We start from the raw sequence: 144179 nt of genomic DNA on the forward strand, positions 1-144179 counted from the left end.
GCCATCCTCCAGACTGATGAAGTGCTTCAGGGACACTAGTTGCCAAGACCATGGCGCCAACTCAAGTCTCACTGGGAAATCCCTCAGAGAGGCTTTTAGGTGTATCTTTACCAATGGGTGGTCTTACATAACTGAGGAATACAAATGGGCTCTGAGTCAAATCACTATGTCCCTGCATCAGTTTTCAGTTTCAGAAGGAAGAGGTTTGTTTCATTTGTGAAAAATGGCATCTATATTAGATCTCATTATTCTAAGGGTACTACAGTAGGTTCCTGATTACAGAAATAATTAATAATCTAAGCTTTCTTTTCTTCCAGCATCCAAAATAATCTTGTGTTTTCAGATGTGTTTAAGCTTGGGTCTGTCTGGCTGTTGAAAGGCACCAAACAGTGGGTTCAGAAGGTAGAACTCATACACAACCTCTAAGTTGGTTTGAAATCTTAGGTTATTAGACAACTCTGTATATAAGGTGTCCAGTTAGTTGCAAACTATTAGTAGTCTAATATCTTCTCTTAAAGAAAAGTCACAAGTGGGGCACCCAACTGGCTCAGTTGGTATAGCATGTGACTCGACCTCGGGGTCGTGAGCTCAAGCCCCATGTTGGGTATGGAGCTTACTTAAAAAAAAGAAAGAAAAGTCACTAGTGTTAATTTAGCAATTTTAACCGTTGCATGTTCAGAAAGCTTTTAAAAATAATCCCCCTCCCCCCAGTTAGAATTCAACTAGTAGGCTTTTTGTGTTTTGATACTAGCTGCATGTTAAATATTAAATACCAAGTGCTTTCTTTACATCTAATAATAAACTTTACCACATCATTATGGATCCAGTCTTGTTAAATGCCTTTTAAAATTAGCAAAAGTTCTCTGGTCTCAAATTTTGAATTTAAGAAAGGATGCAGGTAGGATTTTGTCTTTGTTTACCATCATTAATTCAAGTGCCTAAAAAGGGTAGTATTGATTTTTCCTATTCACAATAATCTGATTTACCTAGATATTTATTTTCTCTGGGCTTTTAGTAACTGCTCAGACTTATGTGCGTATAATGTTTTCTTCTACAAATTGCTTACCATTTCAAGTTGCAACCCAGAAACCTAGAACTTAGAAAGCCCACGCTACATCTCTGAAAGCAAGCATGGGGGAGAGAATTATGGGGGAGAGAATTAGAATACCACTGACCTCAGGTGGCATAACTTGAGGAGGGAACTTAACAAGGTAGGCCCACCAATGAACACCAAGCATCTAAAAACCCAAGACTTGGGCAGCCCCGGTGGCGCAGAGGTTTAGCGCTGCCTGCAGCCCACGGCATGATCTGGAGACCCTGAATCGAGTCCCACGTCAGGCTCTCTGCATGGAGCCTGCTTCTCCCTCTGCCTGTGTCTCTGCTTCTCTCTCTCTCTCTCTGCATCTCTATGAATAAATAAATAAAATTAAAAAAAAAAAAACCCAAGACTTATGTTTCCCTTCTGCCAAATTGTTTGTTAGAGAAGTATTTGTCCCTGATTAGATTACAAGGCATTACTCTGTTATTAAGCATCTTTTACAGTACTGTTGTATAACCTCACTTTGTTTAGGATTGTAATTTACTAAACAGAGGAGGTGCCATCCATACAAAGCAGAAAAATCCCACTGCTTTATTGCCCATTAGTACTCTTGAGCTTGGAAAACATTTACCACTTCAAAAACATAAATGCAGGCTTTTCTCTAAACAATAATTTATACTAGTAAATCCCAAATTGGAGATCACTCAGATCAAGTGTACACATTTAATATAGAAAGTCTATATTAAAAGTTAAACATTGTCCCTTTGGGTGGCTTACTTGGTACCAATACAAATAGAAATATATAAAGTACTGAGGGCAATTGCTCTCATTAATCCAGAGTATTTATTAACATTTGATATTACCATGAAAAATGAACTTGAAAAGTCCTCAGAAAACTGGTAGGTCCACTAATGAACACCAACCCAAGGCTACATCCCTGGACTTCAGAAACTGCCTTACTTCCCTAGGCACAAACTCACCATCTTCTGGTGCCATCAAAATGCAATAGGTATTCATAAGTAAACATGTTCACAAGGTAATTTGCTGCTGAGAACTAACTCAAAGGAACAGCTAAGGGTATCTTAACCATTCATGCAAACAGATTCAGCAAGCAGATTATTCAGCAAACAGATTCTGATAAATATTCCAAAACAAGACACAAGCATAGCCAAGCAACAAATTTTTCAGAGGCAGCATGTGTGAAGTCTTCTATTAGTAATAAAAGGTTACTCGTCTCCTTGATCCAAGATTTTCAGAAGTAACGCCTGTCGAGAGAGAAACCACTCACCAGCTTAACAGAAATAATAAGTACATTAAGCAGGTGTTGGGGAAGGGGGAAAAATATCTCACCAAGGTAGTAACTGCAGGAAGTAGATACCAGGGGTGTCTGGGTGGCTCAGTGGTTGGGTGTCTGCCTTCAGCTCAGGTCATGATCCCGGAACCTCGGAATTGAGTCATTCATCAGGCTCCCTGCAGGGAGCCTGCTTCTGCCTCTGCCCCTCTCTCTCTCTCTGTCCCTCATAAATAAAATCTTTAAAAAAAAAAAAGAAGAAGAAGAAGAAGGGAGTAGATACCACCCTTAGGGCCTGGGGGACAAATGGGAGAGGTATTAACAGAATTTAGAAGGTTGAAGGTGCCAGTAGAACTGGGTCCCCAGGCTGTGCATGTGAGGGAGGCCTGCCTTTTGAGTGTGGAATCTCTCAACAATTAAGAGAAGGCTAATTCTAGGAGCATGGGAAATGCAACCAGGCCTCACTGCTGCTGCATTGAACCATAATGTTAAGGCAGAGAGCTGTTGCTGGGGTTTTACTCTTCAATGGGAAGCAGACAGTGGGGAGGCCTGGCTTTTTTTTCCTCCCTAGCCTTCCAGTCTGCCTCTAGTTGGTAAAAAAAACAAAATGTGATGTGCAGAGTTCTAGCCCTAGATCAGAAAGGTGGTTGTGAAGGTGAGAGACAACAGACACAGGAGGGGCAAGGATGTGTGGTTTGCAAACAGTGGGGTTTTAATGAATTCATTTTAGGAAAAAATGAATAGTGTCCAATTCATGAGAAGCCCACAATAGAATTATTCTTAAAATAGTCATGACTGGTAGCTAATAGAATTCTCAAACACATTTTAGGTAATTTTTTTTTTAAGAATTTTTAAAAGATTTTATTTATCTGACACAGAGAGTCTGGTGTGTGCAGAAGTAGGCAGAGCAGCAGAGAGAGGGGCAGAGGGAGAAGCACACTCCCCACTGAGCAGAAAGCCTGCCCAGCGGCTGGATCCCAGGACCCTGAGACCATGACCTGAACTGAAGGCAGATGGCTTAACTGACTGAGCCACCCAAGTGCCCCACATTTCAGGTGATTTTAATTTAGATGTAGGAAAATCAGAAAGTTGTCCAATTTGTTTTTAAAAACTCTGTAATTTACTGTGCTGATAAAAGGAAAATTTCCATGAAATATTTTTTCTTTCCTTAGCATAGGTACATGTAAACATAAGTGAAAATAGTGCAGCCTGCAAGCAGTACTAATTTGAGCTAGAAAATTTGAGAATTTTGATAAAGGGTCAAATCCAGCCCTCTGCCAATTTTTGTATCTGTTTTATTGGAACTCATTGTCTGTGGCTGCTTTCCTGAAGCATAGCAGAGGTACCAATATAGATCATCTGACCCCCAAAGTCGATTAGGGGCAACTTTTTACATGAGGTGTAAGTTTTCTTTTTGTAAATAATGAAAATGTGACTGACTATACAAGTTGACACATTTTAAAAAGTGAATGTTGCTAGCAAGAGAGAGACATTTTTAAGGACTAAATTCTTATCATACTTTACTAAGACCACACACCATTTCCCGGCTTAATCGGTGAGCCCTCATTAGACAACATTTCAGAGTTCTATACTAGACTCTGAACACAGTAATCAAGATGCAGCCATGTAGCTTAACTGAAAATGCTTCTGGAAGAAAATACAGGAAAATCTGGCGCTGGTCTCATAAAAAATGCCATTTCCAAGACTACAAGAGTGTAGCACATACCACAGGTTAGAAAGCACACAACAGCATCTCCTGAATTCACAGTTCATACTGTCACTAAAATGCATATTAATTCTATTGATAAAAAATTAGCTTCTGCATTATAAACTCTCCTAGGCTTTTTTTTCCTCTGTAAAGGCCACCAATATCGAACTTTAGATTAAAATCTTCCAAAAATTCCTGAAGTTTTAACTATTCCTGTTCACACAATGAATATATCCTTTAAAAACTTTTTAGAGGGGGGAATAAAGCGATACAGAAGACACATGAATGTTCAAGTAATTTAAAACAAAAATGTAGATTTAATGCAACAACATTAATCTGAGGATAAATAAATCCACAACAGACTTTAAAGTTTGAATTTTTTTTCCTTTCTTTGCAGAGAGAATGGTTTTCTTAAAGCACATAGGACTGAAGATGTCAAAACAAAATGTAATTTCTTAATGTCCAGGTCACACAGGCTTGGTCCTCCCTGCTGCCCTCCTAACACTTGCCACTGGCCAAGGTGATAAATTTCATCTAACTCAGGATGGATGTTAGTTTCAAGAGTAACTAGATGGTTTGTTTCCAGAATCATCTTCTTGTGATCCCATGCTCTGTAAAGAGGAAAGTAAGACAATCTATTTATGTTTGTTCTCGTCAAAGGTTTCCCTTCAGCCCCAAACAAGCACACGTCACCCTCCCCAACGACCGTCAGCCACCCTGTGTACACATAGAAAGGCTATTATAGTTTGAAAATGCCCTCCGTGACTCTCTGTGAACTTAGTGACAAGGATTTTTTAGGACCTTGGGGCAACTAAACATTTAACCTCAAATCAAGGTCACAGTTCTGATGAGGAAATACCCCTCCTTTTCTACCCAGGCCATTTCTAGTTAACAAAGGGAACCTTAATCACCTTCTGTACGAACTGGGGGTTCACTGTGATCTCCTGGTCCATGGCCTTCAGTCGCTCATCCAGCTCTATGCACTTCAGCATCTGGTGACAGACATGTTTGAAGGTGGTTAGTAAGCGAGTTTAGGTCAATCTACCTCCTTTATATATATATATTTATTTATTTATGAGAGAGAGAGAGAGAGAGGCAGGCAGAGACATAGGCAGAGGGAGAAGCAGGCTCCACGCAGGGAGCCCAACGTGGGACTCGATCCCGGATCTCCCGGATCACACCCTGGGCTGAAGGCAGCGCTAAAACGCTTGAGCCACTGGGCTGCCCAATTTACCTCCTTTTTTAACCTAAATTATCAATATAGGGAGCTATATGTTCATACTCCCATGATCTGAAATGCCTGAGGCTACATAGGTTTTGGAATCAGAATTTTTTGAATGCGGAAAGTTAACAGGAAAAATACTGTATATTACCTAACATCCCAATAGGATCTAGGGAAGCACCCATAATCAGACACATTAATATCTTTTGCACTGAAACCTAAAAATATGCACAATAAGTGGGATAAAGGCTATACATCATTTCAGGTGAAATTCGCCATCACATTAAGTTACCAAAACCCTCCAGTTTTCATGGGTCTTCCGGATTGTAAATTGGAAAAGGACTGTGGAAGTATATACTATGTTACTCTGGATTGCTTTTAGGTTTCTGAGAGGTTTTTTTTTTGTTTTTTTTTTTTTAAGATTTTATTTATTTATTCATGAGAGACACAGAGACATAGGCAGAGGGAGAAGCAGGCTCCATGCAGGGAGCCCGATGCGGGACTTGATCCTGCGACTCTGGGATCATGCCCCAAGCCAAAAGCAGACACTCAATTGCTGACCCAACCAGGCATCCCAGGTTTCTGAGATTTGATGTCTGAGGTAAGAAACATAGACTGTCCACACAATCCTAACTCATATCTAGACCCGAGTGGCACTCAGAGCAGCATGACCTCAGAAGATGCAAATGGGACTGCTCTGGCTCTTGGCTGCTGCCTAATAGGAAACTGCAGGACGGCTTGCCCCTCCAGCCACCCTGACACTGATGTTTCTGACTTTCCCACCTGGAATTCTGAGTGCACTCTCACAGAAATGAGGCTCTACATTATAAATGATGGTTGGGTGTAGATAAATTGTACTGATTGAAAGACCCTAAAGTGTTTTAGTAGCTAAACTAGGCTTTGGTGAAATCCAACCCACCATTTATTTACTTATAACCATACAATCTGGGAGAGGTTGAAGCAATGCCCATTTTTAAAATAACTTCCCAGGAACTAAGATGTTCCTAGAAACTAGTTGGGAATTACCTGTATCTAAAACTAAAATTGTCCTAGAGCATAGAGACAGTTATTTCAAATACAGAATCTCGAACATCACTTAAATCAAAACGTGACATTTGTATTTACCTCTTGATCGATATTATGAAGCATGGCTGGGTTATTATATTTTTCAGGGTTATCATGGAAACTGACCATTCCATCCTTCTGATTAATACTTGCAAAAATTTCACCATCCTCTATCTGTAAAAAAAGAAATCAGGAGTAGTTTAGACCTGGACACTATGTAGATATATACTGTTTCAACATAATTGGGAGAAAGGACAAAAAGCAGTAAGCTTGTATGTGTATTTTTAAGCACCATCTGTTTATTGAACAAGTACTTACTGAACACCTACCATTTGTTAGGCACCATTATACATGCTAAGGGGTGCAAAACACACCCTACATACACACACTGGCCCTTGCAAGTTTTTACTGAACTAAGTTTCACATGATGTAAATTAACCATTTTAAAGTGAAAAATTCAGGTGCGCCTGGGTGGCTCAGTTAAGTGTCTGCCTCCAGCTCAGGTCATGATCTCAGGGTCCTGGGATTGAGCCCTGCATTGGGCTCCCTACTCAGTGAGGAGTCTGCTTCTCTCTTTCCCTCTGCCCCTTCCCCTGCTTGTGCTTTCTCTTGCTCTCTCTCAATAAAAAAATAAATAAAATAATCTTAAGAAAAAAATAAAGTGAACAAGTCAGTGTAATTTGTAATGTGTAGCCACCACTTCTATCTAGTTCCAAAATATTTTCATTACCCAAAAGGAAACCCTGTACCCATTTGAGCACTGACTCCTTTTCCCATTCTTTCAGCTCCTGGCAACCACCAATCAACTTCCTACTCTACAGAGATTTCATAACATCTCTACAATCTCTTTCAGAGGATATAAGTGGAGGGAATGCTTCCCAATTCATTCTATGAGGCCAGGTTTGCCCTAATATTAAAACCAGACAAATACAAGAAAAGAGAACTATAGACCAGTACCTCACATGAACATACATGCAAAAATCCTCAACAAAATATAAGCAAATCCAATGACCCCCCCCCCAAAAAAAAAAAGGATGATTTTGGCTCAGATCATGATCAGGGTGGTGAGATCTGGCCCCACATCAGGCTCTACACTCAGCAGGATCTGCTTGAGATTCTCCCTCTCCTCCCTCTCTCCCTCCCCTGCTCTTGCTCACACATGCACGCGTACTCTCTCTCTAAAAAAAAAAATAAAAAGTACATAAACCACAACCAAACAGGATTTATCCCAAGTATGCAAGGCTGGATGAACATTCAAGAATCAATTAAAGTAATTCATCACATGAGCAGACCAAAGAGATCATGATCATATCAACAGATGCAGAAAAAATATCTCATAAACTCTAGTAACCATTCATGATAAAAAAAACTTTCAGTAAAGTAAGAATATAGGGGGGAATGCCTTCAATTTCATAAAGAATATCTACAAAAACCCTACACGTAACATCACACTTAATGGTGATAAATTCAAAGCTTCCCCACAAAGATGAGGAGCCGGGCAAGGATATCCCCTCATACCACTCCTTCCAACATATACTGGAAGTTTAATAAGACTAAAAAGGAAATTAAAAAGTTGGGAAAGAAGAAATAAAGCTGTCTTTGTTTACAGATAAGGAAGGCTGTCTATATAGAAAATCTGAAAGTATCAACAGAAAAACCCTCCTGGAACTAATAGGCAATTATAGCGAGGTTGCAGAATACAAGGTTAATATGGAAAAGTCAATCATTTTCCTGTAAACCAGCAACAAATGAGTGGGAACTTCAAATTAAAAACAATCCAATTTACATTAGCATTATCCCCACCCCAAATGAAACACTTAAGAATAAATCTAACAAAATATGTACAAGACCTATGAGCAAAATCAAAGAATAAGGAAGGAAATAAAAAAAGGACTAAATGGAGAGATATTCCATGTGCACAAATAAGAAGACTCTCTATTGTGGGTAACTGACGCCCGGACCCCGCGGCGAGGGCGGCGCGCGCCGAGAGGCCTGGCCGGGCGCGGGGGCCCGGGCGGCGCGTGGCCGCCGCCGGGGAGCCTGAGGCCTGAGGCCCGGGCGGTGAGCGGCCGCGGCGTCGGCGGCGAGGCCTCCCGGATGCGGGCTGGGGCTCCACGGAGCAGAGCGGAGGCTGGGCCCGGGCCGCGGGCGGGGTAAGGTCGACGGGCGCGCTCGCCCCGCGGGTGGATGCGGCGGCGGCGGCGGCGATGGACGCCCTAGAGGAAGAGAGCTTCGCGCTGTCGTTCTCTTCTGCCTCTGATGCAGAATTCGACGCTGTGGTTGGATATTTAGAGGACATCATCATGGATGACGAGTTCCAGTTACTACAGAGGAATTTCATGGACAAGTACTATCAGGAGTTTGAAGACACGGAAGAGAATAAACTCACCTACACGCCTATTTTTAATGAATATATTTCTTTGGTAGAGAAGTATATTGAAGAACAGCTGCTGGAGCGGATTCCTGGGTTTAACATGGCGGCTTTCACAACAACTTTACAGCACCATAAAGATGAAGTGGCAGGCGACATATTTGACATGCTGCTCACGTTTACAGATTTCCTGGCTTTTAAAGAAATGTTTCTGGACTACAGAGCAGAAAAAGAAGGTCGGGGACTGGACTTAAGCAGTGGTTTAGTGGTGACTTCATTGTGCAAATCATCTTCTGTGCCAGCTTCCCAGAATGACCTGCGGCCCTAGGTCCCACCACCCAGCAATGGGATCTTTCTGGACGTTGCCAGCCCAATAGACTGGAAGAGGCTCTGACTAATGTGACAATACACGTTGGAAAGACTGACTCTGTTTTACAACTCATTAATGTTAAGTATTGATGGGTCAGAAGACAATCCACTGACCCTCCAGAGACCCTGAAGCACCTTCTCGTGTTCGGTAATCCTAGCACTCCTCCCCGAGCAGACCCCCTGCCTCAGGCCTCTGCGTCAGGCCCTTCTGGAGCAAGCCCAAGGCGGGCATCACACCGGGGCCTCTTCCCCTGATATACATGCTGGTAGGTCTTCCCCTGATATACATGCTGGTAGGTCAGAAGCATTTGGAAGAACCCATCCTCTCCGGCCCACTTTGGCTCAGCAGGTTCTGCATGTCCATCAGGCTCTTGTGTGCTCACAGCCTTCTGTATGCATCGTTTCATCAGACCTGCAGCCCCAAAGGGGGTTCTTCCTGTTGGGGAACATTTCCCTAGGCTGTTAATCAAGCCAGCCACCTGGCTGAGCTCCCTGCCACATCCCAGCTAGCCTCGGCTCTAGGAATCAGCTGAGGATTCAGTCCTGTACCTGAAGCTCCATGTGAAAATCAGTTTCTTGTCTTTCACTTCGCAGTCCTTGCATCACTGTCTTCTGCTAGTCCTTGATGTAGTCTGTTTCTAGAATCCTCTTAAGCATTTTTTAGAAAAATATTTTTATAGGTAAATACTCAGGCTAACCTAGTGGATATAATCTTGGAGCCTCCATGATTACCCACTTAAAGATCAAAGTATTATATGCTATGTGCTTTTTAGCTGTTAGTGCTATGAAAGCGAAAAGGCTTTCTTTGTTGGCATGCCTGGTTTACTGGGCGCCAACGAGTGTGTGCTTATGCTGGAAGTAGGCTAAAAGGTCTCCCTTTCTTACAGCATGTTAAGTGTTTGTACAGGTTTCTGAAATCCCTTTCCATATAAATCATTTTGTTAGGTGTTCTGTTGGGGGTAGGGTCTCTGTAGTTGCCTCCTCCTGTCAGAATCTGCCTGCCAAGATGGAGTTCCACTGAGCTAGCTCAACAGAGGTAGGAGAGCAGACAGCTTCACTGGTCATCTGTAGGCTTTGACGTAACACAATGTTTCAGAGAAATTACTGACCAGAAAAGACATATCATACCTCTAGAAAGAAAAAGCATAGTGTATTTCAATTCCCAATGTGTACCTTCTATATTTTTTCCTTAAGTAAAAACAAGACTCTGCTGAAAAAAAAAAAAAAAAAAAAAAAAAAAAAAAAGAAGACTCTCTATTATCAAGATGTCCGTTCCTCCCAATTTATAGATTCAACACAATCCCAGTCAAAATCCCAGCAAGTTATTTTATGGATATCAACAAACTGTTGTTTATGTGAAGAGACAGAAGACCCAGAATAGCCAACACAGTATTAAGGAAGAACAAAGTTGGAGGGCTGGTACTACCTGACCTTAAAACTTACCATAAAGCTACAATAATCAAGGCAACATGGTGTTTGTAGAAGAAACACATCAGTGGAATAGAGAACCCAGAAATAGGCCTACATAAATAGTCAACAGATCTTTGACAAAGGAGCAAAGGCAATACAATGGAGCAAGATAAGTCTTTTCAATAAATAGTACTGGAACAACTGGTCATCTACATGCAAAAAAATGAATCTAGACACAGACCTTACATCCTTAAGAAAAATTAATTCAAATGGGTCACAGATCTAAATGTAAAACGCAGAACTATAAAACTCCCAGAAGATAATGTAGGAGAAAATCTAGATGATCTTGGGTGTGATAACTTTTTAGGTATTACACTAACGACATAATCTGTGAAAGAAATAATTGATAAGCTGGGCTCCTATTAAAATTAAAAGCCTCTCCCTGCAAAACACAATGTCAAGATGAGAAGACAAGCCACAGACTGGGAGAAAATATTTAAAAGACACGTCTGACAAAGAATTGTTATCCAAAATATACAAAGAATTGGCTTATCTGGCTCAGTCAGTGGAGTATGTGACTCCTGATCTTGGGTTTGGGAGTTTGAGCCCCATGTTGGGCAATGAGATTTTAAAAAAAGAGAAAAATATATGCAAAGAACTCTTAAACTCAACAAGAAAACAAACATTAAAGAATGGGCCAAATATACCTGAACAGATACTTCACCAAAGATGACATACAGATGGCAAATAAGCATATGAAAAGATGCTTTATATCCTAGGTCATCAGGGAAATGCAAATTAACATGTGATACCACTACATGCCTGTTAGAGTGGCCAAAATCTGGCACACTGACAACATCAAATGCTGGTAAGGATGTGGGCCAATCGGACCTCTCTTTCATTGCTGGTGGGAATGCAAAATGGTGCTGCCACTTTGAAAGACAGTTTGGCAGCTTCTCACAAAACTAAACATAGTCTTATATGAGCCAGCAATCACACTCCTTAGTATTTATCCAAGGGAGCTGAAAACTTACGACCACACAAAACCTGACATGGATGTTTATAGTAACTTTACTCGTAATTGCCAAAATTTGAAAGCAACTAAGATGTCCTTCAGGAGGTGAATGGATAACCTGTCCCACCATCCAGGCAATGGAACATTACTCAGCACTAAAAATAAATGAGCACTAAGCCATGAAAAGACATTGAGGAACCATAAATTTTGATTACTAAATGAAAGAAGCCAATGTGAAAAGGCTACATTCTGTGGGATTCCAACTACATGACATTCTGGAAAAAACAAAACTATGAAGACAATAAAAAATATCACTGGTTGACAGGGGTAAGATGAAAAGGCAGAGCACAGAGCATTTTTAGGGCAGTAAAAATAACTCTGTATACCATAATGATGGACACATGTCATTATCCATGTCAAAACCTACAGAATGTACAATACTAAGAGTGAACCTTTGTGTAAACTATAGATTTCGAATGACCACCTGTCAGGGTAGGCCACCAAATGTAGCACATGTGTCACTTTGGTGAGGGTTGTTGATAATGGAGAAAGCTATGGATGTACAGGGGCAGGGGGCATATGGGAAATGTCTGTAACTTCCCCTCAATTTTGCTGTGAACCTCAAACTGTTCTTACAAACAACAACAACATTCCCCATCCCCAAAGACCTGATACTCTAGAGCAAGTCTTGAGCTTACACTCAAGGTTGGCAATATGGATATCCTGGGCAGGATAATTGTCTGCTGTGGGAGTGGTCCTCTGCATTGCAGGACGTATAGCAGCATCCCTGGCTTCTACCCACTAGATGTTAGGACCCCTAGCTGTGACAACCAAAAATATCTTCAAATATTGCCAAATGTCCCATGGTAGACAAAACACTGCTGGTTGATCTAGAGCCTGTTAGGGTCTGTCTGGGTTGTTCACAAACTGTTCAAAATGCACCACCACCACCCCTGCCCCCATTTTGCTCCCTTAAAGCATTTCCCTAGCTCATGTGTCCTTACAGGTGTCATAAACACATTTCTTCTCACCCACCAAATAGTGAGTTTCCTGGGGTTACCATGTAGCTTACTCGGTCTGTGTAACCCCTGTAGAGTTTACACTCTTGAAAGGCACTCCAAAGCTGATCAAGTCAGATTTTGTTTCTTTGGAAAGGGTGCGTGTGTTTTGAGAATTAGGTTGAAGGAGAAAAACCTCAAAACATTTGTAAATTGCTCTATGGAAATAAAGTACTTCATTATCATAATGGAAAATAGTTTTTTTACTCCTAATCCTGATATGGCAGTGTTCCTGAAATCAGAGGGGAGATCATTAGCAGAAAAATGTAATGCTGACTTTCTATGTAGACCCAAGATTTGCCTGACCTGGGCTGAGAACATGTTTAGTTTGACAGATCAGATCAGAGCCATGTATTTACATAACTGAATAGGTAAGTAGATTACAATGTATCATTCAGTGGGTTACTATGTACTCATTTTAAAATTTATTTTTAAAAGATTTTATTGGGACACCTGGGTGACTCAATGGTAACCATCTGCCTTTGGCTCAGGTGGTGATCCTACGGTCCTGAGATCGAGTCCCACATCAGGCTCCCTGCATGGAGCCTGCTTCTCCTCTGCCTCTGTCTCTGCCTCTGTCTCTCTTATGAATAAATAAATAAAAAATATTTTTAAAAAGATTGTATATATTTGAGAGAGAGTACGCATACATGAGTAAAGGGGGGGGGCAGGGGAGGAAGGGAAGCAGACTCCTGCTGAGCAGAGAGCCCGATGTGGGCTTGATTCCAGGACCCCAAGATCACCACCTGAACCAAAGGCAGACGCTTAACTGACTGAACCACCCAGGCACCCCTACCATGTGCTCACTTAAATGATGCTTATCCAAATTAGGGAGTGGAGAGATGTAACTGGGACATTACCAGAAGGGGTATTGGTAATACCTGATTTCTGAAGATGGGTACTGAGATGGTGCCCCCTTTATTGTCCATACTGCTGTAAGCGTGGTCGGGAATGGACAATGGCCCGTGAGGAGGTAAGGGGCTCAAGTCCGATCCCAGTCAACAACTGTTCACTCTCTAGCTGAGCAGGACATCCTTGGTGTGGGCAGCAGTGCCCTGACCTACATATGAGCACAAGTTCATGACTTCATCATGGACCAGCACATTGAGTAGCACTGCTTTATGACTCTTGGTACATCTGAATAATTTCACAAGTGTTTTAAAAATGTATGGGATGCCTGGGTGGCTCAGTGGTTGGGTGCCTGCCTTCAGCTCAGGTCATGATCCGGGATCCAGATCCAGGATCGAGTCCCACATCAGGCTCCCTGTGAGGAGCCTGCTTTTCTCTCTGCCTATGTCTCTGTCTCTCTCTTTCAGTCTGTCTCTCATGAATAAATAGATAAATCTTTAAGAAAAAAATGTAAATAAGGAGGACAAACAGGACACACCATGTACATCATATGAGCACCTATGACTGGAAAACCCCATAGGTTGTAAGGAAACAAAATCCAAAAAAAATCCAAAATATCCAAAGGCTGACTTTGAATGTCCCTCCTTTATTTATTTATTTATTTATTTATTTATTTATTTATTTATTTATTTATTTATTTATTTATTTATTTATTTATTCATTCATTTATTTATTTATTTTGAAAATACTTTTTAAAAAAAATTTTTTTTATTTTTATTTATTTATGATAGTCACAGAGAGAGAGAGAGGCAAAGACACAGGCAGAGGGAGAAGCAGGCTCCATGCACCGGAAGCCCGACGTGGGATTCGATCCCGGGTCTCCAGGATCGCGCCCTGGGCCAAAGGCAGGCGCCAAACCGCTGCGCCACCCAGGGATCCCTTTTTTATTTATTTTTTAAAAAGATTTTGTTTATTTATTCATGAGAGACACAGTGAGAGGCAGAGACACAGGCAGAAAGAGAAGCAGGCTCCATGCAGGGAGCCCCACGCAGAACTAGATAGCGGTCCTCCAGGATCACGCACCTGGCCAAAGGCAGGTGACAAACCACTCAGCCATCCAGGCATCCCTCCCTCCTCTTTAAAAATATTATCTATAATGAACACCTATGACTTTTACAAGGACAAAAATCCACTAACTTTTTAAAAGTGAAAACACACTTACCATGTGTAGGACATATTTCTCTGCCTCCTGAGGTCCAGATAACTGCACACGACTTGCCATATCTTGTAACGATAATGTTAAAAAGGTCTGAAATTCAGAAGTAGAATTAATCATAGGTAGAAACAACTGAGGACATACATTTTATTCAATGCGTACAGAGCTCTACTGAATTACTGAAAATTTGCTTTCCATTACAGTGCAAAGTAATTATTTGTTGTGAAGATGATTTGATAAAACCTGTGGCTTTAGTCATCAGTTTCCTAGAGGAGTAATGACTTCTAGAAATGTTTTCTGGCACATACATTCCTACGGGTCTGAGTGACGTATGCACGCACTAGGTTATTTATGCAGCACTGTCTGTGAGAGCAAAGGACTGGAACCACTTAAATGTCCACCACAGAGGGCAGGTTAGTGCAGTCTGGTACAATTGCATCAACAGACTCCTATGCAGTTGTAAAAAACAAAACAAAACAAAACAAAAAACCCCCCAAAAACCCAGATACTTCTCACGGACTGAAATAAGATCTGAGATAATAATGTATACCATTAAATATAAAAAAGGGAGAATGAACAAGTGTGCATGGCATGCTGTGTAAACGAAAGTGTATATATACCTGTGAGGAGGGGTGCGTGCATTCATGCATGCATATACATGCATAGACAACCTCTAGAAGGCCAAGAAACTGGTTGCCTCTGAAGAAGAGGTGGCTAGGGTATAGGAACTGGATGGAGATTTTTGTATCTTTTGAATTTTGTATGATAAATGTATTACCTATTAAAAATAATTAACATTATCACATTCATTCTTCAAAATTCAAAGCTAAAATATCAAACACATGGGGGTTTAGAAGGAAGTCAGTGTTTTCCACTGCTCTGCTGGGGACCTGAAAATGAAAAGAGCTCTTTGAAAGGAAAGTTGGCAATACTTAGAGCAATGGCCTTTTCAGAGCAAGGCATGTTAAAATCCAAATGTGAATTTTTAATAAGCCAATGACCAACGAATCTACATATACTTTAAAGAGTAGCATCCAAGAAAATGAAATTATTGTTAACTTTTAAAGTACATAAGCACTTTAACACAAGTGAAGACTTAAAAAGTCAACATTTCTAAATATACAGAACTATCATTTTTCCTATCTCAAAACAAATAGAAACTTCCACTTGAATGTCCACCAGGAGAAGACAGACTGAATCAATTGTGATCCATCCATCAAACAGACTACTACATAGGGTAACTGTGATATATGCTTACATTGCCACGGAAAGAGGTTTAAGATATACTGAACCAAAAAAGCAGGGTAGAGAACAGTATGTAGAATATAATCCCAATCACATTTAATTGTATCTCCATATACATACAGAGAACAGAGAGAAGAATATAGAAAAATGTCCACTAAAACATGCATAAGAAGTAGCAGATTTAATCTCCATGTGATAATCCCTTGGCCCCAGCAATGCCATGAATACCACCCCCATCACTGACACTGACAATCTACTTAAGATTTTATGAAAAACTTCTGATTTTCTGACTTTGGAACGAGAAAGAGACTGACATGGTTAGAAAATCCTTGGGTTATTCCCACTTCGAGTGTTCTGGCTCTAGGACATGATGTATATAACAAAAAAAGTATATAACAACCACCTGCAAAGATTTCACCTTTTTCATTTAACGTTTATTTGCCACTCTGCAATTTAACATTTTTCTGAAAGGCGCTTTTATCCATGCTAACATTTTGATTCTTCCATCTAAAGTGCAAGCACCAGTCACAGACAGGGTGCAACTACTTTTACTTCAAGTGGTTCTGTTGGCACTTGGACCAAATAAAAAAATTTTGTGGGGAAAATCAGGCTGCTGGTTATCCTGATCTCTTAGATCCTGGCCTTTTTTGCCTGTGGGTCAACTTGGCTTTTCTCTGGCTGACAGCAACATTCATTTTTGATATTTCTTGAGCTACTTTCTCTTTCTTGTTCTTCATTTTCTTTCTACAAATTAACTTTTTACAAATCCCCTGATTTCCTTCTGTGAGTTAAGCAGCCAGGGTCGCTCTCTCTCGAGTACTGGAAGGGGTTCCCCTTCTTGTTCACTGGCCATCTCCTCACTTTCCCTTCCTCCTCTCCTTGCAAGGACTACTTGCCTCCACAACTGTCCCCTCCTCACCACTCTCCGGCTTCTTCAGGCCTTCTCACTGTCAGATCCTCCACCCAGAGCCTTCTGTCACTAGATCACCTAGCCACAGACATCCCCTATCCTGGCTCTCTGCCTCTTCACCCTCTACTCTGCTGCTGCCCGGGAACAGACTGATCCATGTTCTCGCCCACTGTGAACTGCTACTTCTGACTAGACTCCTTTTCAGGAGGAAAAAACGATCCTGGTGGTTTAAGCTGCTCTTAGCATCCTGCTACCGATAGCACGTGCCTTTGGAGGTCACCTGAGATTTCATTTTTCTTTCATACATTTTTGTAGTTTGAACACTTGATAATAAGCACATTTCCTGCAATCCAGAACCATCAGGTTACTTTCATTTTGAAAATAAAAATCACGTACTTGGCTTACCTCCTATAGTTGACCTGCACATAGCTCATTCAACTCTGGCCTAGGTGGCAATGTCAGGGTCGTGCTGTGTTCAAGTAAGAAGTTCAGAGACCAGCACCATCCAAGAGGTTCTACAGCTTGTCACAATTGTCACAAAAGATTCGTGCCTGCATGATGAATCCCACCCCCGACTGCCCATGGCACTGTTTACCTCTCTCAGGCTACCTTTCTCTGCCTCCCCATGGAGCCGTTATCTCCTACCTATCTTCCTCTTCACCTGTTCCTCTTCTCAAATACCCTGCTCTAGCCCTGAAAAGACCAAAAGGTATAAATCAAACTCTTTCTAAGTCATCAGTAGTGAGAGTTGTTGCTTAGTAAAGAAATCCTGCCACACCGTATCCCTGGGTCTGCTTCTGAGCACTGAGGAGGAGGAGAGAAGAGGAGGCCCTGGGAGAATGAGGAGATGCTATCTGAGAGTGGCACTTGCCTCACCTTGGTTAGCCTCTGAATATTCTTCTTATAAAGAGAAGACAGGCATTGCTTCACCAGCCCCATGTTGTTATCACGAGTAAAAGTTTCACTGTGCTTGTTCACCAGGTTGCGGAGTTCTGAGGGATTATTGGTTGAATAAACTTGTGCTAACTCATGGTACGCGTTGCTAAGAGGCTGAAGGATTAAAGGTGGGAAAAATCAGATTAAAGCATTAGAGATACAAACTTCTTAGAGGCAGCCAAAAAAAAAAAAAAAAAACCAACAACAGATCGACCATACTACTAGGTTTTGAACAAGTACATTCAATACTCTTTATCGTTACCTAGCAACTTATAATTTCCCCCAAAGTGAATGCCTAGTTTTTAGGACCAAAGATAGACATTCAATGGGATTTATTATCAAAAAAACTTTGTATTTCAGAGCAAATAACTGCATAGCAGGTGAAAGCATACTGCACTCATGAATAAATAAAATCTAAAAAAAAAAAAGGGCAGCCCAGGTGGCTCAGCGGTTTAGTGCCGCCTTCAGCCCAGGGCATGATCCTGGAGACCCGGGATTGAGTCCCACGTCAGGCTCCCTGCGTGGAGCCTGCTTCTCCCTCTGCCTGTGTCTCTGCCTCTCTCTCTCTCTGTGTCTCTCATGAATAAATAAATAAAATCTAAAAAAAGAAAAAGAAAAAGAAAGAAAGAGAGAGAGAGAGAGAGAGAGAAAGAAAGAAAGAAAGAAAGAAAGAAAGAAAGAAAGAAAGAAAGAATGAATACTGCATTTAATAAATGCATGCATGCCTTTTTTTTTTCCTGATGAATTGCACTGGGGGGGGGCAAAATCTCCATCATTCTCAACTGTCTTGCACACTTTGTCACATATATACACACACCTTCCCAAATGCACCAGGCTCATCTGTTATTTTTTGACAAGAAAAAAAACACAATAGGGGTCTTCAGCAAAAAACACTTGGCGATCTTCAACAAGATAGCATAAAAATCTCATGGGGAAGATTTTCAAATTGATATCCTGAAATTTTCAGTTCTATACAAAGAACAAGGTTAAAATTGTTATCCAAATGATTGTAACCTCATAATCTTTTGAATTGCCAAATTTTATTCTATTTTTTTAAAAGATTTTATTTATTTGAGAGAGAGAACAAGCAAGCATGCGCAATCACAAGCAGGGGGAGAGGGAGAAGCAGGCTTCCAACCAAGCAGGGAGCCCAACATGGGACCTGATTCCTGAGGACCCCAGAATCATGACCTGAGCCAAGGTGTACACTTAACCAACTGAGCCACATAGGTGACCCTGCCCTAAATTTTATTCTAAACCATGAGCAGGGCAGCCCGGTGGCTCAGTGGTTTAGCGCCACCTTTAGCTCAGGGCCTGATCCTGGAGACCCAGGATCGAGTCCCCCATCAGGCTCCCTGCATGGAGCCTGCTTCTCCCTCTGCCGGTCTCTGTGCCTGCCTCCTTCTCTCTCTCTCTCCTCTAATAAATAAATAAAATCTTTAAATAAATAAACTATGAGCATGTTTTTTTTTAAATTTTAATGATTTATTTTTTTTATGTGATCCCAAAGCTGGGTCCTCAATGAAAACAACAGTTCAGTGAGCAGAACTTGTGGTTTTCACATGGGGGCTTTAAGATTTCCTAACACTTAGACAGATTGAGCTCAATAAAATCAACACTGCTGGGATGCCTGGGTGGCTCAGTGGTTTAGCATCTGCCTTTGGCTCAGGGTGTGATCCCAGGGTCCTGGGATCAAGTCCCCCATCGGGCTCCCTATAGGGAGCCTGCTTCTCCCTCTGCCTGTGTCTCTCCCTCTCTGTGTGTCTCTCCTGAATAAATAAGATCTTAAAAAAAAAAAAAAAATTCGGGCAGCCCCGGTGGCGCAGCGGTTTAGCACCATCTGCAGCCCGGGGTGTGATCCTGGAGACCCCGGATCAAGTCCCGCGTCGGGCTTCCTGCGTGGAGCCTGCTTCTCCCTCTGCCTGTGTCTCTGCCTCTCTCCTGCTCTCTCTGAATGAATAAATAAATCTTTAAAAAAAAAAAAAACCAACACTGCCTTTCCAGTATTTCTGCTAAACTGTAATGAAGGATAACAATAACCACAACAAATCAACCTTTGTAGGAGCCTAAATATCTATGGCAATTATTACTCAGACCAAAAGTTTGAAAACAAATTTTTTTTTTCTTTAAGGATTTTACTTATTTACCCATGAGAGACACAGAGAGAGGCAGAGACACAGGCAGAGGGAGAAGCAGGCTCCATGCAGGGGAGCCTGATATGGGACTTGATCCCAGGACTCCAGGATCACGCCCTGGACTGAAGGCAGGCGCTCAACCCGAGCCACCTGGGGGGCCCCTGAATACAAATTTCTAAGAAACATTCCAGCTCAACCAGGTGATCAGAGGGTGTGTGGAATGGAATAGAGATTCTGTGAGAACTGCAGCTCCCAGACCACAAGTGTCTGCTATTAAATGTATTAAGTGTCTGCTAACTGGAAGCTGCTGGGAGAGCAAAGTCATTATAAAATAAAATTACAGAACTAGGTATTATTACAATTTCTCTATGGACTTAACATGTCACCTAGGACATCAATTTAAAAAACTCACCTTAATGAATCTACCCACAATTTGAGACGTGTATTTCGGTAGCTGTTGTACTTTTCCAAGTAATATCAAAGAAACTAGAATATACTTTTTGTATGATTCCAACATGATGTGACTGACCGCCATGGCAGGAGTAGTTATAGCCTGAGCAAGAGGGGAGAGAGCACACCACAGCAAAAAGGGTAATCAGCCACGTGTATCACTTTAATTAAATAACAATTCTGGCATTACATGTCGTATCAGTATTTTTAATAGCGTCTTTATTGAGAGAGGATTCTCGTGCTATGAAGTGACCGTTTTCAAGAATACTACTCAGTGGCTCTCAGTATACTCACCGAGCTATCCAACTATTTATGACCATTACCTTATTTCACAACAACACTTTCATCCCTCCAAAGAGAAACCCTATACCCATTAGCAGTCATTCCCCATTCTCTCCTCCCTCCAACCCTAGGCAACCATTGTTCTACATTGTCTCCATGGATTTGCCTATTCTGGACATTTTACATAAATGGCATCATAATAAAGACATGGGCTTTCGTGACTGGCTTCTTTGACTTGTTTTCAAGGCTCATCCATGTTGTAGCAGATACTTTGTGCCTCATTCTACTTTCTGGCTGAATGATATTCTACTGTATGGATAGACCACATTTCATTTATTCATCCTCAGTTAATGGGCATTCAGGTTGTCTCACCTCCTGGCTGCTATGAATAAAGTGGCCATGAACATCAGTGTACATATTCTGGGGTAGACATTTGTCTTCATTTCCCTCAGGTATATTCCTAAGAGTGGAATTGCTGGGTCATGGTGGTAACTCTAGGTTAACATTTTGAGGAATCCCAGACTGTTTACCACAGTGGCCACACCATTTTACATTCCCATGGGCAGTTATGAGGATCCCAAATTCTTCACCTGCTCCTCAATGTTGGTTATTGTTGGCTGTCTCTTCCTAATTCTAGCCATTCCACTGGGTGTGAATTGGTATATTGTGGATTTGATTTGCATTTCCTTGATGATTAACGATGATGAGTATCTTTTCATGTATTTATTGGCCATTTGTGTGTCTTCTCTGGAGAAATTTCTATTCAAATCCATTGACCATTTTTAAATTTTAGTTTTTTTACTGTTGAGTTGTAAGAAGTCTTTGTACATTCTGGCTGGAAGTCTCTTATCAGAAATATGATCTGCAAATATCTTCTCCTATTCTGTGGCTGCCTTTCCACTTTATTTTACCAGATTTATAAAGGTCAGGGAGAAGTAAAAACTATCATACCCAAGTCAGCTCAAATATTCCAAATCAAAACCCATCACTGAAACTTTGAGGTACTTGAGATTCTACAGAAACACAGAAATGCATGTGGATACAAATACAACGACTCCTACCCACAACACTGCTTTATACATCACAATCAACTTACATTTCCACCCATCAAGGACTTAGTAAATCAAGAAGGTCAACATGTGGAATGATATGAGAAGATGAAGCTGCTCTCACTTTTTGCTTTATATAATACTGTATGATCTAATTTTTTTCCAGTAAGTGCATCTTTCTTTTGGAATTTTTTTTAAGCCATAAGAAAATCTGTATCCCCTTCTGAAATGAAGGTACTAATGTCATCTATAGCTGCCTGTGTAATTATTCAGTCACATGAACTAGACAAACACAAGACAATGCTTGTCGTTAGGGCAAAATCAGGGGATAAATGCACTTTCAGGGAAAAGAATCCTATTATCTGTATCAAAATGTTTTGTTTTTAAAATTTTAACTACTTGTGATAGAAATATTTTTTCTAAGTGCATTACATACTTTTCTGCCTTTTTAATGTCCTCATTATCTTGATATTTCTGGCTCATCAGTATGTTATCAGCTATCATATTGGGCTATAAAATGATCATCTGCTCAGTGGCTGTGAAGTGTGTTTATCATTTTCTGAAGAACTATGTACTCTTAAAGAGAAGTCACCTTGAAGATTTTGCTTGACTAGACACATCATTGTTTTGAGTAAGCTCTGCACCCAAAAAAGAGTTTTACCTCAAGACCCCAAGGTCAAGAGGTGCATGTTCTACTGACTGAGCCAGCCAGGGACCCCTGACTAGACACATCCTTTAATGACACTATCTCTGCCCAAGAGCACCTTCTGTTGACCCTTCCCTTGGTCCCCTTAGCAGTGCTTATCAACCCCGACGCAATGAGGCAATGCTCTGTCAGAGAGGCATGCCATGCATGTGTATTTATGTGTTAACACTTCCACTAAATTGTGAGCTCCTTCAAGGCTTAGAATATGAATCCTTTATTACCTTAATACGTGCTATGAATATAATAAGAAATATAAATATCTAACAAATTTCTTTTAAAATACTAGTATTAGCCAATATTATATCTCTTTCTCAGACTCTAAAAAATTTTTACCAAATTATGTAATATATCTCATTACATAGACCAGTGGTCGTTACACGGACACAAAACAAAGAATGTTTAACTTAAAGTAAATAAAATTTAACAAAATACCACAGATGGTTTCAGAACAAAAAGACATTTCAAAGATCATTCAATTCAACCTCATCCCTTTCTGCAAAGGAAGCTATAAAGGTCAAGAGACATACAGAACTTAACCTGAATCAGACAGGGTGTGAGTGGCAAGGCCTAAATTAGACCCCACTCTGTACTGTTCTTCCCTCCAGTGCTACTGCCCTTCAACTTAAGCAACAGTTTACCACTATTTACATGATCACAGAGAAACAGCCTTTGAAAGGACCTCCACTCAAAACTCAGAGGCCTGAGATCAATCCATTCCAGCTGTGCACTTCTTTGATCACACAAGTTCAACACAACCTCAGGGGCATTTAGAGAGATGATTACCTGTTCATAAAAGTACAGCGCTCTTTCAAAGTTCTTCAGCCCAGTATAGATCATCCCTCCATAATAATAGTAACATAAAAAGTGCTTTGCATCATAGGCTCCATTTTCTTTACAGATATCCATCATGTCTACATCAAGATACGGGAGGGCAGGCTTAAAGCATTTTGCCAGCAAACAAAGCTGTGAAAAATTTTATATGAAGTCATCATTTTCATTGTACTTGGCAGGCTTTAGAAGCAGGAGCAAATTCACAGATTCTCAGAAAGTTCAAGACAATATTTTAAACCATTTTATTAAAAAATGTTCTAAATGTTGCCACATTACCCCCATTTTCCTAAGCATTCAGAATAAAATAGCATTTCTTTATAAAAGACTAAATGCAGCCATGAGATAAAGTACTCCACAGATGAATTAAAACTCCTTATTAGCCCACCTAGCACCCATTCTGTTTACAGATACCCAGACAAGTAAGTCCTTTTTCTCTTTGAATTAGTGGAACAGAAACAGACCAGTATGGTATGATTAAAAATGGAAATTTCTCTTCAATTATTTCTTTTCAATTGCTGAACCTTTATGTAAATGTAGAGAACTGCTCAACTCAAACTCAAAACCAAACACGTGGTAGCATTCTGTAACTGTACAATGCTGGCACAGGTATAGATATAGGTACAAACTCAGAGGTAGATGTTTAAGACCAGTGCACGGTCCCTGGTTGGTTTGTTTCCCTAAAGTTTGTTATACTTCAGTTACAAAAGTTTTTTTAAAAAGAAAAAAGAAAGGGATCCCTGGGTGGCGCAGCGGTTTGGCGCCTGCCTTTGGCCCAGGGCGCGATCCTGGAGACCCGGGATCGAATCCCACGTCGGGCTCCCGGTGCATGGAGCCTGCTTCTCCCTCTGCCTGTGTCTCTGCCTCTCTCTCATTCTATGTGACTATCATAAATAAATAAAAATCAAAAAAAAAATTTAAAAAAAAAAAAAAAGAAAAAAGAAAGCACCTTTCTGTGATACTAGGACATGTATTTGGAATAATCCAGGTACCACATTATTTTAATTAAAGACACAGTCCCCAGAGTATTATGGAATACTCTGTAGCTGTAACGCATGGATGTAGAGTCCTCTCCGAGATATATTAAGTAGAAAAAAGTGGGAAGCCTGGGTGGCTCAGTGGCTGAGTATCTGCCTTTGGCCCAGGACGTGATTCTGGAGTCCTGGGATCGAGTCCTGCATCAGGCTCCCTGCATGAAGCCTGCTTCTCTCTCTGCCTGTGTCTCTGCCTCTCTCTGGGTCTCTCATGAATAAATAAAATCTTTTTTAAAAAACAGAAAAGAAAAAAGCAGGTATGTAAGAGTTCATGCAGATCACTGCTATTTGTGTAAAAAGAAAAGGGGGGGGAATGCACGCATTTGAGTATATGTGCACAAAATTCCTTTTGGAAGGATACACAAAAAACTAACACAGATATCCTCTGGAGAGAAGAGATGAGTGAGACTAGTGAGCAGGGTGGTAGGGAGACTTCATTACATATCTTCCCTTTTGCCTTCTGGATTTTGAACCATGTAAAATAAAACAAATGAGTAACACTTTAAGTTGTAAGAAGTTACCTGTATTTATTCTCAGGCTCTAGAATTCCTTAAAAAGAAAATGACCTGGGACATTTTTAACACCGCATGCATTATTACTCAGTTTCCTCACATCACAAACCTACCGCCTGAGCCCCCCATTCTACAGTTTGCATTCAGTAGCAGCCAGCTGAAAATTCCCTGGCTAACAATGTACCTACTTCTATTTCAACTTCTAGAATGTATCACACTCTCCACCAAATTGTTTTCCTTTATTAAGCAAACACAGGACCAACCTTCTACCTCTGACTCAGGGAGACACACTCTTCGGTAGCTTACCTGGCAGAGATCGGCATGTATTGAGGTCAGCTGGTTTGTATTCATCTGCATCTTGTCTATGGCTTGCTTAAGGATGCTGATTCCTCGCAGGGGCTGTCAGAAATGACATCTCTTTCAGATAAGTTCTCAAAGATGGCAGCACATTGGATCTTAGGTTGTCACTTACAAATAAAAAATAACACTAATTGATAGGTTCCTTTAAATAACAATATGAGGTATCCATACTCTTTCAGGAAATTTCTGTCCCTACTCAGTCAGAAAATGTTTTCTTAAGTTGTTCTGTAGAGTAATTCAGCATCATTTTTTACATCATAAAGCTTTTTTTTTCACCGAAGATCAATAATCAAAAGCAATAATACTTTCTCAACAGTTCATTACATTTATATCAAAACAAAAAATTTCCAAATCAGGGGCAGCCCAGTGGCTCAGCGGTTTAGCGCCGCCTTCAGTCCAGGGCCTGATCCTGGAGACCCGGGATTGAGTCCCACATCGGGCTCCCTGCGTACAGCCTGCTTCTCCGTCTGCCTGTATCTCTGACTCTCCCTCTCTCTGTGTCCTCACGAATAAATAAATAAGTAAAATCTTAAAAAAACAAAAACAAAAACAAACCAAAAACTTTTCAAATCATTTGTAATAAAGAACCTGATTAGTTGGCATTTTCCCACAGGGCAGTCTACGGATCAGCCATAAATTCTCTCCACCACCACCCTCTCTCACCTGATAATAGATTCCTATTGAAACTGATACCAAAAAACTTATAAACAGACTGTTTCCTGCCTTGATTATAAATACCAAACCGAGTGTATGTTCTCACTCATTTGGGGAATATGAATAATAGTGAAGGGGAATATAAGGGAAGGGAGAAGAAATGTGTGGGAGATATCAGAAAGGGACACAGAACATAAAGACTCCTAACTCTGGGAAACGAACTAGGGGTGGTGGAAGGGGAGGAGGGCGGGGGGTGGGGGTGAATGGGTGACGGGCACGGAGGGGGACACTTGACGGGATGAGCACTGGGTGTTATTCTGTATGTTGGTAAATTGAACACCAATAAAAATTAATTTATAAAAAAAAAAAAAATACCAAACCGAGTTTCAAGTGAAGGGTAATCAGTTTCTGGACAGGAGATGTGACTCTAAAATTGCTAAATAACTTACATGGTTTTTTCAAGAAGGACTTTTTTTTTAACCATCTCTTTCAAACTACAATTTAATATTCCTATAAAATACCAAATGGTTCTTTCGGTTTTGTCTCCTTCTAAGCACTATCTCAAAGTTCGATTTCAAATAATAATTTAAAAAGAAGCCAAAAAAAAAATAAATAAATAAATAAATAAATAAATAAAAAGAAACCCAATTATAACCTATGTCAGTACCACAAAAATTAAAGACCAAAGAACTGTTTCAGATTAAAGGAAATAAAAGAGACATGACAACCCAATGCAATTCATGATCTGAGATTTTTGTTTAAAGGACATTAGGGAAACCAGTGGCAAAATCTGAATAAGGTCATTAGATTTGTTTAAAAGATTCTATCAACATTCATCTCCTGATATTGACCATTTTACTATGGTTATGTAAGAGAATGTCCTAATTTTTAGGAAACATTCATTGAAGTATCTAGGGTAAGTGGCAACATATCTGCAATTTTTTTTCCAATGGCTCAGAAAAAAAATAAAAAAGAAAGAAAAGGTAAGTAAGTGTGGTAAAACGTTAACATCTGGAGAATCTGGGTGAAGGGTACAGGAGGATTCTTCATATGGTCTTTTTGTAGGCTAAAACGTCATAGTCAAAAGTTAAAAGTTCTAGCAAATAAACAAAATCCCCATATATTACAACATAACAGGCACTACGATAGTCATTCCAAAAACATCCACCAGCAGCAGTAGACTGCCTTGAGGCACTATTGCTCTCGGCATCTCAGAGGCCTCCCCTGATGTAGGAGCCAGCTGTCCCTACAGCCAATGCATGGCCACCACATTTATTTGTCAGGGTGCTCAGTACTAACCCAGAACCTTAACAAATCAGTACTTTGTGTAACTTGGATAGTTCTTAAAACATAACCATAAATACTTAAATAACATTGCTTACCTGTTTCCTTTCCACAAGCGCGTTTGTCAGCTGATGGCAGAGCCCAGCAACTAGAGATGGCAATGACAGAATGTTGACAATATCATTGACTAGATGGGCAAAATGCATTCAGTGAGAAATAAACAAAGGGTTATTTGGCTTACAAGTGTCTGTTGCGTATCGGATGTGCTCCCCATTACAAGTGCTGATGAAAAGCTGAACCTGTGAGAATAATGTTTCGAAGTCAGGAACGCTAGGCATGGAAAACTTCACAAACCTGGAATAAAGAGAAAAGAATCAATTCATCCTGATATTTTGCAGGGGAAAACAAGAAGGAACTGAGGTCAGAAGGCCTGCCTATCTCTAGTGCTCTATGAAAATAAATGAGGGGATGCATGGCCCAGTGATTGAGCATCTGCCTTTGGCTCAGGGCATGATCCCAGGGTTCTGGATCGAGTCCCACATCGGGCTCCCTACAGGGAGCCTGCTTCTCCCTCTGTCTGTGTCTCTGCTTCTTTCTCTGTGTCTCTCATGAATAATAAATAAAATCGTAAAAAAAAAAAAAAAGAAGGTAAATGAGTCATGATATTTTCAAAAACTAAGAGAGTCTATGAGACTGGCCTGGTTCTTGGCATGATCAAGACACAAAGGTTGAAGAAAATATGTTTTAAAAGGAACTTTCACAAAAGAAAACTCCATTAAATGAGGCCAAATATCATGCTAATATTCATGAATGAACGATATAAACTTCTAACCAAAAGTTTACAAAACCATAGTTCTTTTGAGCTCCAATGTGCTTAGGGCTATTTACCCATTTAAAAACCACTTGTTGGGATCCCTGGGTGGCACAGCTGTTTAGCGCCTGCCTTTGGCCCAGGGCGCAATCCTGGAGACCCGGGATCGAATCCGATGTTGGGCTTCCAGTGCATGGAGCCTGCTTCTCCCTCTGCCTGTGTCTCTGCCTTTCTCTCTCTTTGTGTGACTATCATAAATTTAAAAAAAATAAAAAATAAAAAAATAAAAATAAAAAAATAAAAACCACTTGTTTTTCCTGAGGATGGCATGAGGACTGAGGATGGGCTGGAGGCTACGGCCCATGGGTCATGGGGTGCTGTGGTCCAGCTAAAGGGTAGGCCTGAAAGAAGGGGGGGAAACCAGGGGAGGACATGGATGGTCCACCCTGAGCCACCTGGCAGATGAGCCTTTCTGCAAACACTGAGAGGGGCCAGGGAAGAAAGCAGATACACTGCTACTGCTCAGGCATCGCTTATAAGTACACTACAAACTCTTTTTTTTTTTTCCACAAATAAAATGAACTGCTAAAACTAACTTCAAGAAAAACAAAATGGATATTATTGCCTGAACACAATTTCTGCTACATCTTTGTATCTATCCTTCTATCAATACATATATTATTCAACTTAACAGTGTCACTTCACATCTGTAATTGAACTTTCTCATTACCAAAATGTTACCTCAAACGATCTCATTTGGGCTTCACAATAGGTCTGCACCGCATTGTGATTTCCATTTTATAAGCACAAATATGAAGCTCAGGGCCGCATACCCTGTAACTGGAAGAATATAATTCAAAACCAGGGTACTCGGAAACAAGCTCAGTGTTCACTCCAGGTTTTCTTTTACAGATATACTTTAGAGCTTCAAAATGCTTTCATGTACTTACCCCACTTGATACACATCTACACGTATTTATGTGTGCATAAACATGCATGCTATCCATTTTATTTTTTTAAATAACATTTATTTATTCATGAGAGACGCAGAGAGAGAGAGAGAGGCAGAGACACAGGCAGAGGGAGAAGCAGGCTCCATGCAGGGAGCCTGACGCGGGACCCAATCTGCGGTCTCCAGGATCACACCCTGGGCTGAAGGCAGCGTTAAACCGCTGAGCCACCCGGGCTGCCCTCTGTTTTATTTTTAACCAGGAACCAGACAGCAGAAATCTTTACCCACCAGCACCATCCCAAAAGAACTTTCTGCAATGGTAGACATGTTCTCTATCTGTACCGTCCAACACAGCAGCTACATGTGGCTAATGAATACTTGACAAGTGGCTAGTACAACCGAGGAACTAAAGCATTAAGTAATTTATACTTAAATAGCCACATGTGGCTAGTGGCTACCACATTGTATAGCACAGCTCCAGACTCTTTCATTCTGACAAAGTTCCTTCTGTAAACTCTATTCCTGACACATCTTTGTCTCAGGATTGCTGATCAGTGAAGCCAGACCCTTGCTTTGAATCAATTTTCTCTCGGTTTATTTACATTGTTTCAACTTTCATGACAACCATAACATCCCAATTTATAAATCTAAAACATGAGAAAAAGAATTCTGTCAAGCACACAGAATTACAAGGAACCCCAAATGAAGTAAGATCTATTTAATTTGGTCTTGAACAGCTTGAGCTTCTTTGAAGGGAATCTGAAGCAATGTTGCTTTGGATCATTGGTAATCTGACTTCACATTTCCCACTGTGCCCTGTGCCATCACTCTTCCCTATTTCCTTTCCAAGGTAGAAAATGCAGACAATCCAATGGATTACATGAAGAAAAGTATTCAGATAAACTCAAACCATAGTGCCCACAACTGAGATAGCCATTTGATTTTTTAAACTAAATTTCAAAATGTGTATAAACATAAACAAGAGTTAATGATAAAACTGGAAAACATGCCATGATTAGCTAGGATGAGTAAAATGTAACTCCTATGACTTGACTTTATAATTGTGCAAAAGAACTCAATGTTGTTTACATGGCTTATTTTTCTACACACACACACACACACACACACACACACACACACACACACACAAATACAGCCAGAAAGCGTTCAGGTTTAGCAAGCACAAGACTATAAAAGAAGATCCCCCTTACAAAACAGCAAGGACGCCTAAGGAATGCTCTTGTACATCCAGAGCCCCCAGCACGGTGTCCAGATGGGATAAGTTCTTTGCAAGGAGTTCCCCACTCTTGTTGATCAGTTCACAAAGCTGAGTCATTTGCCCTGGAAAACAGGAATAACACTATCATTCAGTTACAGCACTAACCAAACTAAAGAAACTCTAACCACAGACTTCATACCTCAGAGCAAGAAATGACTTAAAGATGATTTCTTGTATCTCCTTCATTTCAGATGAGGACTCAAAAGGGCCAGAGAATTGAAATGGCCTTGATTATGACCTCAAAACCAGACCTCCCATTTCCCTCTGGCCCCTGAAAGTTTGTACGTTTCCTCTGTTCTCTCTTCCATCGCCCAAGCCAGGAATGCACACATTACTATTACCACCAGTATCATCTCCTTCTCTATAACAGAACATTACCAAATACGATTTTACTTTTAATTTTTACTTCCTAAGTCTCCATTCCTTTTTCTCTCGCCTGCCATAATTCAGACCTTTCTCATTTCTTGCCTGGACTACATCATAAATCTTTGAAAACAGTCCCCCTACTTCACTCTTTCTCTCCTCCTGCCCATTCTCCATATTGGTACCTGTGTGATATTCCCAAAATGTAAAATTCAAACTACTCCAATGGCTCTAAGAAGCCCAAATGCAAGATGCCTGGGTAGCTCAGCAGTTGAGTGTCTCCCTTTGGCTCAGGGCATCATCCCAAGGTTCAGGGATCCCGAGGTCCAGGGATCGAGTCCTGCATCGGGCTCCCTATGAGGAGTCTGCTTCTTCCTCTGCTTATGTCTCTGCCTCTTTCTCTGTATCTCTCATGAATAAATAAATAAAATATTTTTTTTAAAGATTTTATTTATTTTTTCATGATAGTCACAGAGAGAGAGAGAGAGAGAGAGAGGCAGAGACACAGGCAGAGGGAGAAGCAGGCTCCATGCAGGGAGCCCAATGTGGGATTTGATCCCGGGTCTCCAGGATTGCACCCTGGGCCAAAGGCAGGCGCTAAACCGCTGCGCCACCCAGGGATCCCAATAAATAAAATCTTAATTAAAAAAAAAAAAAAAAAAAGGAAGAAGTCCAAATGCCTCAGGCAAGTAACAGGGCTCTGAACCGCCCCAGCCTTACCTCCTGCTACCTGCCCCCTTCCAACACACACACCTACTCTGGTCACACAAAGTTCAGAAAATTCAAGCAACATGCCATGTTCTCTTACCTTGGACTCGACACATCCTGTTCTCCATGTTTGGTGTTCCCTCCTTCACTCTGTTCCCCTGAGTCCTCCACTACCAATTCATACACTTCATTTAACAATCAGCTTGAGTCTTCTTCGGGCCCTCATCTCACCCGCCTTCCCTTACCTAACCTGAAAATATGTTGTGCATCACCTGGGGTTGTGGTGGTTAGGTAATTCAACACAAATTCAGATTGACAGGCTGTGTCATTTCTCCAGTATCACAATACAGTGCTTATTTACCACCCAATCAATCAACAGCCTGTTAATTAATCGCCTAATTGATCCACTGATTTTTCTCACATACCACAATGTTATAACAAATAAGGTACAGAATTTAGTTAGGCCTGAGTTAGCACTCTAAAGTAGACTCACTCTAATTTTGATGGGTTATACTGATAAAAGATACCATGGCCACACTACACTTGCCAAGGCTACTCAGCTATCCTCCTGGGGGTAATGGTGGTGGTGTGTATGGGGTTTATATAAGTCCATGGGCAACAACCACTTGTCTTCTCCTTTAGAGTTCTCTTTTGCATTTTGAACTTCAAACTATAAATATCAGCTATTTTTATTTAGTAGCTGAGGGATTTTTCTTCTTACAAAAAAAAAAAAAAACCCACTTAAATAGTAGAATACTTAAAAACCAAGTGACTGGGGATCCCTGGGCTCAGCGGTTTAGCGCCTGCCTTCCGCCCAGATCCCTCCCGGGATCGAGTCCTACATCAGGCTCCCTGCATGGAGCCTGCTTCTCCTTCTGCCTGTGTCTCTGCTTCTCTCTCTCTCTCTCTCTCTCTCTCTCTCTCTCTCTGTGTCTCATGAATAAAATAAATAAAATCTTAAAAAAAAAAAAAGTGTAGCTAGGAGGTTTGGTAATTTCGTTTCTCGGGCTTCTATACTATTAAATTTTTATCAAATATAAAGAAATATACTATTATCATCACATAACAGCACTGCAAAATAAGAATAAAAAAATCTGTGATCTGATTAGGCATCATCTTTCAGAGATAACACAAGTTGAATGGGGAAATACCACCATTTTATTATAAATCTCACTGCTAAATGTGAAATCTTCTACACAATTTGCCTCCTTTTTACTTGCTACTCTAAATACATTTACAATGATATGAAACACAGAAATAAATATTTCAGTCCATTATTTTTCCCCAATTAAGTAACCAATGCAGAGTTGAGACTTAAAAGCTAGGTCACTATGAAATTATAAGAATTATAATTAATGTAGGTCAAGGGGAGAGTTAACAATAAGTTCAGTGCCACAGGGTGCATCTGACACAAGCCCAATCAGACATGTGGCCTAAGAAATTTCCTCTAATCAAAGAAAGCTGGAAATTATGAAACTCCCTTCACTTAAGGTCCACATTAGAAAATTCTGAGTAAGAGGGGGCACCTGGGTGGCTCAGTGACTGAGTGTCTGCCTTCTGCTCAGGTCATGATCCCGGGGTCCTTAGGATCGAGTCCCACATCGGGCTCCATACAGGGAACCTGCTTCTCCCTCTGCCTATGTCTCTCCCTCTCTTCTCTGTGTCTCTCAGGAATAAATAAAATCTTAAAAAAGAGAAAATTCTGAGTAAGACCAGAAAAAACAGAAGCCTCAAAAACATTTACTAGGCAGTGACCATGAGGCACAGAAGCCACAGGCAGCGAAAGTATCAATTTTATCTCTGCCTAGCAGACTGTTCCTAAAGCAGTGACTTGCACAGCATCCATGCAGAGCTTTCAGATAAATCTCACTTGATGCTAAATAGTCCCTGCTTCATTTTGTGAGAAAACTGGCCCAGGGAAAATTAAGTGGCTCACACATGTAGTGATTGACAAGATTCTAACCCAAATCTAAATACCCATACTACATCCTAGGAAGTAGAAATCAAATAGTTTGTGGCATAAATGAATGAATGTTTTCTTCATTCATAGAGACTGCAAGTCTGTGCCTTAACTGTGAACCTCGTTTCTATCAATAATAAGGGTAAGGAGAAGTATTTCATTAAGTATGGCTTCATATCCGATCAGTAACTCATAATAACAGTGAGGGACATAGCACTCCTCTATTTTTACAAATGGAGATTGAGACTCAAGAGATTAAAGGTGACTTGTCCAAGGTCACGCAGCTCCTAGAACCTTACAGATTAAGAGCTGCTAGCAATAATTTTTTTTAAATTTTTATTTATTTATGATAGTTACACACAGAGAGAGAGAGAGAGAGAGAGAGAGAGATAGGCAGAGACACAGGCAGAGGGAGAAGCAGGCTCCATGCACCGGGAGCCCGATGTGGGATTCGATCCTGGGTCTCCAGGATCGCGCCCTGGGCCAAAGGCAGGCGCCCAACCGCTGCGCCACCCAGGGATCCCCTAGCAATAATTTTTAACTGCATCTACTGCACTCCAAATATGAGGTAGTGTTTCAAGTGCTTTTACAAGGTTCCTCTCATTCAAGCCCAACACCTCTGAAGCAGGGGCTTATTTTTACCTTAGAGAAAAAGAAACAGGGTAGTGAAAGGGACCTTCGCAGCCTGCAGCTGATTACTTGAATTCTGAGTCCAGCATCCTATGTGCAAGTTGATGAGATGAATTGAATCAAAGAGCATGAAAATTTAAGTAACAACGGTCATCATTCCGCCCCTGGAAATGGAGCCCTTCGAGCGAGAGCTCCCTCTGCACTCTGCGGGACTAAAATAGGCGCGGAGGCTTCCCGAGGGCGCGCCGGCCGGCAGCCGAGGGGCCGGCCAAGGCGAGCCTCCGAGCCAAGGCACCCAGAAAGGATTCATCTCGCGCCTGCTGCCCGCGGCCTAGCCCAGCGGCGGCCAAGCGCCAGGGTGACAGACGAGGCGGTGTACCAATCACCGCAGGCAAGGGAGGCCGAGGAGACCAATGGGCGCTCGGGAAGGCGTCCACCGGAAGTCACTGCCCCCAAAACTGTCAAGCGGAGCGCCCGGGTGGAAGGGGCCCGGGCCGGGGGGAGGAGGGACCAGCCGGCCCCAGCGAGGTGGCCAGGTCGCCCAGCGCACGGGCAGGCAGACGAGAGCAACGGAGACCTAGAGCGCAAGGGGGCTGCCCGAACTCAGCCGTGCTCGATCCCTCCCTGGTCTAAGCGCCGCAACCCCAAGCCCGGCCCCGAAGATGAGGCTCGGGACCAACAGGGAGGTCCCAGCCGTCCGCGCTGGCGGCTGGGGTTGCAAGCCCGTCCCCGCGGCCCGGAAGGCCCGCCCAGGCCCGGCCCGGCGGTCCAGGGCCTCACCTTGAGCCGAGAGCTGTCGGACACTGTTCACGAATTGCTCCAGGGCAGACGCCATATTTCCCCGCGGCGGCCCAAGCAGCAGAGGCAGCTCACGCGGGAAAAGGCGGCTGCTCTGGGAGGAGGGCTATCCTCCACAGGGCCTCAACAGCGGCCCGACGTCACTTCCGCCGGCTCAAGCACCGCGAGATCTCACCTACCTGGGAAGCAGTTACTGTTCCCATGGAAACAGTTCTACTGCTTAGTGCCGCCGGAAGTTCGATTTCTTTTCCTTCTCTCTTTATTCGGTGCACTTATGAAATTCCTCCTGCTATTTAATGGGGCTCCGGGCAAAGGAAGAAACGAAACTTGTAATTAGGCGCATATTTCCCGGATTTTGCTTGGAATGGCAGTCCTGTTTTCCACCTGGCCAGATCCTTCAAGCCTGGCTTAATTGCCGCCTCTTCCAGGAGGATTTTACCTGTCATGAAGACTGGAGCCAGGCAGGTAGCCTGGATTCAAATCCCTTCCCTACTACTTAGGAGCTGTGTGACTTTCTTTCTTTCTTTTTTTTTTTTATAAACATTTGGAATTTTATTAAAAAAAAATCACAACCATGAACATCGTTACAGTTAGACGCCCTCTTGGTTCTCCACAATGATACTGAGCATGCTCACAAGGGGTTCCTATTGTTTAGTCTTTAAACAACCATCTTTAAAAGAAGGAAAAAAAACTCGGCACACTACCATTTAACTTGTTTTAATGTTTCTTCACAAATGGTGAAAAATACTAAAGTACAGACAAGGAATAATCATAATGTTATGGCCAACATTATAAATATGGAATTATAAATTTAAAATATTTTCTGGTTTAAAAAATAAATCTGGTAGTCAGTGCAGCTCTGCGGGGTCTCTGCTTCTAGTAGGGCCGGTCTCTGTGCTCCTGACGGTGCTTGCCTTTATCCATTTTTCCAGGTCCTCCACGCCCGCCTCTTCTTCCTCCCATCTGTTCCATCAAAGGTTCAGGGAGCCCACCAGGACCGCTTGGTCTTCCTCCGCCAAAGCCACCTCGGTCCATGCCCCGGCCACCACGGAAGCCCCCTCTGTCTCCACCGCGGCCACCTCTGAACATCCCACCGGGACCACCGCGGTCCATGAGGCCACCTCTTCCTCCCCGCATGCCACCAGGGCCGCTTCTGCCACGGTCACCGCCCGGGGGCGGGAAGGGTGGTGGAAGGAAGCCTTCAGGCTTCGGGGCCTTACACTGGTTGCATTATGTTCTCCAGGCGAAGTTCTGGTTTCCACACCCCGGATTGGGGCACTGCCAGTTCCCAGCTCGGTGCTGGACATTTCCTCCTCCGGATGGGTTCCCTCGGGAACCCCGGGGTCCTCTTGGCAGAAAGCCACCTCTGTCTCCTCCACGGCCTCCCATGCGACCCATGGGGCCCCCAGGACCTCCACGGAGTGGCGGTGGCATCACTCTGCCCTCACAGGGAGGCATACCACCCCGCATGCTGTTCATCCGAGGTTTCTTCCGAGCAAGAGAAACCTTAAGTTTGCTTCCTTGAAAATCTTTCCCATCAAACCACTCCACAGCAGCCTTGGCAGTTGGTGGGTGTTCATAGGATACTGTAGCATCACCTTTGGGCTTTTCTGTTTCCTTGTCCAAGTAGATATGGATCATGGGTTGTCCAGTTCGCTTGTTCATCTTAACAACTCCACACTGCTTAAAGAAGTCAGCCAGATCATCTAGAGTCACATTGTCATTTAAGCCTTGCACATAAATTGCACTGTTGTCAGAGTCTTCGTCTGGATCTACAGGTGGGCCTAGATCAAGATCTGGTTCTTCATCCATGGGTCCACCAGGCTTATTGAAGCCACCTCGCTCTCCAGTGCTGCCCATTCCACCGTGTCCTCCTCCCCGCCCACCTCTGCTCATGCCTCCAGATCAAATCCCCCTCTTCCCCTGCCCTGGCTATCAGGGCCACTCATGCTCCGGTTCTCTCCTGGTCTGGAAAATCCTCCAGACTCCTGCCCATAAACACCCATGCTACTGGGGTGGTCCTGTCGGAATGAACTCTGCTGCCTGTAGCTCCTGCTCTGTTGGCTATATTGACTTGGAGCCTGGCTGTAGGATCCAGTTTGGGGGGGATAACTAGTGGGCGGCTGCTGCCCATAGCTGCTTTGTTGACCATAGTTACTCTGCTGTCCATAGCTGCTCGGCTGCCCATAGGTGTTCTGCTGAGAGTAACTGCTCTGATCATAACTAGTCAGCTGTGTAGAGGAGTAGCTGGTAGGAGGATAAGATGGTGGTGCTGTGACTGGCTGCATGGGGTAGCTCCCAGGTACCTGGGGATAACTGTAGTTACTCTGTCCATATCCTAGGCTGGGCTGGTTGTAACCCCCTGTGCTAGATTGAGGTTGACTAGTCTCAGCGGGTTTGTTACCATCCTGTGGTCTTGCAGGTGCGGTAGCTGCTGGCTGCTGCCCTTAGGCTGGGTAAGCAGGCTGAGTGCCATCTGCAGACTGAGCTGCATAGGAGGCCTGGGTGGTAGTGACCATAGCAGTGGTGGTATCATAAGCACCAGTGCCGTACCCCTGGACAGGCTGACTGTATGCCTGGGGAGCAGTTGGAGTAGTATAACCAGTGGGAGGCTGTCCATAAGAAGTTGCATAGGCGATCTGCCCATAGGTCGCAGTGGTCTGAGCCTGGGTATAGCTGACATCAGTGGGCTGTCCATAGGTTCCATAACTCTGCTGCCCATATGCCTGGGTGGTCTGTGCATATCCTTGAGTTGGTTGGGCGGTGTATGCCCTGTAGCCCTGCTGGGTTGCAGCTTGGCTGTAGGTACTGTAATCCGTGGATGCCATTTTCTCTCCTTCCCTCTCGTTCTCTCAATGTCCGTCTCCCTCTCGCTTGCTGTGTGACTTTCTATAAGTCCTCTGCCTGTTTTCCCCATCTGTAAGATTCCTACAATGACCTCAGCCACATAAAACACTTAGAACAGTACATAGGAATTGATATGTCCTTCCTCCAATTGACAACCAAAGCACTTTCATATAGACACTTCCACTCTGTTGCAGAAAATTGTCTCCAAAGTCCATACCATATCCATTGCTCTTAACTGGCATGGACTTCCTTAAATTTAAGCATTTGTCTTATCTCTGAATCCTCTAAGGGCCTACCATAGGACTTGGTGCATAGTAGGGGTTGAGCAAATAAGCATGCATTTTAAATTACATCCAATATATTTATTTAGCATTTACAACGTGCTGTGTTAGGTGCTAGGAATACACTGGTAAGAACAGTTGTGATCCTTCTTCCCTGAAAATAATAAAGACCCTGAAAAAAGGGGTAGTGCTGTGAAGGAATGGAACAAAGTTCTGTAGGATCATGCAACAGAAGAAACTGACCTAGCCTGGGAACAATAGGAAAGGCTTTCTTGAAGAAATGAGACAAGCTGAGCTCTGAAGAAGGAGTAGAGGTTAGTAAGGTAAGGGCGACGAAATTTTCCTGAGAGAACAGCATGTGGTAAGACCCTGTGGCAGGAGGGAATTTGCTATCTGACATTGAGGAAAGGAAAGGAGCTCGTGATGGTTGGAGGGGAGTGGTATGAGGTGGGGCTACAAGGTAGACAGAGACCACATCAAGTCAGCTGTGTTAAAGATACTGCACTTTTGGGACACCTGGGTGGCCCAGCGGTTGAGTGTTTGCCTTTGGCTCAGGGCATAATCCCCGGGTCCTGGGATTGAGTCCCACATCGGGCTCCCTTCAAGGAGCCTGCTTCTCCCTCTGCCTGTGTCTCTGCCTCTCTCTTGGTGTCTTTAATGAATAAATAAATATTTATTTTTTATTTTTTATGATAGTCACACAGAGAGAGAGAGAGAGAGGCAGAGACATAGGCAGAGGGAGAAGCAGGCTCCATGTACCGGGAGCCCGACGTGGGATTTGATCCCGGGTCTCCGGGATCACGCCCTGGGCCAAAGGCAGGTGCCAAACTGCTGCGCCACCCAGGGATCCCTAAATAAATAAAATATTAAAAAAAGAAGATACTGGACTTTTCCTTGAAAAGACTGGGAAACTAATGAGAATTTTTATTTAGCAAGTAGCATCATTGGATTTGCAATTTAGTAAAGGTTGCCTCGCTTCACATGGATGACCTTAGAGAACCATTTAGGAAGACATTGTAGTAGTCTACATGATTGTATCTTAAAAGTATGGATTGAAATAAATTGGTGAATTTGGGACATATTTAGATGATTGACTTTAACACTTGTACTCTAAGATGGAAGTGCCCCTGAATGTTCTATGGCAGCATTTGGTCCTGAATCTTTGATCTTTTGCAACACACAGATATTTTGACTTAAAGGATACACTTCTACAGATGTACTTGGATTTTAGTGAAAGCTAAAAATGTTGTGGAGGAGTAAAGCATTACAGTAATTCAAAACAGCCGCAGGTACTAATCCTGCTTTAAAATGTGTTGCCTTGGGCAGCCCCGGTGGCTCAGTGGTTTAGCGCAGCCTTCAGCCCAGGGCGTGATCCTGGAGACCCGGGATCGTCCCTTGTCGGGCTCCCTGCATGGAGCCTGCTTCTCTCTCTCTCTCTCTCTCTCTCTCTCTCTCTCTCATAAATAAAAAATAAAATAAAATGTGTTACCTATTTAAATTGTGACAGCTGTCTCCCAAGCAGTTCTACAACCAGTAGCATCAGCACTATCTGGAAAGTTCTTAGAAGTGCAAATTCTTGAACCCCCACTCTAGATTTACTGCATCACCAACTCTGAGGTCATGCTCTGTAATCTGAGATAAATAAGCAGGTAATTCTGATGCACACTGAATTGGCACAGAGGAGCCATGAGACAAATTACACTCATTTCAAAACAGCTAAGACTCATTTTACCCTTCTCTCTTCCTCTCCAGGATGAAGTGACTGAAAGAGATAAGCTTACATGGATAACATTGAATATATTTTAATTTGTGTCTTTTTTTGCTAGTCATGTGTAAAATCTGAGAATTACTTGAGACACATCTTACAACAAACAATGGCACAGCAGTTGGTGGAGATGCTACATTTAATCATTTGTTCTTTCTCTCTTTGAATATACATCTACTTTGTGGCCAATATGTGTCAAGTCCTGTGCCAGATACTGGGGATGTGTCTGAGAACAAGACAAAGTCCTTGCCTACTCAGTTTTCCTTTGAGGAGCAAGACAATAAGCAAGCAAATGAACAAAATAATTTCAGATAGTTAATACATGTTACAAAGGAAGTCACATGGTGATTGGGTACAGGAAGGTCAGGAAGTATTTCTGAGGTCTGAAGGATGAGAGGAGCCAGTTAAAAAAGGATCCAAAGGAATAGAATTCAAGAGAAAGGGGAGCAAACATGGTATAAAAAGACCTTAAGACCCAAACAAACTTGGCATGCTTCTGGAAAAGAAAAAAATGCCAGTGTGGCTAAAATATGGTGAATGAGGAGGATCCTAATGTGTCTCAGTTGGGTACTGCTTGTCTATAACAATAGAAATAATCTCTTAGATGTGTCCAGCTTTTTCAGTTTGCAAAGCATTTTCAGATCCAGTAGATATTTGCAAATTCATCGCTGAAATAGCTTTTTAAGAAAGAGATTGTGTTTATTAATTTTTTTATTTATTAATTTGAGAGAGAGAGCAGGAGCAGGGGCAGAGGGGGAGGGAGAAGCAGACTCCCACTGAACAGAGAACCAGATGTGGGGGGCTTGATCCCAGGAACCTGAAATTATGACCTGAGCCGAAGGCAGACACTCTACCGATTGAGCCATCCTGGTGCCCCTGAAATAGCTTTTTTATTTTTATTTTTTATTTTTTAAAAAGATTTTCTTTATTCATGAGACGCAGAGAGAAAGAGAAGCAGAGACATGGGCTGAGGGAGAAGCAGGCTCCTTATGGGGAACTCGATGTGGGACTCAATATCAGGACCCCAGGATCATGCCCTGAGCCAAAGGCAAACATTCTACCACTGAGCCACCTAGGCGCCCAAGATTTTATTTTTTTTAAGTAATCCCTACACCCAACAGGGAGCTTGAACCCACAACTTCAAGATCAAGAATTGCACATTCCACCAACTGAGCCAGCTATCTGCTCCTCGCTGAAATAGTTTTACCAAGTGAAGTGCCTTAAAGGAATAGTAGAAAAATAATAATGAAAAAAAAGGGAAAGGAATAGTAGATAATATTGAGAAAAAACAATGTTGGGCACTTGTGTAGGCATTATCCATACACTCCACTTCTATTTGGAGATCCATGTGGTTCTGGGGAAACTGACTTGGAGATCTGAGCAAGTGACCCAGGGAATGACATCACTATTCCCTTCTAGACACGTCGGGCATATGACATAGGCTGAGCCAATTAGTGGAAAGCTCAGGACTCCTACTACCACTCTTCCTGCTGCGTTGATCAGGGAAGCTTATAGCTTCTGGCAATCACTATGGAACGCCGAGGGGCGCAAGGTTTAGGATGAAGCTGACATCTCAAAATATGGAGAAGAGAGTCAAAGAAATCAGTCATATGCATCTTTGAATCACTGAATCCAGTCTTTCTTGCAATAATCCTGCCTCTAGATGTTTTGCCAAAAAGTATGAGCCAAAAAGTTCCCTTGATTGTTGCAACTTTTGTTTAAGTTCCCACAGTGTTTTCTCTGATATGTAGCTGCAAGCATCTGGATACAGCACTTTAACGGCTCCCACAAAAATCCTTCAAGGCAGATTTTATTGTGGGAAGCATAGGGACTATTCATAAATATTGCATTTATTTCCTTCCATCTTCTTTTGAAGTTAGGTGTGACTATGTGACTTCATTGGCCAATGAGACACAAGTAAAAGTGGCATGTTTTGCTCTTGGGGTGGGGGTGTTAAGAGCCATTGTGCAATTCCTCCTCTGGCAGGTTAATCATGGAAGAGGTAATTGAGATGGAGCCTCCATCAGCATGAGTCCCTGACTTGAGTGGGCCAAGCACTCCTCTTGGACATGCAGCTATGTAACAATTGACTGTTTATTACCTCACAATTTCCATGGATCAGGAATTTTGTCGCAGCAGAACTGGGTAGCTCTACCTCAAGTCTTTCCACAAGACTGTAATCAAGATGTTGTACAGGGCTGTGTTCTCCTCTGAAGGCTTGACAGGCAGACAGTTGGCTTCCAAGCTCATTCATGTGGTTTTTGGAAGGATTCAGGACCTACTCATAGGCTTCAGGACCTCAGCACTTGCTGATTATCAGCTAGAGATCTCCCTCAGTTCCTTGCCATTGGGGCCTCTCCATAAGGCCACTGATACCATGCCAAATGGATTGAGAAAGAGAGAGAGAGAGAGAGAGAAGAAAAAATACTGAAATCCTAGTTTTTTGTAACCTATGAAGAAACCTCCCCCCCCCCCTTGTAAGTAGGGCCAGCCCTAACCCAGAGGCAGCCCATCCAGGTGTCTTCCTGAAATTTTAGCAACTAAAAGCATTCTGTTTACAATAAGAAAACCGTTTCCCCCCCACACCCTGATTGGAATGTCCCTGAATAGGTTCATGTTGACCCTCCCCAAAATCAACCTGGATGCCATGCGACTCCCGCGGTTCTTTTGTCTTTAGGAAGTTTCTTTCCTTTTGCCTTTTAAAAGATACCTGTAATTGCTAATCGGGGCTCTTTTCCTCCTCGGAGGCGGAGAGCCCGTTTGCGCAAACGTTCAATAAACCCCCTTGCTAATTGCATCTGCCTGTCTGGGGTCTGAGTCTCTGGGGCGTCCACCGGGCCACGTTGGCACCCGTGAGCCAGGGTCCAACACCTAGGTCCAGCCCATACCCCACAAGCAGGGATTTTTCAAAAGTATGACTCCCAGGAGGCTTGCTGGGAGCCATTTTAGAGGCTGCCTACCACAATAGTGAGAAATAAACTTTCGTTAGGCCACTGAGATTTGGGGGTTGATTATTGCCACAGCTTAACCTAGCCTATCCTCGTTTGACACAATTTTTATTCTCCATTGTTCAGAAGAGGAAATTGATGCTCAGAGAGATGTAGGTGCTTGGCCAAAGATACTCAGCTAGTTATTGGCAGAACTAGGATTGAAATCTTTATCTGTTTGATTCCAGAGCCTGAACTTCCATTCACTGTGTACAATGGGCAAGTGGGAAATATGGGGACCAAAAAAGGCCTTCAATTTCCATCAGAAGGACAGTAACAACCCTCCATAGCAGCTGGAGTGTACTGAGCATGTGGGTGAAAGGGTGAGAAGAAAGAATCCAGACAAAATATACCCTACTACCTTGTAATCTGCTTTCCAACAGTTCTTTATTTCCTACAATATAGTGATCTGAGTTACTGGCTCCAATGCACCTTAGATTCCCAGATTTACCATCCTTCTTCCATCCCAAGTTTCTACCCATAGTGACATGCAGAATTGATTTGTTTGGTTGTTTGTTTGGAAGATGGACAGAATTTAAGATGATTTGTCTGAGACAATTTTGTCAACCCCTTCCTGTTACTGATGAGTCAATGAAGGCCAGAAAGGAGCTGTAACTTGCCCAAGGTCACATAGCACACTAGTGGCAGAGATAGGAATATGATCTCCATTGCCAGAATCCAGTTCAAGCTTCTTTTGATGCTAGTACATGCCAACATCATAAGAGATCCTACAAAGCAGAATGACCTTTATACGTTAACAGTGCAAGCTCATCCCAACAAGCTTCACATTGTATAGAGAGCTAGGTCAGTCAAGAGCTTTCCTAGCTGTCTTCCAGAGGATCTACTATCCTTTCCTTCCACTTCTACTTTTAAAGTTCCAAAAAGTTAATTGGTCCCTTTAATTCCTTGCACCCATACTCTATTTCCATTCTAGGGTGCATCTAATTCTTTTTTTTTTATTTCGGTTAACATACAATGTTTTATTAGTTTCACGTGTACAATATAGTAATTCAACAGTACCGTATATCACCCTGTGTTCATCATGACAAGTGAACTCCTTAATCCTCATCATCTATTTAGCACATCCCCCACCCCACCCCCTCTGGTAACCATTATTGTTCTCTATTTTTTTTTAAGATTTTATTTGTTTATTTATTTATGAGAAACATACAGAGAGGCAGAGACACAGGAGGAGGGAGAAGCAGGCTCCCTGCAAGGAGCCCAATGGGGGACTCAGTCCCAGGACCCCAGGATCACAACTCGAGCCAAAGGCAGATGCTCAACCACTGAGCCACCCAGTAGCCCTGATTGTTCTCTATTATTATGTCTATTTCTTACTTTGCCTCTTCCCGCCCCATCTCTCTCTCACTCACTTTTTCCCCTTTGCTTATCTGTTTTGTTTTTTAAATTCCACATGAGTGAAATCATATAGTATTTGTCTTTCTCTGCTGGGTTACTTTCTTTAGCATTATACTCTCTATCTCCACCCAGGTCGTTGCAAATGGCAAGATTTCAGTCTTTATAATGGCTGAATAGTATTCATTGTTTATCTTCTTTATCCATTCATCAATCGATGGACACCTGGGTTGCTTCCATATCTTGGCTATTATAAATAATGCTGCTATAGACATCTGGGTGCCTGTATCCGTTTTGAATTAGTGTTCTTATATTCTTTGGGTAAATATCCAGCAGTGTGATTGCTGGATTGTAAGGCAGTTCTATTTTTAATTTTTTTAGGAACCTCCATACTGTTTTCTACTATGACTGCACTAGTTTGTATTCCAACCAACAGGGCACAGGTTTACTTTTTCTCTGCATCCTTGCCAACACCTGTTGTTTCTTGTGTTGTTGATTTTAGCCATTCTGATAAGTATGGTGATATCTTGTTGGGAGTTTTGATTTGCATTTCCCTGATGATAAATGATGATGAGCATCTTTTCATGTGTCTGCTGGCTTTCTGGATGTCTTCTTGGGAGAAATATCTGTTCACATCCTCTGCCCATTTTTTAATTAGATTACTTGTTTGGGTGTTGACTTGCATCGTTGTTTTTTGTTGTTATTGTTGTTTTATAAAGATTGATTTATTTGGTGGGGGTGGGAATAGAAGGAAAGAGAGTGAGAAGCCCTAGCAGACTCCTCACTGAGCTCAGAGCCCATCTTTGGGGCCCAGTCCCATGACCCAAGATCACAACCTGAGCAGAAACTGAGAGCCAGATGCCTAAACAACTTTGCCACCCAGGAGTCCCGAGTTGTACCATTTCTTTACATATTTTGTAGCCCTTTATTGGGTATGTCATTTGCAAATATCTTCTCCCATTCAGTAGGTTGTCTTTTAGTTTTGTTGATTGTTTCCTTGCTGTGCAGAGCTTTTTATTTTGAGGTAGTACCAATAATTTATTTTTGCTTTTATTTCCCTTGCCTCAGAAGACATATCTTGAAAGAAGTTGCTACAGCTGATGTCAAAGAAGTTCCTGCCTGTATTCCCTTCTAGAATTTTTATGGTTTCAGGTCTTACATTTAGGTCTTTAATCCATGTTGACTTTATTTTTGTGTATGGTGTAAGAAAGTGGTCCAGTTTGATTCCTTTGCATGTTGCTGTCCAGTTTTCCCAACATCATTTGTTGAAGAGTGTGTTTTTCCCATTGGATATTCATTCTCCCTTTGTTGGAGATTAATTGACCATATAATTATTTGTGAGTTTATTTCTGGATTTTCTATTCTGTTCTGTTGATCTATGTGTCTATTTTTGTGCCAGTACCATGCTTTTTGATGACTATAGCTTTTAAATATAACTTGAAGTCCAGAACTGTGTTGCCTCCAGCTTTGGTTTTCTTTCTCTTTCTTTTAAAAAATATTTTATTTATTTATTCATGAGACACACACACAGAGAGAAAGAGAGAGAGAGAGAGAGAGAGAGAGAGGGAGAAGCAGGCTCCCTGTAAGGAGTCCGATGTGGGACTTGATCCTGGATTCCAGGATCATGCCCTGAGCCAACCACCGACCCACCCAGGCATTCCAAAACTTTTGTTTTTATTTTTTTTATTTTTTTTTTCAAAACTTTTGTTTTTAAATTGAGATATAATCCACAAAAAAATTCCACAAATTTAAAGTTTGATAGAAATTTGGTAAAACATTTTGACTTATGTACCCACCTATGGAATCATCACCTCAATGAAGAGAGAAAATCTATCCATTACCTTTTGTAATCTCTCTCCTCCTCACATCTCCCAATTCCCTGGCAACCACTAATTAGCTTCAATCACAATAGATTAGTTTGCATTTCCTAGAATTCTATATGAACATAATCATGCCATACATATTCTTTTTTGTCGAGTTAATTTTATTCACCATAATTACTTTAAGACTTATCCATGTTTTGGGACGCCTGGGTAGCTCAGCAGTTTAGTGCTTGCCTTCGACCCAGAGCATTGGTCCTGGAGTTCCAGGATCAAGTCCCACATCGGGCTCCCTGCATAGAGAGGCAGGCACCCTCTCCCTCTGCCTGTGTCTCTACCTCTCTCTGTGTGTCTCTCATGAATAAATAAATAAAATCTTTTAAAAAAAAGACTTAATCCATGTTTTATATTTGTCATTAGTTTGCTCATTTTTAATTGCTAAACAATATTCTATTATATGGATGTACCACAATTTAGGTAGTACACAATGTAGTCACATGTTAGCGGACACATTTGGGTTATTTCCACTTTTGAGCTATTACAAATAAAGCTTTTATGAACATCCATGTGCAAATTTTCATATGAACATATTTCTTTCCTTCTGGGTACAAAGCCAGGAGTGGAACGAATGGATAGTATGATAGTTGTATGTTTAACTTTTTAAGAAACTGCCAGAATATTTTCTAAAGTGTTTGTACAATTTTTCATCTCTACCAGCAGTGTATGAGAATTCCAGTTCCTCTACATCTTTGTCAACATTTGCTATGGCCAGTCTTCTTAATTTTAGCCAATTTAGTGGTTATAAAGTGATGTCTAATTATGGATTTATTTTCCATCTCCTTGATGACTAATGATGTTAGGATCTTTTCATGTGCTTATTACCATCTATATATCTTCATGAATGAAATATCTGTTTCAATAATCATCACTACTTTAATGGCCCCTGCAAATTTTGATACGTTGTATTTCAATTTTCATTCAGGTCAGAATATTTCTCATTTTTCTCTTGATTTATTCTTTGAGCCATGGATTATTTAGAAGTGTTTTTTGGTTACAAACACCTGGAGATTTTTCAGAGTTCTTTCAGTCCTTGATTTCTAATTTAACTCCACTATGGTCAAAAACCATACTTTTTTATGACTTGAATCATTTTAAATGTGTTGAAGTTTCTTTTATGGGCCGGAATATGGCCTATCTTGATAAATGTTCCAGGTGCACTGGAGAAGAATGCATACATTACTGTTGGTATGTAGAGTGTTATAAAAATGTTAATGAGGTCAACTTGGTTGACAGTATTGTTCAAGTCTTTAATATCCTTGGTGGTTTTCAGTCTACTTGTTATATCAGTTTTTGGTAGATATTTAAAAATCTCTGACAATGATTGTGAATTTCTCCTTGAAGATTTATGTATTATAAATCTGTTTTCTTTTATTCTTTTTTTACAGTCATTTAAAAAATACATAATTCATTTAGTGAAATTCACCATTTTATTTATTTATTTATTTTTATTTATTTATGATAGTCACACACACACAGAGAGAGAGAGAGGGAGAGGCAGAGACATAGGCAGAGGGAGAAGCAGGCTCCATGCTTCTCTGGGAGCCCGATGTGGGATTTGATCCCGGGTCTCCAGGATCGCGCCCTGGGCCGAAGGCAGGCGCCAAACCGCTGCGCCACCCAGGGATCCCAAAATTCACCATTTTAAAGTGTATTTAGTGTATTCAGTGGGTTTTAGTATGTTCATTGTGTTGCGCAACCATCACCCCTATTTAATTCCAGAGTGTTTCTATCATCCCAAAAAGAAACCCCATATGTATTACCAATTGGTCCTAATTCTACCCTCCCCACAACTCCTGGCAGCCAGTAATTTACATTCTGTCTTTATAAGTTTGCCTATTTTCTGGATATGTCATGTAAATGGAATCTTATATTGAGTGACTTTTTGTGATTGGCTTATTTCACTCAGCATAATGTCTTCAAGATTTATCCATGTTGTAGCAAGTGTTAGAATTTCTTCCTTTTAAAGGCTGAATAATACTCCATTGTATGAATATACTACCTTTTGCCTATTCATTCATTCATTGAAGGACATGTGGGTTACTTCTACCTTTAGGCTATTATTAGTAATGCTGCTACGAACATAGGTGTACAAATATCTGTTCAAGTCCTTGCTTTCAATTCTTTTGGATATACCCCGAAGGAGAATTGCTGGATCATATAGTTTTTCTATTTTTTAATTTTTTGAGGTATTTCTATACCATTTTCCCACTAGCAGTACACAGAATTTTTATTTCTTTATATCCTCACCAGCATTTGTTATTTTCTATTAAAAAATAAATTTTATAATAGTCCTCCCAATGGGCGTCAGATGGTATCTCATTGTGGTTTTGATTAGCATTTATCTAACAATCAGTGATATTGAGCATCCTTTCATATTCTTATTGGCTATCAATATATATTCTTTGGGAAAATCTATTCAAATCATTTGTCCATTTTTAAATGTCCCTTACATTTTTTCTGACACAAAGTCTGCTGTCATCCTTATCTTTGCTCCTCTGTAGATAACGTGTCTTTATTTTCCTGAAGGCTTTTAAGATTTTTTCTTTTTTATTGTTTTTGAGCAATTTAGTTATGATGTGTCTTTGTTTTTCCAACCATAGGAACTCCAATCATACATAACATAGAGGCAATAATAGAATTTGCAGCATAGCTTTGTGGTCAGGAAGCAGAAAAATATTTGAAGAAATAATGGCTGAAAACCTTCTAAATTTAATGAAAGCCATAATTCCACAGATTCAAGAAACTCAACAAACTCCAAACACAAAAAAATATGAAGTGAACTACACCAAGGCATATACCCCTGAGATTAGAAAGTATTAAGGAAATCATAGACACCAAAAAAGTGATGCCATAAAGTGGTGTATGAATTCATGATCTCATCTCCAAGTAATGAATGTGTGAATTGGACCCTAAACTGTACATCAAAGTTTTTGGAAACTTAACTATGGGGTAGACCACTTCCCAGGTCTGAGACTGACAACTAGGTGGTGCACATACAGGACAGATCTGAATAGCCCTACAACAGCTTTGAAAATAGAACTAATGAAGTTGTAGTGCACAGAAGGTTGGTAAAAAATGGTGAATTAGAGCTAACATGATCAATGGCCTGCTAAAACAAAGCAAAACAAAACAAAACAAAACAAAAATCAACATTTTCCACAGGATTTAAATAAGACCCACTGTCTTATAACACAATATTCAAAATGTTCAAGATACAATCCAAAATTGCTTGACATGTTAAGAACCATAAAAATGTCAAATTCCTTTTTTAAAAAATATTTTATTTATTTATTTGAGAGAAAGAAAAAGAGCATTAGTGGTAAGGAGGGGCAGAGGGAGAGGGAGAGGAAGACTCCCTGGGAGCCTGATGCACAGCTTAATCCCAGGACCTGGAGATCATGACCTGAGCAAAGGCAGACAGACGCTTAACCAACTGAACCACCCAGATACCCCAAAAAAGTCAAATTCTAACAGGAGAAGAGACAGTCATCATGTCAACTCAGAGATTACACAGACGCTGGAATTTTTAAACAGATTTTAATTCATTATAACCATGCTCCAAGAAATAAAGATGAGCACACTTGAAACAAATGGAAAGATAGAGGCAGTTACAAGAGAGAAATTGAAGATTTGAAAAAGAACCAAAAAGAAACTGTAGAATGGAAGAATAAAATAACTAAAAGAAAAAATGCTGCATTGGATGGATAATAGAATGAAGATGGGAGGGGAAAGGGTCTATGAATATGAAGATAGTTTAAGTTGAACAACAGAGAGAAAAAAGCCACCCAAATAAACAGAGCCACAAGGACCTGTAAAACAATCAGGTGTAACATTTATGTCATTAGAATTCCAGAAAAAGAGTAGGAAGAGTACAATGCAGATAAAGTATTTGAAGAAATAATGGCCTAAAACTTTCCAGATTTGGCAAAAGATTTAAATTTAGAGATTGAAAAAATTCATCAAAATCCAAACAAGATGAATTCAAACATCTATCCTCAGACACGTCATAATTAAATAACTGAAAATAAAATACAAAAATAAATATTCTGGGATTCCTGGGTGGCTCAGCGGTTTAGCGCCTGCCTTTGGCCCAGGGCCTCATCCTGGAGTCCCTGGATCAAGTCCCGCGTCGGGCTCCTGGCATGGAGCCTGCTTCTCCCTCCTCCTGTGTCTCTGGCTCTCTCTCTCTCTCTCTCTCTCTACGTCTATCATAAATAAATAAATAAATAAATAAATAAATAAATAAATCTTTGAAAAAAAAATATTCTAAGCAGCCAAAGAGTAACAAAGCACAACATATAGGAAAAAAATGATTAGAGTGATTTCAAATTTCTCATCAAAAAACACGGAGGTCAGAAGACAGTGGAACATTTTTTAAGTGCTTAAATAAAAGAACTGCCAGCACCTAATTCTACATCCCACAAAAATACCCTTCAAAAATGAAGCCAGAAAAAAGACATTCTCAGAAGAATGAAAATGAAGAATTGGTCACATGCAAACCTGATCTAAAAGAAGTCCAAAGATAATTCTTCAGATGAAAGGGAAGGGTTACTAGAGGGAAATTTGGAACTTTAGGAATGAAGGAAGAGTAACAGAAATGGTGACTATCTAGGTAAAGCCAATAGACTAGTTTTTCCTCTTAAATTCTTTAAAGTATATATAATGCTCGAAAGCCAAATTTATAATATGGTCTGTGAGTAGCCAAAGCAATTTTGAAAAAGAAAAACAACGCTGGAGGTATCACAATTCCAGACTTAGAGGCAGTAGTAATTAAAACAGTATGGTATAGGCATAAAAATAGACATATATATCAGTGGAATAAAAAGGAAAACTCAGAGATAAATGCACAACTATTTGGTCAATTAATCTTCAACAAAGGGAGAATGAATATCCAATGGGGAAAATACAGACTCTTCAACAAGTAATGTTTGGAAAATTGGACAGCAACATACAAAAGAATGAAACTGGACCACTTTCTTACACCATACACAAAAATAAAATCAAAATAGATTAAAGACCTAAATGTGAGACCTGAAACCATAAAAATCCTAGAAGGGAACACAGGCATTAATTTCTTTGGCATTGGCCCTAGCAACATTTTTTTAGATATGTATACTGAGGCAAGAGAAACAAAAGCAAAAACAAACTATTGGTACTACATTAAAATAAAAAGCTCTGCACAAGGAAACAACCACAAAACTAAAGGACAATTTACTGAATGGGAGATGATATTTGCAAATGATATATCCAATAAAGGGCTAGTATACAAAATATGTAAATAATGGATACAACTCAACATCCAAAAAACAAGTACTCCAATTAAAAAATGGGCAGAAGACATGAACAGACATTTCTCCAAAGAAGACATCTAAATGGCCAACAGACACATGAAAGGTGCTCAACATCACTCATCATTAGGGAAATGCAAATCAAAACTCCAATGAGATATTACTGCACACCTATCAGCTGGGTTAAAATCCACAACAGAAGAACCAGCAAGTGTTGAGAAAAAAGAGAAAAAAGGAACCCTCTTGCACTGTTGGGTGGAATGCAAACTGGTGCAGCAACTGTGGAAAACAGTATGGGCGTTCCTCAAAAAAAAATAGATAAAACTGCCCTATGATTATCTCACTACTGGGTATTTACCCCCCAAATGCAAAAACGCTAATTCAAAGGGTTACATGCACCCCTATGCTTATTGAAGCATTATTTACAATAGCCAAACTATGGAAGTGGCCCAAGAATCCACTGAAAGATGAACGGATAAAGAAATATGGTATAGTTATACAAAGGAATATTACTCATCCATAAAAAGAATGAAATCTTGCTATTTACAACAACACGGATAGAGCTAGAGAGTATAATGCTAAGCTAAGTAAGTCAGAGAAAGACAAATACCATCTCATCTCAATCATATGTGGAATTTAAGAAACAAATGAGCAGAGGAAAAAGAGAGAGATATCAAGAAATAGACTCTTAACTGGTAGGGAGAAAGGGGAAATAGGTGATGGGGATTAAAGAGTGTACTTATCGTGATGTCAAAACATTTATAATAAGGTCTAATGGGGTTTTCAGTGTTTGTAGATGTAAAATGTAACAATTACAACAGAAAAGTGGAGGGTAAATGGACCTAATAGTGGTAAGGCTTGTATATTCTACTTGAAGTGGTAAAATATTTATTCCTAGTAGCATAGGAAAAGTTAAATATATATTGTAATCCTTATGTATTGTAATGACTGATAAGTAAATAAAACACTCAATAGAAACATTAAAAATACTAAACAAATTCAAATGCTCCAAAAGAGGGCAGGAAATAAAAAACAGAGGATGGAAAAACAGAGGAAACAAACAGAAAAAAAAAAATGGTAGGCCTAAATCCAATCACATGTATAATTATATTAAATATAAATGGTTTAAACATACCGATGAGAGAATTGAGATTGTCAGGATGGATCAACAAGTAGATCCAAGTGACAAGAATCTCACCTAAAAGTTAATGCAGGGTTTTGGCGCCTGCCTTTGGCCCAGGGCGTGATCCTGGAGACCCGGGATCAAATCCCACGTTGGGCTCCCGTTGCATGGAGCCTGCTTCTCCCTCTGCCTGTGTCTCTGCCTCTCTCTCTCTCTCTCTGTGACTATCATAAATAAATTTTAAAAAATTATAAAAGTTGATGCAAAGATAAAAAGTAAAAGGATGGGAAAAGATATGCCTTGAAAGCACTAATAAAAAGAAATTTGGAGGTGGCTGTATTAATATCAAACATAGTAAAATTATGTACAGAGTTGTTCATAGAATTCTCTTACTATTCTTACAGTGTTTGTAGATTCTGTAGTGATATATCCTACAAGGAAAATTAACAGAAATAAAAAGATAATACTGAAAGAGTCAATTCATCAAGAGGACCTAACAATCTTATGTATGTTTAAACTAAACCTCAAAATATATGAAGCAAAATTGATTTAAAGAGCTGAAATGGACAAATCCATAATTATAGTTGGAGACTTTATTTAATATTGCTCTATAAGTAATTGATAGAACAAGTAGACATAAAATCAGCAAGGAAATGGGAAAATTGAACAACACCAACAACTGTATCTAATTGATATTTAATACAACACTTCACCTGATAACAACACAATACACATTCTTTTTTTTTATTTTTTTTTTAAATTTTTTTTTAATTTATTTATTTATGATAGTCACAGAGAGAGAGAGACAGAGGCAGAGACATAGGCAGAGGGATAAGCAGGCTCCATGCACCGGGAGCCCGATATGGGATTCGATCCCGGGTTTCCAGGATCGTGCCCTGAGCCAAAGGCAGGCTCCAAACCGCTGCGCCACCCAGGGATCCCAATACACATTCTTTTCAAGTGCTCATGGGATATTCACCAAGACATGCCATATAGTGGGTTATAATACAGACCCTATCAAATTTAAAAGAATTGGAGTGATACAAAGCATGTTCTCTAAATAATGGAATTAAAGAAGAAATCAAGAGCGAAAAGATAACTGGAAACTTCTACATACTTGGACATGGAGGAACATGCTTTTAAACAGTTTATGGGGACAGCCCAGGGGCTCAGCGATTTAGCGCCGCCTTCAGCGCAGGGCGTGATCCTGGAGACCCAGGATGGAGTCCCACGTTGGGCTCCCTGCATGGAGCCTGTTTCTCCCTCTGCCTGTGTCTCTGCCTCTCTCTCTCTGTGTGTCTCTCATGAATAAATAAATAAATTAATTAATTAAAAAAACAGTTTATGGTTTGAAGTAGAAGTCTCAAGGGAAAATAGAAAACATTTTTAACTGTATGAAAATTAAAACACAGTATGTCAAAATTTGTGAGATGCAGCTAAAGCAGTGCTTAGAGAAAATAGTATAGCATTACACATTACATTATAAAAGAAGTTCTTAAGTCAACAATTTAAACTTTTGAGAAAATTACAGACTAGTATTCATCATGAACATAAGCACATAAAGCTTCCACAGAACATTATGAAATTGAATTCAGCAATAGATAAAAAAGTCATGCCATGACTAAGTAGGGTTTATCTCAGGAATGCATGAGTTGTTCATTGTTTGAAAATCAGTGTAATCCATTATATTGACAACTTGAAGAAAAGAAACTATATGATCATATAAACTGATGCATGCAGAGAAAGCATTTGTCAATATTCAACATGCATTCATGATTTTAAAAAACTCAGTAGACTAGGCATAGAAAAGAACTTCTTAATCAGATTTTAACAAGTGTCTACAAAAAGCTTACAGCTAACATGATTCTTTTTAAAAAATATTTTGTTTGTTTGTTTGTTTGTTTGTTTATTCATGAGAGACACACAGAGAGAGCCAGAGACACAGGCAGAGGGAGAAGCAGGCCCCCCACAGGGAGCCTGATATGGAACTCCATCATGGAACTCTGGGACCGTGCCCTGAGCCGAAGACAGATGCTCAGTTGCTGAGCCACCCAGGTGTCTCAACTAACATGATTCTAAATGGTGAAAAATGAATTCTTTCCCCCAAGATGAGGAAAAAGGCAAAAAATAACTTTTAAAATCCTAAAACAAAATATAATCTAATCAACACACTTAAATGTCTTAGTATTTAAAATCTTCGAGCCTTTAATTTTTATGTAAAAACAGACTGGACTATAAATTTCATGGTATCTTCTATCTACTTTGTTTTGTTTTTTGTTTTTTTTTAATCTACTTTGTTTCTGAGGAAGTTATGAAACATACATACTCAGGGCATAGTATGCTTTTTCTTCTTTTTGACATATAACTCATATGCCATAATCTCTCACCCTTTTACAATTTAGTTGTATAATTCAGCTATTTCTCATCTACACAAGATTGTGCATCCATCATCACTACTTAATTCTAGAACATTTTCTTCACACTAAAAAGAAATCACATTACCATTAACAGTTCCTCTTCATCCCTTCCTGCCTCTTTCTATCCCCTGGCAACCATTAATTTACTTTCTATCTCTATGGATTTACCTAATCTGCACATTGCATATAAATGAAATTATGCAATATGTGACTTTTTATGTCTGGCTTCTTTAACTTAGCATGTCTCACGGTTCATCTGTATTGTAGCATGTGTTATAATTTCCTTCCTTTTCAAGGCTGAATACTATTCTGTGGCATGGATATACCACATTTTGTCATCTGTTCATCAGTTGATAGATATTTGGGTTGTTACCATGTTTTGGTTATTGTGAATAATTCCCTTATGGATATTTCTGTGTAAGTTCTTATGTGGATATAGTTTTTCAATGTTCTTGGGTTTATACCAAGGAGTGGATGTTCTGGGTCATATGGTAATTAAGTTTAACTTTTGAGGAACTGCCAAACTATTTCCCAAAGCTGTTGCATCATTTTATAAGCCTACTAGTAATGTGTGAGATTTATTGTTGTTTTATGTTCTTGCTGCATTCAGAATTTTCAATCTTTTCAATTTTAGCTCTTCTAGTAGGCATGTTGTGGTATCTGGATTGGTATTAGATAGGGAAGCAGTCAGATACTGGCTCTGGCTTCTTCTCATCCTGAATCAGAAGTCTCAAGGGTCAGGTCAGTTGGAAACCATAGCATTCCCAGAGCCCCCCTGGCATCAACAGGGAAGAGATTAAGCCTCCTCTGAGACAGATCATCTTAACTCAGTGCGAGGTCAATGACGCCCCTCACTGGCAGTCCTGCAATATCTGAGGGAGGTAACTAGCATTAAGTGGACCTCAGGTAGATTCTTGCATAGGCTATGCTGTGACTCATGAATCCCCAGTGCTGCAACCAGAGTGGTCAGAACATGGAGGCTGTAGTGTGGAGACTTTGTGAAGAGGCAAAAGGCCAGCACCACAGTCTTCAACAGTTAGGGCAAGCAGGCCACCGAAAAAGGCTAAGGGGGTCACATGTACCTCAGTGTAGACCAGCACAGGGGTCCGGACAAGTACAAGCAGCTATACTCTGTAGAGAGAGCAAGAACAGTGAGTGGATCCAACCTTCTGCCCGCCTACCACTATGGAGATGTTGAGCTTTCTTCTCACGAGCACCAGGTTGGCTGAGAGGAATTGCCAGTAAACACTAGTCTGGGCCATGGAAGAAGACACAGGCCCAAGTGGTGGGAGTGCCAGTCAAGAGATCCTTATCTATTTTATCTAAAGACAATATTTTTGGCATGTGAGGTCCACAACCAGTAGGGCAAAATAATCCTTTCTATCATAAAAATAAACTTTTGTACACTTTGGGCTATTTTTAATTCCACAAGAACTTTTTGTATGCCTTTTGTGTGCCAAGCATAGGGAGGAACCTGGGGAAATATGTAGTGAATCATTGCTTTGGTATGTAAGTGAATGAGAGAACATATGGAAAGCCTTGGCACAGTGCCTGGCACACAGTAAGCCCTCAATAAGTGTGAGTTCTTTTTTTCTCTTTAAAGATTTATTTGTTTATTTTAATGAGAAAGAAGGTGGGGGTGCTGAGGGAGAGTGAGAAAGAGAATCTCAAGCAGACTCCTTGCTGAGTGTGGAGCCCCATGCAGGGTTTGATCCCATGACCCTGAGATTATGCATGATCTGAGCTGAAATCAAGAGTCAGACACTTAACTGTCTGAACCACCCAGGTGACCCTGGCAGTTCTTTGTCTACCCTAACCAATTAGTGGACAATCTAGGTTAATGCAGAGACTGGAAGATCATATGATGGGAAGGGTTGGTTTGAAGTCATATGGGCTTGTCACAGGCCAACTGTGTTAGTTACTAGCTTTGTGACCTGGGAAAAGTTACTTTGCCCCTCTGAGGCTATGTCTACCTTGTAAAATGTTGATGCCTACCTCATAGGGTCATCGTGAAGATACAACAAGATAAAGTGCTTGCATGCTGTGTGTAGGTCACCATGATTGATAGGAAACTACTATCAGGTAACAGTATCAACAGCTATCAAGGTAATACAACTGGTATACATTGAGTGTCTACTATGTGCAAGACCCATTTCCAAACACTGTAAGTGTAAAAAGTCACATAATTCCACAAGAACACTATGAGGTGGGTACTACTATTATTCCCATTTTGCAAATGGGGAAATCTAATCTAAGTGATATTTAAAGACATATCAGAGTGTTGTAACTGGTAAGTACCAGAGTTAGGATTAAAATCCAGGTGGTGGGGATCCCTGGGTAGCTCAGCGGTTTGGTGCCTGGCTTTGGCCCAGAGCATGATCCTGGAGTCCTGGGATCAAGTCCCATGTCAGGCTCCCCACAGGGAGTCTGCTTCTCCCTCTGCCTTTTTCTATGCCTCTCTCCATGTCTCTCATGAATAAATAAATAAAATCTTTTTTTTTAATCTTAAAAAAAAAAGCAACCCAGGTGGTTTGGGCCCCTGGGTGGCTCAGTTGGTTAAGTGTCTGCCTTCAGCTCAGGTCATGACCTTGGGGTCCTGGGATTGAGCCCTACGTCGGGCTCCCTGCTCAGTGAGGAGTCTGCTTCTCTCTCTCTCTCTGTGCTTTCTCTCTCTCTCCTATCTCAAGTAAATAAATTTTTAAAAATCCTTAACAAATAAATAAATGAAATAAATAAAACCCAGGTAGTTGGACTCCAGAGCCCACACCCCCAGTCGCTGCATTACAGTGCAAAGATCAGGCACCAGACTCTAATCAAAGTTACTAATGCATGGAGACCATTTCACAGAGTCTGGAGCGTGAGAGACACTCATTTACAGATAAATATCATTATGCACATTGTCGCAATTGGAGTCTAACTGGACAAAACTGAATCTCTGTTCTAACGTTTACTAGTGACTTAGTGTCTTTGTAATCTATTTTGTGTGAAATTGCTCCCAAAGGGGGCATTTAGAGGCTTGAAATGACAAACGCTTATCTCACAATTTCTGAGTTACAAATCAGAGAGCAGCTGAGGTGCGAGGTTCTGAGCAGAGTCTCTCATGAGACTGTAGTCAAGATATTACTTGAGGCTGCCTCATCTGAAAGCTTGACTAGGGCAGAAGGGTCTGTTTCTAAGATGGCTCACTCACATGACTATGGGGGTGTGTGTGGGGGTGGGGGTGTCTTAGTTCTTTTCTGGATGTTGGCAGGAGGCCTGCGTTCCTTAACATGGGGACCTCTCTGTGGGGCTACATGAGTGTCCACAGACATAGCAGGGAGAGTAATAGGAGAGAGAGAAGGAGAGAGAGAGAGAGAGAGAGAGAGAGAGAGAGAGAGAAGCTACAACGCCTTTTATGACCTATTCTTGGAAGTCACAAATCAGCATTTCCACCCATGTTATTGATCAGAAATGCAGAAGTAAATCCAGCCTACATCCAAGGGCACAGGAATTCAGTTCCATCTCGTGATGGGAGAAGTATTAAAATCATTTGTTTCAAATGACCACACCAAGGGGCAAGTTATTAATCTCTCAGTGCTTCAGTGCTTTTATCCATTAAGATGGCTTAAATTAGTATTCCTCATGGCAACTTTGTGGGGTTAAGTGAGACAATTCCCACAAAGAGCCTAGATAGTGCCTGACACAGAGTACATAGGCATCCATATATGTTAGCTCTGATTACCATTTATTATCAGCTATGTTGAACCTGTGCTTCTGGTCTCTTGATGCCAGTCTTCTCACCTGTCAAATGGGTTTAGTAATATCTGCTCTGTTTAAGGCACACAAAAACTATTTGTTGAATACATGCACGAATGAATTTATTGAATACATACTATATGCCAGGCCCTGTTCTAAGCACTAGGGACATATAACTAAACACACCAGATAAGGTTTTACCCCTATGCAACATACATTCCAAAGGGGGAAGGCAAAAAATAAAAACCCACAAATAAACAATAAAGCAAATCATTTTAAAAATTAAAAACAAAACATGGCGATGCATGCAAAATAGAATGCAATGGGATACCACCAACACTCCCACCAGAATAGCTAAAAAGACTGACAACATCAAATGTTGGGGAGTACGTGGAGCAAACAGAACTCTTTCTCTCTCTTTTTAAAGATTTTATTTATTTATTCATGAGAGACACACACACACAGAGGCAGAGACATAGGTAGAGAAAGAAGCAGGCTCCATGCTGGGAGTCCGATGGGAGACTCGATGCCGGGACTCCAGGATCACTCCCTAGGCTGAAGGCAGACACTCAACTGCTGAGCCACCAGGCGTCCCCAAATAGAACTCTCATACATTGCTTGTGGGTGTTTAAAATGGCACAGTTTGAAAAAATTTGGCTTTTTTTTTTAAGATTTAAAATTTATTTCTATTTTTTAAATTTAAATTCAATTTGCCAACATATAGTATAATATCCAGTGCTCATCTCATCAAGTGCCCTCCTCAGTGTCTGATAGTTTCTTATAAAACTAAATACGTACCTTTTTCTAGAACTCAGTGATCCCACTTCTAGGTATTTACTCAAGAGAAAAAAAAATCCACACAAAGACTTGTATAAGTTCATAGTTGCTTTATTCATAATAGCCCCAAACTAGAAACAGCTCAATGTGCATCAATGGGAGAGTGGACAAACTGACATATATTCATGCAATTAAATAGAATTCAGCAATAAAAGAAACTTCTGATACACAGTGGGAAGTCTTAGCTGGGGTCAGAGAATAACCAGAAAACGTTCCTGCAGGGATCCCATTCACTCACTCAGGGCGCTGGGATGAATGAGACCTAGTCTGTTCCCTTGAATCCAGGAGGTGCCAGGAGAGTAACCAGTTGTGCCAGGGTGCTGAGGAGCTACTATGTTTCAGCTGGAGCGTGGGTCAGTGGGACACCACAGCCCAAGTACTTTTCAACTGTGCCACACTGCTTCCTTGTGGCCCTATCTCTCTGGTCTAAGAGTGGACTATCCTACCCTTGCTTCACCATAATTTCAGACAGATCCAAAAATGTCCCTTCCACGAGGGTGGGGACTTTGTTCACTGCTTGATATCTGCCACCAAGCACATAGGAGACGTTCAGCAAGTCCGTGCCAAAGAAATATAAGAATGAAAATTTGTGGCTTCATTGGCTTCTCCACTCTCTGAGGCCTTTGAGCTTGCTGCTGGCTGTCTGGCCCACTTGGTGTCTTTGATTCTCGCACCCTCTATTCTCATCATTTCCCGTTCTGCTCCAGCATCACCTCCTGCAAGAAGCCTTCCCTGACCACCTTGTCAGTCTCCCCACCTCTCCATCATCTCGTCATCCTGCTTTGTTTTTTAATTTTTCCTGTTTTTAAAGCAATTCCAGGGTACAAAGCAATATATATATATATTTGAAAATCGCCAGTATTAAGGCTTTCTGATGTTTGCAAGGTACTTATTTGTCCTACTAACATCAGCTTCTTCCCAGATGTTCACTATAAAGCAGGGAAGGGAGGCTCTCCATCACCCTGTTTTGGTCTCTTCATAGGATTGTCATCCTCTGAATTTTTTTTGGGGGTGTGTGTGTGTGTGTGTGCCGGTTTTGTACGCTTGTTTGCTTTTCGTCAGTCTCCTCTTCTACAAGGTACATTCCAGGACGGGGAACCTTGTCAGGTTTGGTAAGCGCCCAGGGACACCGGCTTGCTCCACCTGCGGGGTGCGCGGCCGCTGCGGCCAGAGAGGACGGAGGAGCCCAGGCCCGGGGTCCGGGGAGCCTGGGACTGCGGGTTGGCCCCAAGGCCACGCCCCCGAGCCCCGCCTCCGCCGGGGCGCGTGCCGCAGCCTCGCTCTGGGGCCCGAGCCTGCGCGCTCGCTCCCCGCGCCCCCCGCGCCCCCCGCGCCCCCCGCGCCGCCCGCGCCGCCCGCGCCCCGCCCCCCCGGCAGGCAGGGGTTTCTTTCCCGCTTCCCGCGGTCATGTCTCCCGGCCCGGCCCCGCGGGGTGGCGCTGCCCGGGCCCCGGCGCCTGCGGCGAGCGAGCGTCAGGGGCCATGATCCGGCTGGGCGGCTGGTGTGCGCGGCGGCCCCGCGGCGCGGCGTTCCCGGCGGGGAGGCGCTGGCGGTCGGGCGGGCCGGCGGGCCGGGGGGCCGGCCGCGCCCTGCGGGTGCTGGTGGACATGGACGGCGTGTTGGCCGACTTCGAGGGCGGCTTCCTCAGGAAGTTCCGCGCGCGCTTCCCCGACCAGCCCTTCATCGCGCTGGAGGACCGGCGCGGCTTCTGGTTGTCCGAGCAGTACGGCCTCCTGCAGCCCGGCCTGAGCGTGAGCATCCCCCGCCCCGGCCAGCCGCGGGGCCCCGAGCCCGCCCGAGCCCGCCCGAGCCCGCCCGAGCCCCCCCGAGCCCGGCGGGACTGCGGCCCTCCTTTCCCAGCCCTGGGCCGGGAGCCCGCGCGACCTTGGGTGGGTCACCTCCGCGAGCCTCGGGGTGGTCCTCTCCCGAAACAGGGGCCCGGGGAGGCCCGGCGCAGCCCGGCGCGCACAGGAGCGGTTGTTGGCTGCCACCGAGGGCTTCTCAAAAGTCAGGAGGATGTGATGCGTAAGATACGAACTCTCTCTTTGGCTGACTTTTTAGTTTTTGGTGCATTTGGCTGCAAGTCTTTAAGTTCTTTAAATGAAATAAACGTTGCAAGTAAAGTCCTCTTTGACCCCTGCGACAGGCACATGCTCATTTCTTCATCCTCACGAATTTGATGAGGGTCTGTACCATTCTTTGGTGTCCTTTTCCATGAATGCATAGCTCCCGATGATATTTGAGGCCCAGAGAAGTCGAGTGACTTTCTGGACATCACATGAGTCGGTGGTCAAGAAGGGGTGGGATCAGCCCCTTGGTTTATCCCCTTGCTTTGGTGGCCCACCGCATCCCCCTGACTCCTGCAGTGTTTTGGTCTCAGGGTCCATGATGCATGGAGGAGAAATATCCAGGCTTGTTTATAGACAGATGGCTTAGTTTGTAAGTTTAAACTATTTCGTGAAAGGAACAGCATTTTTTTTTTTTTTGCCTTGCACAAACTTTAAAGAGGCTGGATGTGTCCTGGCATCCCTTGATTGGCCACATAATAAGATCACCACCAGAAGTTTGATGATGATGATATTAGAGCTTAGAGCCTATTTTGTATCTATAGGTTGGCTACCTTGTCTCCCACGTGATGTAGACATTATTATCTTCATTGTGCAGGTGAGGAAATTTATCCCAAGTCCCATAGCTAGTAAGGGGCTCAGCTAGGATTTAAACTCAAGTCTGTCTGCCTTCCAACCATATTTAGCTTTCCCGACTCCAAAGTCCTCTTATCTGTCCTGCTCTAACAAGTGACATTTCTTTTGACTAAAAAAAAGGTAATTTGACAATGATCCATTTGTTGAGAGGCAGGTATTAAAAAGAAAATGAAGCACCAGTTCTCTTCATTAATACCATGGCCTCCAGAAGATGACTTCCCCAGAGTTCTGTGTGCTCATTTCTCCCAGCTCTAATATCTGATTGCCAATTTCAAATGGGAGAGAATACCCTAGTTATTTTTGCAGCCTCAGTAACAGACTCCGTAACAGACATTGATGTGGGTGTTCATTTATAGACAGTGCACAGTATTGGCAGTCTGGGTGCCTTATTTCCTCCCAGGAGTGTCTTGGGGTAAGGAAATAAAGCCCACCCCAACTCTGAAAAGGACAGTGGTTCTTGCAAGTCCTTTTGTACTGATGTGCAGACTCTAGATCTAAGGAGGTAATTTTACCATTTTCTAAGGATGAGGCAAAGGAACAGAGCTCCTGGGACGCTAAGAAGGCAGTGCTCTGGAAGTGACTGCTGAATTCTGCTTCTGGGAACATTGCAGGAAATGGGATTTTAATAAATGAACACCTGCCTTGTGTCCCCAGCATAGCTCACAGCAGGACATCCCTGGGTCTCCCCTTGGCTGATCTTGCCCAGCACCTATAGTCAGAAAACAAATGATGAACCAACCCTCCTTAATTATGTAGGCATTTTTGCTTTACAAAATACCACTCTATGTGTATCCCCTTTGATCTTTGTAGGACTCTGAGAGGTGATCATGGCAGAGGTGGAAGGCAAAGCTCATTTTAACCGATTTAGAATCCTACACTGTTAGGACAGTTGAGGAACTCAGCCCAGAGAGAGGAAGTACCTTGACCAGAGTTTCAGGGCCAACCTTAGTGAAGGAGGGAGGGGATGCTGGGATGCTTATTACTGAGGTAAGGTGCTTAGTCCAAGATCACACAGCCAAGGCCAGGACTTCTTACGCTTCCGTTAAGTGTGGTTTCCACCGGTCCATACTGCCTCTGTGTGATTCAAGTTCTGGCAATATCACCCATAAGGGGCCTTGAAAAAAAATTCTTTGTAATAAGCCTGTTTCCTTATCAAACTGGGGATAGTAATTCTTACCCTTGTGGGATGATACTAGCAATCAGTACTCATGTGCTTCATCCCACACAGCTCACAAGAACAATGCTGGTGTGATCTCCGGGTATTCCACCTGTGAGTGTGACATGGTAGTGGCACTGGTTCTGGAGTGTGCAGCTTCTAACCTGGCAGAGACACTTCTGTAACAGCGCACATGGGATTTAGGTTCTTGTTCCTTGGAGGACGTAGTTTGTCTTCCCTCCCTTTGTTCTGGGCCTGGAAAAGTGTGGCATTCTGCAAACTTGATTTTAGCCCAGTGACATAAGGTAAAAACATGTAGCCTTGGAGGTAGGAGATGGTGTTCAGTTCTCAGTAATGCCACTGTTTCGCTGTGTGATATTAAGTAAATCCCTTCCCCATTCAGAGCCTTGATCTTCTTATATGAAAAATGAGGGTCTGGATTTTTGGCTTTCAAACTTTAGAAGCAGGAGAATGCTTTTCAAACCAAGTACTTATTGACACACCAATGCATAAAACAGGTAAAAGAGCTGTCCTAGTTGATATGGGTCAGGAACCTGGAGTTCTATTCAATTGACCTTCCATCTGCCCTTCCTGACCCCCTTATCACACATGGCACAGCAGTACTCAATCACTGAGTTTAGGATGCCGGGATGGCTCAGTGGTTGAGTTTTTGGCTCAGGGTGTGATCCCAGGGTCCTGGGATCGAGTACCACATTGGGCTCCCTGCATGGAACCTGCTTCTCCCTCTGCCTGTGTTTCTTCCTCTCTGTGTCTCTCATGAATAAATAAATAAAATCTTAAAAAAAAAATCTCCGAGTTCCTCCAGCTCTTGAATTTAAATACTCTAGTGCCATGACAAAACCTGATCCAACCTCAGAGCCTCTATGATGCCTCTGGCTGTTAGAATCAAGCAAGTGCATGATTCATGATGACTTGCTTTGGCCCTGATGGCTCTAGCTGAGCCTGAAGCAGAGCAGGCTTCAAAATCCATTGCCCCTCACCCCTTAGCTGGTCTCTGCTGGATCCTTGCAGAAGTCAGATCTCCAGGAGAGGAGGGGAACACACACATGCTCTGTGTGATCCTCTGGCTTCCCCAGGATATGTCCTTGGGTATGTGAGGGGGGAAGGTGGGAAGCTCACATTCTTTTCAACAGCTCTTCCCACCTGCGCCATCATCCCTGTGGTAAAGCACGGTGCTGAGTATTCTGGAAGTCACCCACTTCTCTCTCATCTTCTTAGGAGAAGGCCATTAGCATATGGGAATCAGAAAATTTCTTTCTTGACCTGGAGCCTCTACCAGGGGCTGTAGAAGCTGTGAAGCAGATGGCCAACCTAGAAAAGTAAGTTTGTCTTCCCACCTGAGCATTTGTCCTTCCTCCTGCCAGTACCTCTGCTACTCTTTTGCTTCTCTTCCTGCCCTCTGCCTCCCTCCCCTCTCCCTCCTCACCCCTGTACAGCCCGGTGCTTATTTCTTTGGCATTCAACCTAGTAACACCCTGAATGAAACAGACTCAGTTTGTAAGCTACTGATGGTGTTTTGATCTGGTAACAGGAGAAAATGTTGAGTCTAATTGGATCTGGTTGACTGGGTGGTAGACATACACTTTTTTTTTTAAAGATTTTATTTATTTATTCATGAGAGACACAGAGAGAGGCAGAGACACAGGCAGAGGGAGAAGCAGGCTCCCTGCGGGGAGCCCGATGTGGGACTTGATCCCAGGACCAGGACCGGGATCACGACCTGAGCTGAAGGTAGATGCTCAACCACTGAGCCACCCAAGTGCCCTAGACATATATTTCTTCAGCAGATAGTTGAGAACTGACTCTATTAGGTGCTGCTGGACACCAGTAATACAGAGATGAACAAACATGGTCCTGCCCTCATGGAGCTCACAGCCTAGCCAGAGAGTAGACGTTAAAGAATCTCACAAGCAAAGATACCCCAGATTGTGGTAAGTGCTGAAAAGGAAGAGAGGAAGGAGTACAAAGAGGTCTAACAGGAGACCCAACAAGAAGTGCAGGAAGCAGCAGGAGTACTACTATGTGAGATATTTCTGGTTTGTTTGAGTGAAGTGGTTGCTTCTGGGAGCTGAAGCTCCGTAACTGTTCACTAAAATCCATTAGCAGTTACAGATGATGTGCTTCCCTGAGAACTTAAAAAACAACAGCCATATTGGGATAGAACTCACATACAGTCCACCCATTTAAAGTGTACAATTTGGTGGGTTTCAGTATGTCTGCAGAAGTGTGCATTCCCTACCATGGTCAATTTCTGAACACTTTCATCCTTCCAAACAGAAACCCTATACCCATTAGCAGTCATTACCCCTCCTTCTCCTTCCCCTGCAGCCTTAGGCAAGCACTGTCTACTTTAGGGCTTTGTAGATTTGCCTGTGCTGGACATTTCCTGTTTATTTCATGTACATTTCATGTAGTACACTATGTGGTCTTTTGTGATTGGCTGCTTTTATGCAACATTGTGTTTTCAGGCTCATATCCCTCCTAGCACAAATAAGTACCTCATTGCCTTTCATTGTTGAGTAATATTCCCCAGTATGGATATGCCATATTTTCTTTATCTGTTCATCAGTTGTAGACACTTGGGTTGTTTCAGTTTTTTAGGTATTAAGATTAATACTGCTTATGAGCAAATTTTTTTGTGGCTGTATGTTTTCATATGTAGGTTGTATATACCTAGGAGCAGAATCGCTGTCATGTGGTAATAAATCCATGTTTAACATTTTGGGGACTGCCAAGCTGTTTTCCAAAGCAACAGTACCATCTGACATTCTCATTAGCAAGGTATGAGGGTTCCAACTTCACACCCTTGCCAACACTTGTGGTCTTTTGTATTCTAGCCGTCCTAGTGGGTATGAAGGGATGTCTCATCATGGTTTTGATTTGCATTTCTCTGATGGCTAATGATTTGAGCATCTTCTTGGGTGCTTTTTAGCCATTTGTCATCTTTTTTGGAGAAATACTTATTTAAATCCTTTGCTAATTTTTTTCAATTGGGTTATTTTTTTATTGCTAATTTTTAAGAGTTCTTAATATATTTTAGATCATAAGTCCCTTATTTTTTTATTGCTAATTTTTAAGAGTTCTTAGTATATTTTAGATCGTAAGTCCTTTGTCATCTTCTGGATTGTTGTTTTAGTCTCTTGGTGGTGTCCTTTGAAATCCAGTGTTTTAATGTGGATATAGTTCAATTTATCTGTTTTTCTTTTGTCATTTGTGTTTTTGGAGTCATGTCTAAGGATCCTTTGCCTAATCTGAGGTCACAAAGACTTGCTCCTGTGTCTTCTATGAGTTTTATAGTTTCAACTCTTAAATTTAGGGCTTTGATCCATTTTGAGCTGATTTTTGAATATAGTATGAGGGGAAGGCATCCCACCTCATTCTTTTGCATATGGACATAGACTTCTCGGAACCATTTGTTGAAAAGAGTCCCCTCACCATTGAATTGTCTTGGCTTCCTTGGCAAACATCAACAGGCGATCAATGTCAGTATTTGTTTCCAGGGTTGTAAATGCTTTTATTGGTCACAAGTTTTGCTAGAATCTACCAACCTGAAAGACCAATCAAACATACACTGTGAATTGGTCTTTATTGTGCCATATAAATGCCTCCAAAAATCATCAGCGTTCAAAGTTCTGACATGATAAATAGGCATCAGAGGAATGAAAAATACTTAAGAGTTAGAGTTGAATTGTAGACAGACTCGTTTGGTAATTTATGTTTAGACTTGAGTCAGGTTGTACAGAGTAGTGTATTTCATTCTGGTTTATGATTTGAACTTGATTTATAGTGGAGTACTGTTGTATAACTTCTTGCATCTGCAAGAAGAGCCTAGAGAGGCAAAGCATATTTGTTTTTGCACTGCAGCTTTTCAAAACTCTATTTGTGTCTGGATCAGTGTTTCTTGGACTACATTCCGCCAACTGTATTCTGGAGTGCTAGATCGCATAGTGGTTAAGATTGAATCTAACTGGAGTGAGACTGCCCAGGTTCAAACCCGGGCTTTTCTAGAATCTAACTCTCAGACATTGGACAAGTTATTAAGCTTTCTGGGTCTCAGTATCTTCAACTGTAAAATAAGGATAATGAGAAAGTATAGCACGTGGCACATAATAGGTACTCAGTAAATGTTAACTGCTATTGTTATTATTCTGCAAGATTTAATAGGTATGCAACAGAAAAGCGTTCTTTAACCAAAACAGTGTGAGGAACATTGGATTAAGAAGGACTTTGAAGGGCTTCTGTTTTGCTAATATGCGTGGTTACTCTTCACTGGGGTAGCAGAGGATGCAGCTTTTTTTCATATGTATTCTAGTCTGGAACACTTTTCCCCACAGCTTTCCTGTTAATGCTTTTGTGAAAATGCAAGTCTAGACCATACCGTAGGTCTTTTGCCTCCATTTTGGCTCTTAACGGTGTAGATTCCCAAGGTCAGCCAATGCCCCAGTGTGGACAGAGAGAGGGGTCTAGTCAGTAACTAAGTGGATAGCTTTGTGTTTAGTGCTGAAGCAGACAAAGGCCAAGATTTAAAATGTTACTTAAAGAATATTTGTGAGGCACCTGCTACATGCTAGGCCCTGTACCACATGCTGCAGATACAGAAGCAGATGAGAGACAGCTCTTGCCTTCAAGGAGTTCACTAGGAAACAAATGACTACAATGTCATTCTAAAAGTGACACGGTAGATGTTTGAATGGATCCAGGCAGGGCTAATACTCCCCAGGGAGGCAGTGACACTTGAGCTGTCATCCTGAAAAATGAAAAGGGATCTATGTGCCAGGTGGAGAAGGCAGAGGGGTTTCAGGTAGGAGGGGAACAGTGAGCAAACACCTCATCTGCCCTCTGTCCTGAAGCAGCCTCCCTGGCATGCTGTGTCCTGGCTACAGTAACACTGAGCAGGAGACTGTGCCTTCCTGGGAATCACATCACATCCTGAAGAGCCTCCTTGGAATATCTTCAGGGGCGACCACCCCTTATCCAGTAATACACACGTATATTCTTAATGAAAAACTCTAATGGCGTGCATGTAAATGAAGAAATGTGAGTTGACCATTTTGTCCCTTTGTCCCCATGTATGTCTCCCTCAATCCCACTCTTTGTGTACCAGTTAACAACTTGGGATGCAGGCTTCCAGACCTTTTCAAATACATTTACATACTTATTTGTATATAGCTTTGCAAGTTTATATGTTCTACCTGGCAGCCAGACTAATATTCCTTTTTTTAAAAAAAAGATTTTATTTATTTATTCATGACAGAGAGAGAGAGAGAGACAGAGAGAGAGAGAGACAGAGACAGGCAGAGGGAGAAGCAGGCTCCGTGCAGGGAGCCCGATGTGGGACTTGATCCTGGGTCTCCAGGATCACACCCCGGGCCGAAGGCGGCGCTAAACTGCTGGGCCACTGGGGCTGCCCCAGACTAATGTTCATAAAGCAAATTCTGCTAATGTTAGTCCCCTCCTGAAACTCTTTTTCAGCTTTTTATTGCTCAAAAACAAAACCCCAATTCAGCCAGGCCTGTGAGGTGGTCTGTGACCCAGCCGTGCCACCCTCTGATCTCTTTTCCAGGCACACTGACTTGTCTTCTGCCCTGTGGGTGCACCAAGCTTGTTTCTGATCTTATAGCCTTTGTTTCTTTTCTTTCTTTTTTTTTTTTAAAGATTTATTTATATGAGAGAGAAAGAGAGAAAGAGAGAGAGAGAGAGAGAGAGAGAGAAAGAAAGAGAGGCAGAGACACAGGAGGAGGGAGAATCAGGCTCCATGCCAGGAGCCCGACCTGGGACTCGATCCCAGGACTCCAGGATCGCGCCCTGGCCCAAAGGCAGGCGCTAAACCGCTGAGCCACCCAGGGATCCCCTAGCCTTTGTTTCTAATATACACTTTGGAAATGTTTCTCTGCTGGTACCTGGCGTGGCCACACTGTTTTGAGTCCTTCAGCTCTGAGCACCTTGCATGTCACCTCCTCAGAGAGGCCATACTGCTGTAGCTAAAGAGGCCACTGTCCCCACCTAGTCATTTGGCCGCATTCCTCTGGCTACATAGTCTCAGCTGAAGTCGTGTGTCTGTGTTTGTCCCTTTCTCTTTGAAGTGTCAGCTCCCTGAGGTCAGGGATTGTCTGGGTTCCTACAATGCTGCCTGGTACATAGAACATACTCAGGCATCTGCTGAATAAACATTCACATGGTAATTGTTATTTATAAAATAGGATTGTGGGGCAGCCCAGGTGGTTCAGTGGTTTAGCGCCGCGTTCGGCCCAGGGCCTGATCCTGGAGACCCGGGATCGAGTACCATTTTGGGCTCCCTGCATGGAGCCTGCTTCTCCCTCTGCCTGTGTCTCTGCCTCTCTCTCTCTCTCTCTCTATGTCTATCATGAATAAATAAATAAAATCTTAAAAAATAAATAGGGTCGTGGTCCTCTATATTCTGCTTTCTCTTTTTTACTTAGCAAATATAATATACGTTAGCCATCTTTCCATAACAACACCATCAAACTGTCTTTTATTATTTTTTTCAAACTGTCTTACTTTAACTACTGCATGGTATTTTATTGTATACTGTATACCATCATATGTGTAATGATTTGCACACAGACACACTGGTTCTTATTTCTTCTTGTATATTCCAGCTAGTGAGTGTGGATGTACATGTGCAAATATTTCTGCACAGTAGTGGGCTAGCTGAATCCAAGCCATATGCATTTTTTTAAAAATTTTTATTTATTTATGATAGTCACACAGAATGAGAGAGAGAGGCAGAGACATAGGCAGAGGGAGAAGCAGGCTCCATGCACCGGAAGCCCGACGTGGGATTCGATCCTGGGTCTCCAGGATCGCGCCCTGGGCCAAAGGCAGGCGCTAAACCGCTGCGCCACCCAGGGATCCCCATATGCATTTTAAAACAATTTTTATTAAGGTATAATTATATAAGTGTTAGTTTCAAGTGAACCACATAATTATTCAACATTTAAAAAAATTATTCAACATTTGTATACATTATTTAGGCTCATTATGATAAATGTATTCTTTTGTTTTTTGAAGATTTATCTATTTATTTGAGAGAGCAAGAGAGTGCTTAGGCATGAGTGGGGGAAGGGGCAGAGGGAGAGAGACCCCAAGCTGACTCCCTGCAGAGTGCAGAGCCTGATGCAGGGCTCCACCTGACATCCCTGAGGTCATGACCCTGATCATGATCTGATGGGAAACCAAGAGAGTTGGATGCCCCCCCCCATAATTGTATTCTTAATCCCCTTTGTCCATTTCACCCATTCCCCCCCCATCTGCTTCTCCTCTGGCAAACCCCTGTCTGTTCTCTGTATTTAAATTTGATAGATACTTAATGATGGATACTTAGATAGTATCCTTTTTGCAGATGTTCCCCCCATAGCAACTAGCTCAGTATATTTCATTTACAATACCCTCAGTTGACATGACTTATCCTTGAAAGGGGCATTTGACATGTAAAAATAGCCAAAACTGCTTGGAGTCAATGCCAGCAAATAAATGAGTCCTATCAGAATCTCCCTAGTGCTTAGAATATGATGGATTTTAATGTATGTTGAATAAAAGGAACTCATGATGTCTAAAGCAGTGAGTATTTTCTGATGGGACTGTACTTAACTTCAGAAATCTGTCCCTAAGAGAAAGCAGAAAAATGCTTGCTTAAAAAAAAAATAGAGCTCTTGGTTAATTTTGGAAAATTAAAATATAGGTCATTCATAATCTCATCATTGAAACCACCACTTTCTTACATTTTGGTGTCTTTGCTTGAGTTTTCTTCCATACAGATCTTTCCCCCATAGTTGTTATATTATGTGTAACTCCGAAACGTGTATTAAGAGATAGTGCTGTTTGCCAAAACAAGTATTCGACATCAGGGGGATGACTTAACACCACTCATTTAGAAGGATGAGTTTACATGTGCTTGCACCTGTGTTTACACATGACTTTCAATACCTACTGTTAGAAGGCGAAGGGGGAACAGTACAGCATCCTCCAAACTGAGAAGGTACTTTGAGACCAAGGACCCTGTACTCTTTACTAAGTTTTATTCAGGTGTCAGGCAGATGATGATGCAGAGCTGCACAGCTATTCTTTGCAAAGTCCCAATCCCAAGCCATGGATTTTTTTAGGCAAGGGGATGTACAGAGGGCACTATGGTAAGGTCAAAGGGTCTAACACTTTACAGACCTCATGGTGCCATCTGAGTGCCAGAAGAGGGGAGGAAACTATGTTATCTCTACTAGTTTTCTAAACAACTTTAGGGAAGCTCAGGACAGGCCTTCTCCCACTCCTAGGGGCCTAGGAAGTGTACTCCCAAAGGGAGTCATTGCGTGGACATGAACAAGATGGAGGGCCAAAGATGGAGTCAGTGTTGGTAGCATGCCTGTAGTTGAGGGGCCTGACATAGGAGGCAGTGTATCCATTCCTTCACTAAACAGATATGTTATGTGTCACTTCATAGATACCTGGCACTGTGCTAGCACTGGGGATAGTTTTGTAAATAAGACACCTAACCCAAGGTCTCCAGTCTCCCAAGTGTTTTTATTATGGTGGAGAGGAGGATCAGTAAAAAGAAAAATAATGTTAGCTTGCAGTGAGTTTGGTGAAGGAAATAACAGGCTATGTGTTTGAGACTAAATGGGGAAAGGGCTCCTTCAGGTGGGGTGGAAACCTTTCTCTGAGGAAAGGTTTCTCTGAGGACATTTGACTTCAGAGCTGCATGTGAAAAACAAACTAGTTAGTAAGAAGCCAGGGTGCAAAGGCCCTGAGGTGGGCAAGGATTTCGCTTAGTTGAGTAACATTTTGAAGGAGACCAGTATGGCTAGAATTCAGAGAGTGTGACGGGGAAGGGAAAGATGATACTCTGGTGGAGGATCAGATTGAACAGAGAATGATATGATTTAACTTAGGTTTTAAAAACATGGGCTTGGTGACAAGTTTGGGCAGGCATTTCTCCAAAAAAGATATGCAAATGGCCAATGAATGCATGAAAATTTGCTCCAATATCATTAGTCTGTGGTGAAATGCAAATCAAAATCACAATGAGGTACCACTTCACATTCACTAGAATGATCATCATAAAGAAAAAGAAAAAAAGGACAAATTGTGTTACTGAGGATGTAGAGCATTTGGAACCCTTGTTACTGCTGGTGGGATTGGAAGATGGTGCAGCCGCTGTGGAAAACACTTGGGAAGACATTTCCTCAAAATGGGAAATGTGGAGTTACTGTATGACCCAGCAATTGCATTCCTGGGTATACTTGAGAGAGATGAAAATAGATGTCCACACAAAAGCTTGTGCATGAATGTTCCCAGCAGAATGGTTCATGATAGCCAAAAGGTGGAGACAACCCCCATGTCCATCAGCTGCTAACATGGGCAAACAAATGAGGTCCATCCGTCAACATCCAATGGAATATTACTCAGCAATTAAAAGGCATGAAGCATGGATACATTCTACAATGTGGGTGACCCTGGGAAATGCTTTGCTAAGTGAAGGAGGCCAGTAACTTTAGACCGTGTGTTACAGGATTCCATTTATGTGAGATATCCAGAACAGGCAAATCCACAGATAGGAAGGAGGTTGGTGGCTTCCTAAGGCCATAGGCAGAATATAGAGTAATTGCTCATGGACACAAATTTCCTTTCGGGGGCATGAAAATGTTCTGGTGTTTGTTGTCAACCTCTGTAAATATAGTAACATTCAGTGGATTATAAGCTGAAAATGGGCGGCTGTTAATGGTTTAAGGATTCTATCTCAGTGAAGCTGTTTTTTTTAAAAAATCAGCCTGCTCAAAAACAAACAAAAAAAAAAATAACATGAGTGAGTACCAGAATAACTTTACTGGATGAAAGAAGCCAGACAAAAAAGAGTACATACTCTGTTTCCATTTACATAAAATTCTGGAAAATACATTCTAATCTGTGATGACAGAAAGCAGATCAGTAGTTACCTAGGGCCCAGGGGTGGGGTAGGGACAAGGAGAGGCATGTAGAGATGATAGGGTACCAGGAAACTTTTTTGGGGGTAGTTATTAATTGTGATGATCTGTGTTTCACATGTGATTTATCACATTGTACTTGTGTAGTTTATTACATATCAATTATACCTCAATGAAGCTGTTGAAAAATAATCAGTGCAGGGGCACCAGGTGGCTCAGTCAGTTAAGTGTCTGACTCCTGGTTCTGCTCAGGTCATGATCTCAGGGTCATGAGATCAAGCCCTGTGTCAGACCGTGCTCAGTGCTAAGTCTATTTCAGATTCTCTCTCCTCCTCCCTCCCCCTCTGCCCCTTTCCCTGTTTACTCGGTCTTTCTCTCTCTCACTCTCAAGGAAATAAGTAAAATAAAATATTAAAAAATAGTCTGGATGCTGGGTGCAGAAAGGCTTGGCAGTGGCAGAATTGGAAGTTGAGGAACCATCAGAGGTGGTTGTGGTGACACAGTTAAAAAGTGGAAGTGAGGGCAGCCCTGGTGGCCCAGTGGTTTAGCGCTGCCTTTGGCCCAGGGTGTGATCCTGGAGGTCTGGGATTGAGTCCTGCATCGGGCTCCCTGGATGGAACCTGCTTCTCCCTCTGCCTGTGTCTCTGCCTCTCTTTCTCTGTGTCTTTCATGAGTAAATAAATATAATCTTAAAAAAAAAAAAAAGTGGCAGTGCTTGAGACCGGGGTGATGACTGAGGAGGGAAGTTGATGGAATGAGGCACGTGTTGGAGGAAGAACCCATAGGCCTGGGGATGGATATTGGGGTTTAGGGGAAGGGTAGGGAAATGGGTACCTTTCAGGTTTTTGGCTTGAGTGACTAGAGCTATATAGTAGTGCCTTCAACGGGGGAAGGAACAGGTTCAGGGAGTAGAGAGAACCACATGTGCTGTTGTGAAAAAACGGAGTTTGAGATGCTGGTGAGATGTCCACATGGAGATATTCAGGCCATGAAGGATGTAAGCTGGGCACTCGGGGGAGAGAGCTGGATGGTGGAGGCAAAGTTGGGGGCAACTGCATAAAGGTGGTGCATCAAACCCTGCATGACAGTCGTTGAGCAGGAAGTGTAGGTGAAGAGCCTCTGAGGGTCTGGATCACAAGAGAGGCTGGGCGCTTGTGCTGGGTGGCCGACGACTGGCAGGCATGCCAGGACAGGCACTGTCACAGAGGAGGACATGGCCATTTGGGTGCTGGTGAGCAAGAGGAGGAGAGTGGGTGGTACATTAGACACGGTGACATGAGGGTCCTGGTTGATGACAGGCACTTTTTGGGGAGTGGAGTGGATGGACTCCAGGTTGGGGTGGATTGAAGCATGCACAGGAGGTGAGGATGTGGGGTCTGTGGGTGCAGGCCACTTGTTATAGATGTAGTGGGAGCAGAGAGATGGGAGGTCGTGGGAGTGGGTGTGAGGTCAAGGCCGTGTGTGTGTGTGTGTGTGTGTGTGTTTTAAGATGAGATGGAGCAGAACATGTTTGAATGAGGGTATGGAAGAGGAGTCCAGGAAAAGGGAATGTGGCAGGGTGATACCTCCTTGTGAAGATTAGGAGATGGAATCCGAGGAAAAGTGCAGGGCTTGCCTGGAGAGGAGGGCAGGATGCCTGTTCCTCCCATGCATTTGAAATGGAGAAGGCAGTTTGGACACAGGCACCCTTCTAGATTCCATGATGAGAAGACCGAATCTCAGAGCCGAGAAGTCTGAGGACATGAGGTAGTGTGTGACCGCTGTCTCGGAAAGCAGTAACATGAGCATACCCAGGGCCCTGGGGAAAGGCTGCCTGGCAACCGCACCAGTGCCTTGGGGTTGTGGTTCTGAATTTAAGATGAAAATGGCCAAACCAATTATTTGAGTTGTGTTTTTTTTTTTTCCTCCAGCATTATCTGGTTGCTTGGGTGCTGGTGGAAGAAGCTGGAGATTCAGGTTCTTTCTGGGCCCAGGTAGAGGGAGAGAAAGACTGGCAGGGAAATGGCAGCAGGGCCAGAGGGGCCTCAGGGAGGAAGGTGGCCAGGGGTGACAAAAACGTGTGGAGCGTGAGGGGGGTGGCTGTCTTGCTGAGGCTGAAGGATTGAGCAAAGGAATGACACACTCCAAGGGTGTTGGAGGTGGGATGGAGGTGAACTGGTTATAACTGGGACGGTGGGTCTAGGTCCGTATGTGTGTGTGTCTGTGTGTGTGTATGTGTTGTGGTCACTGAAGTTGATGGTGGGGAGGGATGGAGACCTGGTGGTGAGCCCTTGGACTGGGGAGGGCATGAGGGACAGCACCTGGGCAGGCAGAAGGTGACAGCAGCAGAGCAGGACAGTAGGCGGGTGGCTGTCAGCCCCAGCTTCACTGAGTCACAGATTTTGAAGGAGTCGCTGGGTGGACTGGGGAGACCTTGGGCCCTGAGGCCTCCACCTAGCCCGTCCAAATGATCTCTTGGTCTCCTTGAGAAGGAATTTAAGGACAGACACAACACAGCGCATGAGCAGTACACAGGCAGGAAAATTTGTTGAGGTGAAAGTGGACTCGGGAGATGTGAGAGCAGGCGAGCTTGAGGGAGATCTGTGCCCAGTGGGCTGTGGGTTCTGTCCTTTGTTGACAGTTATTAACAAGGGGGTGGAATATTCACTACTTGAGGAGGGGATTTCTTGGAAGCAGTGTGGTCTCCCCTAGGAATGCGGGTTACGTGCTTTCTCTTCCTCATGTGGTTGGGGGTCTCCTGTCATGGCAGCCTCCGGGGGGGGGGGGATTTCAATATGGCGATGTGGCACAATGAAGGAGCAGTGCTCTGTCAGCCATCTTGGGCCTGTCTGGATTGATCGGCTTATGGTGGTTTTGTTGTGGAGTGCTGCCCGGACGGCCCTTCTTTGCTCCTAGTTGACCATGACTTCCTCTCTGCCAGCCTCAAGGCATCCTGCTAGGGTCTAACTAACTGCCCCCTGTAACGGAGGAAAGGTCTGGAAGTGACAGTGGAGGGTGAGGAAGACCCTCCTCACCTTTTGTCTCTGTAGCAGGTGGGGTGTGAGGAAAAAACAGGAGGTGGAGTTCCCCTGTGAGGCCCTCTGGTGCAGGCAGGAGGCCAGAGGACACGGAGGAGAGGCTGAGGACCTTGGGGACCGACCTTGCACACGGGTGGGAGGGGTGAGGCTGGTGAGGCTGGCAGAGGCTGCACCCAGAGGGCTGAGACCCGGGGTCACTAGAAGGCATGTGCTTTCTGCCCAGGGACCTGGCAGGTAGGTAGGTAGGACTCTCGGGACTAGTTTGCCAAAGAGCCAAGGAGCCAGGGAGATCTGATCCTCCACAGACTCGGGTTGATGAGGCTCAGAGGGCGGCCCTCTGTGGATGTTTGGGACCAGATGGCTCTGTTGGTGAGGGTGTGGGGCCCCAGACTCTGGGAGGGAGTGGTCCTTGGCCGTTCTGAAGGGCCTCCCTCCCATGGTCAGGGAGCTCAGCCTGGCTGAGAGAACGGGGCTCCCCTCTCCCCCCTCCACCAGAGGGCTTGGCAGGCTCACTTTACAGAAGACTTCTCCCTCTGGGGTTCTTTACTTTACATTGCATGAGGCCCTGATTCTCCCTCAAGTAACTTGCTCTGCACTCTTTGAATGCCTCTCTCATTGCCAGTACTTCTTTTTCTCAGTATTTCTGTGTTCAAATTCCAGAGAGGACGAGTGATTTGCCCAGCTAAGCCTTGGGCTCTGGCCATGCAGAGTTGCCATCCGTGGGATGCTCATCCCTGAGCTGGTTGTTGGGCCAGAGGAGAGGTCACACATGGCTGCTCAGGGCCGTGGACAGGGTGGGTGTCTCTGGTTTGGAGAGCAGTGTGGGACAGTGGGTGCAGACTGGTGAAGGCCTGATGCCCGCTGAGCTGAGAGGCGGGGTGGGGCAGGGTTGACAAAGGCCATGTGGATGTGAGGGCTCAGGCTGACTCTCCTTCCTCTTTCTCACAGCACCCATGTCTTCATCTGCACGAGCCCCATCAAGATGTACAAGTATTGTCCCTATGAGAAGGTAAGATATGCAGCCGGCTTGCAGCAAGCCTGGTGTTTGGCCCCTTCTCACCTTTATTCCTCATGTCGCGGGTAGGGGGTGATGGCGCTCAGCACACCGCGGGGGGGGGGGGGGGGGGATGCATGCGGACTCTCACCAGCAGGCTTTGGCAGCTGGGGTGGCCTTGTTTCAGCCTCTTCTTCCTCCTGCCTGGCTCTCCTCTCCCAAAGACCTTCTCTAGTACCAGTCTGACATTCCAGCACGTTCTCTGCACAGCGCCTGGTGAAGTTCTCTGGAAGGGTGACCACCCCAACGGTAGTGAAGCATCATTTCTGAAGTGTGAGGCAAGGAGAGAAAATGTGTAGGAGGAGGCTCTGGAGGCAACCCAAGCCCAAATGTTAGGGTGCATGAATTTATTTATACCAAAGTCTTAGGCAAAACAATTACATTGTGTTTTGCTGCATACTTGTGTCATCATCTTTATTATTATTTTTTAAAGATTTTATTTATTCATGAGAGAGAGAGAGAGAGAGAGAGAGAGAGAGAGAGAGAGGTAGAGACACAGGCAGAGGGAGAAGCAGGCTCCATGCAGGGTGCCGGATGTGGGACTCAATCCCAGGTCTCCAGGATCACAACCTGGGCCGAAGGTGGCGCTAAACCGCTGAGCCACCCGGGCTGCCCATCTTTATTGATAAGAAATAGAATTACATAAAACAGAGGCTTTTCTGGGATTTGGGAACCTGTGGTTGCCAAACCCATAGGGAAGATGTGCTGCCCAGGATGTGGGCATTCGCACCAGAGGTGGGTTCAGGGGAGGTGGGAGCAGCCTCCCAAGTCCAGGAAGGTGGGTTTGGGGACTCAGAACCCCCTGCTCAGGGGTGAGGGGACTCACTCAGCACAGAACTTCAGGTGTGAGTTCTCTCAAGTGTCTTCACATGATCTCTCCCTCTCCAACTCCATATGAGAAACAAAACATACACAGTTCACCAACATTAAGTGCTTTCGGTGTGCATTAAATGGAACAGTAACTCACCCTGTTTAAGTTAATGATGGTGTTGTATGAGGCACTTGGCAGCCACCATTCATAGTATGCCCCCTGCACCCCATTCCCTGGTTGTCCCAGTTGAACTCAGGGGAGTTACTGACTTACCACCAGTTAGGACTGAAGGCTTGGTCTGCTGTGATCAGGAGAACAGCAATCTGAAGTCGGGTCCCCAGACCAGTGGGATCCACACCCCCAGACACTTGATAGAAGTGGATGTTTTCCAGCCTTCGTGGGACCTGCTGAGTCAGAAACCCAGGGAGCAGCCTAATGTGTTTTAACAAGTCCACCAGGTGCACCCCTGAGTGTGAGGGACTATTGAACCAGAGCAGTTGTTTCAGCTATGGTTGTAGTGGGCAGTCAGGGTGACTGTCTAGTGCTTATCGGAGTGAGAGTGATAAGATGGCTGTTGTCCATGCATTCCTGTAAATTCGGGTTCCATCTGATGCCTGCCATCCCACCTGTAGAGGTTCAGCCCGGGACTGCCCTCTGAGCTCCAGACAACTCAAACCGATGTGTCTGTCCCTGGGTACTGACATCCCCTCATCCCATGTCTGTCTTACCTCTTTCCGTAAACTGGCACTGTCCACCAGCCTCTGAGGCTGAAAGCCAGCGAGCCATCCTGGTGACACCTGTCACCCTTACACCTGGCACATCAGCAAGTTGTGTGTCCCATTCAGGGTATCTGACATCTGCCTGTTTCTCCCTCCATCATATCCCCAGCATTTCTTTCCAGAATTGCTACAAGAGCCTTCTACATGGCCTGATCATTTCAGTGCCACACAGATCCAGAGAAGGTCTTGTGTCGTGTTGGCCCCTGACTAAAAACCTAACAGTTTCCCACTGCACTTAAAATAGAATTTAAAAATATATACATAGGGGATCCCTGGGTGGCGCAGCCGTTTGGCACCTGCCTTTGGCCCAGGGCGCGATCCTGGAGACCCGGGATTGAATCCCACGTCGGGCTCCCGGTGCATGGAGCCTGCTTCTCCCTCTGCCTGTGTCTCTGCCTCTCTCTCTCTCTCTCTCTCTCTCTCTCTCTCTCTCTCTCTGTGTGTGTGACAAAAGAAAAAATAAAAAAATAAAAAAAATAAAAATATATATGTAGACACACACGTGAACTTCTAAGCAAAACCTGCACGCCCCACGATGGCAGCGGCTGTGCCCGTCTTGTTTATTGTTAGTTCCTGTGCCTGGCATGCTGTAAGCACTCAGTATTTGTTGTCGGTTGAATAGATTCGTTTGTTCCACAAAGACTTATCAGCTATATCTCTGTAATAATAATGTTCGCCATTTATTTGATGCTTTTGATGCACCAGACACTATACTTTTTTATATATATACTTTTATTATCAGTACAGCAGCTCCCTGTGAACCGGAGTACACCTCTGGTCTGACAGATGAAGAAGGAGGCAGGGCAGGGGCAGGGGAGGGGGCGCGTGGGGCAGCTTGTCTTCTGGGTCTAGTGATCATATAGGCAGTGGGGCTTGGTCCAGAGCCCTGCCCTGAGCTGTTTCCACAAGCAGTGCATGCTCACTGTTGAGGGTTTAGAGTCCAGTGAACACGTGGGAAGAAGATATTACTTGGGACTTGTCAGTTACAGCAGCATCAACGGTGTCCGGCTAACTTGAACAAAAATTAGGAGGCTGTTGGTTGGCTCAGAGAATCACGGGAGAATCTGAAGGAGCAGCCCTTTGAGAAGCCGGGTGGGAGCCAGAGCCGGCAGGCAGTCTCCCCAAACATCTGTGCTCATAGGAGACCACAGCCCCATTCATTCTCTATCCATGGGTGTCTTTGCCAAGGATTCACATTCCCACGAGGGAGGCTTACCAGTGGAGCTCAGGTCACATTCTTGGCCCTTGGTCATGGGAAGGTGAGCATCCTGGCTGACATCCCATTAAGAACAGAGGTCTTAGCACAGAAAAATCCAAGTGCCGATATCAGATGAAGGGGTGCAGAGATAGTGGATAGTGGATACCCTGACCAAACCAAACAGCAACAAAATCCTGGCTACGAACCTGCCACCTAGTGATAGAAATGCTGTTAACATTTTGTGGTTTCTAGTTTTTCTTTAATGCATATTAAATATGGTAGGTGTATTTTTAATAATTTTTTAAAGATTTATTTATTTATTCAGAGAGAGAGAGAGAGAGAGGAAGAGACACAGGCAGAGGGAGAAGCAGGCTCCACACAGGAAGCCCGACGTGGGACTTGATCCCGGGTCTCCAAGGATCACACCCCGGGCTGCAGGAGGCGCCAAACTGCTGCACCACGGGGGCTGCCCTAATAGGTGTATTTTTAACAAAACTTGAATCTCATGTGGTTTAGTATCCTTTTTCTCCTTAATGTAGTCCTAGCATTTTTTCTGTCACCAAATATTCTTCAAAAATATGATTGCGAATAGCTGAAGTCATCTTGTATATAAATCTTTGTATGATTACATCTGTAGGATAGATTCCAGGAGATGGAATTCCTGGCTCCCACAAGGAGGGTGCATTGTGACACATACTGCAGGGAAGGGCATACTGTCACTGCTGTTCTGGCAGCAGGCCCTCCCCACCCAGGGGCCAGGCTCAGCTGTGTAGGTTCAGTCAGTGGAGGAAGTGGGACACTGAATGAATACATGAAGACAACAAAATGGCATAGTATGTGTGAAGAACTTTAGATGAATTGTGATGGCTGGTGGACCTAGAGCCTGTGGGTTTGGGATCAGCCTGGGGTGCAAGCTTATCTCCATATTGTCACCTTCTCTGCCATCCCCCAGAACAAGTCATTGGGGAAGGCAGACATGATATCTTGTGAAGAGATGAAAATAGCCCCAGCCACCTCCTCTCCTTCCATCCATGTGCCCTCCTATCCCTAGTAGACAGACCTTATGTCCATGACTAGTTGAGGCCGGGAGCAGGCGAGTGCTGATGATTCTTCTGCCTAGTGCCTATGGTGAGGGAGTGCTGGGGCTGGTCTTGGAACATCAACTGAGGATGGATGTTTTGCCCTCACGGTCTCAGTGGGTGCTTAAGACCTAGAACTCTCAGAGAGCTCTTCCCTCTGCTCCCGCCCCCAGAGCAGCATCAGCCTTGGGCAAAGTGGGAGCTTTCTCTTTAGTTCATTCCTCTTTAGGCCCAGTCAAAGGAGGGAAATGTAAATGCTTAAGAGATCAACTTCTTTATCATACCTAGGGAGTCAGACTTAGGTGTCATTCAGGTTATTAGAGCCTTTCTGGCTGGAGCTTTCTGACGCGCTCAGTAGTAGCTAACTCACGAGTTAGTAGTATATGCAGGCAAGAGCTTCACCTGTAATAATCCATTAACCTTCACAAATAGCCCTTTGAAGTAGGTACTGTTATGATCCCCATTCTGCAGATGAGGGAACTGAGGCACAGGGAGGTTAAGTCTCTGCTCAAGGTTGGCAGCAAGAACTAGTGAGTCAGACTTGGGCAGTCTCACTCCAGACTGTGCTATGCTGACCCCCTTCTCTAATTCCTGACTCAGAACTTAGCATGATATAACTAGTTTTTTTTTCCCAAAGAGATTTTTTAAATCCATGGTAAATTCATGCTCAAGCATGACATTTTACTGTTACTTTTCCTCATTCAACAAGGTGAGTGATCACAAGTGGGATTAAGTGAGAAGCTTGGATGACACAGTGGGACATGTCCTTTTCATTTGAAGTCTGATCCCCGGATAATAGGTCTACCAGATTCTGTTTGATTTTAAGAATAAATGTTAAACATTTCCACCCCATCATTGAGCCTCTTCATGAAACTCATTAAAAAATGTAGATAATGAATTAAATTTCTTTGTACATTTCACCCATATTGTCCGACTGCTCCCAGAACTTGAACCTCTTATAAGACTTACATTAAAAGGTGCATCACTTTCTGTTGCCACCAAAATAAACTATAGGTTCTTTTAGGAGGAGTGAGAGCCATCCTCCAGCATTTCAGGAACTTTCTCTGGTGGTACCTCCCATTTTGTTTGCTACCCAGTAGTCTAAAACTAGGGCTTATGGTATGTTTTGGCCCAAACTATTACTTCTAAAACAGTTGGATGCTCTTGGTAATTGTCATAGGGATTTTGGGAAGATGATGAAAACTTTTTGGAATTAGATAGGCACTGGTTGTGCAAGCATAGTGAATTATTTAAAAAACCACCAAAATGTATACTCTAAATGGCCATTTTATGGTATGTAAATTATATATAAAAATGACTATAAAGGGGAATAAAAGGGAACAGCCTTTTATGGTATAAAAAAGTGATACACCAAGAAAAAAAGAGAGGTCTTAAATAAAACGAAAGAGCTGGTACAACTGTGATTGATATCACAGAAATACAAAAGATTGTAAGGCTAGAAAAAAATAATTATATGCCAACAAATTGGACGATGCAGAAGAAATGGATAAATTCCTAGAAACATAACCTTCCAAGACCAAATCATGGTGAAATAGAAAATTTGAATAGGCTAGTTACTACCAAGGAGATGGAATCAGTTGATCAAAAACTTTGCAACGAACAAAAGCCCACAACCAACCAACCTATCTCAAACTCCTCCAAAAAATAGAAGGGGGCTAGAGGGATTCTTCCAAAAACATTTATGATGCTGGCATTACCCTGACACCCAAAGCAGACAAGAATGCCACAAAAACGAAAAACTCAAGGCCAATATCCTTGATGAACATAGATGCAAAATTCCTGAACAAAATATTAGCAAACTGAATTCCACCATACGAAAAGGATCATATACCATGGTCAAGTGAGCTTTATTCCAAGAATGCAAGGATGACTCAACAATCTGCAAGTCAATTAATCTTTAGAAAAAAAATTAATAGAACTTCAAAAGGAAATAGACAAATTCACAATTCTTATCAGAGGCTTTAATATCCCTGTTTTAATAGCTGATAGAGTAAGTAGACCCTCTCCCCTGCCAAAATCAGGATATAGAAGCCTTGAACAAGTATTGCCAACCAGCTTGACCAAGTTCACATTTTTTTTAAAATGTTTTATTTATTTATTCATGAGAGACACAGAGGGAGAGAGAGGCAGAGGGAGAAGCAGGCTCCATGCAGGGAGCTCAACATGGGACTTGATACCGGGTCTCCAGGGTCACACCCTGGGCCGAAGGCGGCACAAAACCGCTGAGCCACCTGGGCTGCCCCCACGTTGACATTTATATAACACCTCACACAACAGCAGGTACCCCTTCTAGTCCAGTGCACATTTAGTAATAGGCTGTGTTTTGGTATGGCAGATATACTAAAAGTCACTGAATTGTGTACTTTAAATTGGTAGATTTTACAGTATTGAATTATATCTAAATATATTAAATTATATCTAAAAAACTTGGCTATTCAGATGGCTGATCCAAAACCAATTCTATTTTTCTGCTTTGTTGTGGTTATTTTATCCTCTTAATTGGGTTTATGGACAGAAGTGCATGAAATTTGTACAGGGTCTTGGTTCAAGCCACTGTCCCTGAAAATTTTGGGCTTTATGGCACCATTTTTCACATCTTTCAGTAAATGAAGTAGATCAGTAATGATGACACCTGTCATTGGGTAATGGTATGTCCCCACCATTTCTTAGCACTTGCATCCCCTCCTTGATTTGAGATTTGTCTGAGGATCTGCTTGGCTGAGCAGACCAGGGCTTTTGGGGGGATTCCACCCCACATTTGAATAGCAAAGACCATGTCTAGCTCACAGATCTTCATTTCTGAGTGGTGTCTTTGCTTGTGGACCTACATGTCTCTCAGGGCTGTGAGGAGGTGTCAGGGAGCTGCTCCAGGCCCTGTCACTCCCTTGGATGTGCTGCCCCCTGTCCTTTCTCAGCACCATCCTCATCAGCACCCCCTCCCCATTCATCATCGTCACACTGACATCCTCCTACAGTGACTGGTTTTATGAGCTTGCTGCTCATACCCTAGGTCTTGGGAAATCACCTCCCTTGAAAGTCCTTCTGGTGATTCTTTTGCTACATATAGCTTGGATTCAGTTTTAGTCATTTCGACAGATTCTGGTTTAGGAATGGTAAGACCATTTTACACTTGGATAGCTCTACATTCATCTGGGCTGAACTATTTTATCCTCAAGTATTTTTAGGAACTGAAATTATAATCAGGTGAATAATGAGCAATGCCTCTCTTCCAAAACAGCAGTTAATAAAGGTATTGAAAGATGCTTGTCCAAGCCCTGACTTTTCCTTAGAGGTGTCTTTTCCTTAGAGGTGTCCCTCAGACACCTAACCCTGCTGAGCCCTGGCTAAACCTGAGAGTCACAATTTTACCTTTGGATCTGTGACCCCACCTGTGAGCTGCCTTTTTTTTTTTTAAGGATTTATTTATTTATTTATTTATTTATTTATTTATTTATTTATTTATTTATTTATGATGGGGGGGGCAGAGACGCAGGAGGAGGGAGAAGCAGGCTCCATGCCGGGGGCCCGACGTGAGACTAGATCCCGGAACTCCAGGATCGTGCCCTGGGCCAAAGGCAGGCGCTAAACCGCTGAGCTACCCAGGGATCCCCCACCTGTGAGCTTCTTGATTCACCTCTCAGGGACTTGGCTTCTTTATCAGTACAGTTGTAGTAATACCTTTCATGGGTGTTATTAAAGAAAATTGACTAGTAATCATATTGCTGTATATAAATGTAGCAAGTCAATGCATTCATTATACACCTTGAACTCATACAGTGTTACATGTCAATTGTATCTCAGGAAATATAAATTAAAAAAATAAGGTTGAAGGAGAAATTTACATAAACCACTTAGCACTATACTTGCTAGCAGTAAGTGTCATCCTCTTGTTTCTATCTGCCCCCAAATTCTCTTGCCCAGCAGCAAAGAATGAATTTCATCAAACCTTTCTGAAACCAGGAAGCCTGGACAATTCTATGGTTGGTTAGTTTTTCTGCATTTTTAGATCCCAGAAAAAATAAGTTTTGTGTAAAGTTGCCTGTTACCTATATACAGTTTGATTACAACCATGTTTAAAAAATAATATATAAAAAAGGGAAGGAAATATAGCCAACTAAGATATTTCGAATGTTCCTCAATTTTCCAAATTTTCCTTGATAAGCTATTACTTTTGCAATAAAAATGAAAATGCTTTTTGGTTAGGATTCAGTAACCATTTACAGAGCAATCTGCTACAAGCTTACAAAATGCCCCACCTCTATTTTCAGGAGCTGATGACAATGTGTAGAAAGATAGATGGTTATCACTTTCTCCCAGGCCTCTGTGGTCACACAGGAGGAATCCAGGGTCAACTTCTTGGGGAAAGTAAGAATTGAGTTGAGGCATTGGAGATGAGAAGATAAAGAAGTGGGAGAGCGAGTTCTGAGTGTAGGAATAGCATGGACAAAGGCAAAGAGGAATTCCAGGGTTCTCAGTTGGGTATGGGGTGTGTGTTTGGGGTAAGAACAGAGAAGCATGGGAGGGAGGTGGTGGTTGGCATGTTGGGGTGAGATGGGAGAGGCTTGAGATGAGACTGAATAGACAGGTGATCCTTTGGTGATCAGGAGTTTGTATTTCAGGATATAGGCACTGAGAGACTTTTGAAGGATTTTTAAGCAAGGCTGTCATAAATCCCATTGGTATTTTTGAATGCTCCCTGCAGCAGTATAGGGGATTCAGTGGAGGCCACACAGAGCCTGCTTCAGTGATCTGGGTGGGCTATAAGGAACACCTAAACCAAGATGGTGACAGAGACCCCAATGGGCTTAACTGTTGCCATAGGGGTGACTTGAAAGACTTCTTATGCCCGTGGGAAACAGTGAAGACCCTATGAAGCAGTACAGTGTTTATTTGAAAGTAGACTTGAGTTAGCTATAAATGTATATTGCAAACTCTGGAGCAACCACTTAGAAAAGTAAAAAAAAAAAGGTATATGCTTCTTGATATGGTAAGAAAGTATAGAAAATGGAATCATATAAAATGCTCAATTAAAATGATAAAAGGTAGAAAAGTGTGGAAGACAGAAAAGAAATAGAACAGAGAACAAGGGCAGAGTCGAAAATGATAATGAATACAGCATATATTTATCCAACTATATCAATAATCAATTTAAACATTAGTGGTCTAAGTGATCCAAATTAAAAGATTACTGTAGTGATTCAGAAAAACGAGACCCACATTTATGCTTTTTACAAGAAACACAGTTTAAATATAAAGACATAGATGGACTGAAAGTAAAGGGAAGGAGAAAGATATATCATGCTAGCACTGTGAAAGGAAAGTGAGAGTACCTATATTAACTTAAGACAGCAGATTTTAAGCCAAAGAAAGTTATCATGGATGAATAAAGACATTATATAATAATAAAATTTTTTTAATTTTTATTTATTTATGATAGTCACAGAGAGAGAAAGAGAGAGAGAGAGGCAGAGACACAGGCAGAGGGAGAAGCAGGCTCCATGCACCGGGAGCCCGATGTGGGATTCGATCCCGGGTCTCCAGGATCGCGCCCTGGGCCAAAGGCAGGCGCCAAACCGCTGCGCCACCCAGGGATCCCCAATTTTATGTCCATAAATTTGATAACCTAGATGTGAGAACAGTTCCTTGACACAATCTGCCAAACTATCACAAGAAGAAATATACAATCTTAAAAAAAATTAAATTTGCCAATGTGTAATATAACACCCAGTGCTCATCTCGTCATGTGCCCTCCTAGAAACAGTCTGAAGAGACATGTACCTATTAGAGAAATTGAATCAATAATTTATAACCTTTCAAAAAGAAAGTACCAGGCCCAAGTGGGTTCACTGGTGAATTTTACCAAATATGTAAGAAAAAAATTTAAAGAAGAAATTATACCAATTCCTTACAGTCTCTCCAGAAGATAGAAGGAATATGCAGCTCATTCTATGAGGCCAGCATTACTCTAATGTCAAAACCAGACAAAGACATCATAAGAAAAGAAGACCATAAACCAGTATCTCTGGGACACCTGGGTGGTTCAGGGGTTGAACATCTGCTTTTGGCTCAGGTAATGATCCTGGAGTCCTGGGATTGAGTCCCACATCAGGCTCCCAGCAAGGAGCCTGCCTTTCCCTCTGCCCGTGTCTCTACTTCTCTCTGTGTGTGTCTCATGAATAAATAAATAAAACCTTAAAAAAAAAACAGTATCTCCCATAAACAGAAGGTAAAATCCTCAACAGAATAGCAAGTCAAATCTTACAGTATCTAAGGAGAATTATACACTAAGATCAAATGAGATTTATCCCAGATATGCAAGGCTGCACATGTGATCATTCTAAAATCAATTAACATAATCCACCACATCATCTGGCTAAAGATGAAAATCACATGATCATATCAATAAATGCAGAAACAGCATTTGATAAAATCTAGTACCCATTCATGATAAAAAAAAACTCTCAGCAAACTAAGAATAGAGAGCTTAGCCAACTTGTTAAAGAACATCTACCAATAATAACACACAGCTTCCGTCATACCTAATGGTGAGTAACTAGACGCTTTCTCACCAAGATCAGGAACAAGACAGAGATGTCCCCTCTCACTGCTTCTTTTTAACATTGTATTGGAAGTCCTGGCTAATGAAATAAGAAAAGGAAATAAAAGGTATACAGATTGAGAAAGAAGAAATAAAACTGCCTCTGTTCACTGATGACGTGATCATCTATGTAGAAAATCTAAAAGAGCAAAACAAAGCAAACAACCCCCCCACCTCCTAGAATTAATAGACAGTTATAACAAGGTTGCAGGATACATGTTAATATGCAATACTCTAATCTCTTTTCTATATGCCAGAAATGAACAAATAGAATTGGAAATTTAAGAAATGCCGTTTTCAGTAACCTCCCTGACAGAAGTACTTAGATATGAACTAACAAAATACATGGAAGATCTATTATGAGGAAAACTACAAATCTCTGATGAAAGAAATCAAAGAACTAAATAAATGGAGAGTTATTTCATATTCATGGATAGGAAGACTCAATATTGTCAGGATATCAACTTTTCCCAACTTGATCTATAGATTTGATGCAAACCAAATCAGAATCTAAGTCAGTTATTTTGTGGATTTTGACAAACTGATTCTAAAGTTTGTATGGAGAGGCAAAAGATGTAGAACAGCCAACATAATATTTAAGGAGAATGAAGTTAGTGGACTGATGTTACCCATTTTTAAGACTTACTATAAAGCTATAGGAGTCAAGACAAAATGGTATTGGTGGAAGAATAGATAGATCGGTGGAGCAGGATAGAGAGCCCAGAACCAGACCAACATAAATGTAGTCAACTGATTTTTTGCCAGAGGAGCAAAGGCAATGGGATGGTGCAAAGATAACCTTTTTGGCAAATGGTGCTGGAACAACTGGACCTCCACGTGCCAGAAAAAAAGAATCTAGACACAGACTTTCCACACTTGAAAAAATTAGAATAAATCAGAGTTCTAAATGTAGAACTTAAAACTATAAAACTCTTAGGATATAAATAATACAGGAGGAAATCTAGATGACCTTAGATATGATGACTTTTTAGATACAACACCAAAGGAACAATTCATGAAAGAAATAATCGAGAAGCTGAGCTTCATTAAAATGAAAAAACTTCTGCTTTGCAAAATATGTCAGGAGAATGAGAAGACAAGTCATAGACTGGGAGAAAATATTTGCAAAAGACAACTGATAGGGGACAGTTATATACTATATGCAAAGCATCCTGAAAACTCAACAATAAGACAATGGACAGCCTGATGAAAAAATGATCTTAAGACCTAAACAGTCACCTTATCAAAGAGGATTTAGAGATGGCAAATAAGCACATGAAAGGGTGTTCAATATCCTGTGTCATTAGGGAATTGAAATTAAAACAACGAGATACTACTCTGCACCTATTAGAATGGCCAAAATCCAATACACTGACAACAGCATATACTGGAGAGGATGTGGAACAATAGGAATTGCTGGTGAGAATATAAAATGGTACACCACTTGGGAAGATAGTTTGGTATATCCCCACAAAACTAAACCTACTCTTAACTGTATGATCTGCTAATCACACTCCTTGGTATTTATCCAAATGAATGGAAAACGTATGTCCACTCAAAACCCGGTACACAGATGTGTATAGAAGTGTTATCCGTGATAGCCAAGATTTGGAAGCAACCAACATGCCCTACATAGTTAAATAAACTGTGGTACACCCAGGTAGTGAAAAATTTTCAGTATTAAAAAAGAAATGAATTATCAAGCCATTAAAAGTCATAGAGGAACCTGTTTATTACTAAGTGATAGAAGCCAGCCTGAAGAAGGTACAATACTGTATGATTCCAATTTTGTGACATTCTGGAAAAGGCAAAATTATGGAGGTAAAAAGATCAGTGGTTTCCAGAGATTAGTGGGGAGGGAGGGATGAATAAATGGAGAGCAAAGTATTTTCAGGTCCTTGAAGTTATTCATGGTAAATGCATGTCATACATCTGTCCAAACCCATAGAATTTACAATACCAAGAGTGAACCCTCATGTAAATTATGGACTTTGGGTGATTACGATGCATTGATGTAGGTCCTTGAGTGTAACAAGTGCCCCACTCTGTTGCTGGATGTCAATGATGGGGAAAGTTGTTCACATTTGGAGACAGGAATTATATGGGAACTCTCTGTACTTTGTTCTCAATTTTGCTGTGAACCTAAAAAATAAAGTAAATTTAAAAAATAGTGTTCCTTTGTGTCCCTTTCAGTCAACCCCTTTCCCTCTCCCCTCCCTCTCTGGGGGTTGTTGGTATCAGTGAACGACTGATGTGTTGTTTATTCCTACACTCTTGCTTTTTACACAATGTCATATAGTATGGTCTCATACAGTTTGTGTCTGGCTTTCATTTAGAGGCGTCATATAATCCTTGCTGAATATAATTCTGTATGGCTGTATCATCATGTTTATTCATTTGCCAGTTGATGGACATTTGGGGAGGTGTTTCCAGCTTTTGGCTTTTGTGAATAAAGTTCCTATAGACATTCATGTCCACATCTTTGGGTGGACATGTGCTTTCATTTCTCTAGGGCAGATAGCAAGAGTGGGATTGACTGGTTTGTATGATGGGTGTATGTTTAACTTTTAAAGTAACTGTCAGACGGTTTTTAAGAGTGGCTATCCCATCTTGCATTCCTACCAGCAATGTATGATATGTCCAGTTGCTTCTCAGTCCTTTTTTTTAAGGATTTTATTTATTTATTCATGAGAGATACATGGAGAGAGGCAGAGACGTAGGCCGAGGGAGAAGCAGGCTCCCTCTGGGGAGCCCAATGTTGGACTTGATCCCGGGACTATGGGATCACGACCTGAGCCAAAGGCAGACGCTCAACTGCTGAGCCACCCAGGCGTCCCTAGTTGCTTCTCAGTCTTGTGTGCACTCAGTATTGTCAATCTTTTTAATTTCAGCTGTCTTAGTAGGTTCCTCGTGATAACTCCTTGTGGTTTTGATTTGTGTTTCCCTAATGACTAATGATGCTGAGCATCTCTTATGTGCTTATTTGTCCTCTATATGCCTTCTTTGACAAAGCGTTCATGGTTTTGACTGATTTTTCATTGGGATATTTGAGTTGGGAAAAATCTTTATTCTAGATACAATTCCTTTATCAGTTAATGCTCATTTTAACATTTTCTCCCAGTCTATGACTTGTCTTTTCATTTTCTTAACTGTAGTTTTTGAAGAGCAGCATTTATAATTTGGGGTTTTATATGTAGGTTATGATCCATTTTGAGTTCATTTTTATATGTGTAGGAGTTAAAAATAGAAGGCTTTTTTCTTTTTTCTTTTTCTTTCTTCTTCTTCTTCTTCTTCTTTTTTAATCCAAGAGTACCCAGATATTCCTCTGTTGAGCAGCCTACCCTTTCTGTGTTGAATTACCTTGGTACCTTTGGGTATGTTTCCTAAATATACTCTGTTCCTTTGATCTAAACATCTGTCTTTATGTGAATACCACTCTGTCTCAGTTACTATAGTTGATAGTGCCTCTTGGAAACAGTGTGAATTCTCCAGCTTTATTCTTTATTTAGAAAATTGTCAGGGCACCTGAGTGGCTTAGTTGGCTAAGCATCTGACTTGGTTTCAGCTCAGGTCATGATCTCAGAGTTGTGGGATGGAGCCCAATGTGGGGCTCTGCACTCAAGGAGGATCTGCTGGAGATTATGTCCCTCTTCCTCTCCCTCTTCCTGTCCCTCTGCTCCCCCCCCCCCGCTCATGCTCTCTTTCTCTCTCTCAAATAAATAAAATCTTTTAAAAAATAAATGTTTAATGGTGAAGTGTGAATAACATAGAATTTACCATCTGAACTATTTGTAAATGTATAGCCAACCTGTTTCATATTTTTGGTGCTATTATAAAGCATTTCTTTCATTTCAACATCCAAGTGTATAAAAATGCAAGTGATTTTTGTGTATTGACCTTGTATCCTGCTATTTTGCTACATTTATTTGTTCTAGTAGCTTTTTATATATAATTTGGGACCATTAAAGTTTAACGCTAATAACATTTGTTGAGTACTTACTATGTGTCAGGCATTACTCTGTGCTACATAGATTTAATGTAATCACATCAACAACACCATGAAGACAGTCTTAGAAGGTTGAGTGGTTTGTTTGAGGTCCTGCAGCTTGGACACACAGAGCCATAGGAGAGGAGAGATAAGACAAAGAGCTGGAAGTCTTTTGTCCAGCTGTCTGTACTGAGCACTCTCTGTGTGCCAGGCACTGTGCTAAGGCTTTTATGTACATTTTCCCATTTGATCCCCAGAGGAGTCCCATGAGGTAATACTGTCACCCCATTTTACTGTGGATGGCCTGGGTAACTTGCTGAGGACCCTTCCTGAGCAGCGTGGCCTGTTTAGGGGAAGTGACCACAGCTGGTCATGGCTTGCACTTGGGAGGGCCCATGGCAGCGGGCACAGCGTGTGGGCTCTGGAGGTGCAGACCCAGTGCCACTTGCTGAACCTCTCTGAGCCTCAGTTTGTCTGTCTGTACAGAGTCTGTTCGCCACCATGACCCTTTGAAATATGTGCATCTGCAGTCATTTTCCTACATAAAACCCACATTTGGAGCTGCTCCACTTGTGGTCCACAGAAACACAGAAATTGGATGTGAGTGGAAACTGTCATGGCCATTTGACATGGATGCAGCATTCAAACACGTGATTGGATTTTGTATCTCTATGAAAGATTTTTAAATTTAAATTCAATTTAATTAGCATATAGTATACTGTTAGTTTCAGAGGTAGAGCTTAGTGATTCATCGGTTGTATATAACACTTAGTGCTCATTACATCATGTGGCCTCCTTAATGCCCGTCACCCAGTCACCCCATCCCCTCACCCTCCTCCCCTCCAGTGACCCTCAGTTCCTTTCCTAGTGTTGAGTCTCTTATGCGTCTGTTTTTGTCTTATTTTATTTTTCCCTCCCATTCCCCCATGTTCATCTGTTTTGTATCTTAAATTCCACATATGAGTGAGATCATCTGGTATTTGTCTTTCTCTCACTGACTTATTTCACTTAGTGTAATACCCTCTAGTTCCATCCATGTCGATGCAAATGGCAAGATTTCATTCTTTTTGATGGCTGAGTAAAATTCTGTTGTGTGTGTGTGTTGTATATATATATATATATATATATACACACCACATCTTCTTTATCCATTCATGTCGATGGACATCTGGGCTCTTTCCATAGTCTGGCTATTGTGGACATTGCTGCTATAAACATTGGGATGCGGGTGCCCCTTTGAATCACTATGTTTGTATCCTTTGGATAAATACCTAGTAGTGCAATTGCTGGGTCATAGGGGAGCTCTGTTTTTAGCTTTCTGAGGAAACTTCATACTATTTTCCCGAGTGGCTGTACCAGTTTGCATTCCCACCAACAGTGCAGGAAGGTTCCTCTTTCTCCGCATCCTTGCCAACATCTCTTGTTTCCTGACTTGTTAATTTTAGCCACTGTGACTGGTGTGACGTGGTATGTCCTTGTAGTTTTCATTTGCATTTCCCTGATGCTGAGTGATATAGAGCATTTTTTCATGTGTCTTTTGGCCATCTGTATGTCTTCTTTGCAGAACAGAACTTATCAAACAACACCCAAAAAAACAAAAATGCGGTCGAGAAATGGGTAGAAGATATGGATTTCATATCTTACAAAGGGGTCCACAATAAATTGGAAATTAAGAAAACAACCAGTCCTTTGCCATAGACAGTTTGTGAAACTAAGCTCTCTCCTGGATGCCTGGCGGACTTAGAACAAATAGAATCTCTCCACCATGGCCTGTGAGGCCCGAGGAGACCTGGCCTGCCCCCTGCCTCTGTCTTTCCTCCTGCTCCCCTCTACTCTGCACTCCAGTCACTCAGATAAACACCGAAGTGTGTTCCTGCCCAACACAGCTTGCATTCATTATTCCCTCTGTGTGGAGCCTTCTAGACCTTTAATATCCAGGCTCTGTGGTGTCATGCTGGGCCAGTTACAGACATCCCTTCTCAGAGAGGCTTTCCTTCCCTGCCCTCTAGCAGAGCTCCTTGTTTTATTACTACGGAACCCTTGATCCACCTGAACCTGCTTGTCTCTCTGTGTGCTGTGTCTCCTCCATTTAGAATGTGGATTGCATGAGATTGTCTCTCCTACACATTCCTAGTGGATGGTCAGTAGACACTAGTTGAATAACAGACTGAATGCAGAGAATATTGTCTGCTTCATCAGCTGTTTGAGGCTTAGATGAGGCGATGGGTGATGAGTGTCTGTGGAGTAGGTAAGCTGGGAACATTAGCCCCCCACCACTCCTGCCTTTGCACTACACAGCACCGCACAAAAGTCAGGGGCCCTGCAGACTTCTGCTCAGTGGCAGTTTCTCATGTGTCATTTACTTACTTGTTTCAAGGCACCTTTGAGCTCTGTCCCCCCTCGCCTCTGTCCCTAGAGCCCAACAGAGTCATGCATGGAGGGGAAGCATAGGAGACATTCCTGGCATGACTGTTGGGTTGTGTAGACCAGGCATGGACAAGTGGTGGGCTGTGCAGGATTGGAGCTGTGGGGGACATGGACACAACTGACTGTGTGTCTGACTATGTGTTTTCCCTGCTGCCAGTGGGATCATCACATCTTTTAGATGGCAACCCTTCTTCCTGGAGAAAGCCTGGCTGTGTGCCTGCTGTGTCTGTGCCCAGGTCTGATGGCACTCTCTTCTCCCTCTACCCATGTGTTTTCCAGTATGCCTGGGTGGAGAAGCACTTTGGTCCTGACTTTCTGGATCAGATTGTACTGTCCACAGACAAGACCGTGGTCTCTGCCGACCTTCTTATAGATGACCGGCCAGACATCACAGGCAAGTGGCCTGCGGCAGGTGAGCAGCGAGTGTGGAGCTGTGAGCCCCCGGGACAAACCGCACATGAGGCTGGCCTCACGGCCCCTGTCCTGAGTGATCCCCACTCAATCACCAGCAGTGTATTAGACCTCCTCCAGCCCAGTGCCAAGCCTCTTCCCTACTGGGGAGACAAGGTTATTCTCAGCATCCAGGCTCAGAAGGGGTGCTGCTGGGAGTCAAGAGAAGCAGGTCCTAGCTCCTGGGGTAACTCATTGGGTGGCCTTGGATGACTCCTTTTATACCTTGAAGCCTTGCCTTGCTTATGTAAAATGAGGTCCAGACTGGTTTCCAGATGTTTGGTTTGAGCAGCAAAGCCATTTTTTCCCCAAGAGCAATTTGGAGTGAACCTACTATGCAAAACAAAAAAGCAAAGCATCATTTTTTTAGTTGAAGGTGGTTTGGGGACTGTATTTATCCCTTTTCCTTATAGGTGACTCCCTGCCAATAAACCCCAATGAAACTTAAACTGGTTTATTTTTCATTTTAAGATTTTATTTTTATCTATTCATGAGAGTCCCAGAGAGAGAGAGAGAGAGAGAGAGAGAGAGAGAGAGAGAGGCAGAGACACAGGCAGAGGGAGAAGCAGGCTCCATGCAGGGAGCCCAACGTGGGACTCGATCCTAGATCTCCAGGATCACATCCCAGGCTGAAGGTGGCTCTAAACTGCAGGGCCACCCGGGCTGCCCTTAAACTGGTTTAGAAAGGAGAGGAGAAATTTATTAGCACACTCACCTGGGAAAGTGGGGTAGGAAAGCTTTGGGCATGGTGAGTCTAGGAGCTTGAACATCAGTCTAAATTCAGTTTAACTCCTGGCTCTGCCTTAGATTATCTCTGTTCACAGGCAGGCTCTGTCCTCTTGGTAGCCATCAGTGGTTTCAGGGTCAAATCCTGTTCCTGGGGATCCCTGGGTGGCTCAGCGGTTTGGCGCCTGCCTTTGGTCCAGGGCGCGATCCTGGAGTCCCGGGATCGAGTCCTAAGTTGAGCTCCCGGCATGGAGCCTGCTTCTCCCTCCTCCTGTGTCTCTGCCTCTCTCTCTCTCTCTCTCTATGTCTATCATGAATAAATAAATGAATCTTAAAAAAACAAAACAAAACAAAAACCAAATCCTGTTCCTTTGGACACCTCAGTGGGAGAATACAGAATATTGCTTCCCTAATGGCTTTTGGAGCTGCCTTGGGAAGCACACCCATATCTGCACTAGTCACAGTGTCCAAAGGGTAGAATTTGTGGGTGCACCCACCCCTGACCTCCTAAACCACGTGGTTTCACAAGAAGAATCAGGGCACATGGACGGCCTGGCGCTCCGCTCAGCTTCTCTGACCAACCACGGGGATCAGGGAAGAGGCCTGTGCAGGAGGAGCCAGGGAGTCAGGCCATAAGGTGAGGGGCAGGAGCAGCACCGAGTGTGCGTGTAGACACATGGACAGGAAGGAGTCAAGTTTGGGGGGCTCCCAGGGCCAGGGCCAACAGGCAGTAAGCTCAGGAAGGTAGAGCACGGGGAGCGGAAGGGACAGGGTCAGCAGGCTCAGCCTCTGCTGGTGGCCGTGGTGATGATAAGCACAGAAGTCCCCATGTGCTATGCATCTGCCAGGTGCCACCCTGGGTGCTTCCTGTGCGCCATCTGCAGCAAGGTGGCCACCTCCCAGGAGACAGGCCCTTGCATGGTCACGTCAAGTGAGCCTCTGCCTGAGGACACTCTGGGGCCTTGGGACTCGGGCTCAGGGCTGAAGAGCTGCTTTCCTGCCCACAGGGGCTGAGCCGAACCCCAGCTGGGAGCACATCCTCTTCACAGCCTGCCACAACCGGCACCTGCAGCTGCCGCGCCCCGGCCGCAGGCTGCACTCGTGGGCGGACAACTGGAAGGCCATTCTGGACAGCAAGCGGCCCCGCTGAGCTGGACTGCACTCTGGGCTTCCCCGCGGGGCCCCTGACCTCAGGGTGCCCGGCTTGGGGCCTGGGGGGTGGGGGGCTCCCTCTCAGATGGCCCAGACCCCCTGCATGTCTCCCTGCTCTCCCAGCCCTGCCAGGCCTTAAACTGGTCTCGGGGCAGGGCTGGCCCGGGGCCCTCGACGAGACACACGGGTGGCCGGGCGGTGCGGGGTTAGGGCTCCAGACCCAAGACACTGAGGGGCGGGCAGTCCAACTCCATCCCTCAGGGAAGTCCCGCTGTCACCACCGGTCTGTGACCCCTTGGCCAGGTGCTCCAGGGTGAGGGCTGCGAGCAGGAGCAGGTGGGAGGAGTCCTCACATTCTGGGCTGTGCAGCCCCTTCCCCCCTGCACCCTGAGCGAACACTCCCCGAGCTCCACGGCCCCCCAGGCTCCGTGCAGGGTGCACAGCACGCCACCATGCCTTGGGCCGGCTCGGAGGTGTCTCGTTCTCCTGTCCCTCGGGCCCTGCTCAGGGCCCCACACTCGGCAGCCTTGAACATTCGGTGAAGGCCTGCAAAATAAATGCGGTTCACGTGTCGCCCGAGGATGTGGCCCCTCTAGCCCCTGTCCGAGATCCTCTGGCGTCTGGCCTCTGGGCACCCAGCTAGCAGCACATCTTGTAAGTACTTGGGTGGCCCCTGCACTGATGAGGGGGGCTGAGGCGGGTGCAGCCTCATTGCCCACTTCACCAAGGGTGCGGCATGTCAAAGGAGGACTAGGCTGAGAGAGGAGCTGGTGGCCAGGTGGCCCCCTGCGTAGGCCCCCACCACATTGACCGATCCCCCTCACTGCATCCTTCCCATGCATGCCCCCCAGGCCTCCGGCCCCTCCTGCCCTACACAGTTCAGAGCAGGGGCCCCCATTTTCTGCTCCTCTCCCACACCGGGTTCCTAATGAGATCCCGGGAGCTGTGTAAAGGGGGCAGGGTGATGTTATTCTCTTGTATTATTTTTGGCTTCTGTTATCTTCGGCCCAGTGGGAAGTGGCAACGTGAACCCATCATTGCCTCCCTAGGTTTTCTTCAAGGCCCTCCCCCTCTCACTTGCTGTGCCCCCATCACTGCCCTGCAGGGAACCTCTAATAGTCCATTTCTGGGGGTCTCCTGGCTGCCCTCTGTGACTGGCATGCTTGGGCTGCCCCAGAGGGTAGGGCCAAATGGGAGAAAAGGTGAGGGGAAAGTGCCTGAAGCTCAAGCTGGCTATCCAGATGAGCAAGGAAGGACTGTTTGCTCGGTCAAAGGCAGTTTTCCATGGCACTGCCTGCGTCAGTTTCTGGATCCCTCCAGGTGGGGCCAGGGCTCTGCGGGTTCATCCTATGAGGAGTGGATTTGGGGTTGCATCCCTGACCAGGGCAGTGTGGGGGCAAGGGGGCGATCCTGGCCATCCTAGCCTCTGGCTCTGGAGGGAAGTCAGAGCCTGGAGGGCGGGTTCCCCACCTGCTCCCCAAAGACCCTCAGTTCCTCTATTGCTGCCCAGTCGAGGACACGGCCACTGTCTAAGGGCCAGAAGACCATGTCACCTGCATGGTGTGCTTTTCTTCCTAGGCCTATGTCTTGTGGCCTCCATACCTTGTGGTTGCCAGCCTGGGCCTTCACACCCTCTCTGAAGAGCCTCCCCTGCCTAGTGGTCATGCATAGATCCCCTAGGATCCCATAGCTTGGGACTGGCATGGCATCGCAGCCTTTGACTTGCTGAGAACCACTCTCCCTGGACTTGACCTTCTGGCTAGGAGCCTCCTCCTGCTGGAGCACCTGCTGGTCTGCTCGTGCTGTTGGTGCTAGCTCAAGGCCATGGCAGTGAACCAGACCCAGCCCGGTGCCCTCAAAACAAAAAGCTGCTTCACTCATATCTATCTTGGGGCTTCTTTCTGCTGAGGATGGAAAGTTAATCCCATCAGGTTTTTCTCAGCCACATCTGGTTCCTCCCCAGAGGGTGTCCCAAGCATGGGGTAGGAGGGGAGTGGGGATGTGGGGTGTGTAGATGCAAGGGCGCTCTTCTTCGTGTAATGATGGCAGCGGTGAAGGGATTGCCCCCCTCATCCTCATGCTGGTGTCACTGGACCCATGGGTGCTGGCAGCGGTGAAGGGATTTCCCCCCTCATCCTCATGCTGGTGTCACTGGACCCATGGGTGCTGGCACCGCTGGGATAGCCTGTTCCCTCAACATTAGCTTTAGGGCCCCACGGATGGTGGACAGGCCACTTCAGCCACAGGAGATAGTTGCTCTGGACGGTGCCCTGCTGGGGGCAGTGAGACTCCTTTGCTCACCTCCTGCAGCCTTTTCCTCCCATGCTCCTGGCCCCTGGTGACCTGCATGGAGCTCTAGCGCCATGGGCATGAGGAGGGGCATGGGAGGGGAGGCCAGGGCACAGAGCACCCTCTTGGGGACTCCCTCCCTCTTGCATCTGCCAGCCCTTGCTGTCTGCTCCCCGCCCGCGGTGGGTCCTGATCATACACCTGCTCCTCACAGAGCTATGGCAAGGGTGCTGTGCTCCCAGTCTTCCAAAACCTTTCCTTTTATTTATTTTATTTTTTTTTAATTTTTTTTTATATTTATTTATGATAGAGAGAGAGAGAGAGAGAGAGAGAGAGAGAGGCAGGGACACAGGCAGAGGGAGAAGCAGGCCCCATGCACCGGGAGCCCGATGTGGGATTCGATCCCGGGTCTCCAGGATCGCACCCCGGGCCAAAGGCAGGCACCAAACCGCTGCGCCACCCAGGGATCCCTAAAACCTTTCCTTTTAAACTGAAGGCCACCGGGAGTTTTAAAGGCCAGTTTAAAAACTCCAAAGCTACAAATTGCTGAATTCATTCTTTATTCATCGAAGATCACTCACCCTGAGGTATAGCACTCACCGCTTCAGCTGCCTAACACGTTTAAAGGAGAAAAAAATAATTGTGGGGGACAGATTGCTTTAGTCAGTGCTTTGGAATGTGGCCCCACCAGACAAGCAATCCAGAGCTCACTGTAATTACAACCAGCTCTCCAGGATAGGTCTGAGGGCTGCACAAGGGTAAGTGGGGTGGGGCCCTGGCCAGCCTGATGTCCTGGAGAGGTCCCTTCCAGCAGGGAGCATTGACTGAGGTCTGGGTAGAAGAAGGTAGAGCCCTTTCAGCTGAGGGGAGGCAGTGCAAAGGCCCTGGGGCTGGAAGTTGTTGCCAAGAAGCAGCCAGTATAGGAGAGAAGAAGCCCCAGAACTGGAAGCTGAAGAGATGGGGGCGGGGAGAGCTGGAAGGTGGAGCCTGGGCAGGTAACCAGCAAGGAGAGGCTGCCTGCCTGCTGACACTCACTCTGCCGTGGGTGCTGTCAATGCCCTCACTGTGCCAGGAGGGAGGGGCACCTCAGCAGCCGATGACAGGACAGCATGGCCTTATGATTTTGTGATGGTGGTGGTCGAACGGAACACACACAATTGAAATGAAGGTGATTTTCTTCAAAGCCTGAGAAGCATGTTTTGCTTTAGACCCATTGAGTTGAACTACAGGGCAGGAAGTCCCCCTCCCGGTAGGAGAGCCTGCTTGTCCTGCCCTGAGATGAGGTGGCTCTTGGCAGGAGTGGAGATTTACCCCTTTGAAGATACTGGGAATGTTCTGGGTCCTAGGACCAGAACCCCTGGAAGGAGCCATGGGCTCCAGATTAGCTGCGGGTTTCAAGCAAAGAGACTCAGTGTAGTTTCTTTACTCTTTTGAGTCATGGTGTCCCCACTGGGACCCATTCCAATACCACAGCCTTAGCAATGATAGTTTCCTTAGTGCTTACCACATTCCAGGGGCTGATGGGCACGTTCTGTGGCCTCCTAACCACCCTCTTGCGATCATTCCCACCTGGCTGATGGGGCTGTGGTCTCAGCAGTGTCCGGGGTCCCAACCAAGGCCTTGCCAGGTCAGTGGTGCCACCAGGATTATATAGTCCAGGCCACCGTGCTCTGGGGCTTGTGACCAGAGCTCCAATCCAGAGCTTCCTAAGGGCTCAGGGGTCCGTGGCTAAAGCTGAGTCAGTGCTCAAGGGATGGGCTTCCACGCGAATGTTAGTGTCCAGGTACTCAGTCTGCGGCACAACTGAGGGCAGGTCAGAAAGGTTCATGCCAGAACTGTGCATTGCCTAGAAGTCAGAAGAGTTGGCTGAGCCCAAGGAGAGAGAAGGGGGTAGAAGAGGAGGAGAGGGCGACTGGGGAAGGATGAGGAAGCTCATGGACTCCCCTGTGACCAGGAAGAAGGGGGAACGTAGCAGAGAGCATGCACGACACTTGGTACACGAGCTGTTGCTCCCGACTCCCGGCAGACCTGTCATTGAGGCAAAGCCAGGGGTCCTACTGCCCCAGGGAAAGGCAGGCAGGTGTCTAGAATAGGAAGCCCATGGAGGTGATCAAGAAGGAGGCAATGGCCTGCGTAAGTCCCTGCTAGAGAGAAAGTGGCCTGCTGGCGCTGGGATGAGTGACCACAGCTAGAGCGAGGGGAGTGGGGTTCCTGGGAGGGGACCTCTCAAGTGTGTCAGGGGTGAGAGGGATGTGCTGGAAATTCCAGCAGCAAACCCAACTGGTTGAGGAGGCCAGTTTCACAAGCAAGGAGCCTCCAAGCAGGTGAGGTCGAGGTGGTCCCCAAGATCCCGACTCTCCCTCTGTGGTCCCCAAGATCCTGACTCTCCCTCTGACAAATAAATGAATGAATTCAGCATCCCTGCATGCCACCTGTGCAGGGGGATGCAGAAGATGGAGGAGGACCCTGGCTAGGAACTCAGGTGGCCACTGAGGAGGAGCAAAGTGGCCCTTGGGCCGAGGGCTGCAGGGGACCACCCAGTCTGGCTGGGCCGAGAACAGAGCCACATTACCCCAAAGCAGGGGCTCGGTAGTACAAGCATGGCCTCAAGTCATGACCTGTGCCTCAAGCAGGAGGCAGCTCCTGGACTCAGATGTCGTCTTGGCAGGGATGGGAACAAGGGAGACCCTCTGAAGAGCAAGAGGCGCTATCAGCCCCGCTAGGGAGGGAAGGCTTAGAGTTAAATGCTTCTTGAAAAAGCCTGAGTTGGAGACCAAAGACCATTTTAGGTGGAAAGAGGCTGAGTTGGTTTGTTGACAATTAAAAAAATATACGTTAACAAACACATATCTGCATATCTGTAGAGTTTTAGCCTAGTATTTGGTTTTCCACAACCTGCCCAGGAAGTGGGGCTTAGAAAGGTTGACCAGCCCTGGGCCACCCAGTGGGCAGAGATGGGCTCTGAGCTCTGCCCCAGAGCCTGCAGGGAAGAGCCGGAGGGAGGCTGGCCATGCATGGGAGGGCCTGGGAACGGGGAGTCTGGAGAGTGGCTTTGCCGCCAGCTTGCCATGGGACCTCTGCGAAGCCGGTTCTCTCAGCCTGTTTGCAGAGTGGTCAGCTTCCGTGATTGCAGGAGATAGGGCTGCGGGAAATAGGGACATTTATTCCACGGTGTTGCTGCTCCCTGGAGGAGGAAGCTGACTTGCTCTGTGAAACAAGGTGGTGAAATCGGTGGTGGGGAACCCCCACTGGGATCCCACGGGTGGGCTCTGGAAGATCTGATGGGAACCAGGGGCACTTGTCCCGGCTTGGCCACCAGGTGGCAGCACAGCCCACTCTTGAAATTGTGTGTGTGTGGGAGGTGGGGTGCGGATGGAGTCGGGGATGCAAGTGATGAGTGAGGATACAGGTAGCCAATTGCAGGGAAAGAAGAAAGGGCCAAATACCCTAAGCTCCCTTCTGGCCCTCCTGGACCGGCTTTTCTTGCCCCTTCTTCCCAGGCTGTTGTGGACAAGGTGGGGCCCTGGGTGTCTGACAGGCCAAGGACCTGTGTGTGTCCAGCTTGCCCAGTGGTTAGGAAACCCTGTTTCTAGCCACAAACCTCAAACACCAGCCACCCTCAAGAACTTCAGAGGATCCGAAGGGAAAAGACCTCCTCCTTCCGAGTCAGGAATTTGTGCAGGTCCCAGGGCAGCCTCAGCCTGTACTCAGCATGTCCCGGGCTCCCTGAGGGTAAGGTGGAGGGACTCCAGCCCTCAAGGAAGACCCTTCCTGACCTGCCCCTGCCCACATCCCTCAGATACCCTGGACTTTTTTGTGGCTCCTTGAATGCATCTTACCTGTGTCTTCACACGTTTCCTGCTCTTTTCCAGAGAGCTTTCCTGCCAACCCTGACTGCCAATCTCCTGGTGGGGAGGCAGGCTGCGGTCTTTCCAGGCCTTGCAGCATCTGTGGGAATGAAGGACTGGTTCGAGGTGGCTGCAGTTGCAGTGTGTATGTGTGTGTGTGTGTGTGTGTGTGTGTGTGTGTGTGTGTGAGAGAGAGAGAGAGAAAGTGTGAGCAGGGGGCAGAGGGAGAGGGAGAGAGAATCTTAAGCAGGCTCATGCTCAGTGCAGAGCCCAAAGCAGGGCATGATCCCACAGCCCAGAGACCATGACCTGAGTTGAAGTCAAGAGCCGGATGCTTAACTGAGCCCCTTAGGTGCCCTAAATTTGCAGGTTTTCATCCAGAGTTGCCCATGCCTGGTGGCCAGGCCTCAGAGGTGAAGATGCCAGCCCAAGTTCCAGAATTACAACTCTCTAAAGAGTCTGGGGCCTGTGACACAATGACTCTTATGGATACAAATGCATAGAAGTAGGAACCAAATCACCTGTCCAGTGAACACCTCAGCCTTGTTGGCAATTTGGATGAAATTCTTAAAATCCTGGGTTAGAGTCCATGAAGCTGGTTTGGAAGCAGAGGCGGGAGCCTAAAAGAAGACCGAAATGATGTGGGTACTTAAGATGTAGAGGCTGGAAGAGAAGTGGGGCTGAGGAGGTGCAGCCTGTGATGTGAAGGGTGCTCCACTCGATTCTGCAGCATCCTCCCTGGCTGAGATCCTCTTTTGCAAGCGCAGGTAACAGGTGGATACAGGCTGTGGTGTGGGAGCTGCAGTTTACACACGTGACCACGTGATGGCGGCAGAGGACCAGGCCTGGCCGCTCGTGCCTCCCTGCTGCTCCCCCCTCCCCCCCCCATTGTTCTCCCCCACTGGTCTGCCTCCTGGACCAGACCTGCCCCATATTCTGGTCCCATACTGGTATTCCCAGTTACCAGCGTCTCTTTCTGACCCCCTGTATGCTCGCAGGTATGGTCAGTCTCCTTAGAGCCCGGGCTGGGCACAGAGGGGACCTCAGCTACTGATGACTGAGTAGATGGGTGAACAGCATCCGCTGTGACCCTCACCTGAAGGAGCACAGTGCTGTGGGAGCAGTTCTAGCTCCCGGGAGAGAGTAGGAGGGAGGCTGTGGGCCCTGGTGGCCGGGCTAGGGGAGGATGCAGGCGCTGAAAGACATTATGGGCCGCTGTCCTCATGGAGATGCCACTGCTGTGGGGTCCCCTCTGTGCTTCCTGCCTTCCCTCCTTCACAAGGCACCCTGCACAAGCCAGAGGTGCAAGCTGGAGTCATGAGGCTGTTCCATTTGCTAACAGCATCTTTTCAGGGGAACTTTTACACCTGCCCACTCAAGTGCAGAGCAGAGCTTTTGGATGAACGTGCTCACTCCTGTGTGTGCTGGAGGATTTGTCTCCACTCCCTCCACAACCCAGGCCTATCCACACATTGGAGTTATTTCCTGGCCACTGATGGCACTTGAGCCCCTGGCCTCTGGCTCTGAACGTGGTTTATCATTGTTTGCTCATCATTCCCAGCCTTGACCTTGTCCTGTTCTCCCATCCCGCCCCACTCCCACAGCTTGCAATTCCCCCCCCTTTCCTGTCCGTTCATTTCAGCCCTGCTCCCCACTGCCATCCCCCAGAAAGTTCTCACAGACTGCCCCAGGCCCCTGGGACACCTCCCTCTTCTGAGCTGCTTGGCACTAATGGCACTAACTGCCTGAACCAGGGCCTTCATGACTAAGCTCTAGGGAGGCCTTTCCCATCTAGTAGTTGAAAGAGTTAGAAGGGGGAAGGATCCAGCACTTGCTGAGTATATTCCAGACACTTTATCATGTCACTAATCTTCTCACATGACTATAAAGTAAGACAAGGATAAACTGGTTTTAATTTTGCGAAAATTGAAGCTGAGAAAGTGGAGCCTCGGTTCCATCCAGCTCGGTTCCATCCAGCTCCATGCCATTCCTGCCCCCCAGAGCTGCTGCTCAGAGTTGAAAACTCCCACAGCACACAAACGTGGAGGGGTCAAGTGGCGGCTGACTCACAATGAAGCCTCTGTACAATGTCCCAAATCTCAACTACGTGAAAAATAGGAATGGTGCTGCTGATGAACCAGAAACTGCCTAACACCTTAAGGGTGGAGGGTAGTTGGCCTCATGAGAGAGGGGTGGCCAGAGGCCCTGGAGGGGGGTTCTAGGGACTCAAGAGGGCCTGGGCTTCTGGCAGAGCAGCTGCTTATAGAGCACCTCAGTGGGAGCCAGCAGGTGAGCTGAACCCCCATCCCTGCCACCCATGTGTATGTGCCACTCACGCACACATGTGGGTCAAGCAGAGAACACAGGTACCTGTGTTTGGGGGAAGCGGGGAGGAGCAAGTGTGGGTGCTATAGTTGAAGAGGTAGGCAGTGTCCCCAAAAGTTGGCAACACCCAGGAAGAATGGAGAGCCCCGTGCACAGAGCACTAGGGATTGTACAGTGGTACATTCTATTCCCCCAAAATGAGTGAAGGCAGACTGTGGGAAACTGATTTGGTGCCTGTGGCTAGAATGAAACTCAGATACAAGGATGAACCCCATGAATCATGGCCTCAAACTCCAAGGGAGTTATGTCATCAGAACAATTTAGAACAGGTGTGGTCAATATCCTTAGAGAGCTGTAGTAGAATATTGGGCCATCGAAAACATAAACTAGAGAATTTGGAAAACTAAAATCTAGTCATGGAAAAACAATAAATACGCTGAATAGTAGAGTGGACATAGCTGAAGAGAAAATAGTGAGTTGGAAGATTAAGTTGAGGACTGTTAGATTGCAACGCTAAAAGGATAAAGAGATGGAAGGGACAAGATAAAAGTGAGGGGATACAAAGAATGAAATTTTGCTTCCTAGCCCAAAAGGAGACAAATGTGGGGGAGAAATTGTCCAGGATTGAGGCTGTGTCCTAGAACTCTGAGTAAAATAGGTCACCAGTGCCAGGCAGGATGAATGGAAAGAGATTCACTATTGGACAGAGTACTGACATTTTAGAAATTTGATAACAAATTCTAAATTCTAGACAGAAACCAGGCTACGTGCAAACTACATACTGCTAGAAGCAAGAAGAAAATGAAGTAATTGTCTTCAAAATCTAAGGGAAAACAATTTCAAACAATTCTATACCCAGCTAAATGTAAGAATAAAACCACATCCTGAAGACATGTGATTTATTGTAATGTTTAGTGTTGAAAAAAATTCCCTTTTGAAAATAATACTAATTGATGTACTCTAGCAAGAAGAAAAAATAATCCAAGAAATGAAATACAAGAACCAATAAAATATATTAAATCTAAATAAGTGTTGGTTGTGTAACAATCTGGAGCTAAAATCACAGATATCAACAAGGGGGTTAAGGAATTATGGAACGGAGGAGAGTAAAAGTATATTAAAACTTTTGTTTTATATTTATATTATATTTATATTTATATATTTTAATATATATTATATGTATATAAATTTATATTTATATTAAAACTATATGTTTGGGGGAAGGATGGATATAGATTCTGATTAATTCTAGTACTTGTATAATAAGACTTAAGTATGTGCATAAAAATATTGAGGGAAATCTCCACAAAAATAGAATATATAACTTGTAAGCTATTAGAAGGAAAAACTGAAATGGAAAAAGTGAAATCCAAAAAATACGTGGAAAAAGGAAAAAACAAAACATAAATAGAATACAGAAGTAATATCAGGAGTAAGTCCAAAGATTTCAATAATTGCAATAGATGTGAATGGGTTAAAAATGTGGAGAAAAATCTCCATAGATGAGACCCACAATCCTGTCTTTAAGGAACACACATAAATGGTAATGACTCAGGAAGGTTCTAAATAGAATAGAGGGACACTTGGGTGGCTCAGCGGTTGAGCATCTGCCTTCAGCTCAGGGTGTGATCCCGGAGTTCCGGGATCAAGTCCCATATCCCGCTCCCTGCATGGAACCTGCTTATTCCTCTGCTAGTGTCTCTGCCTCTGTCTCTCTCTATGTCTCTCTTGAATAAATAAATAAAATCTTAAGAAAAGAAAAGAAAAAAGAAAAGAGAGAAAGAGCAATGGCAAAGTTGTTGATTGTTAGACCAAGTTCAAGAGCCTTGCTCCCCAGTGGGAGTAAGGGGAATAGGAAAAAGCAGGGTAGCTATGAGAGATGACATTTGGAAGGCAGGGCTAGGGGGCTGGGAGAGTGGGGACAAGATGGCAAAGGGAGGCCTCTTCTGGCTGGGGAGGTGAGAGCTGGGAGGGATTGTCTCCCAAGTGCAGGGAAGGCATGTATGTAGTGGGTGAGTCTGGGTTTGCTGACGGTTACCGAGTGCCAAGCATCTCCCAAGTGGTATATATGAATTATCTAATCCTTGAGGTGTGTGCTATCAATATATCCATTTTGCAGATGGAAAACCCAGGATGTACCCAGGGATAGTGAATCCTAGCAGGGTCGGGATTTGAACTTGGGTCCATCTGATGCCAATTCTGCTCTTAACCTCTAAACCATATGAAGAACATAAATCACCATAAACAGGTGCTCTTAACCCTGCTCTGGGTGCCCTACTAGGGAGAGGGTCTGTCAGTTTTATCCGACTTTTTAAAAAAGATTTTATCTATTTATTCATGAGAGACACACACAGAGAGAGACAGAGACACGGGCAGAGGGAGAAGCAGGCTCCACGCAGGGAGCCTGATATGGAACTTGATCCCGGGACTCCAGGATCACACCCTAGGCTGAGGGCAGGTGCTAAACCGCTGAGCCATCCAGGGATCCCCTTATCTGACTTTCAAAGAAGTCTATGATCCAGGAAATATTAAGAATCCCCGACTCACATTGGGTTACCGTCCAGAATTAGAAAGGAGGGACTCTGAGAGCCTGGCGGGGGTGGGGTGGTGGTGGTGCTGGCCTCCTAGCCCCTGGGGCCACCGGCAGCCTGGGCAAGAGGTCCTGGGATATAGACTGTGCCAGCCATTCTGACAGTTCCATGAGTCAGGACAGGAGGACATGTGGTTCCACCCAGGTTCCCAGAGAAAGAAGAGACAGACTCTCTGAGAACACCTCTGTAGTCCAACCCTGCCATCGCAGATAGGGCCTCTGAAGCCCCAGTCACCCATGGCCCTACAGCTGGTTGGTGGCCGATGGCCGCAGCCAGGGAGTGGTCAACACCCTCCCATCTCACTGCCCTGACCTCGATGGCCCAGCCTCTCCTCCCACGGTGTGATGTCCAGGACTGAAGGAAGAGCCCAGTTCTACAGGGAACCTGTGAGGTGGCAAAGGGACCAGAAGAAGCTGTCCGCCTGTGGCCAAATGAGTTGATTTTTTAAAATTGTGGTAAAGTACATGTAGAATTTACCACTTTAACCATTAAAAATGCACAATTCAGTAGCCATTAAGTACATTTGCCATGCTGTGCAACCAGCTAGTTCCAGAACTTTCTCATCAGCCCAAAGCCATTTGCCGGCACTCTCCTCCCTCAGTCCCCAGAAACCACCAATCTACTTTCGGTCAGTGCATTTGCCAATTCTGGAGATTTCATGTGAATAGAATCCAACAATGGCATTCCATTGTTCCACAGCCAGCTTCTCTCCCTTAACGTGGTTCGTCCACGCGGTAGCATCCGGACTTCATTCCGTTTTATGACCTAATAATATTCCATTGTGTGGACGGATTACATTTTAACGTTTACCATTCAGCTGTTGAAGGACACCTGGGTTGTTTCCATCTTTCGGTGATTGTGAAGAGTGCTGCTATGCACACTGATGTACAAGATTTTGTTTGAGCACCTGCTCTCAGTTCTTTTGGGTGCATACCTAGGAGTGAAGTTGCTGAGTCATCTGGCAATTCCATGCTTAACTTGTAGAGGAACCTCCGAACTGATGTCCACAACAGACTGGATTGTTCCTGGCCTTAGCTTCTCTCAGCACCCCCTTTCTTTTTTTTTTTTTTTTTTTTTTTTTTTTTAAATTTTTATTTATTTGTGATAGTCACACACAGAGAGAGAGAGAGGCAGAGACATAGGCAGAGGGAGAAGCAGGCTCCATGCACCGGGAGCCCGACGTGGGATTCGATCCCGGGTCTCCAGGATCGCGCCCTGGGGCAAAGGCAGGCGCCAAACCGCTGCGCCACCCAGGGATCCCGAGCACCCCCTTTCTTAGGCAGCTTCCCGCCACCCCCTGCTGCCGCACCTGCTCTCCTGGGTTCCAGACCCACCGCCCGTGCCTGCATGACCCCTCACACCTCCCAATGCCTGTGCTTTGCCCCTGTTTTCTGCCATTCTCTGTTCCCAGAGCATAGGTCCCAGCGGGTGACAAGCCCCAGCATCAGGCTGGCCCCTGGGCCACAGGTCACAAGGGTAGGGGTGCTACACCTACTGTGTGCTGCTGGTCTAACTATACCTGATGTCCCACTTCATCCACCGCAAGCCCTGAGGCAGATACTGGTATTGTCCCATTTGTGGATGTGGAAACCAAGGCTCAGAGAGGTTCAGCCACTTGCCCAAGACTACACAGCCAGTAAATGGTGGAGTGTGGGCTTAAAACAGTCTGTCTTCTCAGGGGTTAAGACTTGAGGCTCCTGGGAAGAGCCCATGACCCCTCAGACTTTTGGAAAGGAAGTTCAAAGATGAGGTCATGGGCTCCAGCAGATAGATGTAGGAGAGATGGTGGCTCTCCGGAGAAGTGCCTCTCTCAGGGGGTGAGGTCAGAGTGAGGGTCCTCTCAGGGGGTGGCGGTCATCAGATCCCACATTTCCTGGCTGCTGTGGCCCTCAGGGGCCTGCTGAGTCCTGGGGGAGTTGACAGACAGCCGAGAGATGATGATTTTGCTCCAGTGGGACCGGAACCCAACATGCGGTTTCTCGGTGCCACAGCTTGTATTACCACTGGCAGGCTGTGAGGGAAGGGGACACCCCAAGGCGGAGTATCGTCCTCAGCCCATCAAGGACCCAGGCGGGTGGTCTCCCGGCTCTAGCTGTTGGAAGCTCTTCCCCACTGGAGTCTCTGGAAAACAGTTTCTGGATCCAGGAAGCTGAAGATCAGCTCCCCGATGGTGAAGACCTGGATGAGTACCTGTTGCTTTGTGGAGTCCACAAGAGGGAGAGAGGAGGGTGGCGGAGGGATGTTTAGCCTGGGACAGGAAGGAGGAGCAGGAGTTAGTGAGGTAGGGGAAGGGGAGGGCCAAGGGGGAAGGGATAATGTGTGAAGGCCCCGGGGTGGGAGGGGCATCACAGCCTGGGGGGGGTGCTGAAGCCAGCCCACCTGGTGGCTAGTGTAGACAGCACCCCAAGCAGGTGGGGGAGGAGGCGGAGGCGGGCAGAGACTCTACCCCGCCCCTACCTGGTGGCCTTAGCTTGTTCTGACACCTTCGCCATCAGCCTCCTGTCACAGTGACCTGCCCACACCCTACCCCCTGGGTGACTTTCAATGTCCTCCAGATCAGACTTTCTTAGCCTCATCTGTACCTGCCACAGGGACTGGTTGGCACCTGGTGAGTGTGCACAGGACCCATAAATAAATATATGTTCGAATTAACTGACCCATCTCACAGAGAGAGCAAAAACTAGGGTTAGGTGAGGGTGAGGGACCTGTGTCCCTGCTGAAACCCTGAATCCTGGGGAGGAGCAGGGCAGCCCCCTGGTGGGGCTTCCAGATGGCAAAGGGTGTCTTTAAAGGAGCCAGATGGGGAGGAAGAGAAAACAGGCCTCCGCAGCTCTCCTGGGATGTGAAGCACCTTCTTGAAAACTTGGAAGGCTCCCTGGAAAAGTCGATCCCAAGGTAGCTGGCTCCTCTCACCCCACTGGGCTTGTGACCCACTCTCTCTGGGACCCAGGTCATTTCCGTTCAGGCAGGGGCTCCTCTCCTCTGGTTTGCAGGCCTGGGAGGGAGCAACAGGAAGTGGGAAGAAGGCAGCGGCCTTGCTCAGGGACACTGGTTAATTCATTGGGCTTTGCTGCTTTCCGCAGCTCTGCACCCTCTAGCTGAATATTCAGGCTGGCTCCTGGCTTAGCCCTGCCTGCGTCTGTGCAGCTCTATTTTTACAGCCCTGGGGATGGCTGATGAAAACATTTAAAAAGACACAAAAATTAAAAAATTTAAAAGTCGGGTGCCAGCTGTTCTGTTTAGAAAAGCAGCATGACATCTGCGTTCTGTCTCACGGAAGTGCATGTTATCCTCACCCCCAGCCCACACCCTGAGGCCCAGGGCCTTGGGACAGCTGGCTCAAGCCCCCATGTTTGCCACTCACCCTCTGCATGACCTTAGGCAAGCCCCTTCCTGTCCTGTGCCTCAGTTTCCACTATGTGATAAAGAGAAATCTGGACAAGTTGATCCTTGCTTGAATTTGGGTGATTCAAGAACGGTTTCCCTGCCAGGTGTGATGAGGAGGCAGCTCCTTTTCTGTTTCAACATCCCCTCCTTCTCCATCCCTTTGACTAATTCCCCTGAAAAAGTTCTACTTTTTAACCTGGAGGAAGGGTCCTGCCAGGATCCTTGCAGTGGGTTGGGAGGCTATAAGAACAGGGGTTCTAGTCTTGACTGTGCAACTCACTTGCAGTGTGACACCTACACATGTAATCTTTTGGGTCTGTTTCCATATCTGTCAAAAGGAGGAGGCGGGTAACAATGCCCACCCTGCTTGCCTCACACAGCAGTGGTCGGAATCCAATGTCACGAAAAGTGTATGTAGTTGATGATACTCAGTGTCCCTTCAATGTCACCAATTTTCATGTACTCCAGTCCAGATATTAACTGAGCGCTTCAGGTGCTGGAACATTCATAGTAGTTGACACACGGGGTGGGGGCAGCTACCGGGCGAGGTGATTTCTGAGCTAGCCTGGTGAGGAGCAGTATTGCCTCTCAGTTCCCCTGGGGGCAGAATGGCCAGGATGGGACGAGGATGCACCCCCGTGACCTCCTCCCTGGCGGAATGTGGTGGCCACACCAAAATCTCTCTCCCATGTGGTCTCTGCTATGTGACCTCACCTCTCCCCTTGAATCTGGGTGAACGTGAACTCACCTCGGAGCAATAGAATGTGCAAAGAAGGCTGCCTGAAGCTTAGGATAGAAAGGCAATGTGGTTTCCACTTCCTTCGTGGGAATGCCATGGAATCAGTGCTGCCGTCTGAGGCCCTTGCCATGCGGTGAGGCAGCCCAGCCAGCCCTCTCCCCAAACTCTGAGCTCACACCAAAAGAGGTGCCCAGGGTGCCCCTAGCCCCTCAGGACTGCAACTGCATTCAGACTGCCCACGAGAGGACTCCCAAAACTCCTCCCAGATGTCATGAGCAACAATAGTGTTGTTGTCTCTCTCATTCACTAACTTTCGGGGGACCATAGTAGCTGGTTCACAGGTGGTGAGTGCAGAGTGGACAGCAAGTTCTCCTTCAGAAATCTCAGGGAAAGACCATGCATGGTCCAGAGCCGGAGTGGTGGCTTTGGCAAAGTATAGCTGTGGACCATTTGCTGAGCTGGCTTCTCTGGGGGCTCCGAGAGCCTCTTCTGTCAAGTGAGTGATGGCAAGATGATAAACTGTGATCAGCTTTACTCATGCTCACCAGAACTTCCATTCCCCACCCCAGAGGAGGTGTGGCCTTGTAAATCACTGTCCAGGGAAACCAAAGCAAAAGTGGTAGCTGAGCACATCCTGGAAGGAAAGCCCATATGTGGTTCTCCATGGTCTCTGACGTGGCCTCATGTCAAGATGGTGATGTCACAAGACACCAACACCTCTTACTCTGTGCTCCTGAAGGTCTGTGAAGAGAGAGACCCTTCCTGCTAAGCCCAACCTTTGTGATATGAAGCCACTGAGATGTGGGGGGGAGTTTGTTACCGCAGCATAAAATAACTTTCTTGACTGATGCAATGATAAAAATAAAAAACAAAGATTTCTCATTTTATGGTTGAGAGTCTGGGTCATCTTGGACATTCAATTAAATGCTAGCTCTTACTGCAGTACCAGTTCTGGTAGCTTAGGTGGGTTTTCCCCAAAGCTCATGCTGAGACAAGATTTGTATGCAAGAAGTGTATCTGGAAAGTAATTCCAAGGAGCGTGGATAGGGGAGTGGAAAGGAGGGGGTGAAGAAGAGGGGGTTCAGTCATAAGGTATAGGGACCAGCCAATTACTGATATTCACAGCTGGGGTTCAGTCTGCCAGAGACCTCTGGGAGACCGCTCAACAGGCATCAGGTTGTCCCCACGCAGAGGGGCAGGGAGCTGGGGATTTGCCTGGCTGCGCCCATTGGTCTTAGCTGAGGGCGGCTCCCGGGGGCTCAGGGCCCAGGGGCTCATGTGGAGGAGCAGGACCTGGGTGTGGGGTATGCATCTGCCTTCACAGCCAGGAAATGGGATTCAGAGGGCTAGGGCATGCAGACCCAAGTTCGACCCCAGCTCCCTGACTTCCAGGCTGACCTGGATCACCTGACTGTGACGTGTGAGAAGTGCACACCGGGATGGGCTGCGGGGTCAGACACCCAGCGCCGTGTGGGAAGAGACTGCGTGGGTGCTGTGAGCAGCTGTGCTGCACCTGTCAGAGTCACCGTGACCGTGGCCATGACCGTGCGGGCTGCAAGTGAGCCGCGTGCGCACCGGCCAGGCGTCAGCCACCGAGCCTCACTGCTGCTGGGCGCTCACGCCCACAGCACCGGGCTCAGAGAGGCAGTGACTCCCGTGTGACTGGGGGAAGGGCCACTTCTCATGTCCACCCCACACTTCGCCGTCTCCTTTAGGCTCTTCAACAAACAGGAGATGAGACTGACACTGCTCATATGGGGGAGCATGGGTACCCAGAAAGGGCTTTGGATCAGGGCTTGGGCAACTTCTAACCCTGGCTCTGCCCTCCTTAGCTGTGTGACCTTGGGAGGACACTTGACCACTAGGGTTTACCTCTCAAGTTCTCTTCTTTAAAAGGAGAGGAAAGAGTTGGGCTGCACTGAGGTAGAGGAGTCTTGTGTTAGGGGCTAGCATGGGAGTCAGTAAGACCTGGGTTCAAACCCTGACATTGCTGCTTACTAATTGCCTGATCCTGGGCAGGAGACATCCTTTCTGCAAGCCTGGTTTCCTTTTCTGTTGTGAAGAGAGATCATGCATGCTGAAGGACCCAGTGCTGGGCCTGCCGCTCTGCATCACTCGGTATTTTCAGTGTCAGGGATGACTGAGAAGGTCATGGCCCTTCCACCCTTGCTGTATGACCCTGGGAAAAACACAAGACTTCTCTGGTTGTAATATCTGACCCTGCTTTGCCCAGATATGTACACAGATAGATGAGGTGCTGGGTATGATGTGAGGGATTAGCGCCAATGAGGAAAGAACAGGGATCAGCCATGAACATTACAATCCATAGGGAGAACCTGGGGGGGGGACACAGTACATACAGACTCCATCCCACTGTGGGGTACACTTTTTTCTGTGTCCTCCATCCCTAGAGGCACTCACTCTCCACCACTCCTACCCTTGTCTCTGATTTAAAAAAAAAATCAACTCCAGGCACCCATTGTTTATCCATCCGTCCTCTAGACACACTTATTTAGTAATTTAGAGGCCTCCGGGGGAAGAGGATTCAAAACAAAGGTACACATAATTGAGTTGGTATGAAAAATATATAAACCAATAACCCAAGACCCCGAAGTTTATTTAAATTTCAGAGTGTAATACCACACTGAGAAATTTATCCTGTGCTGTGTGATGCTGTAAAAGCCTCCCAAGGGAGAGAGGGCAGGTCCCTTGTCCAGAAGGGTCCCTGCCTCACCTGGGACAAGAGTCCATATCCTTCTGACTCCCAGGTGCAGGAAAAGAGGCTGGAAAAGAACAGGTAAGGCTTCCAGGCACTTGGAGACATCACTGAACGTTTGAGAAGGAGCAGGAGTGGAGGGCTGGGGTTTCTAAGACTGAACCAGACAGGGCCATTGGGCAGCTGGAGATGGGGAGAATCGGAGGCCACCAGATATTCAGGGCGACCTGAGCAAGGGGTGATGCCAAGTGTGTGCCCTTTCACCTGAGAGTCTGGATCTGCCCATGTAGTCCTGGAGTAGCTAAGTTCTCGTTTGTTCTGCGGATCTGGGAGGGGAGAGATCCCAACATTAACTGGTTCTGACTTCTCCTCATCTATGGGCATGTGGCTGCTCAAATGGGATTTAAAATAACTTTAAAAAATTTTTATTTATTCATGAGAGACACACAGAGAGAGGCAGAGACATAGGCCGAGGGAGAAGCAGGCTCCTTGGAGGGAGCCCGATGTGGGACTCAATCACCGGACTGAGGATCACGACCTGAGCCAAAGGCAGGCTCTCAGCCACTGAGCCACCCAGGTGCCCCAGTATTTAAAATGACTTTAAAGAGGTATGAATATAAACAAAAACAGACCAAAACTTGTGGGATGCAGCAAAAGCAGTGTTAATAGGGGAGTTTATAGCTATAAATGACTACATTAAAAAAGAAGGAAGATCTCAAATCATCAACCGAACTTCACAATTTAAGGAACTAGAAAAAGAATAAACTAAGTCCAAAGCTAGCAGAAAGAAGGAAATGAGATTAGAGCAGAGATAAATAAAATAGAAAATAGAAAACATAAAAAAAGAAAGAAATAGGAAACAAGGGAGAAAGCTACAGACCAATATCCTTTATGGGTATTGATGCAAGAATCCGCAGAAAAATACTAACAAACTGAATTCAGCAGCACAGTGAAAGGCTTATACACCATGACCAAATGGGATTTATCTCAGGAATGCAAGGATGGTTCAATATATAAAAATCTATTAATATAATATACCACATTCACAGAACAAGAGGAAAAAAACCCACAAGGATTGCATGCAAGCACTCAGAAAGGTTTTTGTGCACCCACGTTCACAGAGGCATTATTCACAATCGCCAAAAGGTGGGAATTATGCAAGTGCCCATTGATGGAGAAGGGGATAAACAAAAAAAGGTCTGTACATCCCGTGGAATATTATTCAGCCTTAAAAAGGGAAAGAATTCTGACACCTGCTACAATACGACTGAACCTTGAAGATATTATGCCAAGTGAAAAAAGCCAGTCTCAAAAAGACAAATACTGTGTGATTCCACTTACAGGAGACATCTGCAGTAGTGAAATTCATAAAGACAACATGTAAAACGGTGGTTGCAAGGAGCTGGAGGAAAGGGGATAGCATGTTAGTTTTTAATGGTGACAGAGTTTCAGTTTGGGAAAATGAAAAAGTTCTGTGATTAGATGATTAAGGATGGTTGCACAAAATTGTGAATATGCTTCATGCCACTGAACTGTATGCTTAAAAGTGGTTAAGCTACACAGTGCTACACATCTGTAGTCCCAGCAATTTGAAAGGCTGGGGCAGGAGGATTGCTTGAGCTCAGAAGCAGCAGGTTGTGCAAGGAGAACTGAATCTGTCCAGGTCAGAAATGGAGCAGGTAAAAAAATGGTTAAAATAGTGAAATTTTTGTTATGTGTATTTTACCATAGTAAAAACGTGTATGTAAAATGTATAAAATAAAAACAACAAGGTGACATATGAGCCCATGGTGTTGTGGAAAAATTTACACCTGTGACAAGTTTATAATATAAGGTATCATTGAATGTGGTCTTAGGAAAGGTTGAACAAGATGCCCTGGGAAGCCCAAGGGGGAGTAAATGCTTGTGTACAGAGGTACTGAAAGCTGCTTTTGAGCTGGACCTCTCAGGAGGGCAGGGTGGAGAGGGGTTTACAGGCAGTGCACTGCATAGGCAAAGTCTGGAGGTGAGTGAGGGATGTACTGGAGTGATCTACTGTGACTCGTGGCAGGATTCAAGGGGGGGGGGCAATCTAGGGGAAGGCAGGTCTCACCTGATGCAATCGGTCCTTAGGCTGCTCTGCTCACTCCTGGGGCTTGGGGCCCCGTGAGCCTCTCTGAGCAGCTTGCTGGTGGGGAAGGGTTAATACAGCCTTCCTCTTTCATATGGGAGGAAACAGGAGTCTGGAGTGGGATGAAGGGCTGGGACATAGTCCAATAAGGAAGCATAGGTGCTAAAACTCTACTGTGACCATAGCTAGGTATGACAGGTATTTATCCATACCAAAGAGGTTGGTGGAGCTGCTGTGTCTGTTATGTTACTCTTAAGTAACAAGAAAGGGAATTCATTGGCTCAAGTATCTGAAAAGAAAATCCCAAGCAGTGTTGTTTCAGGCAGAACTTGATCCAAGCTCAGTGAGGTCTCGGAGGTCTTGCTCTCCATCTCTCTGCCCTCCCTTCTGCAGGGGAGACTTGTCCTAGGGAGGAGGAGGAGCTCCTCCTGGGCCTATGATGGGTGCTGGCAGTTCCCAGGGATATGTGCTCCATGCTCAGGTTCAGAAGGAGTGTCCCCAGGAAAGAGTGACTCAAAGTGGACCAGCTTGACAGTGGCCAGGGGTGGAATGTTCTAATTAGTGTAGACTGAGTCCTGTAATTAGTTTTACCCCAGGATTCAGCTGTGGAACCAGAACCACATGGATCCCAATTGGAATCAGGGAATACTGGGAAGGAAGGGGAGGGAAATGGATGTTGAGATCAATTCTGAGTGCTGAATTTTAAGAACTATCACAATAAATGAAAAAGAATGATGTAGATGTTTGAAGTGCTTTTGGTTGCACTTAACAGAAAGTGTAACCAATGGTGAATAAAGCAAATAGAAGCCTGAGGTCCCACAGTGGCTGCCAGGATTAACCTGTCCAGAAACCTTCCCCAAAGGAGCCAGGCTCCATCTGTACTCTTGCTTCTCCACTCTTGGTATCCTCACTTTTATTCTTTCATTTCATGATGACTGCCATAGCCCCAGGAATAATACCCATGTTCAAGGTAGGGGGATGGGGGGCAGATTAAACCTCCAGGCTCCCTTCCCACATCATCCCTCTTACTGGGGTGCAGGATCCTTTCCAGGTGCTTTTGAAGGGATTTCCATTCACATCGTCCAGATTTGGGTCATATGGCCACTCATACTTGCAGATAGGTTGACCAACCATCTTGGTTTGCCTGGGACTGAGGGAGATCCAGGAACTTTTGGTACTAAGACTGGACAAGTCTTGGGCAAGACAGATAAGCTGGTTACCTTAACTGGAATAAAGACTGGGCAAGTGAATTTTGGGCTCTCAGGCTCTATTGTAGGAAGCTGCAAAGAAGGAAGGGCTGCTGTTGGGGTTTAGCATAACCATCAGCAGTGTCTACCACAAACAACTAGGTTGGGGAAGGAATTCAAAATCAAGACATATCTGAATAGGCAAAGGGACTAAAAAAATAGCTATATGATATATTCTGGATACATGTTGCAGTTTTTCTCCTAGTCCATGGGTCACCTTTTAAACTCTCTGAATAATAGTACCTTTGATGAAAAAACATGCTTAACTTAGCATACTTCAATTTATCACTTTTCTCTTTATGGTTAGCATTTTTATTGTCCTAAGAAACCACTACCGGCAGCCCGGGTGGCTCAGTGGTTTGGTGCTGCCTTCAGCCCAGGGCATGATCCTGGAGACCCGGGATCGAGTCCCATGTCAGGCTCCTAGCATGGAGCCTACTTCTCCCTCTGCTTGTGTCTCTGTCTCTCTCTCTGTGTCTCTCATGAATAAATAAATAAAATCTTTTTTTTAAAAAAGAAACCACTACCTTCTCCAAGATCATGAAAATACTTTCCTTTTTTTAAGAATATGGTTTTTTAAAATTTATTTATTTATGATAGTCACACACACACACAGAGAGAGAGAGAGAGAGAGAGAGAGAGAGAGAGAGAGGCAGAGACACAGGCAGAGGGAGAAGCAGGCTCCATGCACCGGGAGCCCGATGTGGGATTCGATCTTGGGTCTCCAGGATCGCGCCCTGGGCCAAAGGCAGGCGCCAAACCGCTGCGCCACCCAGGGATCCCCAAGAATATGGTTTTATTGAGCTATAATTAACATACCATATAATCCATCCACCTAAAGGGTACAATTCTGGCTTGTAAGATATTCACAGAGTAATGCAACCATCACCACAGTTAATTTAAGATTTGCATCACCTCGAAAACATCTGCATCACCTCAAAAAGGAATCCTACATGAATTAGCTATCACACCCTTATCCTCATCCCTCCCTCACTCTCAGGACTAAGTGACCATTCTACATTCTATCTCAATAGATTTCGCTATTTTGCGTGTTTCATTTAAATGGAATCATACACTATATGGGTTTTTGCATCTGGCTTCTTTCACTTAGTATAATGTTTTCAAGGTTCATCCAGGTTGTAACATGAATCAGAATTTCATTCATTTTTATTGCCAAATAGTATTCCATTGCATGGCTTTGCCACATTTGGTTTATTCATTTATCCTTTAATGGACACTTGGGTTGCTTCTACCTTTTGTCTACTACAAATAGTGCTGCTATGGACATTTATGTAAAAATGTCTGCACGGACATATGTTTCCCATGGTTTCCTTTTAAAGCTTTAATGTTTTACTCTCTGTCTGCATCTACAGTCCATCTGGAAGCTGCATTTTGGATCTGGTATGAGGTCAGTCAAGATAGTATCTCTTCCATAAGGATAACCAAATGAGGGCAGCCTGAGGGCTTAGCGGTTTAGTGCTGCCTTCAGCCCAGGGTGTGATCCTGGAGACCCGGGATCGAGTCCCGCGTCGGGCTCCCTGTATGGAGCTTGCTTCTCCCTCTGCCTGTGTCTCTGCCTCTCACTCTCTGTGTCTCTCATGAATAAATAAAATCTTAAAAAAAATAACCAAATGACTTAGCACCATGTACTGAAAAGACCCTTTTTTCCCATTGCACTTTATCATAAATTAAGTAACCTATATGTGTGCTTGTTTCTGGTTCAATTCTTCTTTTTGTTTGTTTTGGTTTGGGGGGGGTGTTTCTGGTTTTTGTTTTTTTGGACTATATTCTGTTCTTTCAGTCTATTTGGTCACCCTTGTGTCAACCCCACACCATCTCACTGAATAGAAATTTACAGCAAGTCTTGACTGATATTGGCTTACATAAGTCCTCCTGTTCTGTTCTTCTTTTTTAAATATTGCCTTGATTGTTCTTGGCTCTTTGTATTTTTATAAAAATGTATAATTGCCTTTCAATTTCTTTTTTTTCTTTTTTTTTTAAAGATTTTATTTATTTATTCATGAGAGACACAGAATGAGAGAGAGGCAGAGACACAGGGAGAGGGAGAGCAGGCTCCATGCAGGGAGCCTAATGTGGGACTCGATCCCAGGTCTCCAGGATCACACCCTGGCCGAAGGCAGAGCTAAAACACTTAGCCATCAGGGCTCCCTGCCTTTCAATTACTAAAAGAAAAAAACCCCAAAAACTTGTTGAGGTTTTGATTTGGTTTATGTTGAGATTACAAATCAATTTGAGTAGATCTGACATCTTTACAACATTGAATCTTCCATTCCAAGAATATAGTATGTTTCTCTATTTATTTAAAAAATTTCTCTCAATAGGGGCGCCTGGGTGGCTCAGTGGTTGAGCATCTGCCTTTGGCTCAGGTCATGACCCCAGGGTCCTGGGATTGAATCCAATATTGGGCTCCTCACAGGGAGTCTGCTTCTCTCTCTGCCTATGTCTCTGCCTCTCTCTGTGTCTCTCATGGATAAATAAATAAATAAAGTCTTTTAAAATATTTCTCTCAATGATGTTTCATAATTTTTAGTGTAGAGGTCTTACATGTCTTTCATTAGATTTATTCACACAGGGTTTTGTTTTGTTTTTGATACTATTACAAATGATATAATTAAAATTTTTTCATTTGGATAATTGTCTTCAAATACCTGAAGGGCTTTTATATGGAGCAGAGGGCTGGTCACTGATTTTTGCCTGGTATGTGCAGGTAGGCCCTGAGCCAGGTACTGTCTCTATTTTCCCATTTACTTCTCAGCATCCCTTGGATACAGGACTCATCCCCATTTTATACTGAACCTCAGAGGTGGAGGCCAGCTCTGAGGCTGGGGCTGATTGAGAACTGAGCTGTGCCTCCTTTTGTGTTGATCCAGACTTGATGTGGGCAGACCTGTGCCTATTGGTGCAACCCTCTGAGGTTCTTTCCAGATGAGAAATTCTATGACTTGCAAATTCAGATTCAAGATTCAAATTTGCCAGCCCAATCTAAATGCAAATATTAGTGAATCTTGACATTTTTAAAAGTAAACAAGTTAAATATATCAATTGGGGCACAATTGAAAACACAATTTTTTAAACCCGTAGAACCTGAGTATCAACAATATTTTTAAAACATAATCTGAATGAGGGTTAAAACTCATCACACATGGGGATCCCTGGGTGGCGCAGCAGTTTAGCGCCTGCCTTTGGCCCAGGGTGCAATCCTGGAGACCCGGGGTCGAATCCCACATCGGGCTCCCGGTGCATGGAGCCTGCTTCTCCCTCTGCCTGTGTCACTGCCTCTCTCTCTCTCTCTCTCTCTGATGACTATCATAAATAAATAAATTAATTTAAAAAATTAAAAAAAAACTCATTACACAATCTATAAACAACACTTCAAGTTTGCTTAAAATCTCTAAGAGGAAAATAGTTTAAATGACATGGGAAAGACTGCTCCATGAGTTCCAGCCAGTATTTTTACCCAGAACTACCGATACCTCCACTGCAGGTTTCACATGACCCAAAGAGAACTCATATCTGCCCGTGTCTGGTCAACACTGGTCATACTTTTTGGCTGACTAGTGCATTTGACATCCTTCCTAGGCTGGGGGAATTTCCCATGGTAAGACAGGAGCATGCTTCCCAGAGTACCCTTGCAAACAGGTATCTACACATGATCTGGGTTTGGCCAGTCAGCTGACCCTCTGTGGGACACTACAGAAGCTCCAGGAACCACTCTGGTGAGGGTGCCACCAGCATGCCCAGGGTCCAACTGTACCAGCTGTAACATCCAGTATAAGCAGCGGTGTCCAGCTTTGGGCACTGGTGGTGTGTTCTGAGCCACAATCTGGACAGAGTTTCTGGCCCCTTTTGAAGAGCCTGTGAACTGGCTTTACCCTTTAATAAATCTATCCCTTTATAATCTTTAATAAACTACCTGGTGTGGATTTTATTGTTTGTAACTAAGAACCTTGCCTGGTGTGTACCCCTCCTCCAGCTTGCTCCCTGCCCTCCCTCTTTAATAGAAGGCAACAAGTTTTCACCACTTGTCCAAGCCTTGAATCCAAGAGCCATCCTGGTCTCCTCCTTCCTCTTCTGTCTCAGGGCCCGGGTCTTACTGATAATTCCAGTTCCTGCACAGCTGAGTTTGTCCAGTTCACCACTTCTGTGGCCAGCCTTCAAGCCCAGGCCACCAGCCTCCTCACCTGTAGACCATTCCTCAAGTCCCCACCCTCACCCTGGAGTGATCTTCCTGGAATGCAGATTAGGTCAGGTGGCCCCTCACTGAAGCTCCCCGGTGCTTGTCCACCAAGTTCATGAATTTTGCTGGAGAGGCCTTTCCTGTGTGGCCTCCCTGAGCCGTCCCACCCCAGTGCTGGCTCTGCCCCTCTCCTTCTCTTAGCAACCATCATTTCTCCTACCCCAGGGTTCTTGCACGTGTACTTCTTCTATGTGTAGCTTTATTCCACCCTTTTCTTCCCCCTACCCCTAGTTTGCCTTTAGCTCTCAGCTCCTGGGTAAGTCATTTTTGACTTTTTTTTTTCTCAGGGAGAGAGAGCGATCTCTTTCTTGGACCTGTGCTTCTGGAGGCTCTGCATGGTGGTTACCTGGTCAGTCTTTGCCACTTAAGAGCTGTGTGGCCTCAGGCACTTTACTGAATCTATCTGGGCCTTAGTTTGTCTGTTTTTTCATCTGCAAAATAAGGTTAATGATGTTTACTTCTCTCGGTTCAGCTTTTACCCTTCTCTGCCCTGTCTGTGGCCCTGGATGCTGACCCTTGAGGTAGTATTTCTGTGTCCTCTGGCTTCAGTGGGAGATGTCATCAGAGATCAGAGGGAGGGAGCGGTCAGAGGGGTGACTTCTTGGCCCCTTCCTTGCCTTGGGCCATGTGTCTCACAGGGGGACAGCCCTAGGGGTGGCAACAGCTTCTCACTGTGGCTGCCCTTTGGGGGCCTCTTGATTTCCCTTTAACTCTAAGACACTGTAGTCACCATGTCAATATGTCCCTTGGAGCCACAGTAAATGGTGAATTCTGGTTCTACAGCCCAAAGCTGTTGAGAGGATTAAACGAGAGTACTCATGATAATACCCTTAGCACAGCGCCTGGCTGGCCTCGTTTTAACTCATTACTTTTCCCAAGCATTGCACTATCACCTTGTTTCGCAAGGGATGATTTTTTAGTCCATTTGTGTCAACAGACTGGATCTGAAATGCAAAGACCTTTCTCAACTGTAGTCCCAGAGCTTAGCACAGAGCTCAGCACATTTGATGAGGATTTGATGAGTTAATGGTCCCATTTGCCTGTGTGCAGTACTGTCCTGGGGCCAAGGGGAGAAGAGGCAGGAGTACCCACAGCTTCCCTTGTGCAGTTGTTTAGGTTGTGCACTAAAAAAGTGGCCTAGCTCAGGAAACAAGGGTCAGATTTCCTGTGCTCCTCCCACCATGCTGGCTCCAACGGAGAGAGGTGTTTTTCCTAATTTGCTCCAAGGGGCTTGGGTCTCTACCCCTAAACCTGTTTTTTATTCATTCACACAGGAGACTCCACTCTTGCCTATGTCCTGCCTCCCAGCTCCCTGAGTACCTATCTCCCTTTTCATTAGTTCTTCTCTGCCTTCCAGGAAGCCAGCAGCAACCCCAAGAAAGTGGCCTAGCTTGAGAGAGGACTGAAGAAACCAGCAGGGACAGAGCTTCCAAGAGTCTCTGGTAAGCCTGAGCACCAGACACACTGATCTTCCCGATAGATGGGGGGCAGGGAATGGCAAGCCAGTGGTCAGGCCCCAGGAGAAACCAGTCGTGGGTGGCTGCAGAAATAATGACCAAGAAATAATGACCAAGAAATAATGACTTCAAGTGCATGAATAGGCAATTAGCACCGCAGTGCCTCCATCCAGCCCCCAGCCCACGAAACACAGGATGACTCTAACCAAATCCTGCCTTAAAGAGCTCTATTTAGAGGCAGCTTAATATGAATTGTTGCACTCAGAGGGGGAAAAACAAATCCCAATGATCCAGGCAAGGGAACAGTTCTTATTGAGAGTTTCTAATAAGTGGGTTGGAGAGGCAGCTAGGCCGTTGAAAAGCTCTGCAGGTAAGAGCCGCGGAGGCCGTCAGCTTCCAGTTCAGCCTGTGCACAGCACAGTTCAGCTCTGCGGGGGGCCTCTGCCCCCCACTCCCCGCCCCCCACCCCCGGCTCCTTCATGTCCGGAACCAGGAAGGCTGCCCTGGGCGCGAGCGGCACCTCGGCCTGTGCATAGGAGTCAGACCTGCTCACCCCTTGTCACTGGAAGCGGGTGGCCCAGGGTCCGGGCCTGGATGGAGCGGGAGTGTGACACCCTGGTCATGCCCCTGTGCCTTGGGGCCCTTTCCCTTTGCTCCCCCTCTGCAGTGGGGAGAGGGTACTGGTAATAGGGCCTCCCCTCCAGGCAGCACCTGAACAGCTCATCTCTGGTCGCCCCCAGGAACTGCCAGGTGAGTTTTCCAAATGCTGATACCCTGGCCACACCTTGAGACTCTGCTGTTCGTCTGGAGTGGCACCCCAGTGTGAGTAAGCCTCCCCAGGTGCCTCTGCATTCAGGGTGAGACCCACTGGTCCCTGAGGCCTGTCCCATACCTCCTGCTTGCATGGTTAGCCGCCCATATGGGGCTGGAAGACACGCAGGTACACCTTCCTAAACCCCAGAGCCATGGTTTTCAAAGTGGGTTCCTTGAACCAGCAGCCTTGGTATCACTTGGCAATATGTTAGAAATTCATATTAGAGGCACCTGGGTGGCTCAGTCGGTTGGGTGTCTGCCTTCAGCTCAGGTCATGATCCTGGGGTCCTGGGATGGAGCCCTGTGTCAGGCTCCCTGCTCAGTGGGGAGTCTGCTTCTCTTTCTCCTCCCCACTCATGCCCTCTGTCACCATCTGGCTCTCTCTCAAATATATAAATAACATATTTGAAGAAGAAGAAGAAGAAGAAGAAGAAGAAGAAGAAGAAGAAGAAGAAGAAGAAGAAGAAGAAGAAGGGAAAAGAAAAGAAGAAAAGAAAAAAGAAAGAAAGAAAGAGAAGAAAGAAAGAAAGAAAGAAAGAAAGAAAGAAAGAAAGAAAGAAAGAAAGAAAAAGAAAGAAAGAAAGAAAGAAAAGAAAGAAAAACTTGTATTCTCAGGCCCAGCCCTTGAGCTCTGAAATCAGAAACTCCTGGTGGGGCCCAGCAATCTGTGTTTTAACAAGCCCTCCGGGGGATGCTGGTGTGCTCTCAAATTTCAGAATCCCTGCCCTAGAATAATGATAGGATTATCCTTGCAGTTCAGTGCTCCTCAAACTTCACCGTACACAGGACTCAAATTAAAATGTGAGTTCTGAGGCAGCCGAGGGAGGGCCGAGGTTCTGCGTTTTGGACACGGGCAGGTGGAGCAGCTAGGTTTGTAGATACATTGGCTGAGTGCTGACTGTGTGCCAGGCACTGTGCTGGGCTCCATTTTTGTGTCATCTTATTTCATCTTCCCGGAAATACTAAGAGGTAGACACTAATGATTATTTCCTAGCAGCTTTATTGAGAGATAATTCACATTCCATAGAATTCATCCTCTGGAAATGTACAAAGGCTTTTCGAGTTTTCAGAGTTGCTCCCCTATCACCACAGTCAATTTCAGAATATTCTCCTCCTTCTCAAAGGAGATGGGGTTCCTAGCCATCACTCGCCCTGCCCTTGGCAACCTACCTTCTCTATAGATTTTCCCCTTTTGGACATTTCTTTCTTTTTTTGAAATTTTTTTGTTTAAATTCAAGTAATTTAAACAAATTTATACTGTATTACTAGTTTCAGAGGTAGAGTTCAGGTATTTATCAGTTGTATGTAACACCCAGTGCTCATCCCATCATGTGCCCTCCTTCATGCTCATCACCTAGTCACCCCATCACCCCAACCCCCTGCCCCTCCAGCAACCTTCAGTTTGTTTCCTATGACTAAGAGTCTCTTATGGTTTGTCTCCCTTTCTGATTTTGTCTTGTTTTTTTCTCTCTTCCCCTATGATCCTGTTTTATTTCTTAAATTCCACATATGAGTGAGATCATATGATAACTGTCTTTCTTTATTGACTTATTTCACTTAGCGTAATACCCTCTGGTTCCATTTACATTGTTGGAAATGGCGAGATTTCATTTTTTTTCATGGCTGAGTAGTAGTCCATTGTACATACATACCACATCTTTTTTACTCATTCATCTGTCAGTGGACATCTGGGGTTTTTCCATAGTTTGCTATTGTGGACATTGCTGCTATAAATATTGGTGCAGGTGCCCCTTTGAATCACTGTATCCTTTGGGTAAATACCAAGTAGTGCAATTGCTTACACCAGCAGTGTAAGAGGGTTCCCCTTTCTCTGCATCCTTGGCAACATCTTGGACACTTCATTTAAAAGGATTCATACACCATGTAGCCTTCTGTGACTGGCTCCTTTCAGTCAGCGTAATGTGTTCAAGGTTGATCCTTGTCATAGTGTGTGTCACTACTTCAGGCCTTTCTTTGGCTGAATATATTCCATTGTTGGGTAGATCACATTTTGTGGATCCATTCAACTGTTGATGGACACTTGGGTTGTTTGGATTTAGGGGAGATCATGGTTTGTGCTGCTGTGGACACTGCTACACAAACAGTTCCATTTTACAGATGAAGACACCAAGGCTAATAGCCAGTGGGCAAGATCACTGACCTTTGGGTGGGCACTTTCTGCCTCCTCGCCTGCCATCTGTCTCAGAGGCTCAGATGGCAGCATTGCTCTAGGTGAGTGGGGGCGCATTTGTTTCTGGAGAAGGGGCAAGAGGCTTGAAGGCAGGGCTCCTGGGTCTGAATCTTGGCTTGAGTCCTTCCTGGAAGATCTTGGGCAACTTGTTTAAGCCTGAGCCTCAGTCTCCCCAGGAGACAAATGATGAATCTGCTGCTGTGAACCGTGAATGGAGGAGGGGATGAGGATGGGAAAAGCATTCCTGGTGTGGATATGGGTCTCTGCAGTGCTGGCCAGGGTGGAGTTCCTAGATCAGGGGCCAGAGGGGCCTGTAGTGCTCCTTACTGAAGCCTGTAATGTAGGATCCAGGGAGGGGGGAACTGAGAGAGACAGAGAGAGAGAGAGAGAGAGGCAGGCAGCGAGGGTGCCTGGTGGGGTGGGGTGGGGCGGGCTGCCTGAGTCAGGGCAATGAAGCTTTTCACCTCCTCCCACAGCCATTTACCCAGCCCTGGGGGTAATTGCCATCATTTCAAGGCTGGGTAATGCCAGGCAGATTAGAGAGGGAAAGGCTCCCTTGGGTTGAGCAGGAACATTAGGCACAGTTATAAATGTCAGCCGCTGACAAGAGCCCAAGCTGGAGGGCACAGGCTCCTACCTGTTGGCCAGTCACATCCCTTCTCCCCATTTTTGGGCCAGGCTGGACCAGGCCCCTGGAGCTGCTGGGCCATTGCACACCCCACACCTTACCCACCACCCCTTCTGCCCTTCGGATCCCTTCAGCACAGGGCTCAGACCCTGCATCTGTGGCTTTAGTATGTGCCCTTGGGCAAGTGTGTGCCTCTTGCTCAACCTCCCTGAGCTTCATCTTCAAAATGGGTGCAACAGTAACACTGGCTCAACCAAGCCTTTGTCACGGCCATGCCCTATTTTATCCTCCTGGCAGCACTGTGAGGACGACACTTCCATTACCACCGTGTATGAGAAGAGGACACAGAGATGGGGCCCCACCGTGGGGCTCAGTTTCCCCATCTGCAGAATGTGCACGTTCTGCTGGTGCTCTCAGGCCTCACAGTCTCTGTCCTGAGGATGGGGACAGAAATTCTGGGTATGAAGCAGGGCATCGGGAGGGATCGGGAGCAAGGCTGAGGGAAGGCCTTCTCCGAGGTCAGCGGTTGTGCTTCCAGCTCGGAGCCCATGCTGCTTGAAGCCTGGGGTGGAGGAAGCCGGGTGACCGGGCTCCCAGAGCTGTGGCACCATCCTGGGTGATGGCGAGGAAGATGGGAGGCAAGGCACACGATAAGCAGGGAGGCCAGACGGGAGTGGGAAGCTCTCACTGGGGGCCGCAGCCTCCTCAGAGGTGGGGGACCATGCTCACTGTCGCCAGTGAGACCAGCCGTGCGCTGCCCGGAGCATGTGTCAGGACTGTTTGTAGGCACGGCAGTGCCAGCACAGCTGAGGCCAGCGCCAAGAGGGTCACGTTTGGAAAGGGGAGAGACAGATGGAGGGGAAGAGGGAGAGGGGAACAGGGGTAGGTTTGGCAGTGGTGGTTTCTTCCCCCTGGAAAAGCTCATGGGATCCCTTCCTCGAGGCCTCTGTCCTGATCAGGGAGGTGAAGTCAGTCCCGTCTGGGGCTCTAGGGCCGATGATTCCCGGGAACACAGGGGATCCTCTATGTGGGTGTGACAGGTTTGGGGACCCTGGGGCGGGAACCAGACACAGGTCACCACCCTTCCTTCTCCCCACACTATTATATTTCAAACCTATAAAAATCTGGAAAAATTTCAGAGAACAGCCGTATCCCCACCAGCTATAATTTTTGATGCTCTACTGCCCTCGTTCTATTATACACCAGTGTGTCTTTCCATCCCTCCAGCTGCTCATCATATTTTTTGATGTATTTCTAGGGAAGCTGCAGACATTAAGATACTTCACCTCTGGACACTTTACACACCTGTCATTAACTAGAAGTCAATATTTGTTAACAGCTCTTTTATATTTTTATTTTTAAAAGATTTTATTAATTTATTTGAGAGAGCAAGAGACTGCACGAGCAGTGGGGAGGAGCAGAGGGAGCAGGAGACTCTCCCCTGGGCTGACTCGAGGCTCGATCCCAGGACCCCGGGATCATGACCTGAGTTGAAGCAGATGCTTAACTGAATGAGCCACCTGGGCACCCCCAATAGTTCTTTACTATTATTATTTTTAATATATATTTTTTTTTTAAAACAAGGCTTTATTTATTCATGAGAGACTCAGAGAGCGAGGCAGAGACACAGACACAGGCAGAGGGAGACGCAGGCTCCCTGCAGGGAGCCCAATGTGAGACTTGATCCCGGATCCTGGGATCACGTCCTAAGCCAAAGGCAGATGCTCAACCACTGAGCCACCCGGGGATTCCCAATAGTTCTTTTTTAAAGGTGACATTTACATACAGTGAAATGGACAAAGTTACAATTTACCTGTAAAGGGTATCCGTGAGGCTTGACAAATGCACACCCTCACGTTGCTCGAACTCCTTCAGGACCTTCCAATTGCCTGGAAAGTCTGCCCTCCTTTCTTCCCGTTTCCCTCCCGCTTAGAAAACAGCCACCGTTCTGGTCTTTCCCACCAATGCCCAGTTTTGCCTGTTCTAGAACTTCATGTCAGTGGAGTCATACAGCATGTGTCTTTTTTGTTGTTGTTTTTGGGGGAGGGAGCTGCCTTCTTTTGCTGAGCACGTTTATTTTGAGATCCATGCATGTTGTTGCGTACGTATATTCAGGGGGTCATTCTTTTTATTGCTGAATAGTATGCCATTGTGTGAGATCCTCCATTTGCTGCTTACCCATTCATCTGTTGTTATTTTGAGATGTTCTCAGTTTGGGGCGATTCTGAATAAAACTGCCGTGAACACTTGTGCACGAGTCTTTGTGTGGACATATATTTGCATTTTCTCTTGAGTAAATACGAGTGGAATCACTGGTCATTTGTCTTTCAATCAAATAAAAAAGAAAAAGGAAGTGTGGGTAACTGAATCGCAGAAACTTTGCTCAATCACTATCCCCTTGTCAAAGAAGCTGCCTCCCTAGGACAGTCCTCTGTGGGCTGCTGACGAATGCTTGACATTAAATTAGACTTGGTTCCAATCCTGGCTCTGCCACTTGTAAGCTGTGTGACTTTAGGCAAGTTTTTAACCTTCGTTCCACCTCTGCAAACTGGGTACAATGATAGCAGTCTCCGGATGGATGTTGGGTGGCCCTACACCCCAAGACAAGGGCTATAAAATGCCCAGCCCAGGACTTACTCCCACCATAGGTGACAGGTGACGTGAGTCTCTTCTCTCCATCTATTTATTTATTTGTCTTTTTCAGAGACAGAGGGAGAGTAACTGTGGGTAGTAGGGGTTGGGGGAGGGGCAGAAGAAGAAGGAGAGACAGAATCCTAAACAGACTCCATGCCCAGCACAAAGCCCGATGCAGGCCTCCATCTCACAACCCTGAGATCATGATCTGAGCTGAAATCAAGAGTGGGACACTTAACCCACTAAGCCACTCAGGTGCCCAACTCTCCCCACCTATTTAATTCCATTTGTCTTTCAAGATCCAGTGTCCTGTCATTGAAGCCTTTCCTGAGAGTCTGTATAAAATGAAAAGTGCCAACACTCAGAGAACACTTTCCATGAGCCACATGACTCTACACGCGGTGCAAATAGGTCATTACATTTTCTCCATCACACCATCATGCAGTTCAACATCACGCCCATTTATAGGCACAGAGAGATTTCATGATTTGCCCAAAGTCACAGGGCAAGTAGATGGTGAAACCAGGCAGAGCAGCAGATCTCTATGGGTTTCCCTATTTTGGATATTTCGATATAAATGGACTCACAGTATGTGGCCTTTTGTGTCTGGCTTCTCCTTCATTGTGATGCTTTCTAGGTCTATGCACATTGCAGCATGCTTGTACTTTATCACTTTTCAAGGTTGGGTCACAGTCCATTGCATGGATGGTCCACATTGTGTCCGTCCATGCATCTACCAATGCACATCTGGCTTGTTGCCACCTTTTGGCTCTGGCGATTAGCACCGCTGTGAACATCTGTGTACAAGCTCTTCCCGGAACACCTGGTTTGAATTCTTTTGGGTGTATACCTAGGAATGGAATTGCTGGCCATGTGGTAATTCTGCATCTCACTTCTTGAGGACCTGCCAAACTGTGAGCTCTTGTTGAGTGGCTCTGGGGTTGTAGTTGGAGACCCAGATGATGGAATAGAGGATGGTTTTGCAATGCTGTGGGCATCTTACTGAATGAGACATGGTAAAACCACGTCACTGGACTTTCACAATCATGCCTGTGCCCTGCCAAGTCCCTTCCCATACTGAGCATCATGTCAGAGCCAGCTTGGGAAACCAAGCCTCCCTCCCCTTCCACTCCTGAGCCCCAGGACGAATCTTCCTCTCAGCAGGACTGTACCCTGGCCCTGCGGGGGGTCCCCTCCAGAGCCGGGTTGAGGAGGGCAGTACCCCTCTGGCTGACTCCCACACACAGCCAGGCCATGGTGTTTGGAAGTTGGTGAGGGGCCTCCTTGGTCCCGGGGCACTATTTTCCCTCGCACACTAAGGGTGTCAGGGTGCCCCCCACAGGTCTACACGCACCCCACCTCCCTTCCACTGTCAGACTGGGAACGCACTGAAGCCTGCAGACTGTGCTCAGTAGAACTGGAGGAAAGAAGGCTGGGAGGTTTCTCACACGGGGAGCCTGAAGGTTCAGTCGTTCACTCAATCAACAGGGCATGTTTACTGCATGCAAGCATCCCGCACGTCAGGGAGACAGTATTGGGCAAAAGATTCAGTCCCTGTGTCAGTCCCTGGGGCCCAGGGCACAATGACCTGTGGGGTCCCTTGCTCAAGATGAGGGTGGCAGAGGCCCTCCTGATTGTACACAGGTCACAGGCCCTTTAGGCTGGCACTGGTCCCTGTCCGCACCACTGCCAGCAGGTGCATGTCTGCGGCCCCATAGCTACCCAGTGCACGGGGAGCAGGGGCATGAGGCCTGAATCAGGACTGCCCCTGGGAAGGGCAGCGAGAATGTGGGGCACGAATAGACTTAGAGGGAAGCCTGGGTGGCTCAGCGGTTGAGTATCTGCCTTTGGCTCAGGGAGTGATCCCGGGGTCCTGGGATCAAATCCCACATCCAGCTTCCTGCAGGGAGTCTACTTCTCCCTCTGCCTGTGTCTCTGCCTCTCTCTGTGTGTCTCTCATGAATAAATAAACAAAATCTTAAAAAAAAAAAGGGAATAAAAGGAATTTCTGACATATGCTACCCAGTAGCTGAGCCTTGAATTTGTTATGCTCAGTGAAAGGAGTCAGCCACAGAAACCCATGTACTGTATGATCCCATTCATATGAAATGTGCAGAATAGGCGAATCTGTAGAGACAGGAAATAGATTAGCGTTGCCAGGGGGTGGGGGACCGAGGCACGGGGCAGGGGCGGGGGCTTGGTGATTACTAATGTGAGCAGGGTTTCTTTCTGGGGTGATGAAAATGTTACAAGAGTGATGGTTGCACAACTCTGTGGATATCCTACAAATCACTAAATAGTACGCGTTAGGTGGGTGAATTGTATGGCATATGAATTATATCTTAATGCTGCTGTTTAGAAAATAAATCAAAGACTTGCTAATGACTCCGCCTCCCCACCCGCTCTATTCTCCACAGTGGGCTGGTTTACAGCCATCCCTTTGCCTCCCTCAATTACCCCCTTTGCCTATTGGCTCCACATAGACTTTCTTAGATGCCGGACCCTTGGTTGAGAGACCCCCACTAAGCACCATGCCCTCGCAAGGGTCCTGCACCCAGGCCACCCACCACACATGGCACTGGGTGACTTCCCACAGGCCTGGGTGGCAGTGTCCCAAGGATCCTGCCCAGTGGCCTGGCTGGTTCAGAGAAAGGGCTTTCACTCTGAGGTTTGTGTCCCAAACAATACAAGCAGACCCACATAAGAGCTCAAAGGGGTCTGACAACCCCATTTTACAGATGGAAAAGGCCAAGTGGTGCGGTGCCTGCAGTCACCCGGTAGCAGAGCTGGGCAAGTGGTGCCCATTGACTCCAGAAGCGGACAGCCTCAGGGGGCTCCAGTCCGCCTTCCACCTCCCTCCACACCCCCACATCTCTGCTCCAGCTCTGAGTGGGATTCAATTCAAGAGTTAACTATTCACCCCTTTCTGGGGAGCAAAGTAGCACTGCCACTCTTGTCCATTTCCTCCACTCAGTTAAAGAATCACCTCTCTTTGGGGCCATTTGTTTTTTTTAATAGGGAACACAAAGTGTTCTCTAAGAGTAGAGTTTTAGAATCTGACTAGCAGGGGGTCTAGCAAAGGCTGTGCATTGCAAGCACAATTACCTATAGCCACTTCTCCCAAATAAACAGTCATTTGATCAGGAAGGTGGGGAGAGTATATTAAAATCCTCTGCAGGTCTGCCTCAAATACTAAACTCACAGCCCCAAAACTAAGCTCCCCAAGGGATCTTTTGTTCCCAGAGCTCATGGCAGCTGGAGAAAAGGAACATTACCAGGTCCTCGGGGATCTTGGCCAAATGCCTTGTGGTGTCCTGGATGCAGAGGCGGTTTCTAGCCCAAGGATGTGGTGGTGGGTGGAGGGGTGGGCGGCTGGCACAGGTGTCAAAGCCGCAGCAGGGTGGGGAGTCTGTGACTGAGCTGGGACCGAGTTCCGCTCAGGAGACTCGATGGCAAGTAGTATGGGAGGGTCTTGAGAGCCGGGTGCCTCACTGTTGGAGGACAGAGTTAGGAATATGGAAAGGGAGAAACCCAGACGAACCCCGGGATGCGGGCTCGTGAGGGGTAGCACAACATGCCACCCCCAACATGCCACTTTGGCAGAAGGATTATTTTGAATCAAAGGTAGTTGAAAAGAAGCAGATATAAAAAAGCCCTCTGCCATCCATCCCTCTACTTGCTTAAAAGTAGTACACACATTTCTTAGGGTGCCCCCCTGCCCCCTCTATAAGGAAGGACAGAAGTTAATCACCAGAGACAACTCTAGATCCTTATCAGTCCAGAGAAGGCACCAGAGGAATCTACATAATAAACTTTACTATCTAGGCCTTATCTTCTGTTTGTTCCCCCAAATATTTACCTTCTCACAATTCACTGTCCGAGAAGTTTAAAGTCCTCCTCCTCTGTCTAGTTGCTTCTCTGAAAATTTATTGTCCTCTTGCTCACATGCCACATGAGCCCAAGTTCCACCCTCTGTTTACTCATCTCCAGATGCTCCGAGTGTGCCGGACATACCTGCTAATAAACTCCTGCTTTACATTTGTCTTTTCCCAGTCTAATTGACAGGGCCGCCCGCTGGAAAACCTGGAAGGGTAGAGGGGTAAAACGTTGATTTTTTTTTCCTCCCCTACACTTGAAAGGAAGGCTTCCGTGTAAACTCATGCTTTCCAATGTATCTCGGTAGTGATGGGAATAACAGAATAACTATACACTGTTACCGACAAAGAAGCAACAGACTCAAAATGGAGCCACTTGTGCTAAGCCCCACATTGGAAAACCATGTCTTAATATCTAACTTAAATGTACTTTCAGTCTAGACCAGGAATGTAACTTTGAGCCAGTCCATCTGGAATTACTTATTGTGTTTGTGGGTCTATTTCTGGGCTCTGTAATCTGCTGAGTATTGTATTAAGCCACCAGGTTGGGATCATTCGTTATAGAGCCGTAGATCAATGTGAGACTCATTAGTTCATTCTTCCCACGGCCTCCCGCCGGCTTCCGAGAGCACCTCCCACGTCAGAGGCCTGCCCCCGAGCCCTCGTCTCCTCTCCACCTTCGGAGGAAGCTCCAGCCAAGACAAACTGCTCAGCCAGCACTTCGGGACAACCCGACTGATGTTGGGCAACATGGCAACATGGTCGTTCCACCGAACCCAACACGACAGCGAACGTGAAGAGCTATGACCGCTTCAGCCAACCCGGAGAGATGCCCCACACCTAACGTGAACTGGAAGCACGCTACAGAAGGATAAATCCAGGGGGAAGCTCTTCATTAGATGTATGGAAGCACACAAAACGATACGAGGTAATGTTCATGGGCGTATAGACACGTAGCGGAGAAGCAGGAAAGCACTCAGGAGAATAGCAAATACTAGAATCCCAGCAGCGGTCACGTCCAGGTACAGAGGGAGGACGGATGAGGGCGGGAGGGCCCAGAGGGGCCGCCACTGGACTTCACTTCTTTATGAAAATTGGAGCAAATATGAAAATAACACTTGTGAGTGAGTATGCGGGTGTTCGTCACATTCTTTTCTGTCCTGAGCTGCGTGTTTGTTGTATATAAGGATAAAAATAAATGATTAATGTAACATGCAGAGGGGACTGGGGCGTTCTGATACCATTTGAGGCACTGATTCTGGGGCCTTCCAGGGGGAGGCCTGACCTCATTCCTGCCCTTGTGTTCAGAACCACAAGACCTCTTGCATCTGAAAATGTCCCGTTTTGCTTCAGCCACAGTGAATGGCTAACCCCCGGCTGAGCACAGAGCAGTACCCAGGGGGGGCCTGACGCATTTGAGTCACTTTCCCCAGAAATGCTCCCAAGGCCTTTGACCAAGACACAGGAAACGAGACAAGAGGCTTCCACGCACACATGCGATTGCTCTCTGCCCAGAGTCTAGTGCATCCCACTCGACACTTGCTATTTTTGCAGCCCTCCAAAGCCATTAGTTACAATGGCTCCCCTAAGTAGGTCACAGTGATTATCCCCCTTTTAGGGGAAATAACAATAATAATAACAATAATTGTGCTGCCACAGGTTAGTATTTAGTGTTCTGCTGTTCTCCGAACTGCTTGAACACTTGACAGACCCATGTTGGTATGAAGCCGTTGAGAGAGGCAGGGGGTTGGTGTTACACTTACTAATTTTCTAGAAGGATCAGAGGTTCAAAGAGGATAAGTGAATCCAACATTCTGCCTCAAAGTCACACTGGACTTCTGTGGGAGACACAGGTAGGGCACCCAGTGTGCCTCAGAGATAGAGGCCTCCCTTACCCCCCACCCTCATCCCCTACTCAACAGACTGTGAGGTGGGCTTCAGGTAGGGGGCGAGTTTCACTCAATGTTGTGTGGGCTGGTGTGTAGTTGTAGAAAGGCTTCCAGGCACGGCTCACCTGCTGCAGAGGTGAGCAGCCCATCGAAAGGGGAACAAAAGACACATTTCCCAAAAACCACATTAGAAGTTGTAAAAAAACACGGAGGGGGACACTTGACGGGATGAGCACTGGGTGTTATTCTGTATGTTGGTAAATTGAACACCAATAAAAATTAATTTATTAAAAAAAAAGTTGTAAAAAAAAAAAGTTGTAAATCCAGCCTGCAATTAGGAGCAGAAAAAAATCTGAGTGTCACAGCGGACCACAAGACCAACTTAAAGTCAGCAAGTACGCAGGCTCAAGTCAGGAACATAATGTTTGGGGACAAAACTATTCAGATTATATTCCCCACAGCTGCAGGAGAGGGGCACTCATCATGAAGAACAATGAACGTGCCTGAGCTCTCGAAGGAGGATCTAGAGGAATTGTTAAGAGGTCAAAGGCTTGTGACCACGAGCAGAGAAAACCAGAGCCTCTGCCCAACCTGGACCTGCCCAGCCCTGAGAGTGAGTGCCTCGTTGCCCACCCACGTCTGGCCCAGACTCCCCTCACCTTAAATTAGAATCAAACTTATGTACGTGAAATCGTCATGACGTATCCTGTAAACATCTCACAATGTTGTCAATCATACCTCAGTAATGCTGCGGACAGAATCAGAATCAGACCCACAGATGTCTGCCCACCAGCTTCTGGGGAGGGCCAATACCATGTCTTAGCGAACATTATTTACTTTGGAGGGGAAGGGAAGATAGAGACCCAGAAAGATACACGAGCTTGCCTACAGGTCTCACAGCTGGCTTGGGGACCTCATGGCAGTTGAACCCAGTGGGCTGATGCTGTGATTTGGACTCTGTGTCCCTCCCACCGCTCACCCTTTGCACCCTGCCTGCACTTCCTCGGGACCCTGATATCTGGGTCCTGAAGCTGGGGGCACTGGATCTTAAAGCTGATAAGGCCTAAGTGGTCTCTCTGCTCGCAACCCCTGCCCTGTCCCTGCAGCCTGCTCCCACGGCCAGAAGAGGACAGGGTCCAGATAAAAGCGAGTCCTTCCTCCCCTGCACAAATCCCTCCCAGAGTTCCTACCTCCTGCAGGATAGCCAGAGTCCTCACACGGACCAGATGCGCTGAGGGGCCCTGGCCCCATGCCTGTTCTGACTCACAGCGCCCCGGCCTGTGAGCTCACCATCCTGCCTCAGGGCTTTTGCACTGGCTGTTCCCTTCTCCACCATGCGGTTCCACCAGACGTCCCCAGAGCTTGCCCCTCACCTCCTGCAGGAAGGGAGGCAGCCAGCGTGGGGACTGCCATCAGGAGCCCTGTTCTCACCCTCCTTCCATGTGTGCACGGTCGGGGTATCCCCCCAGGGGCCCTCAGCCCCTGGAAGACCACCCAGCATAACCTCCTCACAGGAGACCGTGAATACCATGGTAACGAGAGGTGAGCAGGAAACATTTATTTACCTTTCCCATGAAATCAGGCCAGAGGAGCTTCCAGGGGGCTCTCTGCCCAAGCTTTTCTTCCTTCCCTGGTCTCCTGACTCACCATTGAGTTTCCCCCACCTTCCCCGAAACCCAGAGTTGCTGAGCCCCTGGCCTCAACCTGTCATGCTCAAGGGGACCCTAAGAGGCTCACAGTTTCTGGAGCGCAGTGTCCACAAGGCAGATGCACCTGTGTTGCTGGGCCTCCCAGCTTGGTTGAGGTGTGTAATTATGCTCAGGGGTCTGTCTCGTAGTCAGATTTAACCACAGACAGCCCCCAGGCAGGTGTGAAGGGAAGGAAAGACTAGGCCCACGTGTGTGTGTGTAATCTATGCACTGTGAGCATGTGGGTGTGTGTGTGTGAGGTCCAGATGGAGAGTGTTTACACAGGAACCTCCGCCCCATGACAGGGCACACGTGTGTGTACTGAGCGTGGTAGGGAGTCTGCAGGGGCCCATCCCAGGTAAACAGGACCCTGGGCGGAGCAGGGGTGGGGGTGGGAAGGGGCCTGGTGGGGTGTCTGAACTCCTAATCCTGGGTCTGGTGGGGAGAGGGGAGTTCTCAAGAGCTGGTGGAAGGTGTTGGTCCTCCAGAGAAGCTTGAGCAGAGAGGCTGGAACTCCTGAGGGCAGGGCAGGCTGGGTAAGACCAGAAGCCTTGAGGTGGGGGGTCGAGTTGCTTACAGTGGGCTGCGACCCCTGGCAGGCAGGGGGGTGACGTATGATCACCGGCCGTGTTCCTGACTTTTGGAGCCTAGGTCAGAGGGGTAAGATCCACAGGGAGAAGGAAGGTCCAGGCGAATGTGGAAGAATGGCAGAGCTGATCTGTACCAGGGGAGTGAGTGTGGGCCACTCGGCGCCAGTGCCAGAGGCTGCTATTAACTCAGGTGCCCTCGTGCGAAGTAGGAAATGCATCCCCTGAAGGCAGATGCTGTCCCTTGGGTGCAGGGCCTGGACAACAGCGAGCTCGATTTCAGCCACCACTGCCGTTGTTGGGCAAGGCACAACCTGCACAGCTGTACATGGCAGCACTGGGGGAGGCAGGACTCACGGAGGCACACAGTCCCAGATCAGCTCCGGGGGATGTGGGGGCATCTTGGAGAGGCCTGGAGACGCGCAGTCTGCTCCATCACAGTGGTCACACGTGCCTGGCAAGGCCCCAGATCGATACCCCTGCACTTGGTGGGGGGGGGGGGTTCCCATGCTCACTCTCACGGGCCACCACAGCTCAGGAGCCTCTGGTCTGCATCCTGAGCTGGGAACGTGGTGTAACGACGCAACGGAACGTTAGTGGGCCATGAAAAGGAGGGAGCCCTGAAGACGTTATACTAAGTGAGAAACAAGAACAAAGTCACAGAACAAGAAATATTGTGCGATTCTGTTTCCGCAGGTTGTTCCTAATAGAGAAATCTGCAGAACTAGATGGAGGAGCTGGTCACCCAACATTGAATGTGTGAAAAGTCACTGACTTGTGCACTTTCAAATGGCTAGTTTTATCTCTATTTCTTTAAGATTTATTTATTTATTGGAGAGAGAGCACGAGAGAGAGCACACAAGTGGAAGAGCACCCCTACCGAGCAGGGATCCTGATGTGGGGCTTGTTCCCAGGACCCTGGAATCATGGCCTGAGCCCAAGGCAGACACTTGCCCAACTGAGCCACCCAGGGGCACCAATTTTATCTCAATTTTACAAAATGATCAAGAAAGCAAATGACCAGTGACCCCAACAGTCTACAGAGCTAGTGACAGACTAGGGCAGGGGCGATGTTCAGATGATTTCTGGGCTGGCACTGCAAGAACACTGTCCACGCAGATCATTCCCTGACGGCTTGTGGCAAGCACCGTGGCTCTGGATTCAGTTTGGGCTACGGATTCCTAAGTATGAACGTATTCCAGGGTTTACTCCCTGCTGAGCATCAGCCCTGGGTAAGGCCGTGTGGGTGAGTCGAGGCAGGCTCCGGGAGGGGCTCTGGCAGCAGGAAAGCCTGGGAGCCTCAGGGATCTGCAGGTCAAACCGGCAAGCAACGTGGGGTGGACACGTGACGAGCTGTGGTTCCAGCCAGGCCGACAATTTAGGCTCAGCTCCCCCACCTGTGGGCTGAGTGGATGGATCTTCCAAGCTTCCCGCATGTCCATTCCCCCAGCAGCCAAAGGGAGCCAAGGATTCCCCCTCAGCAGAGGGCAAATGAGGAAAGCATTCAGAACCTAGGCCCCGAGAGGCAGGCCGTGGAGGGCAGGTGTCTAGCTGGTGTGCCTGCCTTTGATTATTTAGCAGAAGCAGCCGGAAAAGAGGCTCCAGTGCCTAGAATAGCAACAGGCCATCCAAACAGAGGTTTTAAAAATATGCCCGGGAAAAATCAACTTCCTTGTGTCCACACTTAACTGCAGATGTATTCACGGGGAGACATCAGAAGCCTGGTCCAGGGAGGCCTGGGGGATGTTTGCAGCTGGTGAGCTGGCCCCCAGGCCCCAGGCTCCCGCCCACCCTGCGCTAAGTGGCCTCTCTGCACGCTCCCGCTCCCTTGGCCACCCCAACAGTGCACAAATTTTCTCCTCCTCTCTGCACTCTGAGGGCAATTTGGCAGCTGCTGCCTTTCAATTAACACTGCAGATTCGAAATAGGAGTTTAGGGGAAAGAGGCGGGTGGAGTGAGAAGAAAAACAAGCGGCACATTGGCAGCGGGATGAAGCCACCTGCTTCACTGGGGCGGTGAAATGAAAGGAGCCTGGGGCCAGGAGTGGGGTGGGGGCATGCTCTCCCTGTCCCCACCTCACCCCCTGCGTCCATCCATGCGCGGTCCCCCTCCCTGCCCCAGGAGGGTGGCCTGCACAGACCCTCTGTGCTCTGGGTGCTCACGGGGTCTGACCAGTGAAAGAAAAGAGCGCAGGATGCACAGAGTTTGGAGTGCTTCTCCACCCTCTCCCTGCCAGGCCGGGAGCTGGTAGGGGAGGCTGCATCATCTGCTGCTCTTTCTGGGTGCCAGGATCTGCTCCCTCTTCTTACCCTTCAGGTCTATGGGTGGTGGCAGCCCCCACTTTTACTGGCCCTGGGGCACAGTTGGTTTCCTCTGGTGGTGCCTACCAGCACAGTCACATTAGACTTTCTGTGGTCACCCGTTGCGAGTGTGAGCTCCCCTGTTTCCTGCCAGGGCCCTGCCTGCTGGCCCAGTGGGTGCTGGAGTGGATAAGGATTGGCTCCCTAAGAAGAGTGGCTGCCCCTGGGCCCTACTGCCAGTGTCAGCGGGCTGTGCCTAGCCAGCCCTCACCAGGCCGTCTTTCAGGAGGGTAACCAATGACCAATGACTCTAAACCATCCAACAGCACAGGCTGGGCTGAAGTGTATCCGTGTAACCTGTTATGTATTTGGGCTTAATTTGCCCAACTACCTGAGAAGTGGGTACACTGTCATTCCCGTTTTCTAGATGAAGAGACTGAGGGTCTGAGAGACTGTAGAAATTGCGCAAGGTCTGGAAGGTAGGCAGCGTCAAAACTGGGCTTGGAGCCACATCTCCATCTCCTAAACCCAGACCTCTCTGGTTGTCTCCCCTGCTGCCCTGGAGGAAATCCAGAGTCGGGGAGGAAGTGTTGGTGTTGGCATCATGCAAACTCTGTCCCACTCATCCACGGCAGCATGGTGAGTTGTGTCACCTCTTTGGGCCTCAGCCAGGAAACAGAGCATGTAGAGCCCCTCAGGGGTTATCATGAGGGTAAAACAGAGGTAGCTGGTACAGAGCTGAGTGTCTGGGACAAACTGAGCATTCAGTAAAGGGTAGTCTCTATCCCCTTCCCTCTCTCCCTCCTGCCTCCTGCTTGTTTTAAGGACCCATGAGACTGGACAGGGGGTGGGCTCCGGGACTCAGCTGGCAGCATCCAGGAAATGAGAAGTAGTATAACACTTATGTCCGAGATGGCAGGAGATTAAGGTTCAACACTGGAAGGGCTAGGGGTGCAGCTGCAGGACCCCTCTTACCTGTGTGGTGAAGTCAGCAGACGCAGCAGAAGCAGGGGTGCTTGCTCTGTTCTGGATATTTCTCCAGAACATGCAGGGAGGGGTGAATTAGGAAGCAGGCGTTCTGGGTCTGGAAAGACAAGACTGGCAGTGCCAGGGAAGAGGAGGCCAGGTCTGCTGTTGCGGTGGCCCCAAGAAGCACTCCTGGACTCCCACAGACACTAGATGTTTCCGTCTGGCCCTCCCCATGACCTGGTTTCGGTTCTTGATGAGAGATGGTCCACAAAGTATAAGTGGCTTTAAACCACAGTCAGTCCTGACAAGCCAGCCAGGAACGAGATGAGCCTGGTGGGTCATCCCCACGTGTATCTGCTCTTGGTGGGAGGAGAGTGTACATGGGGGGCAGAAAGCCTACCTCCCCATGACCTTAGGCTACCCTGCCCCGTCTCTGAGCTGCCTCCTATCCTATTCCAGGGAGCGATTTGATGGAGCCTGGATGGGTGGCCCCCCTCGCCTTAGAACTGTCTCTTCAAACAGGACATACACAGACGCTCATAAGAGCTAGGAAAGCAGAGAGACATGCTGGAGGCAGAGATGGGGTGTGCGGAGCCACAGCCTCCTCTGTGGGGGCACCTGGGACTCCCCAAAGTGTAGCAAAGCCCCAGCAGTGGTGGATTTCCTGAGTCCCTCCCAGGCATGGTGCTGTCTTGGGGGCACCTGCCTGTCCCAGTGATGTCACTCCAGACGGTGTCATGGGAGGTTTCATGTCCAGCCAGCTCAGAGCTAACCCCACCCCACGTTTGTCTGGCAACCTTTGGCGTCCTAAGGGACACGCTGTGCTGAGACAGGGCTGGAGGGAGGATTATGGGGCTCATACGCTGTTGCCAAACACATCTTGGGAAAAAGGAGACAAAAAGCAAAACAAACAGAGCTGCATTCACTCCCCACTGCTCTGATGTAGAAGCCTCTCCTAAAATAGCCGGTCACAGGTTCCGGTGGAAAATCCCCAAGGTGTGAAGGGGACACACTTAAATGTCTCCCAGGGAGAAAGTGCACTCCCTGCCTCCCACCCCCCACCCCAGATCTCTGCAGGCATATAGGGAAATAACCAACTTGGGAGTAGATCCTCTGCCCCTCTGGGAATTGGGAGGGAGTTGGGTACAGACGAAAATGAGAGGGAGTTAGCCAACCTGGACGCACTGTCGTGAGAAAACCATGAAGGACATTGGACATCAGCTCTACACCTTACTTCCTGCCTGAATTTGGGGACTATCTCTTCAACTTGCCAGACTTGGTTTCATCATCTTTAAAATGGACACACGATCTGCCTCACAGGGTTCCAATGAGGACAGATCTGTTACTCCCCGAGCGTGGTGTCTGACACACAGAAGAATGCCTGAACATCTTTCTCTCTCCTATAGGTGATATCACAAGCAAGCAGCTTAGTGAGCCTCAGTTTCCTCATCTGTAATTAGAGATGCAAGCTTTGTGGCCACCAAGGCCCCACTGCGAGCTCATGAGAGTCTCTGGGACCAAATAGCCCTCAGTCGCTAATGAAGCATCGAGCATATCAGAGCTTAGAAGGGGCTGTAGGCCTCAAGTCTGGCTGGCTGGGAGGTGCAGAATGGTCAAGGCTGTGCCCATGGTCAGAGCTAGAAATTGGGTCTCCTGCTCTCTGGATCCTTCCCTTGTAGCTCCTGGAAGCCAGATCTCTTAGCTCCTCATTTGCACCCATCCCTCATGTTCTGGAGAAATGTCCAGAACATAATCAGCACCCCCCATGCAGCTGCTCCTGCTGTCCATGCCATGCTTCACCATGGTTAAAGGAATAACTGGGCCACACCCATGTTTATCTCTACATTCGGCAACTATTAGTTGACATATATGCTGCTTCAGGGGACAGCAGAGCTGCTCAGGGACTCAAACACATGAGACCCCACATGAGGGGCAGTAGAGGAGGTGGTTGCCACCCCCACTCCTGTGTCCTTCAGCCCACCCGAGGGCACCTGCTGCGCCAATACCCAGCATGTGGTCAGCTGCCCACCTGTGATGCTCACACCTTCACAACGGCCACACGTTGTTTCCCATTCGACATGCTCGCCTCACAAGGAGTCTTCACTACTCACCCAGCAAAGAGGCAGGCTCTCTGTCCTCCCTTGAATCTGCGTGCCCTGGGACAGGAGCAGAAATGATGCCGTGTGGCTTCTGGGGCCAGGTCACAAGGCAGCTCTGTCTGGCTCTCCTGGGACACTTGCTGTCGGATCCCAGCTACCATGCTGTGAGGAACCCAAGCCTCAGTTAACAGCCGGCACCAACCACCAGACATGTTAGTAAGGAAGCCTTCAAGAGGCTCCAAGTCCCAGCCTCCACCTAACTATAACTGTAAGAGAGACCCCGAGCAAGACTGCCCAGCTGAGCCTACACAACCTCTAGAGTTATAAGAGATTATAGCAAAATAACTTGCCATTTTACACACTATTTTGGGAGATGCGTACTTTGTTGGCAGCAATAGAGAGAGCCAGAACCCTGAGCCAAGTGCTTGAGTCGCTCTTCATTTCAGGAAACTCCCCCCACCCCCACCCCCACCCCCAATTTCTGAAAATCAAGACAATTAACACCCCTGGGAGCCACCCTCAGCATTAGGAATCAGTGTTGGCGAACCAGTGTCCCAGCCTTCCCACTGTGCAGAGACACAGTTCCCGGAGTGTCCTTAGCTGGAATGCACCCCAGTTGTTCGCAGCTGCTACTCTCTCATTAACACCGCTATTATTGTCTTATCCCACTTCCCCATTCCCTTCCTTTCTTTCAAATAAACTCCTTTCACCCAGGGCCCTGTTGCAGGCTCTGCATTTGGAGAAACCTAAACAAAGATATGGTAAAGGAGGTTGCATAGATATTGGAGGACAATGTATAATTTTGCACAAAGTGTTGGGAGAAAATGGTGTTCTTTATAGGCAAATAGTTATCAAGCAGTAGTTACTGGGGCCAAACAACAAATAAGATGGTCTGTACCCTCCACGTCACACATAGTCTAAGGGAGTTTTTTTTCCTAAAACAGAAAATCTCCTTATTTATTATCTGTGGCTGCACACACACAAGCATAGGCATACACACACACACACACACACACACACACACAACACATACTCATTAAGCCAGAGACTGTGGAAGTATGTAAAGCTGAGTTCGACTTCGGTCACAAAGCATCTTTAGTAAGGAGATTGAATCAGTAATCAAAAATCTCCCAACAACAACAACGATGACAACAACAACAACAACAAGCCTGGATCCAACGGCTTTACTGGGAATTCTACCCAACATTCAGAGAACACCGATCCTTCTCAAACTCTTGCAAAAAATTGAAGAGGAGAGAAGATTTCCTTATGCATTCTAAGAGGGCAAGTATTATCCTGATACCAAAGCCAGGCAAAGACACCACAAGAAAAGAAAGCTATCGCTCAATCTCCCCTGTGAACTTTGATGCAAAAACCCTCAACAAAATCCACTAGCAAACCAAATTCACC

The 144179-nt window shown here is 45.4% G+C and overlaps 3 protein-coding genes and 1 pseudogene across 9 annotated transcripts; 2 read left to right on the forward strand and 2 right to left on the reverse strand.

The window, feature by feature from the left end:
- Window positions 1-4332: 4332 nt before the first annotated feature.
- Window positions 4333-34633, reverse strand: COPS3 (COP9 signalosome subunit 3). 6 transcript variants are annotated; one of them, XM_055306183.1, is made up of 13 exons: window positions 34482-34633; window positions 33714-33791; window positions 29973-30102; window positions 27240-27352; window positions 27097-27146; window positions 25007-25099; window positions 23110-23289; window positions 20252-20392; window positions 17645-17818; window positions 14620-14706; window positions 6386-6499; window positions 4950-5030; window positions 4333-4649 (listed from the first exon to the last, which is right to left on the reverse strand). In XM_055306183.1, the coding sequence occupies exons 3-13, from the start codon at window positions 30095-30097 to the stop codon at window positions 4596-4598; spliced, it is 1212 nt and encodes a 403-aa protein (XP_055162158.1). In that variant the 5' UTR covers window positions 30098-30102; window positions 33714-33791; window positions 34482-34633; the 3' UTR covers window positions 4333-4595. The 6 variants fall into 6 exon arrangements, 5 of the variants coding, with proteins under 5 accessions (XP_055162158.1, XP_055162156.1, XP_055162157.1 ...); XM_055306181.1 differs by lacking the exon at window positions 33714-33791; XM_055306182.1 differs by lacking the exons at window positions 33714-33791; window positions 34482-34633 and adding an exon at window positions 31212-31425.
- LOC129497351 (ADP-ribosylation factor-like protein 2-binding protein) lies at window positions 8285-9121 on the forward strand. The gene has a single exon (XM_055306186.1). The coding sequence runs from the start codon at window positions 8533-8535 to the stop codon at window positions 9022-9024; it is 492 nt and encodes a 163-aa protein (XP_055162161.1). The 5' UTR covers window positions 8285-8532; the 3' UTR covers window positions 9025-9121.
- Window positions 34634-35375: 742 nt separating the features above from the next.
- On the reverse strand, window positions 35376-37327 carry LOC129497545 (RNA-binding protein EWS-like; annotated as a pseudogene).
- Window positions 37328-60480: 23153 nt separating this feature from the next.
- NT5M (5',3'-nucleotidase, mitochondrial) lies at window positions 60481-97016 on the forward strand. Of its 2 annotated transcripts, none has more exons than XM_055306174.1 (5): window positions 60481-60766; window positions 64113-64213; window positions 76795-76855; window positions 94081-94213; window positions 95985-97016. In XM_055306174.1, the coding sequence occupies exons 1-5, from the start codon at window positions 60497-60499 to the stop codon at window positions 96125-96127; spliced, it is 708 nt and encodes a 235-aa protein (XP_055162149.1). In that variant the 5' UTR covers window positions 60481-60496; the 3' UTR covers window positions 96128-97016. The 2 variants fall into 2 exon arrangements, with proteins under 2 accessions (XP_055162149.1, XP_055162150.1); XM_055306175.1 differs by having other exon boundaries at window positions 94081-94195.
- Window positions 97017-144179: the final 47163 nt, after the last annotated feature.

The sequence above is a fragment of the Nyctereutes procyonoides genome, unplaced genomic scaffold (assembly GCF_905146905.1).
Source record: "Nyctereutes procyonoides isolate TBG_1078 unplaced genomic scaffold, NYPRO_anot_genome, whole genome shotgun sequence".
Lineage (NCBI taxonomy): Eukaryota > Metazoa > Chordata > Mammalia > Carnivora > Canidae > Nyctereutes > Nyctereutes procyonoides.

Excerpts from the sequence above, each read along its gene's own strand:
- COPS3 (XM_055306181.1), bottom strand. The coding sequence starts at position 34,536 with ATGGCGTCTGCCCTGGAGCAATTCGTGAACAGTGTCCGACAGCTCTCG. Across the intron at positions 20,393-23,109 it reads CGCTGTACTTTTATGAACAG|GCTATAACTACTCCTGCCAT; the intron begins GTAATCATCTCT and ends CCTCTTGCTCAG. Across the intron at positions 6,500-14,619 it reads AGAAATATGTCCTACACATG|ATAGAGGATGGTGAAATTTT; the intron begins GTAAGTGTGTTT and ends CTTTTTTTACAG.
- NT5M (XM_055306174.1), top strand. The coding sequence starts at position 60,497 with ATGATCCGGCTGGGCGGCTGGTGTGCGCGGCGGCCCCGCGGCGCGGCG. Across the intron at positions 64,214-76,794 it reads CAGATGGCCAACCTAGAAAA|CACCCATGTCTTCATCTGCA; the intron begins GTAAGTTTGTCT and ends TCTTTCTCACAG. Across the intron at positions 76,856-94,080 it reads AGTATTGTCCCTATGAGAAG|TATGCCTGGGTGGAGAAGCA; the intron begins GTAAGATATGCA and ends TGTGTTTTCCAG.
- LOC129497351 (XM_055306186.1), top strand. The coding sequence starts at position 8,533 with ATGGACGCCCTAGAGGAAGAGAGCTTCGCGCTGTCGTTCTCTTCTGCC.